Source organism: Colletotrichum graminicola, assembly GCF_000149035.1.
Source record: "Colletotrichum graminicola M1.001 genomic scaffold supercont1.14, whole genome shotgun sequence".
NCBI classification, from domain to species: domain Eukaryota; kingdom Fungi; phylum Ascomycota; class Sordariomycetes; order Glomerellales; family Glomerellaceae; genus Colletotrichum; species Colletotrichum graminicola.
In genome coordinates this window covers 410,152-547,001 of record NW_007361018.1, presented here as the reverse complement: position 1 = coordinate 547,001, position 136,850 = coordinate 410,152, and the positions used below count along the sequence as shown (strand labels likewise).

Sequence of the window (136,850 nt, the reverse complement as noted above, 5' to 3'; positions counted from 1 at the left end):
GCCGATTACCTTGGCCAGCTTATTAACCAAGGAACCAAGGGATCTGGGATATCCCGGAGGAGAATCAGCTCAGCATTGAAGCAAGAGATAGCTAGCTAGAGAGCCTGTAGCGGCTCGTCAAGTACGTGTGGTAGGTGATGTGCTGCTACATGACTCAGACCCATCAGAAAACTGTGCAAAGTATAACAAGACCGCGATTACGATGGTGATATACTTGACGCAAAATCTCTTGGTGTAGGTCGTTAGGGGCTGAAGCTCAACAACATATTCCAACTGCGGGGTGAAGTGCGGCAGAAAGGAGGGGTCCATATCATGGAGAGCGAGGGACAGCTCTTATAAAATACACAAAGAACCAAGGCTATTATTCTACTGCACCCTTTCTTGTATCTCCAGGGAATGTAACCTCCTTGGCCAGCTCTACCCTAGGGAACGAAGTGGCCAAAAGAACTTTGGGCAGGGTTTTCCCGCCTTTGGTTGGCGACTTTGGTGACTTCGTTACCAGGTGGTTTGGTAGATACCCCGGATATCTCCATGGTATTCCATCAGAACCCTTATCTTGTGTTGAGTACCGAGCATGGTACCTTTACGGTGGGTTTTCTACTGTCTATGGTCACTATTATGTACCTGTGCCACCTCACGAGGGTAATCGATCCTCTGTAACAGCACACAGAGCGCCCGTCAAAGCGCTCTTGTACACGGCCAACACTCGACGAGCCATCCCCGACAGTATAAATCGAGTGCCACGAAGCAGTCAGTCAGTTGGTTTGCAACAGTTGTCGCCTCCAAGACCGGAACTGTGGATATCCAGGCTGTGGCAGTGCCTACCTTGATGAGGACCGAACAAACTCCCGCTAGCTTATTAGCATGGCCGCCGCCAAAAGTTTAATCGGCCTCATTTTCCACCCAACGGGGTGGACATGCGACAAAGAGGAAGGGCTTTCCTCGAGGCGGGAAGCCAAGCGCCGGGAGGTGACGCTTAAATTCTGCGGTGCAGGCTGGTCGATGGATCACGGCCGCATTCGGCACAGGCGTGATTCCTAGCCTCACTCTTAACCACCTGTTCGTCCCTCCACCAGCCAACAATTGGTGCGGAACTTCCCTCTGTCCGTTCGACCTGAACCTTAGGCTATGATCGATCCATAGCCACAATGTTTCGTGGACTTGTACGCTGCACCTTTCTTTCGTGAGGGTTGATCTCGGCCGCCCGCCATGCTCTCCCAGTTCGCCGGATCCGGTTTGATGGCTTCCGGGTCTGGAATTCTCCTTCGATCCGCTTGGCTCCTGCTGCGATTACATAGGCGCACTTGAGCTCAGCTCGGAGGTTGCCAGGCATTCCAGCCCTCAAAATACGACGACTCTCGCTCTCGCGTTGATGTTTCCCGGATGTTCATCACCGACACCGGAACAAACAAAGGCTGCAGCCAGAATCATCATCGTCGTCACCGTAACCGTAACCAGGGTTCGAATCGTCGGATCTTCGCGAAACGCAGGGTTGGCTGGGCGGACGTTTCGGTCATGCCAACATTACCACAGCTGCGATGTCTCTGCCACTTGGTACGAAAGCAGAATGCTGGGTTTGGTTCGCGTTGGCCATCTCCTCGGTAATCATGAGATTGTTAGCTGCGCCCTTCCGTCTTGCCAAGTTTCCCTGTGGCTGACACGATGGTGAAGCATGTCGCAGTATATCATTCGCAAGCACAAGTTCCTTAGCGACATTCCTGTGGACGACGTTCTGATGCTCATCCTCGTCGTACGTCTGTCCGTAGCCACGCATGACGCGACCCTCCCCATGGCCTCTTCCTCTTCTTCTTCCATCGTTGGGAGGCCATGACAGACAGGTTTACTGATTTACTTGGCTTGTTAGCTTACGTATACTACGGCAATCGCAGCCCTGTACAAGTACTTTGACATCTTTGCGGAAACTGACATTGATGCTCTCACCCCCGAAGAGAGTGTCGCAATCGGTCGCAAACTGGGGATCGTCAACATCCTCGCCGAAACGGCCATACAGACGACCTTGTGGGGCAACAAGTGCTGCCTACTCTTGCTGTACAACCGCCTGACGTACGTTGCCGTCCATCCGATGTTGACATGGAAGGGAAAGCTCACGAACGACAGCCTCTTCGGCCACTATCACAAGACGTTGATCATTGTCGCCACTTACACGGGGCTGGCATATCTCGCGGTCATTGTTGCATTGTATGGAGGATGGTGCCGCCCGTTCTCCGACTACATGGAACTGAATCCTGGCAACGGTCAGTCATGGCAATCGATTGGAAACCCTCGGCGCATTCAAATGCTTGCAAATGACAAAACGTGCGGTGGCAAGAGTGGCTTACATCCCATGCAGTCCAGTGTTTGACGTGGACGAATTACAACGTCCTTCAGATCACCATGAACCTCTCGACGGATCTCATCCTGCTGCTGATACCCGTTACGCTCATCATCCAGCTGAAGATGAGGATAGGAAAGTACGTGCTCCTCGATTGGCCCCGTTTGCCGCATCGCCCCTATGTTGCCTAAAAGCCGAATGTTAACTCTCGTGGCTGTGCCAGGAAGCTCCTTCTCATCTGCCTGTTTAGCATGGGCGTATTCGTCGTGAGTCCCTCCCTATACAGCACCATTTCGCCAACCTGTGCGAGCCACCCGGTTTCCTGACCGTGATCCGTCATTAGATGCTCTGCGCGATCCTGATGAAGGTCACCGTCTTCACCAACCCGTCTGACCCCGTCTGGTTCCTGTGGTCCGTTCGCGAAGTCAGCACGGCGATGCTAGTTGGCAACCTCGTCCTCGGCATGCCCATCCTCCGGTCCTTGTGGCGCTGCTTCGTCCCCGGGGCCGGCGACAGCATGGGAGACAAACCCTCAACGGCGGATTCGGGCGCTACGTCCACGGTTACAAAGAGCGGCGCAGGCGACCCCGCCGTGTTGGCGGCTTCGGAGCCGGGCGCGTTGAGGCCGGTGCCCCCGAAGAGGATGGCGATCAACAGCGTGTACACGGATGTTGATCTTTATGGCCAGGCCGGGCCGGGAGGCACGAGCCAGAAGATATGGCAGGGGCAGGAGAGTGTATGAAATCCGCCCTGAGGGGGGGTTCGATAACTGCGGCTTATGGTGTTTAATTAGCTAGCTGTACATACGCCATGTAGTCCACGAATGATGAACCGCTATATGATACATAGGTTCTCGCAAAGGACGACTAGACGCCAATCAACGGATAAGACAAACACACACTGCTCAGAAATCCCACACCGTAAGCATGCAACTGCATGGGACTATCTTTGCCGTCTGCTCGCGTGGGACGAGTGACTCAACATTGAACACAACCATCACCATAGCATGCAAGCCATTACCTCAACCGTCAACGGAAAGGGGCAGGTCAGAATGTGGACGGCGGGGAGCCCGACTTCAAGGGGTTTCTGGGAACTGAACGGCATGTACTTGAAGCTTGTATCGCTTTTTGTATAGATCAAGTCGCGGGAATGACCGGTGGCTTACTCGTCAGCGTCGTCTTGGGTAGGCATTGCATACTTCGGTCTGTTGCATTCCATCCCTCTCAAAGAAGATGGGACGTTCTTGAGAGGATGCGAGCGACATGTCCCCCGGATAACATAGTATCCGGGTTGTTGACCGGATGTCACAGCGGAACCAGCGGTCTACTCAACCTCGCCGTGACGGGATCTCATCCTTCAGTGATGTTCCCTTCCTCCGGCCGCGGCCCGTTCTTTATCTCCCATGCCGCATCGACCATCCGCTCCCAAATGGCAGCCGTGCAACAGCGACGGTGGCCGGCATATGCTTCAGTGCTCTCTCGGCATTTCACCTATCGCTCAGTAGCGTTGGTCGGCTTCGACGGGCCCGAGGGCCTGCGTCTAGACGAGCAATGGCCCGGCTGAGCACAGGCAGGGAAACGAGCCCTCTTGGATCCTAAGTCCCCCGGGGGGGGGGGGGGGGGGGGTGGACTCCACGACATATGCATTCCGCGTATCACGTTCTGGATCCGGGGCGGTCCTATGTTTCCTCTTTGGGAAATGATGAAAAGGTCTGTAAAAAGATGTCCACCTCTTGTTGCCATGATGAGACCCGGACCCGAGGCAACCACGCTTACTCTCTATTTGCCTTGACAGTACTTTCCGCTCCGCTCTTACTCGATAATAAGCATTGTTTCCCACACAGACCTCGGTCCCGTCGTGATACCAAAAATAACTGTTTCATTCCTTGCCTCTCGTCGTTGAGGACCCCCCTTGAGATCCTCTTCAGGATCCCGTAGACAAAATTGACGACTGCCCTTCTCTTGCGTCGATGGTCCCTAACTCCACGATGCTTGAGCGAAACACGGCAATGAAACCGGGGTTGGGGTTCTCATGTGAAAACACGCGAGAGGATAGAGAGAATCAATCTGAAACCAAGAAGGCTCAAGAGTTGGAGAGGACGGCAAGGGAAGCCGACCGACCCAGCGCCCCTTTGACCGTCGACGACGGCGCAGATCCATCGACAGAGCCAGAGTCTTCACAAATCATGATCTGCATAGGTTCAATCCATAAAATAAACCAGGAATCAGTCACATATGGATAATTTGACGCACGAGTTCTACCGGCCGACGTGCTGGCATACAATATCAAACTCTGCAATATCTCATCTCCTCTCTTCCGCACGAAGTGACATCGGCGGAGTGTATATAGAGAGAGAGAGAGAGAGAGAGAGAGAGAGAGAGAGAGAGAGAGACGTCCCAGTTCCGCATCAGTTTGGGGCCGATGAGAGAACACCCGCTCGTCAACAAACCCAGCCGTTCCTCTGTGGACATCTGGTTGTCATTAAATGACTCGGGAGACCGACTCACCAAGCACCAAGGACGAAGAGACAAGAGGCCCCTCCTTGGCCGGAGGCTTTCTGCTCGAATTCCAGTCTCCTCGCTCTGGTCCCGTCCCTGGTGCCCCCTTCCTGTCAAGCATCGAACAGCCGGCGTCCGCGACCGCCCGGCCCCTTCAGCCTCACCCACAATGCCCCATTTCCTCTGGAGCTTCCTACCCGAGTTCGGCCGCTGGGGTCGGCACCGCCGGGTCTCGGAGCAAGACATCCATCAGGAGCCGACGACGTCGGGCGCAAGAGACCCATCTCCCCTCGGGATCGACCGATGCCACTTCCCTCCCACCGTTCGCTGATCGACCTCACGTGGGACATGGTTTCTTCGCGACCGCGCCGTTTCAATTTCGATATGTTAAGTGCATCGCACACCACACCGGCGTCACCGGTCCTGTATCTTCAACCGACGATCGGCCGCAGAGACGCCTCGATGTTGACCCGGTGGACTGGAGAAGGCCTCACTGTAGGAGAGATACGTATCCAAGGCGGGCACGTCTCAAGGTCGCACAGGCGCACAATCATATTCGGACTCTGATGCAACCATACCCGCTTCACTAGTCTTGACTCGTCAGCCGAGGATCGGCGCAGAGACGTCTCAACGTCAACCCGGGGGGCTGGAGAGGTCGAACGACGAACCGACCCAGAGGCGCTAGCCTCCTTTAGAAGGCTTCGAAGAGAATCTAGTGCGTTTGGATCGTCAAGGAAGCAAAGGAATAAAAAAAACCACAGACGTTGCTGGCTTCGGGTCAGGCCGACGCCGGAGAGAGCGTTGCATGGCGCGGTTCACTAGCAGAAGGGAAGGAAGCCGGCAAGCGACATGATTTCTCGGGGGGGGGGGACAATGATCAATAATCTCCTTCTGCTTCTGCTGACGGCCTGGTCGATCTTCCTGACGGGTTTCCTTTTCGACGTTTCAACGAAACAATTTGGGGGCCGCCCGGTAATAACGCAGGCCTTCCGCGCTAGCCCGATGTCACGTCGGCGACGAGGCTTCTCCCTCATGGGCAGTAGGGTTTTTTTTGTTTTTTTTTAACTCTGATTATCGGGTACCGTATACACTGATTAAATACGACCACCCCCACTTTTGTGTCTAACGATAGAGGGTATAGCGGCCGCTGAGGATAGACTAGCGTGCTGGCAGAAACAGAGATTAGATACTGGCAAAAGTAGGGACTAGCCACGTGTCGCATACGTCAGCAGGAAGTTTGGGTGGAAGCCTGGCTGGCTGGGTAAGTGGGCCGGTTGACCGCCTTCAAAAAGGGGCTTAGCGTGAGTAGCAGCCGCAATACCCCTTACCCTTAGCCTCGAGAGTGGAGGTGGTCGTAATTAACCAGTGTATACGGTACTCAACTCGTGTTCTCTGCACTTCCCACCCACTCTTCTCTCGTGGTACTTGGACGCTCAGTCTCACGCGACGGTCAGTCTTCACTAGAATACGACGTAACGGTGGTGCGGTAGCATGTCTCAGTCCTGCTGTCGTACTTTACCCATCGGGAGGTTTTATCTACTGGGATTGCCTGTTCGCAACCCGGGACCCAGGTACGTATAATGATAATAATAATAAAATAACACACAAGTCCGTAGAAATGAGACACTCCAACGTGAACCCCGTTTGTCAGATCACTGAGTCGTCTGCTGCCCATCCCGGCGGAGTTAATTATGTCGATCATCGGCGTACGGATAATTCAATCAAACACTACCTCAACGCCGGCGACGAGGGCTGATTCTGGAAAATGGCCGGCTCTGCTCGCGAACCCTCCCTCCCCCCTCGGCAGTGTCTACTGCGCGGCGCGCGCGCGCCCTCAAATTGCTGGTAGACTTTGCAACGAGGGTCAGTCGCTAGTACAGAGGCTAGCTCCGCCCGTCATTTGCCTCCCGTGTCGCGAACAAGGCACAGTCCACAACCGGGACGGTTTCGCGAAATGAAAAAAGGAGTGAAAAGTAAGATTCCCAGATAGGATTGTACTGGGCGCAGGCTGCAGAAGGACAATAATCTCCTCTTTGCCTGACCGGTCAGCCCGGGGGGGGGGGGGGGGGGGATTCCTCGTGTAGAATTCGCTTGGCCTGCATGCTTGTTCTGTCACGGTCCGGTTCGCCGCCGTGACGGTTCCAGCAGCATACATGATGCGCCAAGAAGGCCAGCGCCGTGCCGTTGACAAAACTGCGCCTCACACCGAAGACGGGCAGCCAGTCCCCTTCAAGAACATGCTGTGTGGATGAGTAAATCGTTAGATGAGCTCCCGTAAGCCTCTCAGTCGCTCCCCCCTTCCTCCTCCCCCCCGCAACGCGCTCCTGCCGATGCTTACGGCGGGCGGGCTTGGTCTTCCTTCCCCAGGCCTGCAAGACCTTCGGAGAGAAAAAGTGACCTGTCGTGGCTTTACTTGTTGGGCCCTCGACCCACCTGAGCAGTTAACCGGACAGGCTCCTTCTCCCACGTCTGCCTGCCCTCTTGCCCTCTTGAGGTCTAGACTTCCCTTGGCGGCGGGTCATGTTGAGGAAGAAACGGGGCCGGATCGGGCTGGAAGTCGGGGACATGTCTGGTTCCTTGTGAGTGATTCCACTATTGACGCGAGTTCGGGACAAGACTTTTGAACCATGACAGCATACGGAGACGGGTAGGAGAGCCCCCACCCTCCCCCAGCCTAGCGAGGGGGAAGACATGGTGCGACATACACACGGGACAGTGTGCATTATCTTGGTACGCAACGGATGGCGTGTACCTGCGGTGCCAAGATCTGCCTCGATCACCCCTCAGCATTTGCCGACCAACCACGACCAAGTCGGGCAGCCCTCATAGACACTTGAGAAGATTTATGCGTGCATCGAGGGCATGCAGCAGCATCCTGCCGGGAGGTCCAAGGATGTGACCAAATTTGCATCTCCGCGTGGGTGGGGGCATGCCGTGTACGATGGAAGGCATGTCAGACCAACCTGCTGCTGCGTCGAGACCAACTTCTGTTGCGCAGCTTGTAGAGGAGTGATGATGCTCGGGCCGGGTCGACAATGGGTGTAGGGTTCCCGTGCCCGACCCGGGGACTTGGTCTGAAAGTGATGAGACGACCCATCATTTCGCGAAATTTCAGGCAAGAGTGTCAAATATGGTTTTGAACAGGTGGTTGTATCTTGGTCGAACCATACGACGTCGTCCTTAGGGAGACTTATATGATCGAGGGTGCAAAGTCGGCTCGGTACCAGTGCAGGGAATACGAGGACAGCATCTGCCCATGTGGTTGAACAGTGGTCTCCACATTGCTTTCGCCATCTGGTTCGGAACTTATGAGAGCGTCACGTCTGAAGACCCGTCAACTAACCACAAATCGTTTTGCAGGGGGGGCGGTAAATGGCATCTCCAGTTGTTGCTAATCTCCTCAGTAAGCTCCGACAGACAGAGCAGGGACCAGTCTGGCATAGGTACCTTGTTACGTACGTAGTAGTACACGTACTCCCCATTTGTGTCTTCTTGGAAGGTGGAGGATGGTGGAGGATGGACCAGGCGAGTGAACCGGCAAGTCTTTTGTTGTCGAGAATCTCACGAGGGGGATGACAGGGGCAGCGAGGTGACTGGTAGTGGAGTTGGTGGAGAAGACGGACGTGGCCCCTTGGTGAGTGTATCGGTACTACTACGTACAGGGTGACAGGGGTAAGTAAAATACCCCTATGATGTTACCCCCCATAACCGACATCATGATAGAGGGGGAATATTCACCAAAAGTGAAGCTCTGCAGGAGGGGGGTGGACGTTAGTTACCTAACCGGGGTATTTAACTTCGGCCTGGTACCCTTGTACATTGTGCACTACTGTACTAGTAGGTATGTGCACTACTAAGCCCCGAGTCCTTCAGATAATTTGACCAGGATACCCTAGGGTTGCCGGATAAGGAACATACCCTGGAAAAATAAAGGGGCACTTGTCATTTGCCGCTGCACTTGATTTCATCATGATTGATAAGGTTTACTCAACTTCGAGCGCACTGTGCGTCGGCGTCTACACTAATCTTGCGGCCCAATGAGAGGTCGCCTGTAGTTGCTGCCCTTTATTTCATCACCTCTGACCTGTCATCGCCGGCTAGGACAGCTACCGTTTGAGTTTTGCAGTCGGTCGGGTGCATGTTTCTGCTGCAGTTTTGTGTCACGATAGTAGTAGTAGTACTGCATTTCTTCCACAACGTCGTCTCCTTGCGGTCGACGGGACAACAACAACGCCTGCCTGTTGGCTACCTACCGAAAGGTTGCAATGCAATGAATCGCAAATGTGTGCTCGCAGGGAGGCCATGTGGGGTGGTACTCGGACCGGGTAGCGGAGGGCGGCTCCTTGATTGGCACGCGGCCCGTTCGGAGAGAGGGCTCGAGATCGAAGCACAAAGGCGCCATGACTTGCTTTGGTGTGGGGGCCATGCCAGTAATGCGGATACTGAGCGGGCATATGGAGTTCTATACCGTGACGAGCAATGATGACAGGCACAAGCGTGGACGTCGAGATGTGTCGTCAAGCTGCTGAGGGAATGCGCGCGGCTCCGGGTCCAAAGTGCAAGGAGGTGGAGTGAAAGGAAGGGGGGGCGGCAAAGGTGTGAGTTGATCGGATACCGTTGGAGTGGGTGTTGACACCGGACGGACGGCTGAGAGACAGCCGCTAATGGATTTCTTCAAGGTGTGACCTGGATTCTCGAAAAGCAACGCGTCGGTAGTGGCCGTTGAGCGTCGCATTAGCGTTTTGTTGTTGGTACCTACTCCCTAAGGGTAGTGTTGTCTTTGGTGTCGTTCTGGTGGTGGTGTGGTGTGTGTGTGTGTGTGTGTGTGTGTGTGTGTGTATCGGGAGGCTGGCCCGATGGGGTTAGTCTCCTGTCATATCCGCATGTAGGCAACCTCCCGAAAACTGCTGGTCGCCCGGTGCTAGACCTGCTCGGTCGGCGTCCTTAGTGCTCTCCCATACACCTATACCTGTATGAGCGGTTCTCCCCTTCGAATTATGGGGCATGTGCCTCGCTCAACAGCCTGTGAGCGCGCTTTCTTTCCATGGTTTGCATTACCCTCCACGGCGGTACGATATCCCAAAAGTAGTGTAAGAGAAGCTGCAAGGGCGGGATACCAGTAAACCCCTGGTGCATCTTGGCAAGACGCAACAGACCACGCGGCTATACATACCATCGCTGATGATAAGTGATGGCAAAGTCAGCCCTTCCTTGTCCCCAGTGGCCCAGTCAGTCAGGGTACGGAGTACTGATGCCCAGGAATGCATACAGGTACATACATGCTTGCAGCCATCTTGTCGCTCATAGGCGAACATCCGATCGACGGCATGCCTTGCCAGTTGGTGTCACGGAAACAATCCTGGAGCTTCCTTGTTGAGCTTCTCCCGACGGCCTTACCATACTTCCCAAGCCTCGTTCAGGCAGTCCCGGCCATCTGGCTTGCTCACCGAACGCCCCCTTCAAGCTTAGCCGACCATGCTGTAGGTAGCCCAGACCAGGAGGCGCGCAGTAGGGCCAGAGTTCGCATTCCACTCTCTGTTATCGAGTATCCACAGTCAGGTGTTGGAATTAGTCTGGCCGTACAAGGCAGGCCGTACATCGACCGTCGACGTCACAGCATACACCATTGACTAATGGTCATGTCATGCATGTCAATTAGAACGAGAGCCGGGCTGCTTCTGCGCTGGCAACAATCCAGTACTAACCACTCCCAATCCCTTCACCCTTTCGCAAGGATAGTCTGCCTCACCGTATCGTGATACGGCCTTGGATCTCCATGATACCGTTGCGGACCTGCCGCCCCGAGTGGCACCGGGTCCTTAACTTCCCCCCAAGAGGCCATTGCCCCTGGTCCAATACCGGGCTCTCAGCTACCTGCGTGCCTACGAAGTAGCCGGCCAACGACCAGACCCTCTTTTATGTTTTAGCTAATGTCAGTGCACGCACTCATATATGTACATAGTATTTTGTGATATATTCTCTGATATTGGTGTAAACAAGCCTCGTCATGTCATAAAGTGACCTGAGCACCTGGTTCAGATTCAATTCATAGGTCGGAGGCAGCAACCCCCCTGGCGCGAAACACAGGAAAAAAGGGACAAGGAAAGTCAATCATCTCTCTCCACCCGCGCGACCTGGCTGCCGCCCCTCTTCCCCGGCCGCTTCTCGTCGCCCAACATGATCGCTTGTGAGATTCAAAACCTCTCTGCCAGGTTGAAGTGGAGCACGTCAGTGTAAATTTTGTTTGCCGTGCAGGAATGCGTTTTCCCATTCAAACTACCCCGTGTCAAAGAGCGCTAGCTGGTGTGCGAGTGAACCAAGATTGGCCAAGATGAAATCTGTCTAGGAGACCGCAATATCGGTAAAGGCAGTTGCTTGAGCGTTCCAAAGCTCAAGCTGACGAACTCAATAGTCCAGTCTTCAGATTTTGAGATAACGAATTTCACTGAGAGAGAGGCAGTTGCGGAACATGCCGAGAGCAGTCGTCGGTTTGGCAACAAATACGTACAAGCCGATACCCATTCGGGCAAGTGCATGCATCTGTGCGCCCGTTGCGATATTTCCAGAAGAGTTTCCGATGGCTGCACGACCCTGCGATTCCGGCGCCCAAGTTTGATTTTGCGCCGTTGGCCTTCGCTTCGGGCGACATTCCTGCTAAGATTCCGGTGTCGTTTCGTGTGGTTGGATGAGGTGCCTATTTGGCTCTTGGTTGCTACCTGGCTCGTCTTGTAGATGCAACTCCGGGATCGATAACAGATAGTGTGTTAGCCCCTTCGAAGTTGGGAATTCTTAAGAGTATCACAGCCGAGCTGCAATTCTAGACGAAATGTGACGACTCCAAGGCCGGGCGTGGGTTCAGCGATGCCAGTGCGTAGCACCTCAGATATCTCCTGGCCCCGAGGCTGATCAAACAGTCACTGTTCTTCAGTTTGTTCGTTCTGCGCCCCGGATCATGCAGAGTGTGGAAAGGATTACCTACCCTTTCGAACCTGGCACGATGTCAACCCAGGAACAAGGGTCAAGCAAAGGTCTAACATGAGCTGCACTCCGTCACGGGATGATAGATGATGATTGCGGCGGTACTCCATGCATTCGCCCGTGGAATATGCCGACGGACCAACGGCCGCTTCGAAACGAGTGCATCTCAGCCAAAGTAGAACATATGAGCATATACCACACGAAACCCGTCAGACTGATGCGTGACGCGCAAGACAAGGCATGTAACAAGTTCAGTGTACAGCTTGTAGTTGGCGACCTTCCCTGAATAGGCTCCCACAACGTCTCCCGGCGGGTGGATTACCCTATTTGACAAGTGCTTAGTCAACTTTGCTCCGTCTGCCGAGCAATCCTCGAAAATGCACTAGAAAATAACGCATTTGTTGTGACCGACGCTGGGTGCTATGATATGATGGTCAAGACAGGCATGAGTGTATTGCGGGGTGGTCTGCGAAGGGGGGGGGGGGGGTGAGAGGTGTGCCGTGTGGGTGGCTATCCATGAATTGAGGGACATGGCACGTCGGCGCCCGAGCAAGGGTCTTGCAGCTTGGGTTGTCGCTAGGGCCGCGGAGGTGCGGGAGACTTTCCTGCCGCATTGCGCAGTGTCTCTATGCCAGGCACAGTTGTATATGTGCCTCATAGGATGGCTCAGGACCTGCAGCGATGGGGCAAAAGTTTCGAGGGCGGCGAGATGTGGGTTGAAAATTCTGCGTTCTGGACCAACGCATCATCGAATGGACTTTTGTCTGCCAGGCCAGGCAATCAGCCCGAGTCAGCACAACCCAGCTATGAAATACAAACGCCTTTCGCGTTACTGACAGCGCCCTTGTCTCAACACGCTGGTTGGCCGAGACAAGCGACGAGAAGCACGACCCTAACTTTGTTGCCATGCGGTGTTCCTCCAGTGGCCTGGGTGGCTGCCACTCGATCTACAGAGCAAGGGCTTTTGTATGGGCAACCGAACGAGGCCAACGGACCATTCACGTCGCTGCAATCGTTTTGTGAGCGCTGAGAGGTTCGGTGACCATGCGCCACGCAACCACTCAGAGGCCTCTGCACTAGTGCGTGGCACCGTCACCCTGTCACTGAAGGCCATCGCGCCGTGATGACTGTGTCTGTTTCTAGTTTGAAGCTGTGGAGCTGCCTGGCTTGAAGGGATGATGCGATGACTTTGATATTCTCGTTGGCTGGAAAGGAGTGACAAAATCAAGTACAATCGGCGACTGTGACCCGCAAGACGATCAACTGGCCAGGATGACTCTAGAATCCGAAATGGCGGCCGACCAAGATAGCGCCCCGGGGTTATGTTCTCTGTCGGCAGGGTCCTTGACGCCAATCTATCCGGCTTTCCATGGCCCACGGCCTGGGTAAATTGAGATTGAAAGCGGCTGGCAAGATGAACCGGTGAAGCCACGCTTTTTGGTTGGTTAGTGGTGTTCATGGGCTTGGTGTCCACAAAGCATTGTCAGCGCCGGTGCTGCTGGCAGGGGAATATCTTGGTTCTCACCTGATCAAAGATCCTCGGGCTTCAGTGGTTGGAATTGCGAACAAAGTGGTGTTAGCTTCGCCGTTGATCTACAGGGCGCCGTTCCACACGCCACATAATAAGTCGATATCGAAATTGACAAGTCGACGCTAGGCTCAATGGCATCACCGGTCTACGACGCTGGAGAGTCATAGGCTTGCTTCCATTGTTGCTTTTGCGTGCATCTCCCCAACGGCCACTCATTACTTCGATCCCAATAGTCGCGGGGTCGAAGAATCCAGTTTGCCTCCTTACTTCATACAAAGCTACGCAAACAACAGAACGACCGGAGTAATTTCAGCCCTAAGTCCGGTCCGTTCCTCGGTCTCGATGTGTCACGGCAGTGCCGATCCAGGGTCAGGTGCAGTGTCGGCATCTCAAAATAGGTGTGACCATGTCGACATTATCCACAGGCGTCGAATGCGCAAACAATGCTGAGCGCAATGTTCAGCCACCGCGGCAGACCACCATGGCAAAGAGCCAAACCTGTTGTTGCGCGTTGTTTTGGTCGCGGCGCAGAGTCCGACAGAGGGCTTGATGAACTCAGCGGCGCAGCAGGGCGAGGAGCCAATTGCGACGGCTGTTCTTAGTATCCCGCCTGTGCGCCTCGAGACGCTCGCACGCCCTCTGCACCTTTCCAGCGTCACCAGAAGGCTGGAATGCCTTGAGCCTCAGTCCAGCCACGCGGGTTTGGCAACGGCTCATCCGCCTTAAACATTGGACCGGGCACCAAGCACTAGGTTTAGGTAGCCGCCAGAGTAGGTAGCTGTGGTGAGTCATTGTGCTCCATGGCGGTGCCAGATCACTCATGTGCCGAAAAGGGTTGCCGCCGACTCAGCCGCTTTTCAAAGTAGCCGGAAGAAACTGCAGCCGAACCACGACCATCAACAGGCTGCACCCCCCCCCCCCCCCCCCCTCTCCGGCACCGTGACGTTCGAGGCTAGGGTGAGACCTGCGGATGCAGTGTAACCATGGAGACGTCGATAAGAGACATTTTGCTAACAATATCTCATCCGGGGTGCTGTGCCGAGAGGGCGGGCGATGACGGATGGCGGGAGGAGGCAAGAAATCTTTGCCAACTGGCGGTCGGTGGTGCATGCATCGGATGCGCAGGACTGCATTGATGCCAGGCTCTTCCTCGTCAAGCCCCAGGGCTTGAACGAGTGGTAGAGGCTGAGCCGAGGGCAAGCTGTCACTTGATTGGGTCAGCGGGAGGCCTTCGACAACCAAGCGTAATGCGCTCAGTTTGGAGAGTCTTGACGAGGCATCTGTTGAATGATGGTCTCGGGAGAGTAGTGTTGCCAGAGGGAGAGAGCTTGAAGGGAGGTCAATCTTGGATCGAGGCCGAAGATTGGGCAAAGCAGTTGAGTCGAGTGAGGGATAAGGAAAGAGAGAGAGAAAGAGAGTGAGGGCGGCACGGCGGCAAGAGGCTCACGGTCAATGGCGGAAGGTACGTATCCCGACATTGGGGAAGGTGCCCCTCGTCTGGTCACGCCCATCGATGATCGGCCTACCTACCTGTACATACGTAAGATATGCCAATGGCTTCGAACAGACTCCCGGGCTAAGGCTAAGTGGCCGAATTGGTGCGGTTCTTTCTCAATCCAGACGGGCTTTGTCCTGTTCTAGTTCATCACGGGTAACCAAAGCGAAGGCCAGGTACTGGCTCCTTTGGAGATTACGTTTTGGTTATGGCAACGCGGTAGGATGATGGTAAGCATAGACTGGGTGGGTGGGTGTAGGCAGGCAGGCAGTCAGTCAGGGGCAGCCTGCGCTGTGCCCCTCGTGTGATGAAGTGCATCGGTGAATGAAGGACTGTGGAAGCACATTGCCAGCCAGCCTAGCCATCATGGCGTTCCATCAGAAGTGACCGGCAATGATTTCCGGACGCACGAGTAGGCAATTCCTAACAGCAGTGTTATATACGAGCGTATTGGACAGGATAGACCGTGCATAGGTCCACTGAATATCCGTACCTATTCGTAAATACCTATACCTAGGTAGATAAACTACCTAGATAGTTTACACTAGCTACCTACCCAGCAGACGACCCTCGCTGAGGCCGACCTGCGGCCCTTACTGGGCGGGCGAGTGTCTTTCCATACCGGTGGGGCCATGCGAGAGGCCACCTACCTTTTCAGGGATTCTCGACTACATGTGGAATCCACACAACAACACAACCCAGTGTCGGGTAAATCGAGGACCATCAATGTGGGTTCTTCCTACCACCCCACCCCGCCTTCCATCACACTTGTACGGATACGCCCCTCCATGTTCCGTTTTCTGGCGTGCCCCTCTCTCGCTGTTTCTTCTTCCCGGCCCCTGGCCCGTATCCATATGCCCCACACCACCACTAGGTACAGGTAGGTAGTTACTTACCTATTGCTTACTCCTCCGTCCTCCTAGACCAGAGTACGAATGGTGTACGGAGTAGAACTTCGTCCGTGGAACCCAACAGCATCCTTCCGTCAATCTGTGCCTCTTTGCCATCCTTTAGGGCCGCGTCCATGGATCCCTCAATTTTCACTAACTTCTGCACCCCTGTCAGGGACTCTCTCGCCTCCCCAATAGGACCCGCGGAACTCGATGCATCGCCTCACGCAATGCACTGCGAGAGCTCCATTCTAGGGTCGCGACCCGAAGAAGGCCATCGGGACTTTCCTACAGAGACACCCTTCATCGTCAACCGCATTGTATCGCATCCCCAATTGGCCCCTGTCCATCCCCAACAGCCCATGTTAATCCCAGAGCAGGCCGACCCATCACCGTGCGCCAGTACCCGTTCCCGACTCCTTCCTGGCCCGTCGAGTGTCGTCGTACCAGCATCTATGGCCTGGACCCCCGGGGCTGGCGTCGTGACTGGTTAAACCACAAGACTGCACGCTACCTGGGAGAACCAGCAGAGAGACGGAGGAAACAGCCGCTCCCAGGTATGCGCAGCGAGCGGCCTTTGCCCGACGTACCACCCAGCCCACGCATCGTTGTACATAATGGCGTCCCACCCACCTCCTTCCAGCCTCCGCCTCCTCTTGATCGATTCCGGGCTTCTTTGTTGTTGTTGTTACTCGAGTCTCTCCTTGATACCACGAGTTGCTGTTGTTGCGGTACTGCGACCCGCCTTATCAGCTCCATCCACGGATCATGACGCTATCAACATAGCCAGAAGTCGCCCTCCCTGCTCTGCAGCATCACACACACTTCTCGCCGACTCACCAGCCTACTAACACGCCGCCATCCTGCTCGAGACAGCCGAGCATAGTCAAATCTTTTCCAGATCCGAGTAGCCACGATTCTTGTACTTCAGCAGGACTGAGATCTTCTCTTCATCAGAGACCGGAAAGCATCTCCTCCCCCCTTTTCAAACTTGAGCACCCTCACCAAAGGGCCTTTTGTTCTCTCCAACTCTTTCGCGACGACGCTCCGCTGCAGCAAAGCATTTCAACAACATTCCGGCAATACTCAAGTCAATAGACGGTCCGCGTAGAGCAAGACCGAACTATTGATCATCGATCACCAGTCACCTGATACTACTTCAGTGCCCGGGGTGCCTTGGACGTGACCGACATCAACAACAACAGTGTGTGTTTGAAAGGCATCTCCGACCATGGCCAACGAAACTCTTAGGGGAAGATGTTTTGCCCCGTTCTATGACGTGAACCTGTTTCCTAGCGATGAAGGGTGTAAGTCTCCAGCCACGTCGTAGTTGTGGGCGGAGTTGTTGACGGTACGCAGTTATCGACGGCCGGCTATGCCAAAATCTCTCGGAGACTGTGCGATGTTGCTTGCCGTGCCCTCTCGCTGATTGGGTCTACCCCCCAGAATTCAACACCATGACAACGGCCGTCAACTGGGTCTGCGTCGCCAGCGCAGCATGCTCTCTCTTTCTTTTGTTATCATGGGCTTGCTTGCCCGTGGAAAAAACCTACAGACATTACTTGAGCATCTGCTTGACAATGGCAGTGCTTATTATGAATGTAAGTCGCTCAGACCCAGCACCCTGCTACTTGCGACTGACCCTGCCAGCTTGGCTTCATTGTTCCGCTTGCTGATCAGCCGGAACAATGTTACAATGAGATCACCCCCCACAGCATGAAGTCCAGCAAGGTCTGTGGCGCTTCTGGCGCCCTCCTCCTGCTTGGTGGCTGGGCCGGTGTCATGTGGGTCTTCCTGCGATCGTTGTCTCTGCATCTGCAGATCTGCTGGCAAGTCGTCGTGGGCCGGACCTTCATGATCTTTGCACAAGCCACGGGTTGGGGCATTCCCTTGATTGGCATTGTCGTCGCTCTCGTCTTCAGCGGCGTGTCGTTCCGCTTCGGTGCAACCTGCCACATCAACCACAAAAACAGCCTTGCGGATTTTTGGATTCCTCTTCTGGTCTTCGCTGGACTCACAGTCATCATCCAGTTCGCCACCTTTGGATACTGCATCAAGGTTTACCTGGCCTCTCTTGCTGACAACAGCGCAACGACTGAAGGATCAAGCCTCCCCACTTACGCCGGCAGCGTCAACACCATGAGCCCCCGCCAGGCGTATCGACGAGTACAGCGCGTCATCCAGCTCCAATGGAGAGGTATCGCTATTGTTCTTATCATTGTTACCGACGTCATCTTCTTCTCGCTTGTGTTTGTCTTCCAAGACAACACTGTCCAGGCAGTGCATAACGACCAGAGTATTGCCCAGGATTGGGTCCTGTGCCTCATCGGCGCAAAGGGCGATCGAACCCAGTGCTACGACAAGGCCAAGTCGCTGGTTGTCAACGAGGCAACCATCACAGCCGTCTTGGTCCTCCTCTCGGTAAGAACCGTCCCGTGCCCTACTTGCCGTACGTGAATGGCCCGCTGACTTGTCTCAAGATGAACGGCATCTGGCTACTCTTCCTACTGGGCCGCTGGGCCATGGTCCTCGGTTGGATAGACCTATTCTCTTCCTGCGGCAGAAGCAAGAAGGAGTTCGTATCGGTGGATGCCCGATACGATGTGAAAAAAGATACCCGTGCGTACGAGATGCTATCGAAAGACTCGAACGCTGTTATAACACCCATCACCCCAGTCAAATCACCGATAGCGAGTCCCAGCAGCGGACGAAGAACACCCGATTACTTTGGGCCAACGGCTCGCTACCAGCCGCCGATGCGGTCTTTCTCAAGCCCTCGACCGCCGCAAACACCGCCAGCCTGGGACGCTCAAGCGACTTACGCCCGGCCCGAATCACGACCCCGAGGGGAGGGGCTTGAAGACATGAACCCACTCGGGATGAACAGGATATAAATCAGACGACATGTTCGTTAATGATGGAACGAAGATTAAAATTAAAAGTAAAAGAAAGATCAAAGAAACAAGATGGGGGGGCAGAGGAAACGTGTAATTCAGGCTTCGGCTTCAAAGCATACTTTCCGTCTCCCCCGACTACCCAAATACAAGCGCATGTTCGGCCGAATCAATCAGACAGCGCGTGCTGATGGTCAAATGCCAAATAGTGTATCCATAAGAAAATGTTGTAATGTGGGGGAACTATCAGCGTATATAGTGGGTGGGGGAACCAATGTAATATCAGCGTCGGCGTCCGGACTTTATTAAGCAGCGAAGGAATGCAAATGGTTGCCTACCCCCACAGATGACGGGTGTCGGTGGCAGGGGGCCTATTCAATTCGTAGGCCCCGGCGCACCCGGGCGGGAGAGGGACGGGAACAGCGGAGCGAATCACGATGGATGGATATGTAGAAGCAGTCGAGAGCCCGAAGAATACAGTCACGCGACACATCAAATGCACGATGGCCGTATCAAATACCAGATTGCATGACGACCTGCCAAATAGGCGGAAGCAACGGGGAACTGCCGAGCAAGGATTGGTGAGTCTCCGGTGGGATTAGCTTGTCCGGAACATGCGGAATGGATGGGTTCGTGAATGGCGCGAGGATCGGGGTGAGACCAGTACACATCAGCAATGGGATGAGGCGGCGTCCATTGAGCAAGCGCCATGTCATGAATTCCATGGCTTCCGCTCCGGCTTCTTCGGAGACGAGGATTTTGGCTTAATAAAGTAACTATTAAGAATTATATACTATTACCCCTTATTAGTAAGATCCTTAACTATTTAGTAAAAGTAACCTCCGTATGCCTGGATTATAAGTAGATGGCGCTTCCGAATGAGAGTGAGTTGATGGCTGACGCCCGTCTTAACACTCCATTCACGAGTCTCCTAGACGGTCCACCCATCTTAAGACCTTACTTGATATAAGGGCGCAACAACGAAACGAGAAAACGCTAGTTCCTCAATCTTGGTCGTCCGAGAGCCTGGGGGTGAGGCTGACATCACACTCGGCCGATAATAGTAAGGCGGACCGGAACAACGGCCCTGAGAGCGAGGCCAGCGGGTTCTGCTCGAGAATTGTATCCAAACAAGACTGGACGGGGACTGAGGTACGTATCGGGGACGACGACAGGGCAGGGAGAAATATACTAATCACAAGAGAGGGAAGGGCCCTGAGCCGGAGTTTCAGTAATGCCGCTGCCCGGTATCTTCCACAAGCTCTACCCCGGCTCGCCGGCCAGGGTTTGGCGCTGGAGCTCAGGACGTCCCCAGTATGGAGCACGGATTGATGACATCGAGCAACCGAGCACTCGACCAGCCAGAGGCGGTGTCTACGTCCCGAGCATAGACGAATCTGCGACAACTGATCATGGAGCCTCCACCGGCCTCCTCTTCCGCAAGAGATCACCTTCACAACCACAAACAACACACTCGAGCTTAATTAGAAGGCGAACCTGCCACGCCGGCTTTGTCAACCTCTCACACTTCAGAATGTTCCTTATTCTGGCCCTCGTCTTCCTGGGCGGCTACGTCCACTACCTCTGGAGAGCTGAAGCCGCCCTTGGGGTAGCGTGGGTGCCCGACCCGGATGCCAAGCTGTTCGAACAGCGGCCTCTGCTGCCTCCGCTCAAGGAGACCAGTATCGTCACCTACACGCTGCCGCTGCACACAAAGGGCCGCGACATCGTCGACGAGAAAGGCCGCCGCTTCAAGCTCTTGTCCGTCAATTGGTACGGCGCCAGCGACGAATTGAACATCCCCAGCGGTCTCGATATCCAGCACCGCGACGTGATCGCGCAGACCATCCGCGGCCTGGGCTTCAACAGCGTGCGGCTGCCCTACAGCGACGAAATGGTCATAACCGACCCGCCCATACCCGCCGAGCTGCTCACCGCAAACCCGGACCTCATCGGGTTGAAAGCCCTCGACATCTTCGAGGCCTGCGTGACGGCATTGACCGATGCGGGCATCGCTGTTATCGTCAACAACCACATCACCCACTCGACGTGGTGCTGCGGCGCCGACCCTTGCGATGCCCACTGGGCCAACGACCACCTCGGCCCGCTGTGCCGCATCAAGCAGACCGAGGAGGACTGGATCCAGCACTGGGAAACCATCATGCTCCGCTTCGTCGACAACCCCCGTGTCATTGGCGTCGACCTGCGCAACGAGGTGCGCGGCGTCTGGGGCTCGATGACTTGGGACAAGTGGGCCACGGCGGCCGAGAAAGCCGGCAACCGGCTCCTAGAGATGAACAAGGACTGGCTGATCATCGTCGGCGGCACGGAATCCGGCAACGACCTCACCGGGGTCGCCAAGCGGCCCGTCGTCCTCACTGTCCCGGACCGTGTCGTGTACTCGGCGCACGTCTACGCCTGGTCCGGCTGGGGAAGCCTTGAAGGGCGCTACTCAAAGCGCGGCTACACGTCATTTGTCAACTCCATGAGGCACAACTGGGCCTACCTGGTCGAGGGCGATCAGGCGCCCGTGTGGGTGGGCGAGTTCGGCGCGCCCCACCACCCTAGCATCGGCGACGCGAACTACTGGAACAACCTGCTGCGGTACCTTAAGGTTATTGACGCCGACTTTGGCTACTGGGCCGTCAACCCGCGCAAACCAAAGGATAACGTGAAGGAGACGTATTCCCTGGTCGAGGACGACTGGGTCACGCCTGTACTGGACTACCGGATGAGGGACATGGTCGAGATCATGAGGGCTTAGTGTGCTCCGCAGTTCTGGCTGGACTACGTTCGAGGCGGCGGTTGGTGTTTGTCCAAGTCACGAACCGAGGAGCTTTTGGCAAGTGTGTGTATTTGACATGGAAGAGAGGGCGTCCAAACGGCGTTAGTGTGTTTCGGTTCTCCTCAACAGGCATTGCGTTTTGCGTGCCAGCTTCGGATACCCGGCTTTGGTCAGGCACGAGCTAGACGGTCACTGACGATTATGCCAAAAATTGACGAGAGGTTATCATTATGAGCTTTGATACAAGGCAATTGACTTCGTGGCCCTGTGTTTACCGGATGAGTTGCTGCCTGCGTCAGAGCAACACCTTTTTTTATGACGATCACAGACCCAAGACGATGAACTTAAAAGCTCAGGCACTCATGGCTGGGACGAAGCAAAATGCATCGTGCAGAGATGGATAGCACTGGATCAACATCAAACTCGTCCATGCGCTTTAGTGAGGTCCCCGAACATATCGTAGCCTTACCCCCCTCCCCCCATCGACGGGAATGTTTCCTCGTCCGCCTCGATTGCCCCCACAAGCGGGTTTTGCTGAAACAGTCGACCCCTCTTCTCCAGATATGTACATGGATGCGTTGAGCAAGGTCCACCCAGCAAAGCAAACTGAAGGTCAAGCTTGCAGTACCGGTACCTCTCCGGACTCGTATCGATAAAAGCAACTGCCGACAGCTTATCGATAAGGTCATGTTAAAGTGGACCGCCATCCCCTCAGTGGGTGCTGCGCCTGGGCTTGGGTGGTAGCATTTGACGACAAACGGGAGGAAGACGAATGAGCTTAGCAGAGCCACGGGAGAAACCATTCCACCTGCCTTCTTCCATCACCTACACACAAAAAGGCCCTTGCCCATCTCCTCTTTCTTTTTGTGGCCTATTTTCCGACACAGCTCTGTCAGACGAGAAGAGTGCAGCGCACAGCTGAAAGGAAGAAAACCAACATCCACTGGCGGCTCGTATGTCGCGCGCAAAGCACAAGGGAGAGAAAGACTCCAAGGCGCCGTAGATGGCGGGTCAACAGGATCAGATTCACAATCGCGGCTTTCGCGAGGCTGTTCTGGGCAGGTGCGAGGTGCAAACCTGCGTGGACCGGGTATGTGTGATGCCGGATTTCGTTTTTTTTTTATTCTCAGCTGTTCTCAACTGTCTCTACTTCAAGAGCTTTGTTCCCCTTGTCTTGTGGTATGTTGGGCTCTGATTTGGCGCTAACGCTGGATTGCAGTTTGGCGATGGAGCTACCGAAGTCATACGGCAACGCGAGCGCGACCATATAACCCAGTCTGAGACCGAAACGCTTGTGCAGGGAGTCCCGGCTGGACAGATCGTCACCGGGGTGGAGGAGGAAGAGGAGGCTGTGGATGGTGGCTCACAAGCGCCTAGTCTGGAGAGGAAGATACCAAAGACGCCCTACTTCAGGAACAACCTCACCGCCTTGTCACAAAGATACAATGTTGGTGGCACAGCACAGAATGGCCCTGGAAGACGCTTGGCTAACGATGCTCTTCCCAGCTTTACTTCGCTGCCTACGAAAACCGAATCTTCATCTACCGTCCCAAAAGCATCCTGAAGCAGGCACTCCCGCGCGAACCGAACCTCATACTGGCGACGAAGCCCGACAGGATTGCGCGACACATTGGTGGCACGCTCGACAGACGTTTCCATCATCAGGCAAACCACATTGCAGTGGGCTTTTTAGGCAGGGAGGAGGTGCTTGTTTCGGTCTACGACGACGGGTCGGTTTTTGCGTACTACACCAGGCACGTCGCCGAGTATATTGAGCGCGCATCTTCCGGCTGCCGAAGCACGAACCTCATCCCGAAACCATTCTTCCGTGAGAATGTGGGAGTCTCGGCATGGGGTATCGCGATTCATCAAAAGTCACGGCTTATCGCCGTCAGCTCCAACCGGAAGGAGGTGACGGTCTTCGCTTTCGGACTTTCGCGCCTGCCGGAGGCCATGGAGGGTCGGGAGCGGCCGCTGGACTACTGCGAGAGATCGGTCCTTAAGAGGAAGCGAAATTGGAGGATATGCATACCCCTGGGTGACGGGGGTCACAACATCCCCAACATATCTCTGTGGGATGACCACGAGGGATTTGCCGAGAAGGTCGTTGCGAATGACATCAATGGGACGACCTGGGTCTTGGACATCTGGAAAGTCGGGACGGCGCCGTTCAAGATCTCACACAGGGCCAACATCCAGGGCCAATGGGCCTTCCGCAACCCGATGTAAGTCTCGTTGGCAGGCCCCCACAACATTTAGCTAACGTCAGCCCCAGGGGTTGGGGAGTCGTTGTTCTCCCATATGAGAGTTTCCTGCCTGCAGATTCGGTGACGAATCTCCTAGGCATGGAGGCATCAGACATCATGAACGCAAAGAACTCGCATGCGGGACGGTGGATCGAGACTCAGCGCGGTCTCGCGCGCATTCGCGATCATCCTGGAGAGCCTGTCGCCCAACGTGTGCCAGAACCCGAAGCATTTGGAAATCAACATCCTCCGATCGCATGGTTTCAGCCTCAGCAGCCCGCCTTCCTGGCCGCTACTTTAAACGGCCAGCCGTTGCTTGCTCTGCCCGCGCCTCCTCCACCGCCCGACGACGATGATGGGAACACCTCAGATGGCGCCGAGGCGGTTCCTCCCAACGCTCCTGCCGCTGCCCCTCCTGCTTCTCTGTTACAGAACGCTGTCTTGTTCATCCCTGACCACGATGAGGATGGATGGAGTGAAGAGGAAGAGGAAGTTCTGAACCCGGCGTGGGATGATATGTCGTCGGCTTTCGAAAGTGAAGATGACGATAACGCGAGTTTCGCTGGGTTGCTTGGAGATGACGATGCGAACGAAATCACCTTCATCGAAGAGGCGATATCCAATCCAGAAGAGGACATGGGGGTCGGGGAGGGGCTGACACAGATTTTGCCCCCCGATGGGACTCTCAGCATCCTCAAAGCCGCAACAGGCCACGACTTGAGCGGGTATCAATCATCATGGTTGGACATGGTATTCACACCTCATGACGGCAAGACATACGTCTCACCATCTTCAACCATCGGTCGTCTCCAATACTTGCACCGGTCAGAGGTGAAGAACCGAAACACCAAGGAACAGGACAGGAAAGTCCTCCAAGACCTCGGCAGCCGGTGCTGCATCCTACGGACCTACGAGGAGGATATTGAGATGCGAAGCATCGACCCGGATGACGGCGCCGCCATCTTCTGCAAGGATCCCATCAGCTGGAACTATCCGCCGCACCCGCTGCTCCAGCACGCCGAGCGCCTCAACATGATTGTCCATGTGCCCGAGCTGTCGCTGGTGGTGATCGGGTCCGCCATTGGCCGCGTGATCCTGCTTACCCCTACGCGGCCCCGACACGAGATTCCGGGAGATGGGTTCAGGCTGAAGCGGGGGTTCCGGATCGACTGGGTCTTACCGACGCGGTCCGACGAGAAGGCCGGACGCCGACCACCTCGTGGGCTTTACGGGATTGCTATGGGGCCAGTTCAAGAGGGCGGCGCAGCGGGGTGTCTGCTGAGGTCTGATGATGCACCTGCCCCATCGCCGGCGTCGAGGCGGTATAGGCTCATGCTGCATTACCGCGATCACAGCATTTTGAGCTATGAGATCAGTCGGGATGAGAAGAATGAGGACATTCTCATTTTTTGAGAGGCGGACGGACGGCTGACTTGGGCTTGCTGGGCCGTGTGTCTAGCTTTGTGCAGGCTGGCTAAACATACAGGCATGAAGTCTCCCGAGTCAGAATGCTGCAGATGCAGGAGGTCGTCAGAGGTAGTCATGGTCACCGACGTCGATTTGGAGGTCACGGGGACCGACACAGCTTTCATACTCACATGAGAGTCACAGAGACATTGGGTCAGCTATTTTCTTCTTTTCCTTTCGCCTTTTCTTTCTTTCGTCGCCGGCGTCATGGTGTTTTGAGGAAGTCTGAGGAATGTCCCGATACCCCGGCCTTACGAGCGAACTCAGACATTGTGCATTCCTGACAAGGGAGGCAGGCACAGTTCGAGCAAGATAGTTAGGGTTTTTGAAAACGCAATGAAACATGAACATTCGGAACTGGGTGGTAGACCGCGAGAGTCAAGAAACCCCGAAGTGTCCGTTATCCCCTTTTGCCACAGTTCGTTCGAGCAACAGCCGCGCAAACGCTCCCGGAGCCCACCGAACCTGGGACGTCCTATCGCCGCGGTTCCTGATAGAAGAAGGGGGAAAAGAGATGAGGCTTCTGAACCCCTGGCGACGGAGGAACTGCACGACGGTGTTCGATGTCAGCCCTCCCAGATCCTTACACTGGATCGAAAGGGGGGGACGGTGGCGGAAGGATGGAGCCCGGCGACCGGTGACCGCGCTGCCGTGCAGCCTTGGTCCGAGAAGGCCAAATGGCACGACAGAAGATACCTCCAACCCGCTGTGTTGGAAGCCATGCAGTTCCAGCGACCGACCCCAGACCCCGAGGCAAAGTACCCCGCAAGTTACCTTGTATTCACGGACGCGTGGGACGGTCGCCGACTCTTAGGACACCAGAAGTTGTCTTGGTGCTTCGAAACGTCTCGTTCCTTCCGGCGGCAGGCGCTGACTTACTTACGCCTGGACACTGGGGTTGAAGCATGGTCAGCAATGCCTTATCCGCGGCCACATGTCCTTTCCAACGGTTATGACAGCAAGATGTCCCAGTCTGTCTATTTACGTATAATGTGTTCCTTGTTGTGTTGAACTGTCCCCTTAACCTAGATATCTTGCTGATATACATCCCGTACCACCGTATCACGCAAGACAATTGTGAGTTCTCCAACTGCTGAGATGCCCTCCTTACCACCCCCCCCCAAGCTGAGCCTCGACGTATATCATGATCCCGCACCAAGTTAACAAACATGGTAAACGGCAGTCGCATCTTCCCGACAACCCTTAATCAAACATATCCAGACGGAATTGTTCCAGAAGGAAGGACACACGGCCCACGCCCCTCGGCCGGTCCGGCCGGCGGCGCCGCTGGATGGACCCACAACCAGCCGGAAAGGAGCGCGTGGGTCGATATGAAGTATCCTCAAAGTGGAGCCATCTGCTAAGGGGAAAATGACGTTTTGCTGTGACAAAGTGACTGGCATTGTGATTGGTCAGTATATTTCACTGATAAGGCTAAGGCTTAGCGCAGGCCTCGGAGAGCCGGGAACAGAGGCAGGGGACGGCCAGCGTCTCCACTCCAACGATCATTTCTCTCATGCTCTGCAGGGACGTCATGATCGGTTGCCCCCAACTTCTGTGTCGCGATGTCCGCAACTTGAGGTTTCACATGGGAAGACGCCGTCCGGACTGGGCCATGGCCGGCTCTTTGACAGGCTGAGTGATGAAGTCCCAATGGGCACAGCCTGGTCTCATGTCGGAGCCGGCAGTCACCCTTAAGAGGAAAGCTGGGGTGCAGTGTGGACGAGCAGGGCGCGATAGGCGATAGCGGGGCCCCCCCCCCCCCCCCCCCAGTATTCAGTATTGCTATGATGACATGCTCATGCCTTGAGTCGAGAAGAACGATCTAGCAGACGATCCGCGGGTGAGCTTATCAGACAGGCCGGCAAGGCAAACGTCACCAAAACGCAGCATTGCAGATATCATCAGCCAAATGCATAATGCGTTCACTGCATATGAGCGTCCGCATACTTATCCGATGCAGTAAACATCCTCTGATAGCGACGACAATAGCCTGAGTAGGGGGCACGCCTCATTGCTGTTCTTGGACAACTCCCGGTTTGTCCCACCTGGCTGATGGGTAGTGCGCGGGGGGTGGCGACAATGACCAAGTGGATCGTGGCCATCAATTGGCAAGTCTTTGACTCACATACGACTCCTTAGTCTGGTTTTGCCGATAGTCAGCCTCATCATATGTACGGGCTGCAGACCGTTGGTTTCCTTGGGAAGCACAGCGATAAACCGTGATAGACACAGCATCCCACGCCGAGTCAATAGTCTTCAATCACTTGTTCTAGACATGCTAGACCTTGACGCAGCGGGGTGTGGTTGTGTGCATCGAAGAAGCAAACACGCGACCGCCTGGAGACAAGACACAAGCGAGCGCAAACCGTTGGTTGGGGCTTTCGCAACGCCCCAGTCGGTGATCGACCATGATGGAGGAAGCCAAGTTTGAGCATCCCTTGGGGTATTCCGCCCTTCCAAAATTGGATGGTCCTCGGATTTCTGGTTCTCGTGTAGTAAAGCATGTCAGCAACCGATTGCCGGGCTGAACGCTAATGGATTTTCCATCCCCCCTCCTCCATAACGAAGGCGCGTCTCCGGAAAGACGATGGGTCTGGGCAGCCGATTTTTTCCTTTTCATGTGCCGAAAACGGAGCAAAGAGTGCCGGAATCGCAACATGCGGGATCAGTCCGCGGAAGTTGGTCGGAAAATACCGTTTAATGAGGTTTGTTTTGTAACCTTGAGGATAGAACTCAGACTTGGCGAGTCGCGGCTAAGTCACGGCCGAGCTGACTTTGCTTCTGCTGACCGAATCTGCCTGGACACTCGAGAATGCGAAGGAGAGGAACACTCACCAGTTGGACACAGCGATAGCATGTGCCACAAGTAACGTCCTTTCAAGATTAGTCTGCTTAGCTATCGATCCGGACCAGCATGGACAGAGATAGTCTTGTTAGGAACGCAAAGCTTGTCTCGCCGGTTATTGGCCGCGCAGCACCCAGAAGACATGTGAGGCACATACTGGACATGGGCGGCCATCTTCCAAAGATGGTGGGTGAGCTTCACTTCACCTATTGGTTGCATGGCCTGTATCGCGTACGGTGTATTATGCGCTTTGCAGCCAAGACTGCAAGCAAATCCTGCCAACGAGGTCGTGTGCAGTGAGCGGATGTCTGGTGCGGCAGATTGCTAGTAAGTTCCCTTGAGAGTAAAGAAAAAGAAAAGCAAAGATGAGCCTTACGACAAGGTCGAGACATAGCTACGTATCGCTAGCTGGGGAGATTGGGGGTGTTTTTGGGGGTGCATGGCGGGAAAGGTCTTGAAGAGGATTACTCCACTTAGAGTCCCACGTCGCGAGTTCTGTCCCGTCCGCACCAAGCATCAGTGGAGGGCAGGTAGAGTGGGTCGAATAATTGCCGGACTGCTAGGCCGTGGAGCTGCCGGGAACTGGTCTGAAGCTTGGCTCTTCCTGTATTGGAGCGACTAGGGGAGGGAAAGCTGAGGAGGCAGTTGGAATGTCGCGATGGGATTGCTTGGCTATTCGTAAACAGCCACAATTCAAGCGGCGCTCCGAGTGGGTCCGAGGCATTTCGTTGATTCAGCCCAATTACTGTCCACCACTGACAGCTCGCTGCGTCCATCTGCTTTCTTATCTGTGGCTCTCGGATGTGTGTGTAGCTCGCGCTTTGCCGGTCTTGCTGTTCTATTCTTGATCCATCATTGATTGATGATGAGAGCCAAGCATCGGACTGGCTCGAGGGAGGCAACCGAGTGTGGGAAGGAATGGAAGATGGAGGAGAAGAAGAAGAAGAAGAAGAAGAAGAAACGCTGCTTCATGCAGCAGCTGAAGTTGTGTTGATGGTTTCGCAGGTTCGGCTTGGCGGGTTGCATTTTCGTTTGTTTCTTGTTCTTTTGCGCGTTCCGCAGCAGTGGCAGTGTCACATCTCATCTGCGCAGATGTCTGCCGAGGCGATGCTGGGCTCGATGGGGAACGGACGACTTAAGTTGCCGGAGAAAAAGAAAGAAGACTCTGAGAAACTCGGTCGACCGGGAGGCTTGTCCCGCCAGTACATGACGAGAACGAGCCAGAGCTTCATAGAGATTAGGTAATCGATCAATCAATGGCTAACACCACCAGAACAGGTAGGTACCTAGGTACCTACGATACCTGCCACCGTCAGCGTAAATAGGGAAATATCTGCGCAACCTACCTACCTGCCTACCTGCTTACCAGATATGTACAGCAGTAGAGGATATTCGCTGACCTTGGATGATTCCATATGTACCTACCGTAGTGCAAAGCCGCAGCAGGATAAGAGGATGGGAACTGGAAGGAGCAGCAGGTACGTACATCTTTCCTGGACTAATGCGAATGACAATAACAGTGACATGGTGGCCGGTTGAGGCGCGGCAGGTGCAAGGGCTGGCGGCAGTACGTACCGCCTTCTGTCAGGGGGGCGTCTCTTGGTTAGGACACCCCGAACGGTTGGGTCTGGTCTGGCGGGCTCTTCTTTGGCAACAGACTAGAGAGAAAGAGCACCGAGTTTTTTTGGCCGGGTCCACGGGGCAATGATCCAGGTTGGAACAGAACGCCTTCTGTCCGTCCCTGCGAATACCTAATTCACTCCCACCTCCACTTTATCTCTCACCCGCGCCGGCCCATGCCCGTCCACTCACATGTCTATCTTTTTTACCCAGAAGGTGGTCTGTGTCGTGTGTTTCTTATCGCCCACTCACTTACACTTTCCTGTCTGTCAGTCGCCATGATTAGGTATCCTTCCCCCCTTTCCAATTGCCCAATGCCCATTCATCATTACATTATCCGTACTCCCTCCTCTCATGACGCCCTCTCCGTATGCGGACCGCCCATACTAGCTCCGCTGTCCCAGGTGCTCTACGCACCCCCCTTCCAAAGACACGGCGCAGCTCCGCATGTTCACTTTGCTGCAACCACGTCCGTCTAGAAGCCAGGCCATCGGCAGTGTGCTGTGTTTTTATATATGGTCCTTGCTGTCCCTCCCACCTCATTCTCGACCTCCCGTTCGCTCCTCCCACCCAGGCAATTCGTCTCATACTGTATCCGACCTACCTCGGCCGTTGAACTCTCATCCTAGCTCGTCCCAACGGACAGCTTGCTCTTGAAATAACAATTCTCTCTCTTCCCCCTCCCATCCACCATCGTCCTACCGCCTGGTGAACACCCCGCTACGGTCCCCCCGATACCACCCATCACAACCGCCCATCATGTCTTACAGTCATACTGGGGCTCCTACCGAGTTCAATGGCACCAATGCCGATTTTGGTGGCGATTCCAGTATGTCAAATCAGCCATATATTGGGCATCAGACGGCGCCCGCCTCGACCACGTTGATGCTAACTTTCATTACCTAGCCAGGACAAACCTGAACCAATGGTACCAATCCGGTGACCAGTCCTACATCCTCGTCTCGGCCGCCATGGTCTTGCTTATGATTCCCGGCATCGCCTTCCTCTACTCCGGTCTCGCCCGTAGAAAGTCGGCCCTATCTCAGTTGTGGGTTGTCATGATGAGTTTCTCCGTCATTGTCTTCCAATGGTACTTTTGGGGCTACTCCCTGGCCTTTAGTGAAACTGCCACCAACGGTTTCATCGGCGACCTTCGACACTTCGGCCTCCAGAAAGTTCTCGCCACCCCGTCCCAGGGCTCGCCTCTCGTTCCCGCTCTGCTTTACTCCTTCTACCAGATGATGTTCTGCGCTGTCACCGCCGCCCTTACCGCCGGTGCCACTGCTGAGCGTGGCCGTGTTGTTCCTTGCATGGTCTTCATCTTCTTCTGGGCCACCCTCGTCTACTCCCCTCTCGCCTGCTGGGCCTGGAACGCCAACGGCTGGGCTTTCAAGTACGGCGTCCTCGACTACGCCGGCGGCGGTCCCGTCGAGATCGGCTCCGGCATGTCGGCTCTCGCCTACTCTTGGGTTCTCGGGCGCCGCAACGAGAAGATGATGCTCAACTTCCGTCCCCACAACATCTCTCTCATTACTCTCGGCACCATTCTTCTCTGGTTCGGCTGGTTGGGCTTCAACGGTGGCTCTGCCTTCGGTGCCAACCTTCGCGCTGCCATGGCTTGCTGGAATTCTTGCCTGACAGCCATGTTCGCCGCAATGACCTGGTGCTTGCTCGATTTCCGCCTGGCCAAGAAGTGGTCTCTCGTTGGCTGGTGCTCCGGAACCATTTCCGGCTTGGTCGCCGCCACCCCTGCCTCTGGTGTCATCACTCCTTGGGCCTCCATCATCCTTGGTGTTGTTGCCGGCGTTGCTTGCAACTTTGGCACAAAGAGTAAGCATCCTCGTCATGCTACCCCTTGACACGCAGTACTGACAATCCTACAGTCAAGTTCCTTCTCAAGATCGACGACTCCCTCGACGTCTTCGCCGAGCACGGTATCGGCGGAATCGTCGGCCTCATCTTCAACGCCTTCTTCGCCTCCGGCTCCATCATCGGCCTCGACGGTGTCAACGTCGGCGTGACTGGCGGCTGGGTTGACGGCAACTACAAGCTCATGTACATCCAAATTGCCTACCTTGTCGCCTGCAGCGCCTACGCGTTTGTCATGTCTGCGCTCATTGCCAAGATCATCGACATGATTCCCGGCCTGAAGCTTCGCGCGTCTGAAGAGGCTGAGCTGCTGGGTATGGACGACGACCAGCACGGAGAGTTCTCGTACGACTACGTCGAAGTGCGCCGCGACTTCCTCGCCTGGACTCCCCACCAGGCCGAGCCCGCCGGCGAGGGCAAGTTCATCCCTCAACACGGCATCGAGGAGCACCAGCACATGGCCAACAACGGTGGAAGCAGTGGTTCAGACGAGCCTAAGCCTGCGACGCTCGAAGGCGAGCCCAAGAGTGAGAAGACGCCTTCGCTTTGAGAAAGCGTAGGCGAGTCATGCGGTTTCGAATTGTACAATCTGATTTTGACGCCAAGATGGCGTCAAAAAGCGAGGCGTTATCTATAGGGACGGGATTGATCATGTTCTTGTTTCGTTGTTTGTTGTTGGAAGGATATCCCGCAGAAAATGCGCAGCGACCGTATTTGGTTTAGTTAATACCCCATGGTATACCGAGATGCCAAAAGCGAATCTATCCATCTATTCGTACCACGTTATGTCGCATACCAGTGACCCATGACTTGCCTCCGGATTTTTAGCTGGCAAAACCAACGAAAATGACACATTCCTTTAGGGGTGTTGATGCGTGCGGTGTAACTTCGTGTGTGTGTAACTCCATGTCTCATCCTTCGGTAGGGCCAGCGCACCAAAGAGGCTTGGCGGGACGCTGCGGTGTCACAAGTTGGGAGGAGGTCAGAAGGATGTGTGGGAGGATCGAAACGCAATCGTCAGCATTGGCACAAGCTTTATTTCGGTCTCCTGGGCTACGATTGGCCAACTCTCGGTCAAGTTCAGCACGTCGCCCGACCTTTTAACATCCGTCTCTGAAGATACAGCAAGGAGGCGGTGCAGCTTCCCCTCTCTCTTTCTCTCTTGTCGACTGGACTGCTGGACGAGAAGAGGATGGGGGATTGGGCTTTGAGCTCAGACTTTCCGCGCGCGACTCAAGAGAGAGTTTCCAGGCGATCCCCGAACAAGGTGGCCGGGAAATGAGGCATCCGCCCCCCCTTCTCTCTAATTGCTTTTTTCTTTCCTTTCTTGCGTTCTGGCCCGTCCTCTTACTCTATTTGGGGTCGACAAAGCCGTCCTTGGCCCTTGACATTGGCATCTTGCAAGCATAGCGAGTGGGCTCAACTAGGTCGAGCTTGGGCGACCGCAGGACCCTCTCGGCCGAGACCTCGTCCCTCATTTCCACTTGTCCCGAGGCCGTCTGTCCATGAGACGGTTGTGGTGCCTGTTGCCCTCAGCTCACAGTCTGATGTGATGCGCCTTGTTGGGGCGAACCGGAGTTTCTGGCCAGGTCAAGCGCCGCGGCATCATGCGGATAAGCCAATGGCCGTATATGACGTTGCAGTTGGCAATCAGGGCCTCAACTAGTTGTCGCCAGCGCTATGCTCTTCCCCCTGCCATATCGCCCCCCATGTATCCGTACATCGTAGGCTATCGGGGCTGACCTTAAGGTGGATTCTCGGGGGGGTGTAAATCATGGATGGATGGATGGATGGATGGATGGATGGATGGATGGATGGTTAGTGAGCAGCGACAGACATCGCCATCAGGCAACACCCCCTGCCTGTGCATCCTTCGCATTTCCGATAATCCCTGTTTTCCATGATGATCGGGCATCCGCTTGCTACCCTTACACTAATTAGCTCGGCGCCGAGTCTTGGTTCTTATGTGTGTTGGTCTCCACCCGCAGAGATAAGGAATCCAGCTCTGAGTGGACAAACCCAGCTGCGACCCCCAAGTGCTTCCCCCGCCCTTTCGCGGATTCAACGATGCCCACTTTGTTACGCCGTCGAGATAGTGGACCAAACTAACAAAAGTTTGGGGGTACAGTCTTCTTCGGCATCTTGGGGCGTCAATCAAGGGCGCAAGGAGGGGGGAGAGATACGAGAGGACGTGGAGTCCATGTAACTAACCCCCTTGTACCGATATTGCGATTCCCTATCTCTTGGTCGGCAAAGGGGGTAATGCAAAGTAAATCGGAACGGTCGGATGAGCTGGGGATGGAGAGTGGAAGAGTGGGAGAGCGGGAGAGCGGGAGAATGGAAGAGTGGGCAAAGTCGGAAGTCAGAGTGAAGAGGTGAAAGTGGAAGAGAGGGAGGGGGGCGTGCGAGGGCGCCTAGTGGGAAATTGGGAGCAGCTCTTCTTCCGGTACCCTTGGCAAGCAAAGAGCACCGCCGACGGAGTGAAGTTGGAGAGACGTCGTCAAAGAGACGTTGAGGAATGAAGTCATATTCAAGATGCGGCTCACGATGTACATTTAAGCTGCACGACCTTCCCGAGATCGTGCGGGCGCAAGCTGCCTTATGATTCCCCGGATTTCGGGAAGAACCAACTGCCCCCCTAGCTTATCTCTGAAGAAGGAGGGGGGGAATAAGAAAAGAAATCTCCTTCGATCAGGTGCTGCACGCGCGACAGAGATCCCGCCGTTAGGGTAAGAGGGTTGAAGGCACGATGAACCCGGGTGTTTGGATCGTGCGGGCGCAAGAGGTGGGCAGGGTGGTGTTTTTGCGGGCGTTGCGGGCGTTGCGAGCGTGCGGGCGCAGAGCACTGTGTGTGTGTGTGGTGTGTGTGTGGCGCATGAAGGAGATAAGATAGCAGGAACTTATGGCTTGGATATTATCGGACGGGGCCGTGTTTGTTGTGCAGACGAGCGACGTTGATTTAAACACCACGACGAACTACAACGGGACAGGTAGAAGAGGGTGTGTCGTCAGAAGAAAGGACAAGAGCCTCAAATATAATTTGTGAAACGCGCAGCGGGCAGCTTTTAGGTGTTTCGTCCCCAGGGGAAGTGACGTGCTTGTCTCTTGTCGCTCCCTCGGCTTTGGCTAGTTTTCATCATGTAAATATCACGTAAGTGCTTCCTTCCCCGTGTTGGTGGAGGGGAGAGTGGCGGTCTTGGCTTCGGCTATTGAGTAATAATAGCTGGGGGATGGTCTCACAGGGCGACGAATCGGGTACGCTCCTTTTTCTTCGTTTTGATGGAGATTGGACGAAGTTGCATTCATCTAGTCACTTCTTTTTTCTCTGTTTCCGTTCCCGACCTGAGTCCTTTCTGCGTGTTTGACGTGCATTCGTTCGTCGCTTGTTAGTGGTGCTGGATGACGGAAGGGGCGCTATTTTGTCGATCGGAAGGAGCGACGCGAAGACACCCACCCCGCCTTCTGCCCCAAGCACCTTCGGGTATCGTGACCTCGCCTCGGCTCGAGTCTACCCTGGTCTCTTTGCTTTTGTTTGATGGAATTGCAAAGGGCTCTCTCGGTGGCCTTTGGAGCCCCCCGGCAGCGCAGCACTCTGCTAGGTCGACTCATCATTTTCTAGAGGCCGTCGAATCGTGCAAGTCTGCGACACCGATCACCACGCCTGGCACGAGACTGGTCCATGCCAACGATCCGAGACCAGACAATGGTTGCCAGCGAGAAGACACGGTCCAGACGGCAGCCTTTTGTTTGCTCATGAACCACTGTCTGACGCACCTGGTCTCTGACCAAGTCGACGATCAGTACTCGACGATGCTACATTTACACAACATTGCAGTTGGTTTGTTTCTTGCACAGTGCAATCGACTGGAGCTTACCCGAGTGGGCTGTCGAGAGGAAGCGTGGCCACATATGGCCTGGGTTAGTTCGAAGACCAAAGGTACTGAAAAACCAGTGCTCTTTTTCCAGTCAGGGCGACGGATACTTGATGGGTTTCGGTGAGAAGGAGGGTGGTCTATAGCAACCCGAGGTATATCACAGGAGAAATGTCCTTTATTTCTTTCGTAACACCAGGAAGACAAGCTGATGCATTGCTCATCAGGCCCACACGATGGCCCGCTTGGCACAAAGCCACTGGGGTTACGCAAGACACTTTGAAGTCCACTGCCTCATCCTCTTGGTGGCATCTCCTGCCACGCCGAGCTCCGCCTCGAGCAGTATCGAATCGTGGACCTCATTGGCCGCCACGTCCAGCTTGAAGTCCACGTCCGGGTTGCAACGCCTCACAGCCTCTGCGAACGCCCGTACATCGTCTCGGAACACCTCCTGCCCACCGGCGGTGAAGTAGACCGCCTTGGCGACGGTCTGGACCTCGCCGAACCACTCGGGGTCGCCGTCGAGAGGCAGCGGCCGGTGAGGGTTCGCGACCTGCCTCTTGAGAGATTCGGCCGCGAAGATGTACGTATTGCCCCTGCTAACGATGGCGGCTGAGAGCATGTCTACGTGGCCGTTTTCGCGGAACGAGGCCGTTTCCGTCCGGAAGGTGAGAAGGGGCGAGACCATGAACACTCCGGCTAGCGGACTCCGGAGGCGGACAGGCTCGATCTCCGGTGCGGGCGAAGAATGTGGTTGATCACCTGACAGGTCAGGTTGTCCCCGGCCGAGTCCCCCCCCACTACCAGGTCGCCGGGCGCGATGCCGGATTTCAAGACGTGGTTCAGTGCTGCGACGGGTACTGTGCCTGCGGGCAGAGCGTGTACTCGAGGATGGCGACGGCTACCTCGCTCTTCATGCCGGAACTGTCGCCGACATAACAGTTCCAACACCACGTGAAGTGGCCTTTCAAGATGGGAGCGACGTATCCACCCCCGTGGAAGAAAAGCACGACTTTCGTGGCCTTCTTGCGATCTCGGAGCCACATGATGCGGGCGCCCATCTCATCGAGCGGTTCGACATCCTCAACCAGCCGATTGAGGGCACTGGCTTCCCCAAGACGGGTGACATTAGCCCTCTTCTTCGCCAGCCATCTTGGATAAACCTGCCGCGCAGGTGCGGCAAGGTATTGTATCTCGCCGGGTTTGAGATAGCCCATCACGACGCGGTAGAAAGCGCTCAAGAGCCACGACTTGATCGAGACCCCGCGGCGAATGGCGATCGGGAGCCCGCGAATCACGGTGAAGAGTAAAAGAGGTACGGCTATTCACGTGTATGTAAGCGGCCGCCCAGGCAGTAGTGGATGCCACCTGATTCAGACTCACAGAAGAGGAGGCGGATAAGCATGTTCAGCACCCCGGAAGGGCCTAGTGGGGTCTGCGCCGAAGTCATGGTGGGAATGTTGGGTGCGATGCGGCTCTGGCTGCTGGACAGTATGCGAAAGAACGGCGAGGAGAAGGTTCGCAATGTCCTCGGTGGTGCGAGGTGCGAATATGAATTGTCTTGTTCAGCTGTTCAGCTGGAACCCCAAGTCGGGCCGCTAGTGGGAGGGGTAGTCTACGAGCGGGGGACCGAGACATATCGACCATCGGGCCCTATGCTTGGCTGGTGTTCACGGCATCTGAAGATTAGATACCGTGCTGACGGGAAGCTTCCTGCTTGTTGATGCGTTATCACGGGGAGCTACTGGAAGCGTCGGAATAGGTCCGATGCCATGGGAGGACGGGGGGGCGGGATTGTTCCATCGTCTCGAGTTGGACGACGACAATGCACGGACGGGCGGACGGGGGCAGAGTCGATTATATGCTCGGCTACAATGCTAGAATAAAAATCCTAGGCGCGTGTTTCCTTTCTTGTCCTCCGGGATCGAGACATAACCCAAGCTGGAGCTCTTGCCCACTGTGCAGATTGGGACATTCGACACGTATGCATCATGTCATCTATACTAAAACACTTGAACAAAGACACGATTGCTGCGGTGCTTCGCAGCACCGTATTCAACCCCGGGCTCACTGCCCCGGCGGCAGCGGCGGTGACTTGGATATTGGAACCGGACACACTCAGTGCCCGCGGGTTGCATAGTGGTCTCCCTCAACTTCTCCTGGCGGTATGGCTCTTCACGGCAGCCGGTCTGGCCTTGCGGCTCCATGAGGAGCTGAACAAGTGGACCGCCAACAACTGGACGAGGGACGACACCTGGGACTGGGATAACGAGGTGGTGCTCATCACCGGAGGCAGCAGCGGCATCGGCGCCAACGTGGCCCAGCAGCTCGTGGCTCGCAACCCCCGCACGACGGTCGTCGTCGTGGACTACGTCCCTCTTACCTGGCGGCCGGCGCCCGAGGCTAATGTGCGGTATTTCCAGTGCGACCTCAGCGACAAGGCGGCCATCAGAACCCTGTGCGAACGCGTGAGGCGCGAGGTGGGCAACCCGACCGTGCTCATGAACAACGCCGGCCTCTCACGTGGATTCTCGGTCATGGATGGGACTTACACGGACGTCGAGCTGACGATCAATACGAACCTCGTCGCCCCGTTCCTGCTGGTGAAGGAGTTCCTCCCACACATGGTGAAGTCGAACCACGGCCACATCATCCACGTGGGGTCCATGAGCGCGATGATGCCGCCCGCTCGGATCGCGGACTACGCGGCCACCAAGGCCGGGCTGATAGCTCTCCACGAGGTATGCGTCGAGAGGCTCACGAGAGCATGGGCCAATCACACCCCGTTAGTTGCTGATACGGTTATACAGGCCCTCCAACTGGAACTCAGGTACGTCAATCAAGCGCCCAAGGTGCGATTGACACTTGGTGTCTTCGGCTTCATCAAGACGCCATTTTTCAGGAGCGACCGGTCGGGGCAGTCGCCGTTCCTCTTCCCGCTTATCGAATCGGAAACGGTAGCCCGGTTGTTCGTGGACACGCTCTACAGCGGCTTCGGGAAGACGATATACATGCCGGGTGTCATGCGATACGTGGCCATGTTGGTAAGTCGCCCGATCTGAGACCCGTTGTGGAAAGACTACTGACAGCCCTATGCTTGCCAGCGGGGCGGACCCGAGTGGCTATTGAGGATGACCAGAGAAGAGACCCAGAAACTCACGGTTGACCTTGGCGGCTATCAGACAGTCAACAGCAAGACTGGAAAGTTGGAAATTCCGGGAGGCCGTAGCGCTACTTGAAGGCTAGACTGTGAGCCGAGGGGGGAATCTATCGAGACGCTATAATGGTAGCATGAATAGTTCCATTGCTGTAGTTAATATCTCCGATGTAATAATACTTTGTCGCATTTAATCCGGTACATCGCTCGAATGAACCACGTCCGATAATTCGCACATAATCCAAGCCGTGCCAGGTAGGGGTAGAGTTGCCGCGGCTGCTTTGAAAGGAAACGCAAGCGTATTCCATGGCGACCATCTTTCCTCACGCATATTATACGATACTCGAAGCCTGATGATGAGAGCAAGCACGGTGATCTGAAGCTTGCTCGAGAATCTTCCCACTTCCCACCCTCGCTCCGCGAGGGTCAACAGCTTTGTCGGGATGGTTCCGACCCTCAGCGCCAATAGGATCGCTTCCGCACACGTTCCAACGTCCGTTTACGGAAATCACCCGAGCCCGTGTTATACCTAGGTGCGTAGGGAGTGTGTTCGAGCTCGCGTCGTAGATGGGATGGAAAAGAAGAAGCGGCGGTTGAATGTATTGGAGAGTTCACTGAGGATCTTTCTGCTACTTTGTACTTATTCAAATTTGTGCCTCGCGCTTTTCGCACTAACAAATGGAAAAGGTAATTGGATCTCGATTCTCGGCATCTTCTCAATATCCATACCGCCATAACTACGCACGCATTCCTATCAACAGACAACACCCCGAGTATGGCGCGGTACGTCGAGGCTGGAAAGGACGGGAGGGTGACTTACAGCCAGTTCGCCTGTATCGGAAGCGGTTTCGCGGGCATTGGCATGGGCGCGCAGCTGAAGCGATGGTACGGCATTGAGGACATCCAGTTCTTCGAGCGGCACCACACGCTGGGCGGGACGTGGTTCATCAACAAGTACCCAGGTAAGGTACAGCCTCTCTTCCCCAGCCTTGACATGGTGTTTCCCAAAGAACAACTGACATTTTCCTCCCCCCTCGTCTAGGGTGCGCCTGCGATGTCCCTAGCGCGCTGTGTAGCTTCTCGTTCGAGGCCAACCCCAACTGGACCAGGGTCCTGCCGACCTACTCGGAGCTGTGGGAGTACCTCAACCGGGTCGCCCACAAGTACGACCTGGTCAGGAAGATGGCCTTTAACGTCTCGGTCGAGCGCTGCGAGTGGGTGGAGGAGCGGGCGAGGTGGCGCATGACTATCCGCCACCTCAAGTCGGGGGCCGTCTACTTCCACGAGTGTCAGTTCCTGTTCGTCGGAACGGGCGCCCTGGTGACCCCCAATGAGATCGATGTGCCGGGTGCCGAGAATTTCAAGGGCGTCATCTGCCACACCGGTAAGTGGAGGCCGGATATCGACCTCGAGGGGAAGAGAGTGGTGCGCTTCGGCAACGGCTGCACCGCGGCGCAGGTCGTCCCGTCCATCGTACACAAGGTCAAGTCCCTGACGCAGATCATCCGGTCGAAGCACTGGATCTTCCCGCCCATCGACAGGAAGGTCCCGGACTTGATCCGCCTCGTCGTGAATCGCATCCCCGGCATGACGGCCCTGCAGCGATTCGCCGTCTTCGCCATGGCCGAGTACGCCTTCCTGGGGTTTCCGCTGACAAGGGCTGGCAAGATGTTCCGCGAGAGGCAGAGGCGGGTCAACGAGGGCTACATGCGGGCCACGGCGCCCGAGAAATACCATGACCTGCTGATCCCGGACTTCGAGGTCGGCTGCAAGCGGCGCATCTTCGACGCCGGGTACCTCCAGAGCCTCCACGCCGACAACATGACGCTGACTAACGACAAGGCGTTGGAGATCGTGCCGGAGGGCGTGCGGACGGACAAGAGGCTGATCGAGGCCGACGTTATCATCGTGGCCATCGGCTACCACACCAACGAGTTCGCGGCCGGCATCGACATCATCGGGCGCCGCGGCGAGACTCTGCAGAGCCACTGGGAGTCATTTGGCGGGCCTACGGCCTACCTCGGTTCAGCGCTGAACGGGTTCCCCAACTTCGTCCTGCTTTTAGGTGAGTCCAGGGCCCGTCCCCTGCGTTCTTTGGGAAGTCGAACGCGGGCTAACTAGGACACATACGCCCTTCCAGGCCCCAACGTCGTGACGGGGCACACGTCGGCCATCATGGCCCTGGAGAACAACATCAACTACTCACTGCGCGTACTCAAGCCGGTGCTGGAGGGCCGCGCGACCACGGCGGAGCCGAGGCGCGAGGCGGAGCAGGACTACACGGACGAGATGCAGAACGCGCTGCAAAAGACGGTGTGTAACTCGGGCTGCCGGAGCTGGTACTTTGTCAAGAGGAAAGACGGCAGCTTGAAGAAGTGGAACGCCATGAGCTACCCCTACTCTCAGGTGTACTTCTGGTACCGCTGCCTGTTCCCCATCTACTCGCACTGGTAGTATGCTGTAAGTTGGTCCCCTCCCCTTCCGCCCCCCCGCGCGTGCCGCCGCCGAGGATGATCGACGTCGGCAACGATGGCGATCTGTGCTGACTGAACGTGACAGGGACCGGGCACGATGGTCTCCTCGATCCGGAAGCGATGGCCTAGCGCCTGGTTTCTTATCCTCCTTCTCGCGGCGGCCGGGATAGCGGCTTGGGGTTATTCGGGCAGGCAGGGGCTGGGGTTGGCTGTGCATAACGCTTAGACGGAAGTTGGCGTCCTCTTTCTCCCGTCGTGTTCATATGTTCTGTGGTATCCGAAGTGTCGGCATGAAGTGGTTTTTTTTGTTTTAATGTTTTCGCTTCATACAACTCTGCCGGATGGATATAATACAACCCCCAAGAGACTTGGATGAGTACACATTTCCTTAATTGAGGTTGCCGAGCGCACGATCAATAAAGTCTTGTATTGATTGTGTTGGCTTTCTTACAGTCGCCACTGTTGCGTGTAAGATGCTGTTATTTCGACATCGACTCGCCTCATGACCCAAGTCGCAACTCGTGAAACGTAGAAAACACAAGTCAGCTGCGAATTCGACACTTGTGAGACATGTGCGCGCCGTTGAGCTAGACTGCTAGAGACTACGATGAGCGAGGGTCGGAAGGAGCTTCTCACGGTGAACTCGTCGTCCGATCTATAACAATATCAAAAAGACCATGTCCGTGGACTTAGCAGTAACTCCCCCAACCCCGCACTGACGGTCGGCCATTATACTCCCGTTTCAGTTCTCAGCTGTTGAGCCAAGTGACTCTAGACAGAGAGCTCCGCGTGCAGCAGACAATTATGTGTCGCCTAGGTTGCTTGCTCTGATCCCCCTACGGAACCTTTCCGACGCTGCACGCGAGAAGGACGCTGTTTTCTCGCGATGCCGCCCGAGCCACAAGAACGTCAACGCCGTCGCAATATAGCACTGGCATGCGAGCCGTGCCGGGAGCGGAAAGCCCGTTGCGACGGCGGCAAGCCCATCTGCTCAACCTGCCGGCGCAGGTCTCTGGACCTGGAACAATGCGTATACAAGGTCGGCAACGCGAGGACCGCGTGTAGTGATGAGTGAGTGAGCCCTTCACTGCTCGTGAGAATGGCTGCCTGCCCGGGCTCACGCTAACCTCCCGCAGTTACACAAAGACTCTCCATGAGCGCATCCGCAAGTTGGAGCAAGCCTGCGTAGCTCATGGCATTGAAATCACCACGCTCGAGGCCACGGAGTCGGGCCCGGTGGATGCGCCGGGGATGATGAATCAATCGCCGGTCCAGCTACCTTCGCCATATTCAGGCATCAGCATGGAGCACTCCGTCGAGCCTAGGAGAGTGACGGCCATGGGTACCATCTTTGCCGAAGACCAGCTCGAAGTCACACCCAACCACGTGGAAGACGACTTTTACGGCAGCTCCTCGGCCGTGTCCTTCTTGAAAGAGGCCTACAGCGCGATGAACCCGCCCCCCTCGAGCGCCGAACCCTCCTCCCTGTTCAGAAACCACCAGCAGGCCGCGCCGGCGCCCGACCGGTCGCCCTTTGCCGACGTTGACAAGCTCCCCCTCCCGCCCCGGCCGTTCGCCGATCACCTCATCCAGATCTACTTCCGCCGGATCCACTACCTCTACCCGGTCTTCCACTGGCCGGCCTTCGAGCACGCGTACCAAACCCTCTGGCGGCCCGCCACGGCCGCCGACGCTGACGCCGCCGCGAACCGGTTCCACGGCGTCGGTCTAGGCAGCTCCCCCGGCGCCGACGCCCGGACCATCGTCCTCCACGGCGCGCTCAACTCCATGTTCGCCCTCGCGTGCAACTACGCGGACCTGACGCCCTCCGAGAAGGCCAAGGGCATCGAGCTCTTTCTGCTCCGCAGCCGACAGTACTTCGGCATCGAGCTGCTGGACAAGAACAACCTGGGCGTCGTGCAGACGCTGCTCCTCTGCGGCCTCGTGATGCAGGCGACACCCTTCCCGGACCGGTGCTGGAACGCCATCGGCATAGCGTGCCGTGTCGCCCAGGGGCTCGGCCTCCACATGGAGGCGGCCCGGCAGCCCGGGAAAGCGACGTTGGAGAAGGAGATCCGGCGGCGGACGTGGCAAGGATGCGTTATCATGGACACGTGAGTCTTTTTCGGTATACGCGCCGTGGGGGGGAAAGAGAAAAAGAAGAAGAAAAAGAATCTCGAAAGGAAAAGAAAAAAAACTCACTGACGAAAAACCCCAGTCTTGTGAGCATGACGTATGGCCGCCCGACCGTGGCCGCCTGCCTTGTCGTGAACGACCTGCTGCCACGGCCGCAGTCCATGACCGAGACGGACGCCGAGAAAGTGAGGCTGCAGTTCAACTCGCAAAGCTTCAAGCTGAGCCTGGTGCTGAAAGACATACTGTGCAAGATACACCAGCCCTGGCGGAGCCGCCACCAAAATGAGCGGCTCCGCAGCCCCGGCAGCGCGGCGGCGGACGGGATGCCGAGCCTCGACGCCATCGTCGAGCTCGACACACGGCTGGACGACTTTGAGAGGGCGGTACCGCGCTTCCTGTCGTGGCAGTCCGCGTCGCCGTCGGAGGGACTGCTGGCCCCGGAAGACCCGAAAACCATTGCCATACAGAAGCACGTGCTTCAAGCGAGGTCGGTTCGCCGAAAAACAACCCCCTTTTCTTATATCGGGGGATCCCCCCCCCCCCCCCCCCCCTCTCCTCTCTCATATGTGCTGAGCGTGCCGAAATCTAGGTTCCTCTACGTGCGTCTCACTCTACACCGGCCGGTTCTGGCCAAGCTCTCTGCGGCCTTTGCCAGGCCTCGCCAGGAAACCGACCTCAGCGAGCCCGCGTCAAGAAATTCGCCAGACAAGGGCCTCCGAGCCCCTTTTACAACCGAGTGCGCCAGGGTATGCGTGGATACGGCCTCTCGGCTCATCTCCTTGGTAAATGGCTCCTACCAGACCGACACGACGGGGGCGTGGTGGTGGAACAGCTTGTGTGAGGAACCATCCCCCCCTCCCGACTTCCCACAAATGGCGTAGTCCTTGGTTAACACGATGCACGGCGTCACGGCAGCTGACAGCTCGCAGACGCCTGCACCGCCGGCCTGGTCCTCATCGTCTGCCGCATATATCCGCCTCTCTGGGCGCGGCTGGACCACGCCGTCGTCGCGGACTCCTGGGAACATTGCCAGGAGATCCTCAAGAGCATCGCCAATGTCAGCGTCTCCGCCCGCAAGTCGCTGGACCTGCTCCGGAAGATCGACGTGGCCGTCACGCAGCTTTTGACAGGTGAGTCGCGCGATGGGAAGAGAGCGCTCGACGGTGACAATTGGGTAGAATTGATGTTTCTTATTTCTTTATTTTTTAGCACGAGAACCGTCGGGCGAGCAGATCGACCCCGGTCTCTGCGCGGACGTGACGGGGAGCTGGTCTCCCCCGGGAGATATTGATGTGTCGCTCCTCTTGGACCCCGACCCACTGTCGCTTTTTCGCGGGTGGGAGACGCCTGGCTTCGAGTCGTTTAACCCCTGAACCCGAAGAAGGGAAAAAAAAAACACCGGGAACGCAGGTCATGCACACGATGAATTAAGGATGATACCAAAGCACTTTACTATAGATGCTTGAATAGGCGGTTGGTAAACCTACACCTTCCGCTCCCGAGTTCCACCCGGGCCTCGTCCTCATCTCGGAACAATTTCGCGTGCTCAAGAACCCCGGCAGCTTCCGCTTCGCGCAGGATGAGCGCTTCGCAGGCGGGGCTGCGCATCGTGACCTTGACAGGGAACGGCTCGCCGGCCACATCCAGGTTCAGTATGTGGCTATTGTAGGGGCCGTTCTAGGAGCCGTTGGGTGAGCTCGAGGCCGGGTTACGCAGTAGGAGACGGGCAACAGGCGACAGAAAAAAAGAAAAAAAGACTTACGGGTTTGTAGTCGACACACTGGGCTAGCCTGGCGATGTTGAGAAACAGGCTGCGCTGGGCCAAGCGGTAGCCCACGCAGATGCGGCGGCCGCCGCCAAAGGCCCATAGGCCGTGCGCGATGTCCGTCTCATGGCCGTCGAGCCAGCGCTCGGGCACAAAGTCCTCGGGCGCCTCGCACTCATAGCTTACGACCGGCCCGTTGATTGTGAAGCCGGTGCCGGCCGGGAAGTAGTAGCCCTCGAACTCGATGTCCTGCGTCGCCGTGTGGTCTGGGGTGAGGGGGAAGATGGGCCGCCAACGCAGGACCTCCTTGGCCATGGCGCAGATGTAGCGCAGTTCGTCCATGTCGGCCAGGGTGGGCAGCCGGGCGTGCTCGCCGACGCCGCAGACGCTGTCCACCTCGTCGCGGGCCTTGACGAACACGTCGAGGTACTCGAGCGCCGCCATAGTCATGATGTTGAGTGCCTCCCTGGTCGTGTCGCTGCCGGCCTCGACGAGCGACATGGCGACGTACATACCCTCTTCGTGGCTGCCTTTGTACCGCGTGTCCGGGTTCAGTAGGACGTCGCGGACAAAGGACGGCGGGGCTGTTCCGTTCTCGACCTTTTCCTTGACGGGGTTGTACCACCTGCTGTACAGGTCGTAGTTCCAGTCGCCCACCTCCTTCCAGTGGGGGCGCCAGATCTGCAGGAACCGTGGCAGTCTGGCGAGGTCCGGAAACCAGTCGACGATGCTGGTGCCGATGCTCCCGACGAAGAAGGTCACGGCGTTCTGCATCTCAACGAGCTCCTCGGGCGTCTTGACCATACGCTCCCCGAGGGCGATGCGGTGGATGACCGAGTTGGCGTACCGGTAGTGGTGCCTGTACCACGCGCCGGGCCGGATGACGTACTCGGCCATCATTTGCGTGCTCTCGAGCTCCTGCCACTCGCCGTACTGGCGGAGCGCCGTGCCGCTGAGCAGGCTGTGCATCACACGCCGCGGCTCGGTCCACAGCTCCTGAGGCAGGACCAGCGACTTGAGGCCGCGGCCGACGAGGGTGTTGGAGATGGGCATCGGGGCGCGCGTGTTGGTCTGGCTGCTCCGCTTGGCGATGATCTCGGACACGACGCGGCTGCTGTTGAGGAAGACCCAGGTCTTGGAGCCCAAATGGAGGGTTGCCATCTCGCCGTATTGCGACAGGGAGTGCAGCTGGGAGCGGGTGAGCGGGCGAGTTCAGCAGGGACAAACGGGGGAGGATGAGCGTACGTATCTATTGAATGGGTCGCCCTTGGCGTCCGTGGCTTGTAGGAGATTGCCTAAGAGAGGGAGGCTCGGGGGCCCAGGAGGGAGACGGGGCCGTTCTCCATTCTTTGCCCTCCTCTTACCTACCGGCCTGAAGTATTCCTGCAGGGACACGGCCGCGATAACCAGCACGGTGACGGCCAGAACCGTCGTGATGGCACCAGAGTACTCCTGCTGGAGCCTTGCCAGGTTGTCGTTTAGAGGAAGTATCATGGCGATGGATGTCGGCGTAGCCAGATACGAAGGCCAAGGCCTGCTCCCAGTTCGACCATGCGCAATTTGCCCATACTTGTGTTCTTTATACGTACGCGTCCAGGAGACCCTGGTGCGCCTGAGAGTGCGTCAAGCGTGCGTGCGTGCGGTCGGAACGATCCCGACATGTTGGTGGTTTTTGGCCTTCCGTCGGAGCTAGTTCCGGGAAAATGCCGCCACATACGCACATAGCAGCGACATGTCGGAAGGGATCTGTCTGTTTCAGAAACAAATGCCATAAATGGCAAGTGGGACGAAGCTTGGAGCAAGAGCCATGGGAGTCAAGATGGTTAGTCATCCCTGGCCGGCACGGCGCCCTCTAGTGGGGGAGGGGGGTGGAGGGTGGAGACGAGTGGTTCGGAGCGGTTCCGCAGTATTTGCGGACCGTCGCCGGGTCGTCCGTAGCAGTCGACCGGCATACCCGGAGTGATGGAGGCGCGGACGGCGAGGCGAGAAAAGAAATCCCCCCTCCCCTTTTTCCCAAACCCAAATGAGGACGAATCGCGATGGCTCGTGTGACGGACGATGGCTTGGCTCGGGCCGCCATGCAGCCGCAGTAACATTTGCACCCCCTCTGCCAAAAGATTATCTGGCGCCATCGCGATACGCGACCTGCCTCCTCAGTGACCCATTGTGTGGCTCTCGCACGGCAGCCGCGGCCGCGACCAATCAAGAGCGGTTAGCGAAATTCCAGCTGTGGCGTTGGGCGATTAGAGGTTTGGTACGGGCAGGCAGCTAATCTCGCACGACACAGCAGAGCTATTGTTGGAGTGGTTACACGTGTTGCCGCAGGTGACATGGACGGGCAAGCTGCAGTAGAGCTGCAGCTACGACGTGAAATCCCTGCTTTTTTCTTTCTCTGAATCTCCCGCCGGCATTGCAAACAGAGTGTCAGAAGGGTTGGGCCAAGAGTGTACTCGAGTACAATGCAGGGCATCTGCGACTGAATGATGACCGGAAGTCAAGGCGCATTCTGTGTCGTGTCTCGTCAGCATAGGTGCGACCTTGACCACGTCTCACGATGATGGGAAAAAGAAATATTCGGAAAAGAGGCGGTAAAGATGCGTTGGCAACCAGGTGCGGAGACGAGTCGGGTTTCTCCCCACGCGGCATGTCGGGCTCTACGACACTCGTAGTGTATTCGTACGTTACTGCAACACACAGGTAGCACACGGGAAAAGACCAAGACGAGTGTGTGAATGGCGACGGTGGTCGTCTGCACAAGCTGAGGTTGGATTGTGAGGTGGGGAGGGGAGAGGAGAGGAGAGGAGAGGGATCCGTACCGTACCCTGTACATGAACCGCAGGCATTTTGACGGGGGGCCCCGTGGTACTATGTAGCTGAGTTGCTAAAATGGCGAATGGGCTTCGCACTGGGGGGCTCGCTGCCAGATAAGCTGGTAGCCATGTACTACCCCATGCACAAGTACTATGTACCATGTACCTTGCAATGTACCTAGCTCGTTTCTCTGGACCAATCCTCGTCGGTTCTCGTTCCAACTGCTATCAGAGACAGCTCGCCTCACCTTGCTTCACCTCATCTTAGTGGACAAGGGGGCCGCTAGGTGACCCCGCCACCCTTCTGCTGCCTCTACCTAGGTACTGTTTCTACGTAGTATTACTCCTCTGTCGAGCCAGGACGGGTTTAGCCTGTCTTCGTGGGTGTCCAGCGCCCATCGTCCCAGATGGTTCCCTCCCCCCCCCAGCCACCCCTTCTCTGCCCACTTCTGCCCCCTCCCCCGTTCGGCCAATCTTTGGGGGACCCCCCCCAGGATATAGCTTCCCGGCTTGTCCCACCTAGGTAGTCGCTTATTCTTGGAAAAACAAAACAATAACATCGCCAGGCTATTATTGTCTGCGTAAGGCTTCCCACACCCCCCCCAGCCTTACCATTAATCATCCGAGAAAAAACACAGAAGCCCCCTCTCAACGCGCCGACGACACCCCACACCGTCGTCAATCCCGTCAGTTCCATCGCGCGCGCACTTCACGACAAATGCGCACCCCAGGGCTCGATACGCCCTTGCCATCATGATGCGAGATCCGCGTCGCCGGAGCCCCGAGAGCTCTCGGCGGCGAAGAAGAGACCGCCGTGATTCTCGCGAGCAGCTGGCCGCCGCCGCCGCCGCCTCCACCACCACCCTTTCCACCATCCCCGGTCCGTCGCAGCAATACCAACAACTCCAACAACAACAACAACAACAGCCGCTCCCCCACATATACTCTCAACCGCAATACCCTCACTATTACGCCGACCCTCAGAGATACCCCGAACCCGAGAGATACTCCGCCCGTCTGGAGAGATACGACGACCCTCAGAGATATACCCATCCTCAACCACAATCATACCCTCACCCCGAGCAATACCCTCCGACAGAGGCCTTTGTGAATCCTCTAGGCTATACTGAACAGCAGCCATATGTCGAGCCCCAGACATACCAACAACCTCGCGAACCCGAGACGATGCGCCCCCGCGGTGGCTCCAGCTCCTCCTCGTCCTCCTCCACCTCATCCTCCCTCCTTAATATCTCAGCCAAGAGCCCCAAATTCGGCGGAGTTTTTAGCACATTTTTCAGGGCGCCTTCGGAGCAGCGCAAAGAACGTCGTCGGAAGAAGCAGAAGGCCCGCATCCTGTCCTTCGGCAATTCCTCTTCATCCTCGGTGAACTCCGATATGGCCTATGGCCGCGGCTACATCGACCGCGACAAGAGCCAGCGCGCTAGCCCAATGCCCCAAGGCCACCCGAGCCCTGCGCTATACCGCGCCGATGCTGTTGATGCCTCTCACCGGCCGCCCCCGGTCCCTCGGGACAAGACGGACGAAGAAATCCTCAACATTGGCCGCCAGCTGCAAGACATAGCCAGAAAGCAGAACCAGGCTGACCTGAAAGCTGCCTCCAAGTCTCGCACGTCCCAGGTCGCTGGAGTCGCTGGAGCCGCAGCCGCCGCCGCTGCCTTCAGCCATTTCCGCCCCAAGACCAAGACTGACAGCAAAACTCGGGGATCCGCTACCTCGAAACCTAATCAAACCGCCTCATCCTCGGATGATGACTGGGAGTCGGCCTCCGAGGATGAGTCTACCACGGACGAATCGGACAACGGCCTGGCCTACGGCTCCGTCTTCAAGCCGCCCAAGTCGGCTAGAATCTCATCCGAGTCTCCAGAGCAGATCAAGCCGCCCGAGCGGAGGAGTACCATTGTAGACCCGCGTCTTTTTGGTCCAGTCAACTCTCTTCATGGCGCTGTCAAGAGTCCCTGCGGCTTCGGTGAAGAAGACCCACGTTCCGCTGGCTCTTCTCGTCGCCATCACGAGGAGACGATAGCACAGGTCGAACCTCCCAAAAACGGAAAGCAGCCGATGCAACGCATCTACCCCGTACCGACCTCGGACCCGGATAGGTTCGATTACGACCGTGGCTCCGTAGTGTCATCTCGCCAGGATCTCCCGCAACGGGCTCGGCCGGAGCCAGTCCCCATCCAGCAGCCGATCCCCATTGTCCCCGTCTCGTCCAAGGTCTATGATGCGGAGAGGTTCGAGGAAGATGAGCGTACCAAACAACGCCGGTCGCCGCCCAAGGGGAGGAGTGCCGCAGAGAACGCCATTGCCGGTGTAGGCGTCGCAGCCGCCGCCGTTGGCGCGGCCATGGCTTATAGCCGCAGAGACTCTGGCGATCACAGTGAGCGTCGCGACGACCCTCCAAGCGAGGCCCCAAAGCGGCGGGAAGGCCCCCGCGATCCTCAGCAGAGCCGCCGTAAGGATGAACCGGAACAGCTGATTAGGGTCGAACTGGAGGACCGCGAAACCCGCAAGCAGGATGACCCTCGCCGATCCCATCGGCGTAAAGACGCGGACGTAGTCGACGCACGAGACAAGAAACGTGTCGGCCGCTCTGATCCCGCCTATGAGGCTTTGAAGAGACGTGCGACCGAGCGTGATCCTCGCCCAGAGGTCTACAGACTGCCCCAAGGGGACGAGATCCGAGTCGAGTATGACCCCAACGATGACCGCCGGCCTCGCGAGGAACCCAAAGAACCTCGCCGGGAGGAGCGTAAGACGGTAGTCGTAGATGACCGCCGGGAGACAATGCGGTCAGAGAGACCAACTGAGCTGCCCCGGGACAAATATGGGGTGGAGCAACCCGAGGCCCCCAGTACACAAGCCCCTATTGACCCTTTTCAGTTCCAGGTTGCTGATGATGCCTTCCAAACGCCCAAATACGCCACTCCGAAGAGACCTTTGACTCCGCAGGTCGTCACCGTCGACCGAGAGCCTAGCTTTGACAACTCCCCGCCAAGAAAGCCAGACTACTCGGAGTCGCGAATGAGCCGCAAGGATTCCTTCGAGCTCGAGCAGCGACTGGAACAGTACCAGCAAGCTGCCCAAGACCGTTCCCGCCCCCCTGCGTCACGCCGCCGTGGAGACTCAATCGAAGAGGAGGAGCGCGTCGCCAAGTCCATCTACGACGAGGCCAAGAACGCGACTGTGCCCATCGCCGCGGCTGCCGTCGCCGCCGCAATCGCCGCCGAAGCCGAGAGATCACGAAGGCATCGCCGTGACCAGGTTACCAAGGATGGTCCCGGTGATGAATCCCAGGCCGTCAAGGATGCCGTCCAGGAAGAGGCCGACAGGTACTACCGCGAGACCGTTATTGCACGCAAGATTGCCAAGGAAGAAATTCGGTCCCGCAGTGCATCTCCTCACGACGAATCCGTCGTCGGCAAGTGGCAGGAACACGACAATGGCCCCGAGGTCGTCACGATTGTGACGCCACCCGAGATGGAACACCACCACCACCACCACCACGACAAGAGCCCGTACGACGCACCCAATGCCGATGTTCGCATCGATCATATCATCATTCCCGAAGAGCTTTCCCGCTTCGGCCTCCCTGGTCGCCAACTCGCAGCCGGCGAAGTGCCGAAATTCCAGTCCCGCGACCCTTCTTGCGAGCGTGAAAGACCGCTCCTGAACCTTGTCCTGCCTACACCTGTCGTCACGCCGCGACATACGCCAGCTCCTGAGCAGCAGAAAGAGCCATCGTCGTCAAATCAGAAGGAGGAGGCCCCTCAACCAAGACAAGTCAGGCCAGTCGGTGCTCCCTCATCTGACGCTGTACCGGCCACGGAGATTGTTTTGGGGCCAAGAGGCGAGGCTGTCGAAAGGCCAACAACGCCCATTGTCAAGTCGGTCACCTGGGGCGAGAACGAGACTAAGAGCTTCGATATCGAGAGCCCAGAGCCTCCCAAGAAGTCTGCCTCCAGTACTTCGAGCAAGTCAAAGAAGAAGAAGAAGCTGGGCAAGAGCTCACCGTGGGGCATCATCTCTGCGGCCGTCGGCACTGGAGCGGCGGCGGCAGCGGCAGCGGCAGCCCCTGATATGCGCGATCCCTTTGAGAGCAAGCCGGACGAGCATAGGGAGAGGCATAGCCCTCCTGAGTCGCCCAAATCTCGCGGCATCGAGCCCGTCGCTGAGCCTACTGTCCCCCCTGCTTCTCACGAACGTTCCAAGCCATTCGAGGATGAACCCGACTTGCCCCCGGCCCCTGGCCCCAAGCCGTCCAGCCCTCAAACCTCGAGGATGCCTGGCGCTTTTGCAGATGACATTGAATTTGCTTCTGTTTTGGCTGCCGGTCTCCAAGACACTGGGTTTGACCCGAACATTGTCATTGATAATCCTACCTACATGCGCCGCGACAGCCCTCCAGGACAGAGCGAGCCGATGGTCTACCAGCAGCCCTTTGCCGAGACCGTGACCGACTTGGGCGTCTACAGGCCTGAAGGGCCCGCCCCTGCGGATAGCGGGTTCGTCATTGGCGAGGTGCCAGAGACGCCGGTTGCCGAGAGGGAATTGGGAGACGATCATCTTACCGAGTCCCCTCGCGCACGAGAGCGCCGTGACAAGGGGAAGGTCAAGGAAACGCGTCTCGTGGAACAGGAACCTCCTGTCGAGGACGTCGAATCTCCCAGGAAGCTCAGCAAGAAGGAAAAGCGCAAGCAGAAGGCAGCCAAGAGGCAAAGCATGGACGACGCGCCGGCCGATGAGACTTACGACACTCCCTTGGCTTTATCGCGACCAGCGCCCACCCCCTCCTCAGAGACACCCCTTGATCATGAGAAGCCTCGTAGCTACTACGACGTTCCCGAAGCCACTTCTCGAGATGCGCCGACCTTCCTCAACCACCCCGGCCCTGTTTATGAAAGGCCGCACACTTACTATGGATATGGAGGCCCCCAACCCACGCCGCTCTCTCAGTCGAATCCCTATTCGAATGCAGTTTCTGCTCACGATAGACCGCACAGCTACTACGGCGCCCCTGAGATGACTTTGCGGAACGAGCCTGTCCCCATGGACGAGTCAGTTTCTCGTTACGAGAAACCTCGTGCTTTCTATGACACCCCCCAGAGCCCCGAAACTGTCATTGCGCCTGGCTCCAAGGATCGTGGCTTCCAGGACGTACCGACGTGGGACTTGCCAGCCATCTCTGACGTGCCTCGTTCTTATGGTGAAACTCTTGCGTCTGCGGCATCAGCGTCCGAGGCAGCTCCTGTTGACTACGAGCCAGCCGCTACTAGCAAGTCGAGTAAGAAGGAAAAGAAAAAGAGAAGCAAGTCATCAAAGTCCGAAGTCATTGTCGTACAAGAAGATGAGGATGAGCCGCCCACTGAGCGATCTCTTCGCGATGAGACTGGCGCTTCCCCCGAAAAGCTACTAGAGAGCGAGCGATCCCATTACAGCGGGCCTCAGGAGACTGCTGAAGATGCGTGGGACACGCCCGCAAGGAAGAAGAAATCCAAGAAGTCAAAGCAAAGCTCGGATGAATGGACTGACGTCGAGAAGCAGAGCGATTACACCCCCACGATCGAGCGGAGCAGCACCCGCGATGACGACCTTGGTGAGTGGGACGATCTTCCGACCAAGTCTCAACGGGATCGCTCCAGATTCGAAGACCGGGATGTGAGCTCTGTGGTGTCCGACCCGTCGAGTCGTCGCGAGAAGTCGGACCGCCGCTCCAAAAGCAGTCGGCACGAAGACAGAGATGCGAGCTCCGTCGTTGTCTCCGACCCCACAACCCGACGTGATAAGTCTGACCGGAGATCCAAGAACATTGGTGACGAGGATCGGGATGCGAGCTCCGTGGTTTCTGACCCGTTGAGCCGCCGTGACAAATCCGAACGCCGGTCCCACAGCAGTCGACATGACGATCGAGATGTGGCCTCTGTTGTCTCTGAACCCACGTCGCGGAGTGAAAAGTCGGAACGCCGTTCCAAGAGCCTTCGCGACGAGGAGAGGGATGCGGGCTCCGTAGCTTCCGACCGCTCGTCAAGACGTGACAAGTCAGACCGTCGCTCCAATGGCACTCGGCACGAGGACGACGACGATGCCAAGTCGGTCGCGTCTGGAAGCTCTGGTCGTAAGAGAAGGAGCGACGACCAGAAGAGCCCCAAGGAGGAGGAGAAGCGCAGTAGCGGCTTCTTCAACAGTCTCTTCAGAGGCGGCAACAATAAGGAGGTATCTGGCAAGGATGAGAAGTCGTCTTTTTTAGATAATGCCGGCACCCTTGGCGCGGGTGCCGGCTTGGCGGGCGCTGTGGCAGCTTTGGGCTCCCTGATGTCCCGCTCCAATGCCACTGAACCTCCTCAAATGGAAGAACCGGTCGATATTCCTCGATCTCGGGAAAGGTCTTCCAGCCCCACCCGAGACGTCGACATCGACCCGGACATCGTGCCGCGGGACATTAGACCCGCCATCGACCCTCAGTATGGCGATCTGCTTCCTTTGCCACCCAGCCCCATGTCTCCGAGCACGCTGGGCTCTCCAACCGAGGAGCTGGAGGAGCTTCCCGCCTTGCCTGATAGCCGGCCAGAGACGCCTCCGGAGGAATGGAGACGTCAGCACGAAACGAAGACGCCCAAGACCCACTCGCGGAAGCGCAGCAACATCGAAACCCCGCTCCGAAGTCCAAGCCAGACCGCCGTACCTTTCAAGTTGCGGTTGGGACAGAGGTCCACACCCTCGTCCTCTCCCGGCAAATTTGGCCCCTCTCCCACCTCGTCTCCCCCGGTGACCACGGCCCCCGATGCCACCCACGACACTACTCCTACTTCTGGCACCAATGCCAGACGTCCCTCTAGGCCGATCTCGTGGGAGAGCAGCCGTGAGATCAAGCCTCTCTACCTCTTGGAACAATCTCGTCAGGAATCCGCAGCCCAGTCGATGGAGCCACCCGTCGACTTCCCAGAGCTGCCTCCAAGCGAGCCGCCCTCGCGGGAGTCTCCTGCGCCTGAGTTCTCGCTGCGCGAAGACGACGCAAAATACTTCAATCAGCTCCAGGCGTCGCCTTTTGAGCCCAACGACCTTCGCATCGACACCGACATGTCGCAGTACCCTGACCAGGCGGACCGCCAATTCGGCTCGCAGGAGACTACCCCCAAGGCAGAGCACGCAATCCAGCACGTCGGTGCCTTGTTTGAGCGGCCTTCTCCTGCTCTTCCTGAATTGCCAGACGCTGCCAAGCATTTGGACCTGCCAGAAAACTACTATGCGGAGTTGCCGCCCCTTCCTGCTAGCCCTCTGGACACGCCGGTAATGGGACCCAAAGCAGAACCAGCGGATACCATTTCGCAAGAGAGGAGCCTCTACGGACCAGCGTCGCCTGCCCTTCCTACTGCCACTGACGCTGCCCGGCAATCTGCCTTTTCACACGCTAACCTGTCTGACTTGCCGGCTCTTCCCGCCAGCCCGGTAAGCGGTGCGGCAGAGACCTTGAAGCAGCCGGTTATCCCAACATCAGAGCTGGAGGAGCTGCCTGCTCTTCACGACAGCCCTTCGGCGCGCCCAACTACGATGCCCGAACCGGAACCAGTCGAAACAACGTCCAAAGAAAGAAGTTCGTATCTCCTGCACATGACGCCCCCATCAGTCATCAAAACTCTAATGGATCGTGATACGTTAGACACACCGCCAAGCCCTATGCCTAGCAGATCTTACGACGCTACAGTTAGCATAGCCGAGATCGAGGAGCAGGATTTTTCTGGCTCTCACAACACTGCCCTTGCAGCCTTGGCCGGAGGCGCAGCTGCCGGACTCGCAGCTGCCTCGCTTATCGATCACGCTAAGGCCGAGGAAAAGGCAGCAGAGGTTGAGCGAGAAACCGAAGCCTTGGGACCTTCCGCTTCAGCAGAGCCACCCGCGGACGGGAAGAAGTCAAAGAAAGACAAGAAGAAGAAGAAGAAGGCCAAGGGGATGTCCATCGATAACACCACGCTTCCCTCGGCTGACATCGCTTCCTCTGTTTCTACAGACAAGGAAAATTTGCTGTCCACCGATGCTACTCCCGCTACTCCGGCCGAAGAGTTGACGACGCCTATTTCAAACGAAGTCACCCGCTCTATGCCAACTGAGGAGCAGGCGACCCCGTCGTCCCTAAACGAAAATGTTTCATCCATCTCGGTTGGACATGACGAGCCGCCGTCTGTCGATGCGGTTCCTTCTGCCTCAACTTCAACTGAGGATGCCATTCTTGCTTCCACTGACTGTACTACGGCTCCATCGATTGAAGCTATGCACACTGCCAATGATGCTCTGCCACCTCTCCCCCCCGTTTCTGCTGAAGAGACTCTCTACCTCTCCAATGACGCCGACCTATCTGTTGCGGACGGCGAGAATGCGCTGCCCTCAATTCGAGACAATCAACCCCTGGAACCCACGGACAAGACGCCACGAGAACCCGCCCATTCTGCAGTTGTACCAGCCGATATATCTTTTCCTGCTGAGGGCGATGTTGCCGCTGTGGGCGATACTGCGGCTGACAGCGAGGTCACCGAACCCGCAGCCGCTGAGCTTCTTGCAGAAGATACCGCCGGCGAAAAGAAATTGTCCAAGAAGGAGAAGAAGAAGAAGCTGCAGAAGATCAAGAAGGCTTGGGAGCAGGCTCAGGCGGAGATGCCGGAGCTTGAGCGTTCTGCCGAGCCCAATAAGCAGACCAGCGAGGCCGCCCTTGACACAGATGCACCGATCAGTTCCTCGTCTGAGCCTGCCAAGGCCACGGAGACCAATGAAGTCGAAGAAGCTGCCTCTATCCCGCTTCCTGGTGCATTGGACACCGCCGAGGAGGCGGCCTTGCTCGAGCCTGAGACGACAAAGGAGACGATGCAAGCCCAAGAGGCAGCTGGTACCCAGCTTGCAGACATTTCAGAGCCGGCTTTGGCAACCCCCTTGCTTCAGTCTGAGAAGGTTCCTGTGACCACTGAAGCTGAACAGGCTGCTTCTGTTCCGCTCCCTGAGGATTTAGAACCTATGACGGATAGTTATTTGTCGAGCGAGACGGAAAAGGCCAAAGATGCGCAGGATCCTGAACAGCCTGAGTCAGTCCCGGATTTCAAGGAACCAATCACTGCTCAAGAGGAGGCTCAAACCACATTGCCCGACTTTGGCAGTTCCAAAGATGCAGTTGAGGCCGGGCTGCCTGCAGCACCTCCGACCCTTGATTCTCTGGCTTCCGACGTTAAGAAGGGCAAAAAGAAGAAGGGGAAGAAGTCCGTGGATGATGAGCCTCTCTTGCCCAATCTGGCCCCCGAAGTGCCTCCAGACTCTTCTCTGTCAGCCGGTCCTACTCTAGACAGCGATGGAAAGCCTCTGGATGCAATCGCAAACGTCCAGTCAGAGCAGCAGGCTCCAGTGGTTGAATCCTTAAATGCCGAAGACGACTCGTTCAAACAGGAGCTCTCTCTTCAACCCTTAGAGGAGAAGACAGCCGAACAGATCGACGTTATATCCGAGCCCCGGGCTCTACCTCTTGAGGCTGCAGAGAAGTCATTTGGGCCAAGTGATGACTTGGGCGAGCAGCAGACTACTGTGCAAGATCAAAGTGACAAGTCCGCTGAAAAGGTTGTGATCCCGGAGTTACAACCTGCACCCCTTACGCGAGAACCCTCTTCCAAGTTGGATGCCGATCCGTCGGAGCAGCAGACTTCTGCCACTCAATCTGATGAAACCCTAGCTATTACCGACAGTCAGCAAGAGCAACCCGTCCCTATTCCCGAGAGTAGTCCTCCCGCTGAGGAGCCAACCATTCAGTCCCGCGAGGTCGAAGAGCCTACTGAAACTCCATCTGCACCCTTGTCCAAGAAACAGAAGAAGAAGTTGAAGAAGTCCAGAAAGAGCCTGACAGCAGACGATGAACTTCTGGCGGCAATTGCGACCAAGACCACCGATCCCCAGCCCGAGCCTGCCGTGGATCGGGTACCTTCAACATCGAACCTAGATGTTGAGCCAATTGAAGCTGGTATCTCGGAAGCCGCCCCCCCGGAATCTGTCGCAGATGGCACGATTGCAGCCGCACCTGTCGATCAGATTGTTGATGACGTATCCGTAGCGACCCAAGCCGCTGCCACGCCTCTTCCTGAAGATGCCACCGAGATGCTGGAGGAAGTGCCCGAGGAGAGACCTGAGCCTGCTCTTATCGAGGTTGCCTCTGCGATACCACTTCCAGAGGACATACCCACGGAACCTGAGGAGACACCCGCGCAAGCTACCGAGACAGTCGCTTCCGCAATGCCTCTCTCCGAAGATGCGGCCGAAAAAGCAACCACCACTGCCCTGGAAACTTCTGACAACGTGCCAATCGTCGACACCGACGAGAAGCCGACTGCTGAGCCGGTGCCTGCGAACGTGGAGGCGCCCCCGACCGAGGCTGTTCAGCCCGAATCATCTGGCAAGAAGAAGAAAAAGAAGAAGAAGGGCAAGGGTGGCTCACTGTCCCAACTGGACGATGTAATGTCTGCTGAGACGACCCCTCTGCAGTCTCCAGGCGTGCAGACTCCAACCACCGAAGCCCCTGTTGATGGGCCCTTTGACGCAAAGGCTCCTATGGCCGATAGCCGTGCCGTTGATTCTCCCATTGCTGAGCCCTCCGCCAAGGAGGTGCCTACCTCTGAAATACCCTCCGTTGAGACTCCTGTCGTTGAGACTCCTGCCGCTGAGACTCCTGCCGAGACTCCGGCTGATGAGACTCCGATTGTAGAGACTCCGGCTATTGAGAATCTTCCTGCTGAGATTTCCTCAGACGAACCTCTACCCACCAGAGCCGAGGCTCTCGAGGCAGCTTCTTCCATCGAGACGCCTGCTGCCGAATCAGCCCCGTCAGAGAGTGCTATTGCAGAGACCCTCACCGAGAACCCAACGGTCGATGAGTCTCTTAAGACCCAGCCTACCGACATCGTCCCCACGGAGACGCAGCAGGTCGAGGATGCCATTCTTCAAACCAATGAGGCGAGCCTTGCCTCGGACAAGGCGGCCACCGCGACGGACATGCCTGAGACTTCCATTTCTTCCTTGGTCCCCGACGAGCAAATCGAAACTCCTGGTCTGGCCGAGGATACGTCCAAGTCTTCGAAGAAGTCAAAGAAGAAAAAGAAGAAAGACAAGAAGGCAGCCGAAGCAGAGCCCGAAGTTCCTGCCGTTGCCGCCGATGATGTTCCCACGCAAGCTTTGGATAGCACTTTACACAATTCCCCAGCTGACGAGAAGCCCATTGAGACAGACAGCACTGGAATGCAAGAGCCGGTTGCCACAGTCGATCAACCGCAGTCTGGAAATGTAAATGTGACGGACCTTGCAGCAGAGAACATGCTGAACGCTGGGCCACAAACGCCAACGATGAGTGAGAGTCAGGACGAAGCTTTCGTCACACCTCCGCAGGGACCCGCCACACCAAGGGGTCAAGTTGAGGCATTCGAGAACCTTTCTCAAGAACCTACCTTGGTCGATAGCCAGATTGGTTCGTTTGACGTCAAATCTCAAGGGCCACGCGACGACAAAGATCAACACCGTGGTTTAGACTCTCCAATTGAACCCGAGACACCAACTAGTTCCAAGAAGAGCAAGAAAAAGGCCAAGAAGGAGGCAGCGGCCGCTGCTGCCGCTGCTGCCGCGGTTACCGCACTTGAGCCGAAGACTGAGGATGTCGCCAAGGATTCGGACAACAAGGATGCGAAGGACGAGACGATCACGGACAACGGGATTTCGAACACGATCCCAGACAAGCTAGGGGAGATGGAGCAATCATCGCAAGAACCCCCGACGAGCGGAGAATTCGCTACGGACAGCATGATTTCAGAGGAGGCAGACCCAGGGCCAACTGTTACCAAAAAGGGAAAGAAGAAGAAGAAGGGCAAGAAGTCTTCAACCCTGGACCTGGAGCCTGAGAACAGCCCGTCCACAAGTACCCTCGAAACCACGGCAGATGTAGCGAATACAAGAGAACAGTCCGCTTATTTGACGTCTCCATCGGGAGAGCCTGGCAGTGACGAAACCCGCTTCTTGCAAGCAGACGCGCCGATAGAGGCCGAATTGCCGGCCTCTCCAACTGCGAGCAAGAAGAGAAAATCCGTGACCTGGGCGCCTGGGCTAGAGTCTTTCTCGACCAGTCCCGAGCCTGCGCCACATCAAGAAGGCGAAGACGAGCGTTTGGGAGACGTGAGCACCACGGAAAGCGCACCCGCCTGTGAGACAGCATTCGAAACCGAGCCACAATTGCGCCAAAATGAGTCAGTAGCAGGGGGCTCGCCGGAAGCGATCGGCCACGGCGACGTTGTGGCCTCGCAAGGCATCGAAATGGACCAAACAACCACAGCCGAGGCGGAGAAGGATCTCGAACCAGAGGGCCAAGCACAGATACGCTATGCAAGTGAGCCCAGCGAGGCCCTGTCCGGTCTGCAAGACACAAGTCCGAACCCTGGCGGCGATGGGTTTCCGTCATCGCCTGGGCTGAAGGCCACGCGAGGAGTCGCAGGCGAGCCAATTGCCACACAACAAACCGACTCCCCTTGGGGTGGTCAAATGCCTCCCACGCCTGCCTCTTCCAGTATGAGCGACATCGAGGTGGCCAACCGGGAGAGCGGTGAGACACTATTATCGGAGGTGGACGCAGAGCAAGACACTAGCGCCAAAGCTAATGCAACAAACCTCGAACCTGCGGGCCGCCCTGACGCCATTGACGAACCATCGGCTGAGGTCAGCGCTCAAACGGGGGAGGTAGACATCCCAGACCCCGGCCTGCATGTGGGTGTGGGGCCTGTAAGTGGGCCGGTCGACGACAAATCAGTGGGGGACACGCAAAGCGGGCGGATAGCGGATGCCCAACCCGTGGGCCCGGCCCTCACCGACTCGGCTCTGGAGGCTGGAGACCCACACGATACCCCGGTCATGGCCCTGGCCAACCAAGACGACACAAACATGGAGATCCTCCCCCAACCTCTGCATCATGTACCCGGTCCCAGTCCGGTGGTGGTTGACAAAATTTCTGATGCGGGGATTACTGACTCCTCTGCTGCCGGGATCCTTCCTCTGGGCGACGAACAACACGACAATAATATCTCAAACGTCCGAAATAAGGAAGCTGCGGGAGACGCAGAGAAGGACGAGACAAAGGACTTACACGACCATCTCGCCACCGATGCTGCACTCGCGGGTCTATCAGAAAATCCGGAATCGCTGGGTGAACCCATTACCTCGGAGCCGCAATTAAAGCCGCTTTCGGAGACCCTTCCAGGTCCTGAACCAACAGGGGACGTGAACACCACCCAAGACTCCGACCAGACCGAGACACGAGCCGGTCGGGAAGACGGCTTCCGGTCTGAACCCTCAAGCTCGAGCAAGATGTCCAAAAAGGACAAGAAGAGCAAGAAGACCAAGGCCGCATCCAGCGAGCCTGTCCCGCAAGACGATGTCCAAGATGTCAAGGAACAGACTGTGGACGACGGAGCCCCGGCAGTCCAGGCCGTGGACGGACCAGTCCAAGCACCGGAACAAGCGGGGCCGGAACCCTCATCCGGTGTCAAAGATGCCCTCGAGATGGCCCCCGTAATGGAAGCAGTCGAGGCCGGCGAGGATGAATGGGCATCTCAGCCATCCGGCAAGAAGAGTAAGAAAGACAGGAAGAAGCGCGCTGCGGCTGAGACTGCTGCTGCTGCCGCCGCAACAGGGCAAAGCAATGAGCCTGCCTTCGAGAGATCTGAAGTCATCGATGAGGAAAATTCCCCTTCTCAACCGGCTCTGGATGAGGCTTCCAAAATTGATGTTGCCGGCGATGAGCAAACAACTCCAGTAGACACGATAGAGACTCCTATTGACGCCCCGGAAGTCCAAGAGTCCAAGGAGAGTACAGAGACCGTGGGCCCTGTAGAAAGTGCAACAGCGGAAGTTCACGCCCTGGCACGGCCAACAACCGACATTCCAGGCAATTCAGTGACGACAGATGAGAAGCCTGGGGCGCCCGAGGAGGCTGATCTTAGTGGTTTTGAGCCGACTAAGAAGAGCAAAAAGGACAAGAAGAAAAAGAGGCAAAGCATCTCTTTGGATGACAGCCATGAGCTTGTTTCGCCCAAAGCTCAACCAGAGGAGTCTGAATCCCCAAAAGGCACGACCACGGTCGCCCCTGCCCCACTCGAGGACACCTTCCTGCCCAACACTGAAAACAAACCCGCCGAGGATGTGCCTTCATCAACCGAGGCGGGGGCAGAGGACCTGCAAAAAACTGAGAAATCCGACGAGACACCTGCAACTCAAGCTCAAGACCCAACAATCCAACCCATCGAAGCGCCAGCAGCCGGCAACTCTGAAGTCACACCTGAATCGCCATCGGTCCAGCTCAAGAACATCGACTCTGCTCCGCAAACGGATCTCGACACTTTGGGTGATGGCACGGCTCCACTGCAAGACGAAGAATTGCCAGTTGTCACGAAGAAGTCAAAGAAGGACAAGAAAAAGAAGAAGGGCCTTGCTCCTACGAGCACACCAGATGAAGCACCAGCAACACCAGAACCCGAGTTGGTTGATCAATCCGCGTTCCCAGCCGCAAATCAGACGCCCGAACCACCAGTCGTCCCTCCTGAGACCCCTACAGCCGAGGACCAGAGCCACAAAGCTGTAGAAGAAGCCACCACCGCAGAGGCAACACCAACCACCGAGCCACCTCTCGTTCCCTCAGAGGTCCCTGTCATAGAGGAGCAAATCTCAACACCCGTGGGAGAAGAGGCCCCCACCTCAAAGAAGTCGAAAAAAGACATGAAGAAAAAGAAGGTTGCCTCAATTGACACCCCCGAGGAGCAGTTGTCGGTCGTGGAAGGCGAGACTGTACCGGAATCCACAACCATGTCACAGACTGCAGAGACTCTCAAAGAGCCAGCCCTCACTACGATCGACGAGGCCACTCTGCCAAAAGGTGCATCAGCCGAGGAGACGGCACCTACACCAGAAACTACCCAGCCGACGGAGCAGAAGCCTACCGAAGCGGAACCCACCGAAGACAAGCCCGCCAGCGAGACGCCTGTCATGGAGGTTGAGCAGCCAAAGACGGAAGTGGACCCCTTTGCCGGTCTTAGCAAAAAGGAAAAGAAAAAGAAGAAGGCCGAGCTGGCCGCCGTCGAAAAAGCCGCTGCGGAAGCTGCCGCCGAGTCTGCCGCTGCCGTTGGCAAAGCTCCAATCCCCGACCCTGCAGAGCCAGTCGAAGTCAACGCCGCCGAGGCGCCTGCCGAAGAAAAGTCCCTCGAGGAGCAGCCCGCCAGGGAGACGCTTGCCGAGGGGAACCCCGTGCTAGAGCCGGAGTCCGCGGAAGCGGTAGAGAAGGCGGCCGAAACGACACCGGAGCCGCCCCAAGCCGAGGTAGATCCTTTTGCCGGTCTCAGCAAGAAGGCAAAGAAGAAGAAGTTGGCCGAGATTGCTGCCGCCGAAGTTGAAGCTGCAGCCGCTTTGAACCCTCCTGTCGAGACCGACAAGGCCCTGGAGGAAACGGTTGTCGAAGAAAAGCCTGCCATCGACAAATCCGCCGTCGAGGAGACGTCCGCCGAGAAGGCTGTCACTGAAGTTACTGCTGAAGCTGAACAAAAGTCTACTGACAAGTCTTTTGAGGAGACGCCTGTCGAAGACAAGCATGTCGACGAGAAGCCTGCCAAAAGGGAAATGCCCCAAGATGATTCTTCAAAGGATGAAATTCAAACAGAATCGACACCTATTGCGGAACAGCAGCCTGTATCACCAAAAGTCGAAAAGGACCCTTTTGCTGGCCTAAGCAAAAAAGAAAAGAAAAAGGAAAGGGCTGAGCTGGCCGCCGCCGAAGAAGCTGCCGCGGACGCCATCGCAAAGACTGCCGAAGAGAAGTCTGTTGATGGCCACCCTGTAGAGGCTGCTGTTGGGGACGAGACTATTGAGGACACACCCACCGAACTCAAGCCCGCCGAAGAGTCGCTATTGGACGACAAACTCGCCAACAAAGAGCATGCCGAGGAGGTATCAGCGACAGAGGCACCGCAGACTAAAGAAGATCCCTCAGCTGGGCTTAACGAGAAGGAGGAGAAACCGGCGGCCGAGATGGCTACTGCAGATGCAGTTTCTGAGCCCGCCGTCGTCGGAACCACGCAGATTGCCGAGGATAAACCAGCCGAAACGGCTCTTGATGACAAGTCTGTCGAGGAGAAGCCTTCTGACGTTATCGTTGAGGACAAGCCTGTGGAAGACAAGCCTGTAGAAGAGAATGCTGACGAGAAGCCTGAGCCTGAACCACCAATCCTTGAGGTGGACCCTTTCGCCGGTCTGAGCAAAAAGCAGAAGAAGAAGAAGATGGCCGAAATGGCGAAAGCCGCTGCTGCCGCCGAAGCGAAGGAGGCCATCGAGGAGAAGCCTGCTGACAGCCAGACTGACAACGCCTCCAAGCAGGTTCCGGCCCTTGAAAGCGATCCTTCCGCGTCGGTTGAGAACACCTCTAAGGAAGATAGCGTCCCTGCGCCCCTCGAGGAGACTCCTCAATCGGCGGACATTGCCAACCCGGAGGACGAGCTCCCAGTCCCGGAGAAGAAGTCTAAGAAGGACAAGAAAAAGAAAGGAAAAGCTTCTCAGTCAGATCTAGTTGTTGAGCCTGTCCTCGAGCAGCTAGTTGAGCAACAGCCCGAGCAACAGCTTGCATCTGAGCTTCAAGCAGAAGTGCCACCTTCAGCGCAAACCGAGGTTCAGAGCACGTCTTTGGAGACAGCTCACCCGGAGACAGTTTTCTCTGACAAAGTGGCTGGCCCAGAGAGCACACCGGCCCCGGAACAGCTGTCTGCAGTAGAGGAAGCAATCCCGGATCAGGAGACTGAGGCTGTTCAGCCCACGGATCCCGAGCAGGAGTTCCCCTTGACGACCGGAAAGAAGACCAAGAAATCGAAGGGGGAGAAGGGTTTAACCGAGCTTGAGTCCGAATCCCAGTCTCCAAACATCACTGTACCCCAGGACGATCAAAGCCTTGCTGTCGAGGCACCCGCAACGGAGGTTTCTTCCGTTGATCAGCTAGCGGTTGCCCAACCCGAAGATGTACCGGCCGAAAGTCAGATGCGCTCCGCCGGTGTCGAGAGCCTGCCCGATGCCCCCGCAGCCCCCGATGTCAACGCGGGCGACGAGTCCCCATTGACCGGCAAGAAGGCGAAGAAGGCCAAGAAAAAGGGGAAATCCTTGGACCTGACTGAACCGGAGGCTTCGACCGAGCCTGCGCCGGAAGTCACCATGTCTGCTGCCGAGCCCGCCCCCGAGCTTGCCACTGAGTCTATCACTGGGCCTGTCGCTGCTCCCCCCACTGAGGTGTTCTTGGGGCCGTCCGAATCTGCAGAGGACACTGTTCAGGAGCTCTCACCAGCAATGCCTCATACACCGCTTGAACAGTCAGCTGATCAGTCAGCGCAGTCTGAGACCGTAGCGCAGACCAATGAGGATTTCTCAGCTCCGAAATTGTCGAAGAAGGACAAGAAAAAGAAGAAAAAGGGCAAGCTTCAGGATGACTCCAATCCTCCCTCTGGAGCTGCGACACCTACGGTGTTGGAGTCATCGGACCCTCTTGACGTTCCTGCAGCAGCCCAAACCATCCCCGATACTTCTCCTGCAAGCATTCCATTGCCGGAGCCAGCTGAGTTATCGAGAGAGCCCCCCCTGGAGACCTCTGCCAATCAAGACAATACCAGTAGCGAAGTCGCAGAGGAGACCCCATTAGCAACCGACCTTCTTTCTAGCAAAACAACTCCTCAGGAAGGCGCCCCCGAATCCAAGTCCCTGAACACGACACAATTGTCCTCTGAAGAGGCTGACCTGCCACCGGTCGACAGTAATACCCCAGATAAGGATAGTGTTGTCGTCGAACCCGCAGAAGCTTCCCGAGACATCGAGTCGTCCGCTGTCCCACCTGGATCCGAGCCCACCACTTCCCAAGATCACCCTCAGGCAGAGAGTCGCTCTGTCGAAGAACCACTCGCGGCGACTGAATCGCCAGCATCCCTTAGCGACCCTGTTCAGGAAGTTGGCAAAGGAGCCGTCATAGAGCACCAACCACCCGCAAAAGAGGAATGGCCCGAGGCTACGCCCGCCAAAAAATCAAAGAAGGACAAGAAGAAGAACAGAAAGTCCAAGGCGGGCGATGACTTCGATCTGGGTTCCGAAACTGCTATGCCATTGGAGATCGCCGCTGAGGCAGCCAAAGATGTGACGACAACTGACCAAGCCTCGACTACCGACAACAACGTTACTTCAGATTTACCGATCGTCGAGCCTCCGATCACGGCAACAGCTCCAGAAGTCCCCGCTCAAGACTTGGCCGACGAGGTAGGGGAGGAACCCAAACATCTGGTACATGAGACGACACAGGAACAACGCGCCGACGACAAGAAGCTGGATGCACCGACCAAGTCTGAGACGCTGACGCTCGAGCCGGATGTTGACGGGCCGGTATCCGTGGAAGAACCGCAAGAGCTAGTCGTCAAGGGATGTAAGGACAAGGAGGAGAGAAAGTCCGTTCAGCCTGAAACTACCGCTCCAGCCATCGATGAGTCGTCCACCCCGCCGGAAGACCATGCCACACACCCAGTCAAAGAGACAAGTACCGCAGACCCTGCTACTGAGATCTCAACCGTCGAGTCCACGGAGGACACAACCGCGCCTGCCGAGGAATCGCCTGAATTGCCAACCTCGAAGAAAAGCAAGAGCAAGAAGAAGAAATCTCCTCTCGTTGAGCCCGAGGTTATTGCCGAAGCGCCAGCGTCTTCCGCCAGTCTCGAGGCAGAGCCTCAGACAGTTCTTTCACAAGAAGACCAGACAGCCAAGACCAACCTACCAGAGGCACCCCTTGACAACAACGCCAATGCAGGAACCTTGGCTAATGAGCCAGAGCTTCCCTCTAAGCATGGCCCAGGATTTGACTCCAAGAGCACTCCTGATCATCAGCCACAGGTCGAGACGGCTGACGATGCAGTCAACAAGTCTTCTGGTACCCTCTCCCTTGATGCACAGTCGATCATTGAGAACCGCGAAGTCGATGAGGCACCAAAGGCCGCCAAACAGGAGCCCGCCATCAAAGACTTACCCGCAGATGCACCAGCAACACCAGCTGAAGAATGGCCGGAGGCTGTTACCACAATCAAGAGCAAGAAAGACAAGAAGAAGAAGCGACAGGGTTTGCCATTGGACGACCCCGAAGCTGATTCTCCTTTGGCTTCTGGCATAGCAACACCGCAGGCTGTCCCGGCTGAGAATGAAACGGCCTCGAAGCCTGAGAGCGGCACGTCGCTTGAGGCACCAGCCGACGAAGTTACTGTACAGTCTACTGATGGCCCGTCGGAACAACCTGCAGCCGAGATAAACGTGGTCGCAGCTGAGAAGTCTGCCGAGCCTATGGAGTCTTCTGAGCCCATTCCCACTTCTGTAATACCGGCCGGCTTCAATAAGCTTGATGACGAGACTAATAGCCAGCGGGAACTCGACGAGCCCACTGTGCCTGTCCTTAAGACCACGGAGAGCGCTGAGCCAGTTCCTCTCGTCGAGCAAACAGTTCCCGAGACAACTTCTGAGGAGACAAGCCAAGACACTCGACCCACGGTTGAGAACAGCACAGCTGACACGGAAACATCCGCCAACATTGCGGAGACCGCTGGTGAAGCTGCCACAGACAATACTCGCTCTTCCGAGGAGAACAACCAGCAGACACCCGCGATTCCAGCTTCAGAGACCGCTCATGAGCCCGCAGCTGCCGGCGACGATGAGTGGAACGTACCTGGGACCAAGAGGTCAAAGAAGGGTAAGAAAAGCAAGAAACAATCCATCTCCCTCGACCTCCGATCTCCTGTTAGTGCCGCCTTGAACTCGCAGCAAGATTCTGTGGTGCCTGGGCCCGAGATGAGCAAGTCCGAAGAAGCGGAAGGCAAGATTGAGTATTTCGACAAGGCACCACGCGACATTACTCGAAGCCCTACAACACCCTCGCCTCCTGAGCCCGCTGCTGCGGAGTTTGTCACTGAAGGCGTCGACACCGCCCACCCCCCCACGTCAAACAAGTCGGTGGGCGTTGATCTTACTCCCGCACAAGAGACCAGCAGAGTCGTCCACGAGCTGCCTTTCGACCAGTCTGACAAACGCAAGAAGATAAAAACAAGAGAGTTGTCAAACACCCTTCTACCTGAACCGATCATGAGCTCTAGAGAGATCGCTGCTGCGTATGTCGACGGCGGCCACGGGGCCCCAGCGGAGGAAGCCAGCAGAGCTACAGGACAGTTGTCGTTACCGACTGTGGAGCCCGACACCCCTCAAGACCAAGGCCCTGCTGAACGCAAGATGGACGAGGATGCATCACAGCAGGAGCTAAATACCTCATCTGCCCGCGGCATGGCCGCTTCATACCTTGAGCATAGGAATGATCAGACGATGGATGAGCCCATCCAGCCAGAGACAATTGAGAAACATCCAGATTCCGAATCGTCAGGAATGGGCATCGCAGCTGGAATTGCAGCAGCCGCCGCTGGAGCTGCCGTCCTCGCAAGCAAGTCTAGCAGCGCCAAGAAGAAGAAGGGCAAGACGTCCAAGTACGTGGACAAGCGTGCGTCGCAAGAGGAGGACATGTTGGATGACCCATCGCTGTGGGAAGGTGCTGACAGGAAACAAGTTGGCGAGGCTGCAAACGCAGATGCTGAGGATTTTGAGGGTGGCGGCGAAGCCGCTGATCACGAACAGATGGCCGGGAAACCCACCGATGCGAGTATTGTGCAAGACGACAAGTCCGAGCCTGCACAACGACCGTCTGGTCAAGGCACGGAGGTACCAAAGGCGGATGTTGTCTCTAGTCCTACGTCAAGAGGCATGAACATCTACTCGGGCCAGCCACAAGAGGTTGCCGCTCACACAGCGGAGCTCATCATGTCTCCATCTCCACAGGCGTTCGAAATGGACAACATGAAGGACAAATTCAGAGACATTCCGAGCCTGGCGGCACCGTTCAAGGAGAAGGTTCTGGAGGATAACGTTGAGAGCCCGATTCTCGGCCGGGATACCGGAACAGAGGCAGCTGAGGGGATGTCCATGAACAAGAACCAAGAAGAATCACTGGGCTGGGGTGCAAAGACATCCAAGACAAACACCATGGTCAGTGACATGGACGAAGCCGTCGACCGCGGCTTCGAGGCCGAAACTCGTCGCGACCTTCCAGGCGGCCGTCCACTAAAGAGCCCAGAACGCGGCTTTGAAGTCGGCGGTTTTCGCAGTCCGGTCCCGACTATCTTGCCGCCCGTGCAGGAGGAAGCGCACGAAGGAGCTGAAACAGAGCATCGGCTATTGTATAGGCCAGCTTCCCGAACGACACTCGGCTCACCAGACCCGACGCGCGACAGTGGTTTCACAACCGGCTCACCTCACCCCTTCAAAAGAAGCGGCTTCGATGAGGAAGAGCGAGACAGCGGCGTCCAGCTCCGGGAATGGCAAGGCCAGAGATCGCCGGGCCGGGATGAGCAACGAACCCCCGAATTGAAAAGTCACAGAAGCGAGAGGCGGAGATCGCGCGAGTTGGAGCGAGCAAAATCGCCAACGGATAGGGCAGCACTGCTGCGATCCCCTGCAGCTGAAGGAGAAACGCACGATCATCCTCTTTCCAAGACTCCCGTGCTCCGGGAGCCCACTGGGCGGGAGCTGACCCCGGAACCCCAAAAGTACAGAAGAACCGTCAGCCCAGAGCTGGAGAGGAAAAGGTCCAAGTATCAGGACCTGGCATCGGCAGCGCTGGCCGGTGCAGCAATCAGTAGCACCTGCTCCTCACCACGCAGCACTCCCCCACCGGGCAACCGCAGTGTTTCTGACAGGGTTGCACGACTGCAGTCGCCAGCGCCGACGGATTCAGTAGCGCGCAGGTCCATGTCCAATAGCAGCCTGTCACGGCACAGGCGGGCCATGGGGACGCCAACACCGGAGCCACTAAAGTTTCGGCCTGAGAGCCCAGGCATCCAGCGGTCAGGCACTGCCACCCCGCCCCTACGCCGGGTAGACAGGCGTGTAAGCGGAGACCTACGATCTCTGAGCCAACGAAGTCACCTCGACCTCACCAAGGATCCCAAGGAACCGACCAGCAACACCCCCGTCGCCAACGAGGGTCGTGTCCGCACAAAGGACATGGCCGACGTCTTTGTAAGTTCCTTTTTTCTGTGCACAACTTTTTTCCCGTTGTGCAATCGACTACTGTCTGCTACCCTCGCGCACATCACCAGCCAGCCACCCCCAACTCTCACCGACAGTTGACTGACCTGATCGTAGGATGGATTCGGGGAAGGCCGCATCGGCTCTCCCCGATCACCGACGCGACCACACAGCATGCGACGCCGCCAGAGCATGCAAGTCCTCGAGCTCGAGTCTCGCGTCGAGCAATTGATGGCCGAAAACCAGATGCTCGCCGACGCCCGGGCCCACGCCGAATCCCATAATAGCAACAGGGCCTCGGGCATCCTGGCAGAGCGCGATGCCGAAATCGACGTTCTCAAGCAATCGCTCGAATTTCTACAAAAGGAGGTGGCCCGCTTGGCCGAGGTCAATGAAGGCCTGAACAGTGCCAATGCCCAACTTGCTGCCCAACACAATGAGCGGTACCGTTCATTGGAGACGCAGCACGCCGACACCTCGCGGCGGTTGGAGGAAGCTCGCGCCGAGCAGGGTCACTTCCAGGAGTCGTTGCTGCAGAAGGACGCCGAGATTGGTCGGCTGCGCTCCGAGCTTGAGGCGGCCAAGGACAAGATCCGGCAGATGCAACGCCAGATCTTGGCCACCAAGGGCGCTGATAGTGACTTCCTCAACGTCCAGGACGTTGACCACTTCGACCACAGGTGCCAGCAGCTCTGCTCTCACGTGCAGCAATGGGTCCTTCGGTTCTCCAAGTTCTCAGACATGCGCTCCTGCCGCCTGACGAGCGAAATCAACGACGAGAAGGTCATCGACCGCCTCGATAACGCCATCCTAGATGGCACCGACGTGGACACGTACCTTGCCGACCGCGTCAAACGCCGGGACGTGTTCATGTCCATGACGATGAACATGATCTGGGAGTTCGTTTTCACCCGATACCTCTTCGGCATGGACCGCGAGCAGCGACAGAAGCTCAAGTCGCTGGAGAAGCTGCTTACCGAGGTCGGCCCCCCGCGGGCTGTCCGACAATGGCGAGCAGTCACCCTGACGCTCCTCTCTAAGCGGCCCAGCTTCAAGCACCAGCGCGATCTCGACACCGAGGCCGTGGTCCAGGCCATCTTCCAGACGCTGTCCAAGGTCCTCCCTCCCCCGTCTAACCTGGAGGACCAGATCCAGTCACAGTTACGCCGCGTGATGCGAGAGGCCGTCGACCTCTCCATCGAGATGCGCACCCAGCGCGCCGAGTACATGATGCTCCCGCCGTTGCAGCCCGAGTACGACGCCGACGGCGAGCTCGCCGACACAGTCACCTTCAACGCGGCGCTCATGAACGAGCGCAGCGCCGACAAGTCCGTGACCAACGAGGTCCTCGAGGCCCAGAAGGCCGTCGTCCGGATCGTCCTCTTCCCCCTCGTCGTCAAGAAGGGCGACGACGGCGGCAACAACGACGATGAGATTGTCGTGTGCCCCGCTCAGGTGCTGGTGGCTCGGCCCAAGGGCAGCAAGGCGGTCCGTCTCTTCACGCCCGGGAGCGACACCGGTGGTGCGTCCATCAGCGGCCAGACGGCTGCCATGCACAGCGACATCAGCATGGGGACGTTCCTGCCCGATCAGGCTTCCACCCAGTCATGACCTACACACAGACACGCCACATTCACATATTCACAACATGCACACACGCATGTACACACACATATACAGGAAAGCAATACACGCGATTGCAGGGGGGCAGGCGTGACAAGAGACACACTGCCCGTGGAATTTAGAAATGGAAACTGGGCTGAGATATTGAGCGTCGGCATGGGATACCAAAACAAAAGACAAGTTACGAAGTTTACGAACACGCATTTCCAGGCTTTTTTCGATGGAGGAGAGGAGAGTGGAGGAAAAGGAGGAAAAGAAGAGAAATACCTGGTTTTTTGGGGGGGGGTTTCCTTTTTTCCACCATTCCTTCCGGTGCATGACGATACCTGTTGGGTTTTACTGTCTCGTTTCCCACACAAAACTTATTTCTTATTTGTAATTTCCATTATACACACACATATTTCGTGACGTCTATTTTTTCTTCCGGGGGTCTACTTGTAGACACTGTAACGAGGCATACGACCTTATTTTCGTCTCTGCTCTTGGAGTGAACTGGAAGCGAATCTTTCTGACCCGATTGATGATGTATTGTAAGCACAGATAAAGATGCGTCACACAAATACATTTTTTTTGCATTACACTACGAGGCAACGTTGCCGTCACCAGCTATGGTGAATTCGCCTCGTGCTTCCTTCGCCTCAAATCAACTAGTCATACACACCCACTCCGAGTTGCTGAATATGCCACCCCTCACGGTTTTCTTTCCCTAGTCACCCAAGTAGTATTTTTTCTTCTTCTTTTTCTTTGAAACAGCCATCTCCACATGAACACGCAACATACAATAGATAGTCTCCTGCCCGACGAGGCTCTCGGTCCACTCGCGTTACATATATACCAACCGTATCAGCATGTGGCCATGGTGTTATACCTAGCTAATCAGAGCTGCCACCAACGTATGTAGACCGGCGATGCCTGGAAAAAGGCCCAAATATACAAAAGCACACACAGAGAGGTCAACCAGCTGCACACTCCACAATCATCGCTGTACCCAATTGAATCCGTTGATCAATCCAAGAGATGGGTCGTTGAAGCCAGAGATGTTAAGTTCGCCTGTGTTTGGGTCGTGGGGGAACAGGTTGTTGATTATGTCCTAGATGATACGGTCAGTGTTTGCAAACTTTCTCGCGCTTGGAAACGAGGTAAACTCACCCAGTCAACGCCCTCAAGAGGGTTCATCATATTCACCGGCTGCGAGGGTCTGTGTCCACCGACGCTGGCACCGTCGCTGATGCTCTCCGGGCTGTCGGCGTTCACGGGCGGCATACTCCAGATAGCTTCGCCATTGGAGACGCCCACGAAGACAATTCCCGGAGGCGGGCCAGCCATCTGCGCATTTGGCGGCGACATTCCCTGGGGTGACATACTGCTCATCGGGGGCGGGCCCTGTTGCATGCCGTTGCCAATACTTGGTTCTGCTTTGAAGCCCATCTGCACGTCCTGCGCATTGTACTGTTGAGACGGCGGCTGCAGCCCGGCGTTCCTATGCTTGGCCCCCACGGCGTTTCTGCTTGGCGCCGCCCGTGATGTGCCTGTCGGCGCGCGCATCTTGCGCATGCTTTGGTATGTCTGCATCTTACCCATAATCTCGCCCAGGATTTGCAGGCCCTTGATCTCGGGTGGCAACATGCGATCTGTGTTGAAGACATAATCTAGGCAAGCCCAGATGCGGTGCGCTTCCTGGTTTTGTGGTCGATAGTATATCTCCGTCGCCAAGAGCAGAGCGATTTGGAATTGTTGATAAGCGCCGAGGTACCACGACCATTCATGGAACAAGGGGTCGTTCTCAAGCTGTATAGATATCTCAATAATCATGATGCCGGATGTGATCAAGAGGTTGTTCAGTCGATGCGTCATGGGACTATTGGCGTTGGCGTGGTAGGGGTGAAGGATCATGGCATGAAGGCGGTAGAGAAGCAGGTTCATCACCAGCTTGGCGTACCGTTGGATTGGCACTGTAACGTCGAGGAGATGGTCGTACTTTTCGACCATCCGCCGTCTAAAGTTCTCGATCTTTGTGAGAATGGCGGTCAGGGTGGTTCTTCGGCTCTCTAGTCTGCGGCGGTCTAGCCAGATTATTCGCATCATCTCGTTGCATTCGAAGCGAATGAGAGATGGCAATGTCGAGGTGAAATGCTCGGCCGGCTCGGGGGGTGGGCCAGCGGCGTAAAGCTCATCTTCTTCGCAATTAAGCGGCAGCTTGGTGTCGTAGTCTTCTCGCCTAATGGCTGGTCTCGGTCCTTGCGCTTCACAAGTTCGGATGTCGAGGAAGCACAGTTGGTGCCAGATGAGTCTTCGAACGTGGGTGTCCAAAGGGTTCAGTCCGTACGTCTCTCCATCTCTATGCAGTCCCATGCACTCCGCCATCCTCACGGCAGCGCCGACAAGAACGGAGTGAGCCCGAGACACCTCGGCTCTGCAAAGGGGAAGCTGTATCTAACGTCAGCAACAGATCCATGCGCGGCAAAGGGCTATGAGACATACCATGTACATGATGAAGGCCTGCATGGTCTCGACTCTCGTCGTGCGGAGGAAATTGGCCTTTCCCAGTGCCTGTTCGGCATCGGCCTTCATCCGCTCAATCAGATTAGCCTTGGTGACGCCGAATAGTTCCCTGACTGTGGGGTCGTCCATGCTGACGGCGGCACTGAACCATGCCGCAAACATGATGGCCTGTATGGAGGCACGAGGCTCAATATTGTTATATACGTCATCCCAGAAATTCCGGTATTCGTTCTCAAAGGATGGCTGGTGAACACAGCGCGCAACAGGATGAACCGCTTGGAAATACTGCTGGATGAGACGATCTGCGGCTTCCTTTTGGGGCAGCCTCCTGTCGAGAGACAGAGCATCGGATGAGTGGCCGAAGAAGAAACCGCTCGAAGGCGGAATGTAAGATTCGCCTGGCCTCAGAAAGTCGGGGATTGAGTCGTTGGAACTTCCGCTTACGACGGACATGGCATCCATGCCGGGGGGTGGGCCGATGTGACTGGGATACCCAGGCGGTCCACCACGGGGCGGCCCGCCTCGCCCGGCCCCGCCCATGCCCCTACCGCCCATCATACTCATCATTCCGCCCATGCCGCCCACCGGGCCACCAGGAGGCGGTCCCGAAGGGGCCCCTGCACCAGAAATGCCGGCGGAGATCTGTATACTGCGTCAGAAGGCTGTCTTTACCAATAGGAGGCATTGGTGCTCTCTGGAATCCATCAGGTCAAATACATACCTCTTCGGCTATCCTTGGTCTAGATAGGCCGCCAATTCGTTCTGTGATACGCATACGGCCAACCTGGACTCCCAGATCAATGAGGTCGTCAGTTCCGTCTGCGTCCTCCTCGTACGTTACATCAAGTGCCGTCATATCGGTAGGCTCAAGATCCTGCTCCTCGGCAAAGGTGTCCTCGACGTCATCGGCGAGGATGGCTTGCTGCATGGCGGCGCGAGAGGTGGTCTTGGCGACATCGCGCTCCAACTGTCGCTCGAGGGAGCCGACCTTCTCCTTGATCTCGGTCAGGCGCAGTTGGCTTGCCTCGTCAAGCTTGGGGCTAAGGTAGATGCAGTCGCGGGAGAACTTCATGCAGTTGACGCATGGCTGGGACTTGTTACACTTGAGCTTCCGTCGGCGGCACTCGAGGCAAGATGTGATCATGCGCATGCGCCTACGGATGGGTTTGGAAGCTGGACTAGAAGCCCCCGAGGCTGAAGCGGCCGGGGAAGAAGGACCGGCGGGCGGACCATTCCTGCCCTGCGGCAAGGACGAAGTCGCCGACCCAGGCGAGTGGCCACCGGGCATGATGTCCAAGTTTGGCAGAACGCGCGGGCTCGTCATTGAGGGCCCTTGTGCGGGCGTACTCACAGTATTCATCGAGTAGTACTGTGGCTGTCCATGCGGTGAATGCGCGGGCGTCTGTAAGTGCGAGTGAGTGTGATGGTAGGCGGCTTGCGTATGGTCGACGGGTTGGGCCGAGTAGACAGCACCACCAGCACCACTACCGCCACCGGTAGTGACGGCGGCGGCATGACGTGCAGCGGAAGAATAATGGCCTGAGTTCATTTGATGGTTGGTTGTTGGGCGGCGTCAGATCTCGGATTTCTTCCCAGCGGCCGGGCGTCTGGAAAAGGGGGGTGATATGAATGACTGGTGAACTCGGAAAGGAATCAAACAAGGCAGTCATTCGTCGGTGACAGTCGTGGTTGCGAGGCGAGTACAGGTAGCTGCGATAGCTCTATTTGCCGTAGCCCTACCCAAGGAGGGTGTTGGGCATGTTTCAAGTATCCTCAGCGATCGGACATGCGCACACCAACATGCTTCCATCTCACCCCATGTAGAAAGAATATCGGATTATCTACACGCGCACGGCGGTTGGTGTCATCATACGAGGCAATCAATGGGCCCTAACTGGTTGGTTCTCTACTAGTAGGGATACGACATTGGGACCTGAACCCCCTACCGACCAGAAAATTGGGGTTCCACGCGTGCATTGTAATTATTATGGCAAAACCAGTCATTCTGACGCCCACCTCACTCGTCGAGGGCTGAGATAACGCGACACACCGCGAATGCCATGTGTCGGCGTAAGACGCGTGAAAACTGGAGCGCTCGCATATTACTCTATTGTTGTACCGCTAAATCGCCGCCCCGCGGCGCACAGCCAGTCGTCGTTCAATCCAGACAGTGTTATCCACTATCTAAGTAATCGAGGATAACCTAGGCCTTCCGGGGGGGGGGGGGGGGGGGGGGGGCGTTACGGACGTAAAAAGGGACGTGGCCTGTTATAGGTGCAGGATGGGGAGCTACTGATGGCCGGGATATATGTCAGAGGAGGGCTGACCATGCAGGAGATTTGATTTTATTGCAGTGTCCCTGGTCTGGCCTCTGATGGTGGTAGTGGAGGAGGAGGAGAGGGCAATCCTAGGAAAAGAAGGTGGTGGAGGTGGACAGGTCGGGTGTGGGGGCACACGTATGCCTAACTATGTAAGTGACGATGCACTCGTTCGAATTCCCTCTCGTAGGCCGGTAGATCTGTAGATGGGTCTGTGTATGTCTGATTCGGATTGGTCTCGGGGTTGAATTCGTTTCTTTACGACGTAGGTATTCCAACAATGGAGTTAAGATGAACAGAGAAAGAGGGGAGGCAGGGGGTGCGTGTCAAGAGCGTAACGATGAGAAGGGACGAATAGGGGAGTGACTTGAGAGAATAAAAAATTGATCAGAAAGAGGAGGCACACACGTTTCTTTGGCAAGAAAGTGCCTATGAGGAGGAACGACAAGAGACGAAACGAAGGGTGTATACCCAGGTAGGTAGGTGGGTAATTAGCTTTCAAGTGGCAGGTGGTGGTGTGTGGAGCAGGAGCAGGAGCAGATAGCAGACGGCTCAGACCGAGGTTGCCATGACACAATGTATGAGCTACTTGGACGGGAAGTGGAGACCCTTCACGCCTTCCCGCTCACCAAGCCCAATCGCCATGCTAGGTATGTATGCCAACGGAGAAGGCGAGACCACCCACGCCGTTCGTTGGTAAACTACATGCAGTGGTGGGCAAAAGGGATCCGCCGCAGGTACCGAATACTTCCGCATGCGGGGGGAGGGGTTGGTCGAAGTCCGGCACCCCCCGGGTTTCTTTCTCGCTACCCAAGACACACCTCCACGAACGGAAAAGCTCTCTCATTTGCAAAATCAAGCAACAACCCGCCTCTTTTCGCTAATGTCTAGCCGACAATGCCTCAGCCCCAAGTCATTCGCCCTTCCCGACTGTAGCTTGTGTTTTGCAACTCCGGGACTTTTTATTTATTTACTATTTTCCACCAAGAGCTCCGTCCAGGGGCCAAAGAGAGAGCAAGAAGGGCTGCCGTGCGCGCCTTTCTGGCGTCGCCACGTTTAACCACATCCTTCCACCATGTCCACTACAGTCAGTACCCGTCGTAGTTGTTGTATAGATTGTTCTGGGATGTTCTGGGCTACGTTGGGCTGTCTTATCCACATACCGTTCCGTCATGCCGTGCCATGTCGTATCGTGTTGCATCCTTTCCCATCCCGTCTTGGGGGGGGCGCTGGCGTTGTGCATATGTTTGGATCAAGAGAAGTGAACAGGAATAAAGTCCCGCCAAATATCTGTAGGGTTCCTTTGGAGCTGGGGTTTATTGGTGGCTAGTAGCCGGCGATGCGCGCATCATCAAATGCAAATACCTACCCAATGCCGTGCTGCCCCCCCCCCCCCCTCCTTCAATGCGCCCAGAGCTGTCGTCTGATCACGGTCATGTCAAGGTCATTTCGGTGCTGGCGTGATGCCGCCTCAACGAGTGTTATTGCAAGGTGTTGGTCGACTGAGGTGTCATGGCGGTCCCTCTTGCACAGGTATACAAATATAGTCTAATATCGGTGTCATCGACCGAGAACCGATGTGGGCCACACCTTCTTACCTCTGACTGGCCCATGAGCTTCCCATCATCTTTTCTTTTCCTCCGTCCATCTTTCCTGCACGTAATTTCAAAGACAAGATGGAAGGGAACTGCCAGTTAGCAACCTGCCACCTGGTGGACAAAAAAGATAGCACACTAAATTTTACCTACACTATACTATTACAAACTATATAGCATTTAATTAATAAATATACCTATATAAATTAATTAAATTAAATATAAAGTAGTTTTATTTACTATTAAGTATACTTACTATTTATATTAATTATTTCCTATAGTTAGGTAGGTATTAAATTAACTTAGTTATTAATAGTTAACTATAATAATTACTTTTAGCCCTCTTTTACTAATTCTTTAACTTTACCTTCTAACTAATATATAAAGTGCTATATAAGCTTTTTAGGTATTTACTAGTAATTCTTAATAAGTAATAAATTTAGGAAGTTATAATAATTAAAGTAGCTCTTTAGGCTATTTTAAGTCTTTTAGTCTTAGACTTTATTTTTTAGTAAAAGCCTATAGCTACTATTACTATCCTCTTTAAGAATAAAGTTATTACCTTACTTAATTTAAGGTTTAACTACTAGCTTAAGAATTTAGTTAATATAGTAGTTATATATTATTTTTTTATTTTTATTCCTTAAGTTATAAAAAACTAGTAGACTTTTAAACTTATATCTAATTATAGCTTATATATAAATATATTTTTAATTTTTATCTTAAGGTGTATTTACTTCTTAAATATAGTCTAGGTACTACCTCTTACTAAGCTTTTAAATAATATATAGTCTTTTTTTTAGCCTAAGGCTAAAGTAATATTTATTAGAAAATTATACTTAGTGCTAGTCTTTAAGGTAAAAGTACTACTTTAATATATACTTTATAAAGGCTACTTAGTTAGTAGTAGTATATAGGCTAACTTAACTATAATAGTAAGTAATATACTTATAATATCTTAGTGTACTTATTACTTATTAGACTGTTTTTAGGCTATATAAGACTTTAAGACCTACTTTTTATAGTAAAATACCTTAAGATAAGGTTTATATATCCTAGCCTCCTCTCTATATAAACTTATTAAAAATATAAAAATTAAAGTTAGTAATAAGGCTTCTCTAGCTATATATTTTATTAATAAAAAGGTTATAATAAAACTATTATAAATAGTCTTAAAGTATATAATAGCTAGTTTTTTTTATAACTTAAAAGTAGTTAAATACCTATTATTTTAAGTAATCTAGATTAATTTTTTATAAATATTTAATTACTTCTTAAATTTTAGCTTTTTTTAGAGTCTAAACTTTATAACTAGGTATTATAATAAAAAGTTAGTTTTGCTATAAAATAATAATAAAGTAAAAAAGGGAAGGAAAAGGGGGGAAAAAGGGGGGTATAGGTAGGTAGGTAAAATTTAGTGTGCTATCTTTTTTGTCCACCGGGTGCCTGCCTGGGCTGAGCAGTTAGTTCCCAAGCTGCAGCAGGAGCCTACGTGGACTTGCCCCCCCTACCGTCGTCTTTCACCCCTGAAGAGTCCACTACCATTACCACTTGATGGACCAGAAAACTCTACTTCAAATATTTAAAATGCTACGATGCAGTCCAGACATGAGTTGGTCCGAGTCCCGTCATTTGATGATACCTTATCGATGCGACCCCGCCCGTGTTTATTTTAGGTATGTTTCTCTGCACGAGCTCCGCGGGGTTCGTCCCACTTCACTAGTGATGGACGGTGGCTCGCTTCTATCATCGGACTTCCACGCATTCCCAACCACGATGAAGCGAGAGCCTCAAGTGGCAGCGCCAAGTCACAACAATCTAAAAGCAGCTTCGAGCAGGTCCTCATCTCGTCTCCACAACCCGATGTTTCCGATTGTCGTCGGCTAGGTATGCGAGTTCGTGGCTTTCATGCATCTTGTTTCGTCTTCTGCTTCTCCTGCCTGATGTGTCTGAAGCGGCCTAATGTAGGTACACGACACAGCATTACCTACGCTTTCCCTCACCCACCCACACCCCCTTCTTCACATCCGCTACGAGGCGCTGTCGTTGGCCCAGTTCTTCCGGACCCATTGGCCACAGATGAGGAGGGTTGGTCTCTCTCCGGAACGGATCGCCAGTCGTCAACAAAGCGACAGAAACCCTGCCCCCCAATCATCTTCAGTCGTCCGCGACATCTAGCAACGCGCGTGGAATCGTTGGGCAGCGAAACATCATCCAACCCAGGCTACAATCTCCCCTGACAGCCTTGAGGACCGGGAAGGACATGTCTCATTTATCAGGCAGACAAAGAGCAATTCGATCCGTCTTCCGGGAGAATGAACTTCAGCTCAGACGCATGCGGCCTGGGTCGGCTTCACCTTGTCACCTCGACTCACCTTCGGACGCGGCCGAGAGCAAAAGTGTAAATCCGTTTGGATGTGGTCGTGTATCCCGCGGCGTCTTCTGCTGCATTCCAGCCGCCGGGGCCCTCCACCCACCATCCTCGTGGCAAAAACGAGAGACAAAAGGGCACCCGTCGCGGATTCCAAGGCAGGCATCTTCCCCATTGCAGACCTCCATTGGCGCTCCTGGGTCTCCCCGATCCGTACCCGCTCGCTTTTATTTTTTGCTCTCTGCATCTCTAGCGCCTCTCGCGCATCACCAATCGTCATCCCTCCTCCCATTCTTCCTCTCTCTCCCTTCAGGCACACAAAACACGGCAGGCGCCAGCGCCATGATTTGCGTCGCTAGAGGTCGATGCCCCAGGCCTCATGTCTCACAGTCGGTTTTTTACTTTGCTTTCACTGCTTGACCAAAGGATGCCATGTATTCATTTCGTGTGTCCCATTCTCTAACGAGACCCTGCTCTGTTCACCTTGGAGCCCGCTCATCGGCTTGACGCATCAATACCGCATACAGACAGGTCCGCGTTGGCTCTTCTCCACCGCTCCAGCACTTTTGCGACGGCCCGTCGCTCCTCAGGGCCCTGATACTGTTCCACGAGATTCACGAGCCAGAATAGACGACGAGTCCGTCCAGGCTCGCCCCTCTTGAGCTCCCTTGAGACCACCGCCAACACCGCCAGAAGGGACTTGTGTGACAGCTCGATGTTGTGCCCGCGGAGCCAACCGATGCATAAGCACACTTGCCGTAGTGCCTTGGCGTCCGTTCGATGATACTTTTTCGAGAACCACAATGCCATGTCCTCCATCAGCCTCGCCCTCCTCTTCATATATACCTGTTCCTGCACTTTATTCAGGAAGCCCCTTCTGACGCCGCAGTTGACCACCTTCCAGACGGAAGCGGGGCTGATAGAATCGTCTTCGATCATTGACTTGATATGATCCGTAGCCCAGTCCGTCCAGGCCCACTGCTGTGCGAGGCTACGTTTCAACTTGGCCCTGTGATCGTCCAGCAACATGAATATCTCGAGAGCGGTCTTGTAGTCGCAACTAGCCATGGCGAGATTCCTAAACGGCAGAATCGATAGCTTCTTCTTGATCTTGCAGTAGCGTTGCAGTGAAGCCATAAGCTCCTTCTCACGGTCCAACCGTCTCAACGCCCTGAACAAGCTCATCAGGAGCGCCACACGTCGGTTTTCCCTGTGACCTGCTGGCTCCCAAAAGGAAATGTGGGCAGCCAGCGACGCAAAGTTCAATTCTGCGTGGCAGGAAGAATCGTGATTCCACCCCTCCTCGACTCTTTCGTGGTACCACAGATACCCGCGGCTAGTCCATTGTTGGATGAGTAGTCGGCCGAGATCCCGGTCGACGCTGAGCTCTTTGCGGTCAAAGTAGGCAGACCTGACGCATGCATCCAAAAGGTAGTCAGTGTTAACATGCGGCATGTGGGCCAAGGTTTGCAACCAAAGGAAGCGAAGCTTTCGGAGGGGCTCCTCCTCAAAGGCTGCCGAACCTTCATAGACGGCAGTTTCCATCTTCTCCAGTAGCACGCCATGGTCGGCAGGCGATAGACGGTGGAGTGCAGCGCCAATGTCCGCGGCCCGTCCGCCCTCCGGCGGATGACACATAGCTAGTTTTTGCACTACCGCAATAATACCCTCGTGGACGTCGTCGACATAGTGGAGGGGGATCGCATCTAGGGTAGTCTTGAATAGAGGAGCCGTCGTGTCGTTGGCGGGTAATTGAGAGATCTGACGTAGTACAAGGTCCCAAAGACTCGCGTCAAACTCCGTCGGTCCCAAAACCTTGGAAGATGCGATTCCGTTGACAACGGCCGAAAGAAACATCTCGATGGAAGCATTGACCACTTCGCCGTCGACACCTGTGCCGATCAATGACGACGGAAAGGTCGATACAGCTATGTTCACCATCTCGGGATCCAGTATGCCCGATTCGAGGTCATGTTGCAAACCCCCGATGAAGTTGAAATATGCCGGACTGATCACGTCCGAGGTAGAAGCCGCAATGGCTGCTCGGGCTTTGGCGAGCTGGTTGCGGAATTTGATTTCAGGCTGGTTCTCGACCGCAGTTGTGTCAGATTCCTCCTCTTTTCGCTCAACCTTGTTCGTCCACCACCTGGAGATCCCCCATGGCACGAATTGGCGTTGCTGGCTCGGTAGAACCCTGTTCTCCTCCGATAATCGTTTTGTTGGCGGTTGCCAGGTCCACTGCCTCAAGTCAGACGAAAATTCGATTGCCCAAGGAGGCAGCGTCGGCTGAGTGTTTATGTGCATGTCCGTCATCTTTCGCTTGCCCAGTCGTCCCCTGTTTTCCAGCGGGCCGGGCACGGAGCTCGACTTCCGCCTCGCGGCTCGTGATACATGGCAATAGCGCTCAAAGGCACTCGCCAGCGCGACGTCCGTGATCCATATGTTGTCCGGTGGTGCCCGAATCTGTTGCTGGACTGCTCGGCAGCAGCGCGCGGTAGGACGTGACGGCGGCATCGGGAGCAGATCGCGAAGGCGGTCGGTCGAATGGCAACCCGGGCGAGAAGTTATCGGTTATCCGCGACATCAGCCTATGCCATGTTCGTTGAAGTGTTGAACCTGGCAATGGCTACCCAGTTGGACCGCGGTTGTTGATTGCCAATTGGCTCGGTTTGATTCGATGGGAGGCGTCTAGATTGCTGTTTGGTGAAGGAGCGACAATTTGCCAGGTCGAAAAGAGCTTTGGGATTGCAGGGCCCACTTCTGTCCATAGGGTATTCTGTCAAGCCTTACTGTGGCTGGTGCCAAGCTCTAGACGGGGCTACTTTGGCGACAGAAGGAGCTTGCAACCACCAATGATGGACGGGAAGCTTTGGCGGGGTTTCCAGCAGGCGAGCCGCGGGGCATCCTGAATTTGTGCCTTCCGCATGTTCCGGGACCTCCAGCATCGGAATTCCACAACGTATTCTCACAGCAGGCCGACAAAATGGAGTTGACATTTGAGCCATTGAAGAACGACCTGCTTCTGCGGGCGGCAAGAGGTATGTCTCCTTTCCAATATTCTTGAGAGCCTCAAACGTTGCACCAATCCCGTGCACATGCTAACATGGGCTCAGGCGAGACGGTCGAGCGCCCGCCATGCTGGATCATGCGTCAAGGTAATGACCCTACCTCCCTCTTCATCCAACGAATACAAGAACATACTCCTGACATATTGCTTCGCCATCTCATAACAGCCGGCCGCTACCTCCCCGAATACCACGAGGCCAAGGGCAACCGCGACTTCTTCGCCTGCTGCCGTGACCCCGAGGTCGCCAGCACCCTCACCCTGCAGCCCATCGAGCGCTTCGCCGGCCTCCTTGATGCCGCCATCATCTTCTCCGATATCCTGGTCGTGCCCCAGGCTCTCGGCATGACGGTCGAGATGGTCGACAAGAAGGGCCCTCACTTCCCCGACCCGCTCAGCGCCCCCGACGACGGTCAGTACGAAAAGGTTCTGGGCAAGTCCGTCGACGTCGCCGCCGAGCTCGACTATGTCTACAAGGCCATCACCCTCACCCGCAAGAAGCTCGCTGGCCGCGTGCCCCTTATCGGCTTCTGCGGCGCTCCCTGGACCCTCTTCTGCTACATGGTCGAGGGCGGCGGCACCAAGCTCTTCATGCAGAGCAAGAGGTGGATCTACCGTCACCCCGAGGAGTCCAAGAAGCTCCTGCAAAAAATCGCAGAGGTCTGCGTCGAGTACCTCGCCCTGCAGGTCAAGGCCGGCGCCCAGCTCGTCATGGTTTTCGACTCGTGGGCCGGCGAGCTCGGCCCCGAGGCCTTCAAGGAGTTCAGCGAGCCGTACCTGGCGTACATTTCCGCCAACCTGCCCAAGAAGCTCGCCGAGATGAACCTCGAGCGCGTGCCCATGACGGTGTTCCCCAAGGGCGCCTGGCACGCCCTGGACTCCGTCATTGACATTGGCTACGACGTTGTCGGCCTCGACTGGCTCCAGGACCCCGCCGACGCTGTCAAGATCCGCGGCGACAGGCGCATCACCTTCCAGGGCAATGCCGACCCGGGTGTCTTGTACGGCACTCACGAGGCCATGACGAAGGCTGTTGAGGTGATGGTCAAGGGTTTCGGCGGTGGCAAGAAGGGCTGGATTGCCAACCTTGGTCACGGTAAGTCTATGCGTCCCTTTCCCATCCGGTCGGGAGACATGGCGAGCAATTTTGACTGACATTGCATCAGGCATAACTCCCGGTGTCAACCCCGAGGACCTCAGGTTTTACTTGTCGGAGATTCACCGCTTGGCAGGCAACTAGGCAGGGAGGACAACAGACTGTCTGGGTTTGGAGTGTAGGTATACGGGTTTATGAAAAAGGCATGCATCGTCGAATGTCAATGCAACACCCATAGAGGCGCACCAAAAAAGGAGGAAAGAAATGGTGTGATATGGTCTCGAAAATTTCTCAGTGTCTTGTTAGAGCTGGGCGCGAATATTGGAACATCACATCTCAACCTTGACAAGCCTGTCGGGCGGAATCTCCCAGTACCAATTAAAATAGTGATAACCCACTGAGAAAGACGGACAGTTTCATTCGGACCGAGACTCTATCTGCATGCTCGTTGTCTCGCACGTTGGTTGGCCTTGGCCAGCGTGTCTACGTACCGGACTCGAGCGGCCCTTGGCGAGTGTGGATGATTAAAAGTTGATGAATTTTCATTACGTACTTTTCCTCCTCCCCCTTTTACTCGCCGTAGCCCTTATATCGCCAAATATGGTATCAAAAAATAAAAATAAAAAGCAAAAAAGCAAAAATAAAAAACTTTTTTTATATCGTTTCCAACGTTTTCAACCACGCTTCCAAAGAACGCCGTAGGGGATTCCCAGCCGTCTGTCACAGAAGCCTCAGTGACACATCGGTTCCCGAGTCCATACCGTCTCGGGAAAATCAAAGAAAAAGAGCTCGACCCGCACAGCTCCCAAGGGCTGCCGCATAACACTTTCGAGAACCAGCATGGTGGCAAGTCGGGTGCTAGGTCCCAGAGCGCGCAGAATACCGATATGGTTTGCTTCCGGGGAGGGGGGGTTGGGGTTCGGCAACCACAAAAGGACTCTCAAGCCTTCTTGGTAAGGTTGTTGAGCCACTGCTTGCCCTTGGCAGCAAGGCCGTTGTTGCCCTTGTCCTCGGGGGACGGGCTCTTGCGGAGCGCGGGCTGCTGCTCGTCGTCGTCGATGGCGCCCGCACCCTCGGCCCCGGCCTTGCGAGCGGCCGCCTCTTCCTCGGGGGAACCCTTGAAGACGTTGGCCCCCCCCCTGCCATAGTGGGTTGCGCCGCCACTGTTGCGCCGGGGAACACTGCAGCAGGAAAAGGTGGTCAGCTTCGTCGTCTCGCGCCCGAGAAGGGATGGTGAACTCACGCCTCAACGTCTTGGCGAAGACGAGTCTCATAAGGATCCGAGTTCTTGGCCATGTTTCCCGATCCTCCCCTCCCTGTCGTAACGACTGAGGTCTTGAGGGTTGGCGTTTCGAGGTCCTTTGGGGTGATTTTGGGCGAGTTTTCGGTCATGTTACCGGCGCCACCTCGGCCACTGGAAGCAAGCATTGTGATTTGGGGGGATTTTTGTATCGGTTAACTATGGTCTGTGTATGCGAGTTTATCTCCAGACCGTGAAAGGACGTGGTTGTGTGATTATCGTGAGTCTGAAGTTTGGAGGCAGGCGTAAGGTGAGTGTGAGAAGGCAGGGTGTGGTCCGGTCTTAGGCGCAACAGAGAGAACGCGCAGCTGGGTCCAACACGCAGAATACGCTGGAGAATGCAGAAGAAGAAAAACACTCGGAAGAGTGAGAGGCGGGTTTTATCGTGGTCACTTTGGTCTGAAGGAGAGTCTCGTCCGGTGTTGGAGTTGTGAATCAAGCTTTGGCGAACAGCAGATGGAGGGATCAGGAGGAGGCAGACGGGAAGCAGACGGGACAAAGGAGTTAAATAGGAAACGGCAGAAAAGACGCAACACCCGCCCGTCTCTGCTTTAAGCTACAGCTCGAACAAGGATGAATGGGGGAGGGGTGGGAATGCGATGGCATCTGGCCGCAAGCAGCTATTGCGCGACCATTTCAAAGCATGGCGTCGCGAGTCGATCCTTGGCCCGACCTGTCCTGACGTAGTGTAATGTAGGGTGCGCCATCGAAAGTGATCACAAGGCCAGGCAGAGCTTTTTATTTTTATTTTTCACTGTTCTTGCTCCTCTTACTAGACTCTTGGCTCTTGCCTTTTTCTCTTCTCCACATACGCGCGCCATCGGGGGGGGGGGGGGTCCGGGGGAATCGTCTGGCTCAGTGAAGTGACTGACCGACGCTCGGTCTTACATACAGGTTTCCGGATGTGCATGTGGGCTTTTCCAACTTTTTTTTCTCTCTGTTCAATGTGGATACCTCAACTACCTACCTACCGCGCTCTGACCGTGACGGCTCGCGCTTGACCCGGCAAGAGAGAAAGGGAGGAGATGTTTGAATGGGAAAAGGGAAAAAAAAAAAAAGACAGAGTCCGCCCCCCATTGTGTTGGGAGCTTCGAGGCATTGTGGCGTGGCAGCGTTGCAACTTTGTTTGGGGAAAAGCCATTGGGGGGAGGGCTCCATTAAGAAACGTAATGAAAACATGAGATCCAGTGGAAAACACCACATTTTCCCCTTCCCTTTCCCAAAAAGGTCCGCCCTCCCTCCAGGTCCCTGACCGGGCCCTTGTCTGGGATAGGCAAGGTTCAAGGTGGTGTCATTCCCTGGCGCTGGTGTCACTTGATTGAAATCTTCCAACCCGTTCCATTTTGGCCCATGACAAACACAGAGAAGAGAAGGGGAAGGAGGGAGGGGGGGTTCTCGGATTTCGCCATCGGCAACTTAGCAATGGCGTTTTTTCCCTTTCGTATTAGTCTTATTCTTCTTCTTCTTCTTCCTCCCATTGGATAACTGTCGAGAGAAAGCGTAAAATTCCGGTGTGAAGGGAACCGAGCCAAGGCGACAAACGACCGTTGGAAAGAGGCTGGTTGAGCCATCATCAATCGACGTCGATTTTCGAACTGGTGTGTGGTCGGCGGGCGGTCTGGATTCAGCGGCGAATGGTAAGGCGACCACTCTACCCCGGATTGCCTGCTTGCTTTTGTCACCCGTGTGCAGGGGTGGTATCGGCCACGGCTTGGTCCGATGAGCTTGTGACCTCGCCCGGAATGAATTCAAGACCGCATGCTGACTGACAGCCAGCGAGTAAGCCCACGTCTTCTAACACGGCACTTTCGACAATCCAAGTCCTTCCCTTGTGGGAATTAGATAATTTGTTTCAAGGCAGCGAAAAACCCCGCAAGAGCCCTTGGCGTTGCGCCAATCTCCCAGCCAGAGAGAGCTGTAATGCCTTTTTTGTTTCTCCTTTCCCACAAAGATTTTCTCGGTCCGCGCCGGTGGCTGCCTTGCAACCTCCCCCTCCCTAGGCTCCCTGGCGTCCGCCGGCCTCGCCTGGTTTCTCTTGGGATACAGCATTCTCACTGCTGTCTGTCCGGCACGAATGCCGCGAGTTCGTGGCTTACTCACGCAAAGCAGACTAGACTCTGGTAAGAGGACACCGACCAAGATGCCGTTGCCAGCCGGCTCCCGTACTGCCCTCGTCTGAGCCACCACCGCCCCAGTTTGCTGCCCACTGCTGTTGAATCGTGCAGAAAGCCCCATTTGATGTACAGGAATATAGGTCCATCCCGTACCCCGGATTTTCCTGGACGTTAATGAACATCGTGTTGATCCTACGTAATGATGAGTTCTGCTAACGGGGCACTGGCCAGTCACAGGCTTGCCTTTCGACGCAACCCCAGTCTTCTCCAAGGGGGGGAGAGAGGCCTTGCAAGAGCTCATCGAGCGGTAAGAATCAACATTCTGCACACTCCGCCTCGTGATGGGGGCAAAAAAACGCCATCCCGTGAACCTTGAAAAGTAGACGTTTATCTATCCTAGAATGGCCTGTGCTGCAAAGGCGATTGGCCCGCCTCGCGACCGCCGCCGACAACGTTCGGGTATACCGTCCACACTGGCTAAATTCACCTTTAGCTACTGTACGAGCTGACGGCAACGGGTATCGCGGCCACCATAAGGGGTATAGTGTGCTGGCAGAAACAGGGATCAGATACTGGCAGAAGTAGGGGTTAGTTGCGTACGTCAGCAGGAAGTTTGGGTGTCATTGGGTTAACAGATAGGTTGACCGCCTTCCATATTGAGCTTAGCGCGATGGGCGACCACCTTCCCTCCTACCATTAGCTTGTGCAGTAGCTAAAGGTGAATATAGCCAGTGTGGACGGTATTGGAGACTAACGGGAGATGCAGGCGGCCGCGAGAGCTAAAATAGCCCGTATCTTTTCTGCACTTTGTCCATGTCCCTCTCGCCCCCCGCCGTTCTCGGCCCTTGTCCAAGTCTTGCTCGGCTGCCCCGCGAATCTGCACCCGCTCCGATTGTTGGTTGTGAGTGGGCGGGTGACGCGCATCCGATTTCGTGCTGGGTTTCCTTCGACGCCGCTACGAACACCCCTTCCAAGACGTTTGGAGCTAGCGGCAAGCATCGTGCCAACCGACATGCGCCGCCATCACCCGTTCCCGTTGACGACGCGCACACCAAAAACGGCCCAAGGTCGGACCGCCACAATCACATGAGACCGGCCCGCGTCCTATCTCTTTTACCCCCCCTTAGCCCGCCACCGACAGCAGCCCCGTTCGGCCGATCGCGGAACTTGGCGGGCTAAGCGGGAACCCCGTCTCGTCACCGGCGTCGAAGTGATGCTGGGTTCCTCACGTGAAAGTCGCAGCTTGGGCGCCGGCACCTCCGCCGAGGCGGATCTCGGGGAGAACGCCGGCCTCATCGTGTACGACGACAGCATCCACAGCATGCGCGCAGGAGAGTCTGCGCCGTACTGCAACTGGCCCGAAACCATAGGTAGAGGACATACATGAACGTGTTGCGTCACGACCCCGGAACGCGACAACAGGTCGGTCGGGACTACGCTGCGGCCGGCCGCGGCTTCCTCTATGGCGAGATCGATGTCGTGCCGGATGTCTCCATTATCAAATAAACCAGGGAGACAGACAACGAGGGTGGCACACGGATCTATAGCAACGTTGTAAGTCGACCAGCACATCACAAGGTCTCAGACGACTACACTTCCGCAGTCAATATTGCCAACCCCTAGCCTGGAGCTTACCTAAACGGCAGCTCTGCAGTTCGGTCGTCTCTTTTGACGGACTACAAAGGCAAGATTAATGAGGAGGTGAGATCCCCATTCTATTTCAATACCACGAAGGACATTGGGCCAAGCAGAAGACATGGCGGCCTTCAGAAAATGGACCATCAAGTCCTTCTACGAACTCGAAGACCCCCCCCCCCCCCCCCCCCGGAGTACCCCGAAAGCGACATCTTCAAGATTTGGACGGCGTCGATTCTTGGCTCTTATCGGCACCGGGCCCGGCCCTAAACGGACTGTTATGCCGTTGGGAATGATCATTGCTGGCCGTGATTGCGTCTTTATCTGAATGGCATCCATGATGACGCGCGGACGCTGTAGCTGCTGAAATCTTCCGCCTCTCTGGTCTTCAGAGGCGCAATGACCACGGACAATGCGGCTCCTCAAACTTCGGTACCATAAAGGGGTGCGGGCTCGGTGAAGTCTGCCATCTCATCTTCAGGTGAATGGCTGGCGGTCTGGGTAGAAGCATCCATCTGAGCTAGCCTCGACGGGTACTCTACCCCCCGTGCTGGTGTAGATTTTGCCTTTGTTTCGTTGGTTCTTCGTGGACGGTTATCAGCGTGTTGTGCATGCCCAGCGATGGTAGCATAAAATAGCGCAACGCTCCCTGGCATACATGGAGGCAGAAAGCTGAACCGGGCAACGCAAACACCCCTGAAGAAGCCGCCGCCTGGCATGGCCGGAACTTCCCTGGCACTTGGGACCTGTCCTTTGCCTCAAGTGAACAACACTCTCACAAACATCTATGTGCCGGTCCTGTTATATCGATGCCAAGTGTCTATCGGTTCATCAAAGCGTTGCCGCCGTGCGTGGGGTCGCATACCACACCCCGATCACGCGGCGCCGTCTGTCACTGCAGAGGATTCATTGGCGTTTTGAGGACCATCAGACTGGGTTTATTGGCTTACGCGGCACCGCGTGCGTGACAGGCCGACATTGTGCCAACACGGCCGATCTGCTCTCTGGAAACACTGCTGGCCGGCCGAAACCCTTGCGTATCGAAAAGCAAATGCTCCAGGGGAAGTGGCATAGATCATGCAGAACAACAATCCAAAGCGTGAATGGTCTGGCCACCCCTGAACGAGAGCTCGGGAACTCATGAGCAAGGTAGAAGAAAATTCAAATGCGACATGCGACGGAAAACGGCTCCCGAGCGTGGCTATACGTGGGTTAAGCTGGTAGGACCGCCGGTATAATGCGCACCAGGACAACGAGCAGGCCCGGGTTCATTTCCAGCGTCGTTAACCAAAGGCATGGGGCCTAGCGGAACTCGCCCATTCGATGGACGAGAATAGCGGGTGGAGGTGATGCAATTGCCGACAATGAGGGTTGCGTCGGGGGGGGTTGGGCTCTGTGCCATCGGGAGATGAAGCCTTTCTACGGCACACATCATAGCCACCCAACAAGTCCGAGCCAGACAGTTTGCTGGGGCAAAAGAAGAAAGAAGAGGGCGGTACCGAGAAAGCGACTGGTAAGGCCCCCAGGATACAAGGGTACGGATTTGCAATATGGACAGGCGCAGCGACGGAGGGGAGGGTGGCGCGGAAGACAGCGAGTGGGCTTCTGATGGACCGGGTGGCCCCGTTTCGGAGACAGGAGGTGCGGCTGAAATGATGGATGCGGTAGGTGGGTATGTTTGTTCGATCCCCCGTCATCCTTCGCTGGCGCCGGGGGAATGGTTTGGCATAGAGCGCGCGGACATGGTGTCAATGGCTGGTTATGCGCGGGTTGGATCGACCAGAGTGTCGGGAACGGGGGATGGCGGTTTGGACGGGATGGACGACGGAGGAAGAGGAATGTCTGGTTTCGTAGTGCGTCCAAGACAAAACGCAGTTGTCTCCAAGTAAGCATCGAAAGTGAGACACGTTTTGGACAAGACCACGTCGAGATGGCAACTGATGGCGAAGCCGTTGGGTGTTTTGGGAGAAAGAAGGGGGGAGGAGGGGTGACAATCTGTAGGTAGGTATTCTTACACGACATGCGGAGGGAGGTGCCATGTGCGGTGTCGTACATTACTACACTAGTACGGATACACGGGGCGAGCTGTGTCATCTGCAGAGCAAATTAGAAAAGGGACGAGAAGGGTGGCCGATGATTCGAAATGGCTACTGGCAGCCCATGTTCTCGCCATGGACATCGTATACGTAGGTAGGTAGGTAGGTATGAGTAGCTCAGGATGGTGATGCGGACAAGCAAAGCGGGCGAGCGAGGAGGATGCACAATGCACAATGAATGCATGTAACGAGGTCCGTCTGGGCTGTTGGCCCCTGCACTGCACCAAGTCTCCAGGAACAGGGCGGCGGCGCGAGCAAAATACAGCACGGCGCATGCAAGCCCCTCCCTCCCCCTTCAAAAATAGTCGACTTCCCTGCCAGCGACGGCGAAGGGGGGGGGGGGGCGGATGAAGAATCCAATGGAGATTAGCAATCGGATCCAGCACTCGACAAGATCCATCATTCGGTGCGGTGCAGACAAGTCCCAAACTCCAGTCTCGCGCATTACACATGTCCCAATACCCACCGCGGCTGCAACACAAATAAGCACGAGAAGACGAGACAGAGCAGCAGACAGCAGCCAGCAGCCGCCAGGCAAGGATTTGCACTTGCACTGCATTTGCTGCTACCTACCGGCCATGCCCTGCCCAGCCACAGCAGCAGGCACGGCGGTAATTTCGCCCCAAAAAAGGAACTCCGCGTGGCCTTCCGTCTACATTTGGGAAGCGGGTGTTTGCTGTTTGCCTGTGAGATGGTGGGGTAGGGAAGGACGAGACGAGGTTCGAATCTTTGGGACTGGCTAATTACCAAAAAGAACAGTCCTTGTTTTCTGGCTTTGGTAAGGTACCCAAATAAATACCTACGGTAAGTATGGATGGGGGGATGCCGTGTAAAAGGTCACGACATGCATGCACCCAGATTCTCCGCTCCGCCTCTAACTTTGCTGTGCCGGCCGGGAATAGCAGTCTGTGTGCATACCCAAATTAGGTAGGTAGGTAAGTTGGGTAGATAGGTGGGTACCTAGCCAGGTAGTATACAGATAAACGTGTAGGTAGTGTAGTGTGTACGCGTGCCCATGTATGGATACCCAAGGTATGGATGGTATCTATCCGTACCTACAGTACCTACCTACCTACGGATACACCTGCTACGTATGCATGGATGGATGGATGAATAGATGGACGGATGCGCTCCTTCTCTATTTTGCCGCGACTTGGTGCGGTATAGGTAGCACGTACCACCACCATCCACCCGATGTGCCTGCCATCCTTCCACAATCGCCATGTATGTCTCCACCCAAGAACCACCCGCGGCCGCTCTCACGGTACACACGGGCTACTCGCATATCCACCTTTTAACGCGCACCCCCAGTTGCCAGTTGCCAGTTGCCAGTGTCGTCCCTTCCCTTTGGACCCTCACCCATCCAATCCCTCCTCTCCTCCACTTCCCAATACTGCCTGCGCCCCCCATGTTACACACGCTCAATTGCACAACTTGAGTGGCTTGCTTAGCTTTCGCGCCTCTCTGTCTACAACCTTACCTGCCTTGCTTGTCTGCACAATACCTTACCTCGCCGTTGCTTACCACGGTACCGTGCAAAGGTCGAGCGTCTTGTCCCCGAAACCCAAAAGCACCATTGTGCTGCTATATGAACCCAGCCTGACCCGACTCTTACTGATCCTTATTACTGCTGCCGTCCCAGCTCTTCATTCCATCTGGTTGTCGTCGATCGAGAAAAGGTACCGTTCGCCCCACCCATCCTCTCTCACCTCGCGCTCGCGCAGACACTTTCCCCCTTTCGCGCTTCTCTTTGCTGCCTCCTTGCTAACCTCGTGTGCCATCCTTATCTGCAGCCAGCCACCACCTCTGCTCCGCGACGGGACATCACGACCGCCACCACGGCACAAGTCTTGTCGCAACCAAGATTCCCCAAGCCATGAATTACGATCAGCATCACCCAGCCCCAGGCGGTTACCACCACATGGCCCCTGGTCCCTACAGCCATCTTCCTCCTCCGCCTCAGCAACATCATCAGGCCGCTCCCCAACACCACCAGCATCCTTCGAGCCAGATGCCTCAGCTCCCTCCAATGGGATACCCGGCACCCGCGCCCTTGCCTTCCAACTCAAACATGCCGCCCAACGGAATGCCCCTTCAACATCACCAGTCGGCTGCCCCCAGCGCATCCTCGGGCCCGCCAGGCCAGCAAGCCCCTCAGAACGCCGTGCCCGCCCCCATGTCAAAGACGGATGATATGGGTAGGAAATACGAGTACGCTACCCCCGTCACACTTGTTGATGAGGCGACCAGACTGACGTGGTGGCTACCAGGCTCGTCGTGATGCAGCAACCCCAGCGAGCCCGCATGTGCGGCTTTGGCGATAAGGTGAGCCTGCTCGCTCTCTACCATTGATCGACACCTAGTACAACGTGGTGGCTAATAAACCACCAAACAGGACCGGCGCCCCATCACCCCTCCGCCTTGTATCAAGGTCGTCGTAAGAGACGCCAAGACTGGTCAAGAGATCAACCCCAAGTACGTGCGACTTGAAAGCTTTGTGGAATGTCACCCCGGGGCTTGGCGCTGATCATGATTCATTAGCGATATCGACTCGGCCTTCTACGTGATCCAGGTGGATCTGTGGTCCGAGGACGGTACCTCAGAGGTGAACCTTGTGAGGCACTCATCTAACACGGCCTCAATATCGACCACCCAGCCCTTTTCGTACTCGGCCTTACGGGAGGAGGGTCAGGCGCCCGCTCAGCCCATGCAGGCTTACTCCCAGATGATGCCGAGCTACGGCTCCGCGCCCATGGGCTACGGCCAACAGCAGCCCCCTCCGCCACAGCAGCATATGATGCCGGGCTACGGCATGACTTCTGGATCGAGCTACCAACGTGAGTTGTCCAAGGGAGAAAGGAAGTACATGCAGCACCACGGAGTACTGACTGCCTGCGCAGCTGCCTACCAGTCATCAAACCCCCAGTTTGCCCCCCCGACCCAATACTTTCCCCAGCATGCAAACCCGGCGCCTGTGCCCTCGCAGGCCGACATGGCGTATGGCGGTCACCGCCAGTCTCTGTCCATGGCCGCTAGCCAGCCGCAGGGCATGTTCACTAGAAACCTCATCGGGAGCACGGCGTCGAGTGCTTTCAAGCTCAATGACGTGGAAGACCACGTTGGAATCTGGTTCATCATGCAGGATTTGAGCGTGAGGACTGAGGGTCACTTTAGGTAAGCGCCTCAACGTGAAACCCCCCTCGAGGGGCCGCTTAAGAGTTTTTATTTATTTTTTATTTTACTACTATGGGTTTTCACTGACAGTGGTTACACAGGCTGCGCTTCTCATTCGTCAATGTCGCCAGGCCCCCCGATCAGCCCTCGGCAGACGGCTCGCTGGTGAACCAAGGGACCGCGCCGATCCTCGCCTCGACCTTCAGCGACGTCTTCCAGGTCTTCTCGGCCAAGAAGTTTCCCGGTGTTTGCGAGAGCACCCCCTTGAGTAAGTGTTTCGCAACGCAGGGCATAAAGATTCCCATACGCAAGGAGGGTGCTGGCGACGGCAAGAAAGGTGGCGAAGATGACGATGACTTTCAGTAGTAGGATGGTCCAATCTGGTTTCAGTTCCATGGCGGGCGCTCGGAGTTTCAAGGCACAAACAAAACACAACAAATATGGCATACGGTTATAGTAGTCAGAACATGGTTTATGTCGGCGGCTCATCTCGTCTTGCCTTTCCCGGCATCGGTCCTCCTCCCCTGGCTTGGAGTGACGATGCCAAGTTCAGCAGTGTGTTTTCTTGTTTATTTGTGTGTTTTCGTATAGAGCAAAGAATCGCAAGACTTGGCATGCATTCACAATCAACCATCAGTCAGTCCCATATGCCCATAAGACAGACTGCACTATCTATTCCTATCCGACGCTGCATGCCATGGGCACCTGCATATCATATTACGGAGCGAAGCATCGACGCTGGACAGGTTTCGGCAATTCCGACACATGTCCCATTTGGATATTGAAAAGCTACAAACAAGTGAAGCCTGCAGTTCTAACTGCGAGGCAACTCCAACGCCTAACACGCCTCCCCTCTTTCCGTTCCCTTTACGGGCTTGATGAACAACGCTCGGAACACTCCCCAAAGGTTTCATTGCTGAACTTCTCTCTTTCTCTGTGAGTGAGAAGCTGCCGTCGATGTCTTGTATCGGCTGGCATGATTGCGTTTCATCCGTCAAGGCCTCGTTATGTTGCCTCCATCGAACGCCATCTCTCCTTTCCATCTTCAGCACAAAAAGAAGCGACAAAAGGAAGAAGACAACAAAAAAAAAGTAAAGGCAGGAAAGAAGTGTACACGCCTGGAGTGGTGTGTGTCCACCACTGACTTGGCCCGGGTCTCACCATTCTTCCCTGCAATGAGAAATGAATTCGTTGGCCGAGCCTCTTTTCCCTGTTATCAATAATACATGCTGCGGGATGAACAAACCCCCAGCTCAGTTGCTTTTTGAGCTCACAAGCTTTTGTCAGCGTACATGTGCCCGACTGCACAGATGTTGGCTTGCCCATGGATAAAAGAAATGAATCGTCTCAAGTACTTTTGAAAATGCTGGCTATGCGATTGCGCGGGCAAGCGCTCTATGAATCAGCCAGTTTTGCAAAGTGCTTGGACCAAATCCAACCGACTTGGTCATCAGGGTCGTCTTGGTTTTTAGCAAGCCATAGCTCGCCCTTTTCGGCAATGACATCAAAAATCTAGTAAGATGGTCAGTTAGGCTTCTTGTTAAGCCATAGTAGAGGGCATGTCAAGGACTCACCTCGCCGGCCTGGTACGTTAGGTACGGGTACCCAGCCTCATGCTTTGTTGTTTCAATGTTGAACTCAAAGAGTGATGCTGCCAGCCAAAGCACGTTATATCCGTTTCCAGCCGGTGTACGCTCACGTGAAGATGCTCGTGAGGACCTCTGGCTTTCTTCCACGCCATCTGGCATAGGAAGAGCAGAGTGGAATAGGCCTGAGAACCTTCGCGATTCGCTGCCAGATTGGTGGCTTGGGTTTGAGTCTCTCCTGTTGTTTGCTGTTGACTCTGAACTCTGTCTCGGTAGACCGTTTGTGTTGTGACTTTGGCCTGTGCCAGGTCGGGTAGATGGCAGAGGGAAATTTGCCCGCGGTACAGGCGATTGATCTCCTGTGACTGGTGATGCGGTAACCGATGGTCGCTGCGCAGCTGCACCAGCGTAGTAGTCCCGGTAGTAGAACTGGTGAGGACTAAGAGGCGCTGTGCTTGGGGAGAGAGTGAATTGGCCGCTGTGGCGCTTGGCAAAGTCTGGCGTCGGCAATATGGGAGCGTGGTCACCATTAACAGACAAACCCCTGCCGCGGGGGGAAGAGATCTCAACAGGTCGAGGGCGGAGCTTGGATGTAAGATCCTCTGTGCTGGCTGTTGTCGACTGTGATGTTCTGCCCTTGTATGCTGGGTTCAAGATCCCAATCGTCGTGAACAGTTCCTGTGCGTATTTATAATCCCGCTGGAACGTGGACACAATGTCAGGGATATCTTGCGGTGGCCCAATCTCTCCCGTGACCTTCTTCACCTTCTCCACCCAAATATTGTACCAGTTTGCTTGGATGTTGACGAAGTTACCAAGACAAATGTTACCAATCCTCTCTGTCAAGGCAGACAGCTGTGGTAACTCCTTCTTCAGAGTTTCATTGAGAGCGTCGTATTGCTCCACCAGCTCCTTGAGCCTGGGGTCTGGTGTCTTTCCGCCTTTCTTGAGTTGCTCTGCTCTTTCATAGTCGAGGCGCCGCTTTGCTCGCTTCTTCATCGCGAGCGAGGGATTTCCATAAGCCTTGATGACGTGCTCAAAGGGCTCGATCACATGCTTCCGAACCTGTTGAAGCTTCTTGCGTGTTAGCAGGTAGAGCACATCTTCTGCTGGAGGCTACTCACATGGTCTTCCAGGGCAATCTTCTCGATGTCTCTCATCGAGACATTGAATTGCACCCATTTACTCTCTAGTTCTGGATAGCTGCCTGGTTGAAGTCGCATGACCAGCTCCATGGCAGACAGGTACTGAAGGAACTCGTGAACGTAGGCGCTCACCTGTCGAGTATAGAACTCGACGTCTCTGAGCACAACTTGGAGTCGAAGGTAGTCGTCACCGAACTTCTCGTGCAGCTTGGCATATACGGCATCTTCAGGGATCTTCGAACTTGCAGCCTGAAGCTTGTCAACCCGCTTACCAAAGGCTCGAGCAAACCCAGCTTTCACATCAGATTCCTTCCTCTTCCGGCCAACAATCTGACCAACAAGCTCAAAGTTCTTCTTCGTCTTGTTGATCTCGATAATCGCCAGCTCCAGGGTTTCCTTGGCTGAGATCAGCTCAGCTCGGTCTGGATGATCTTCCGGAGTATGTCGCAGAATCTCTTGAATGAGGTTGGGGTACTTCGTAATTCGCTGCATAGGCTTGATAAGTAGGGAATCAAGATCCCATGCTGCCGTAAGGTCCTTGGCCACCTCGTTGCACTCATTTAGCCAGACCTTTACGGTAGGGTCTTGCTGGATCTGAATCAGGCGCTTGGCTGCGTGGTCACTGTTTCTGAGGAACCCCTCATGAGCCACTCTCATCTGCTCAATGTTCCTCTTGAAGAGGGGCCCAATCGCTGTGGCTCTGTCCTTGTCGTCGCCCAACTCAGGAGCTACTGAGTTGGCCAAGGAGTTTCCAGTGTGATCAGAAGCAGTCGATTCCTCCTTTGGCAGAGGCGATCGGCGTCCATGGGGCACATATACCGTACAGACAGCCTCCTTAAGCTGTGCGCAGAATGCGGTGTGAAAGCTGATGATCTCATCCGTGTTTCTGAAGACAAGCTTGATAGTCTTGTCGTCCAATCGCGGACAGGCTTCGGCGGTTCCTTTGTAGATCTCTTCCACAATGTTCATGTCCCTGACAAATACCATCTCGGTGTCAACGAGTTCCCTGATCACATTGCGTCGTTGCACCAGGCGATGCCTCTCCTTTCCTGTTGGTCCGTCTTGCTCTCTACCAAGTGTCGCAATAGAATCAACCGGAGTTTGGCCGCCAAGGGAATATTCCCTCGTCTCGATCGACATGTGGTCGATTGACTGAGTGGTGGAGACGGGACGCGACATGTCCTCGCTCTCGCGCCGAGAGGACCCTGTTATGGTACTTCCGTGGAGGGTTTCTGCGTAGTAGCTGCTGGCTGCCGTCCGCCGGCCCTCATGTAGTGACCTCGGCTTGGAAGCAGGTACTGGCGGGGGCTCGTGGTCTGGACGTGGCACTTGGCCTAGCATCGCCATTGGCTGCTTGCTCTCGAGGTAAGGAATCGAGAAGCCTTCTCCAGTGTCTAACTCTGGCAGTTGGTGAACGGTTCCGCGGCTGGGCAGCTGAGCGGCTCTTGTATCCAACGGGCTGAAATCGGGGCTGTAGTGTTCGCTTTGCCGTGCGGACGAATCTCTGCTAGAGCCGGATCCGTACGTGAGGTCGGACGCGTACGGTGGCTTCGGTAGAGGTAGGTCGTCGTCCGGAGTAGAATTTCTGTGGTCGAGGTGCTCGTTGCTGTCAACCGAGAAGTCGGTCCACGCGGATTGCTGACTTGATCGGTTAACTGGTGCATGCATGGATGGAACCATTAAACTGTGGGATGTATCCGGAGTTTGCTGGCTCTCAAGACTCGTCTTATGGGGGTCATCTTGCGCGTCGGAGGACTCGCATGTAGACGCTCGCTGAGACGAATCGTTATCTTTATGGCGGTCGTTGTAAAAGTCGTCAGGCTTTTCGAGAATGTCACCAGACACTGTGTCCACGTCTTTCTCTATATGGTGATTGAAGTAAGACGCATCGCAGACGGAACCATCCATATCACCAAGTTGGCTCTGATCATCAAAGTCATCGTAGGACTCCATTCTTGGGAAAGGAATGGTGTCTTGTCGCGGAGAATCATATTCGGACTCCCGCCGGATAATCTTAACCGTCGTTTCGTACGAAGGGCTCGAGAAAGGAACGGGTTCGTATTCCTCAGAGATTGGCGGAGACCCGGCGAAGGCGCCAGGAATGGATGGGTTTTCGAACTCGCTCCTGGTCGGTGTCGGCTCGGGCGATTGCTGGAGAGATGTTGGATCCAACGCGACCTTGATCGACACCAGGTCGTCGCCGGCAGACTCATCCTCGAACGGGTATTGGTATTCGGCCTTCTCTGGTGTGGGCTGCTCGTCCGGTGTCTCAGTGTTCGTCTCCTCCCGCGTTGGCGACGGTTGCAGCTCCTCGATATCGATCCTCTCTGGCGTCGGCGTCCGTCGCACTTCCTCTATCTCAGCCTGCTCATGGTTCCCGTCAGGTTGCGGGATCGTTAGCCCGAGGCCAGTCGGAGCTTGCGAGGACTCAAGCTGCACGGGTGGGAGCTCTTGCGGTTCATTATCGAACTCTGTTGTTTCCGATGTAGCCGAAATCGCGGATTGTGGAATATGCTCCCGGTCGTCGGAAGGACTCTGTTCCGGAAAGCTGCCTGGAATGCCCAAGGTGGGTGAATCAGAGACTTGCGCTTGGGGCGGAGAGAGGGAGACGATGAGCGGCACCGCCGTTGAGATTGTGAGTGGCTGGGGCGGTTGTGCGGGTGACGTAGGTTCCGCCGAAGATTCCGGTTCGTTGGGACTGGCCTCGGGTGGTTTCTCGAACGTTTCACTTTGGTCCACTGAAGGGGATGCGGATTTGATTTGTGGCACCGGGGGGACATCTTTCTTATCGTTGGTGGCAGTGGCTTCCTGGTCTCTTTTGCGCCTTGCAGCCGCCTGTCTCGCATCTCGCACCTGACTGTCGCGGATAGACTTAGTATACGCCAGTCTGATGTGTTCACGTCTCTGTTCAAAGTCGATGGGTTCGATAGAGAGCTTCCGTCTTCGAGTCGATTCCTCAGGCTTGGAGGATTGCTTGGGCACACTCTTGTGTGGCGATCTGGCCCTGTCGATAGCCTTCATCCGCGAACTTGCCGTGGTTGCCGTCGAGACAGATTGTCGAGGTCGAGAGCTGCGCAAAGGAGGCGATAGCTTCGGAGGGGGTGCTGCTACATATGCAGTAAGACGCGTGTTATTTTTTGGAGTGATGAGACCTCTGGGTGCAGCCTTGCGTCCTGGCGTGGGTTGCGTGGGTGTCTTCGCTCGCATAGTGGGCGTTTTGGCACGGGTGACGGGGGTGGTCGTACGGCTTGTTTTGCCTGCTGGCGGAGGACGCTTGAACGTGGATGGGGAATTGGCTCTGGAGCTTTCTCGTGTGGAAGGCGGACTCGTTGAGTCGCTGGGCGTGGCGAGCTTTCGGACAGAGACAGGGAGACGCGATGTGGGCGACGCAGCTCGATCGGGTAGCTCAAGCTCTGCCATCGGCCGCGGCACAAGTGCTTTTCTCGCCGTCGGCGCCCCTGCCTTTGAGGCAGCCACATCACTATGTGCTCGAACATGACCTCTTGCGGCGGGGACCGAACGACCCATTGCACTATTCGGCTTTGTCTTCTCAGCGCGGTACCAATCAGTTGGAGACTCCGGCTCGGCGAGATCAGGGTCAGATTTCGTCCGCTGATGGAGCCTAACGTGAAGACTTGACTCTGACGTCCGTCGCGGTCTTGGGCCCGAGCCCTCGATCCCAAACCCTACCATCGAAGTATCTCGCTGCCCCGGAAGAATTTCTCCAAAAAGCAAGCTGGGCGGCGGGGGGGAGGTGGGCGGCAAGGATGGGGATTTATGGTGAAGGTTTGTCAAAGATTTTGATGCATGTGCATTGCCCGCGATCGAACCCGAGTTCCGCGGCTTTGAAATCCGGCTGGCGAAGGACTGGGAATTGTTGGATAATTGGTCTTCCGGAACGAATTTCGTTCGTTGTGTTCGAGAAGCTGAGCCTCTGCTCGAGTCAGATGTCAGTTCACGGGTCACCGAAGTTCTCAGTGTAGAGTATGATGTTGACCCGCTCCCACTAGGTGTTGTTTTGTCGGCACTTGTCGCAGCTCTATTCGACCGTATCGGCACGCCTCGCACCGGAATTCGGGGCATGGCGGGCGCTGGAGTCTGCTGATCAAATCTCTTGGTCAAGTCCTTGACACTCGGCTTGCGGTTTGTGTTCGTCCTTGGCGCGCCGACAGGGGGTTCAACCGGGGCAGAGGCGGATCGCTGCGAGGGACGCAGCCCCGTACGGCCTGCTGGTGCCGGCGGGTGCTTTGGGTCTTTGCCATTGCCATTCGGCCGCATGGACGGATTGTCGCGGGTTCGAGATACGGAGGTTGCCATGTAGTCGGTATCGGAAGAGGAGGTTCGATGGTGATGACTCGACGACTGCACGCCTCGATAGCTTCGATAGAAATCATCCGGGTTCACAGGATCGTGAGCATGACCAGCGGCGGCGAAAGCCCCAGCCGTGTGGGCGGTAGAGGCATCCAAGTTCTCGCGGACGAAGGCGTTCGTTACGGGGCTGCCAGGGAGGTAGTGGCGATGAGATTGGTGGGACGATGAGCCGGATCGGCGGTGGTAGGGATTGGGATCGGAGTCGGGGTTGAAGTCGGCTTCGTGGTAGTCGTAATTCGAGTCAAAGTTGGGCTGGCGATGGAGTTGGTGTGCGTAATGGGAAGGAGAAGCAAGAGGTTGCGGTTGGTGTTGCTGGAGATGGACCTGGCGCTGCACACTGAGCGCAGAGGCCAGGCGGTCCTCCTCGTCTGGACTGCCAAATTCCATTGTGGCCTGAACATCAGTCAGGCGTGTCGGGTGGACTGGCTCGTCAAGAATTCCAGAGACCCATGCAGGCTGTGTGGGATGTTTGGGTTGGGAAGCATTGATGTGTTGGCCTGCAAGCTGAGTGGGCAGCGACGCTTGGAGAGGCGACTGGCAGTCCCCGGTTGGCAAGCGTTGGCAGTGTCTAGGACCTATCGACAGCAAATCTTAATGCATCGATGGGTGGGCGCCGCAGGAATAGCTGTGATGCGATTGCTGCTCTGTGGGGGGATTTTTACGGGGATTGGATATCTTTGCCGGAGTCGAGACCAATAAGATTTGAAGGTCCTTGTTGTTTTCCAAGTTGCGCGTGGGTAACTTGTGTTTTCGGGATCGTTGTTTGAGAATCGGACGTGATGAGATGGGATGGCAAGAGCGAGGGTTGGAGTGGTGAAAAGCCCAAAAATAAAATAGAAAAAAGACAATAATCAAAGGTGACGGCGTAAGTGCGAAGCGGGAGAGGAGAGAATACCTCAGTGAGACGACGAGCAGATGGAGAGACAGAGAGGAGGGTGGAGGTGTGCACCGTCGTAGAAGGTGTGGGCGTAACGCTCACAGAGGAGAAAATAGTTGTGGATTGGTCGAGGAACTCTTACCTCGAGAAAATAACTGGAGGAGGGAGAAGTGGAAGGGGGGTGGGCTAGGGTGCGGAGAAATGGCGCGGTGGTCTACGCTACCACAGACCAGTAGGTACTTGGGAGGAAGGAGAGCAAAATTGGAGGGGAAAGTACGGGACAATCCGCAGCTCCTTCCAGAGCACCTGTCGGAACGGGCCAGAGGAAGGAGGGGAATATTATGGCTTTTGGAAAATTCATCAGCCACCCGAGGGCAGGTGCGGGCGAATATGCAGTCAGGTTGTGATCGATGGTGAGCTGAGACGGCAAGTGGGACCGTAATTGCGAAGGTGAGGGTCTCGTCCAATCGGTCAAGATGGGCACGATTCGGTCTGGATGACAGCTGAGCAAAAGACGGGGGGAGAAGGGGAGCCAGTGCGGTGTCGTGTGCAAGGTACAGATGCCTGCGGGACACGGATTGGTGGGCAGCTTGGTGAAAAGAAAAAAAGGAAAAGAAAAAAACCTACAGCGTACTCTATGCACTGCAGTAGGTAGCAAGGAGAGGACGGGATGACAGAAGAGAATGTGGTGTGTGTGTGTGTGGTGTGAGGGGAGGGGATGACGGCAGGTCTGCCCAGACGCTCGGGTAAGAGGGGAGGGAGCAAGCAAGCAAGCTTGCCTGTCTGGTCTGGTGGTCAGGGCCGGAAAGTCTAGGGGACTTAGGTAGCTTCCGAATCTTGTCCAGTATGTATTACAAAGGTATCCGTATAGCCAAGGTTCTTTCCCCCTTCCGGAGCAGCGAATCCAGGCACAACCGACACACAAAGGGCGCGTGGGAGATTGAGTTTAACGGCCGGTCATGCATGTTGAGAAACCCCAATCAAGATCAAGACGTGCCCAGTATCCGTACCAGGCAAAGGAAAGATTGCTTGTGCAACCTTGCCCTGTCGCGCTCTAATTACCTCCATCTACTACTTTACTGAGCTGCAACAGCAAAACACACCAAACATGTTTTAGCAGGTTGGCCGGTCGTCAATTCGCGACTCGTTCGCCTTTCATTGCTCATCTCCATTGGACTGTTTGAACCGTGGAAAGAAAACATCATGGCATGGACCAGGTTGTTTTCTTCGGAGGGACCCCAGACAAACAAACAAAGCACACTCCACCCCAAGTCCCAAAGCAGTTTGTATCTCGATCTCCAATCACTGTCATTGGCAGGCACTTGTTCCCGTTTCCTTCCCTACCACTTTCCACTCCCCAGTTTTATTCAGTGTGAGTCAGGATGCATCTGCTTGCGGGGGGCGGGGGGGGTTCCTGGATGACACCTCGTTTTAGTACCTAGGGAAACATATCGATACTCCGCATAAAAGGGAAGAGAAAGAAGAAGGAAGAAGAAGAAGAAAAGCCAAGACTATGTCCTCGCTTGGTGACGTCTTAGGAAGGTCTTACGGCAGATAAAGAGACTCGTAGACGTTAGTTGCACAAAGCAAAAGTGCAGTAAGACCCCCGTGCTTGTACTTCAGGCCTCACCCTCCACCTTCCTAGGTACTCTCAAGGCAAGGACAAAGGCTCGAAAGAGAAAGGCAGAGGCTTCGAGTGCCGAGGCGCACGGCCATAAATCAATGGGAGATATGTTGCCGCCAACCAGCCATGCCTTTTCTGTGGGCGTTGACCAAGACCCAAGGCCGTTCTTTTGCGGCGTCGATGGCATCGAGCGTGAAGGTATTTTGGGGTTGGTTGGAGACCGCTGTCACAGCCGCCAGAGTTGCAAAATGTTGGCAAGCTCGCATGCATTCCATGAGGGCCAAGCTTCCGTGCTGGGAACCAACCCCTCTCGCCAAACGCCTCACCACACAGCATCGGGTATCAAAACCACTGACCGCTGTCGAGGCTAAATAAGCTGACATGCGGCATATGTGCACGTCAATCGGTATTCGTATTCCATCCGAGTCGGTGCCAGTGCCGGAGAGCGAGCGCGCGTGTATGGGAAAGCATCCTGTCCCGAAACCGTCCAAAGTCGGGATCGAGGCCGACATTCGATGGGTTGGTTACCTATCTACCTATATCCGTACCTAGCCATCCATGGTTTAGGGTTGCATTCGACGCCAAGCCCTCGGTGCCAGCCAGGTTGGAACACCCGAGAGAGCCAATCCATCCTCCAGAAGCAGCAGGATGGCTTCAAGGTTCCCATGCGCAGCATCTCAATGCCCAACGCCCGACGGCGCTGGTCTGCCCGTCACCGCTGTTGACTCGCCAATTGGCCCGAGTGCATGCTGCTTTTGGTTATCGTAAGAGGTTAAAAACATGTTTCGGTGTCGAAACTGTTTTGGGACGCGATACCCGTCCTCGTTTCCCAATCTCAAGCGGCTACCTGTCATCTGACGGTGGGGGGAAAGAACATTGATAAGTGTCAACGACTGCTGCATCACAGCTGCATGCTTACGCAGTGGTTGGGACAGATGCGTCTCGTGTTCAGGATTTCCCGGCCTCAAGTATTAAGCAGGCAAGCCCCGCTAATGCGACTTCCGAGTCTGTGCTCACCTTAAGACGTGCTATTATGATGTGAGGCATTCACTGGATGGATGACGGACGGACGGCAGTCATCGTTGCAGCTTCCGCTCTAGCTTCCCCCTCCAGTAGGATCATCTCGGAGACGAGGGAAGGCGCCTCTCTGGCTTAGTCGGATCCGGAAGGCTTGAGCAAACCTTGAGAATGAGATTGTATGTACCACAGTCAAGCCACGTTTTCTCTCTTTTGCCATGTGGTTTGTTTGACGGTGTCGACAACCTGATGGACTCGTTGCCCACCAGCCAGCAACAGCAAAGTGGATGGATGTGTTTCTTTAGACTCCCTATGCCGAACCGCTTCTTTCGTCGACTGGGGAACCCTTCCTCCTAGGCGTCCATATCGCGAGCGATCAAGGACTTATTGGACAGAGAGTACTCCGTATGGTATAACGTAGCACCGCAGGGCAACTCTCCTCCCACAACCCCCGCCGCCGCCCGCATTTCCGCCCGCCCTTGCATCGAATCCAGCCCGTCCCAGTCCAGTCTGAGGGGGCTAGCAGGTGACGATGCATATTTAATTACCGTAGGGTAGCGCGCAAGTATACCACGTAGCAAGTACACCTAGCGCAGAGCCACCAAGACGACAGCCAACACTATAGCAGCATCATGGTAGCACTAGAGAGGTAAGTACGGTATTCCCACCTTGCAGGATCACGCCCCAAGCGGTCTCCATAAATACTTGTAGATACCTATGTGTTGTCCAGCCTGGGCTAGTCCATGTTGTGTCCGAGGTGGTGGATCCTCCCCACGACCACCAAGTCCGCCTCTCGTCTTCGACAGAGCCACCACAAGCATGAACTGGGGTGCCTTAGCGTCGTCCATGGCCATGCGATTGCCCCTTGATGATTCGAGCGTTGGTGAGGATCGAGTGCCAAAGCCACCAGGCCACCGTTTAGAGATGCCGCCCGTGTTCGGCAGATCACTGGACGTGCACCGTCGTCCCATTGGGGTGTGTGAGCCTAGGACAGCCACCGCCAACCATCCCATCCGTTAGCAACACCCGCCAATCAGCACGTACTGTTTTGACCGTTCAGGTGCGATACGTACCGTGCGCGAATCCGTTGTTTTCTTTTACTCTGCAAGACGCGCTGGGCCATCACGCTTGTCAACCTCGTTCAACGACATCGCCACCCCTTGTTCAACCCTCGACCTTGCCCCCGCCGCCATCTGACTACTCAGCATTTCCCTGGCAGATCGCTTGCATGCCCGCATGCAATGACATGTTCTAGCGCGTGTCTCTCGGCTTCTCAGCGCATATAGTGCTGAATTGAGCTTCACTTCGACCTGGCTCCCCAATGAGCGACAACGTCGATGACAGGGGAGAAGCTACGCGTCCAAACAGATGTTGACGATGGGATGAGATCTCACAGCTGCAATGGCACGCAAAAGAAAATCACAGACGCTCGATGAACTAGGTGAGAGGCATCTGGAATGCAAGAGGGCCAAGGTGGATCGGGTTGAGAGTCATATCAAACATTCCGTACTGGAGCAATATTACGAAAGTGTCCAGACACTCCGCGAATACCTACTTTCAAAGCTGCCAGGCTCTTCGAGGCTTCGTCGCAAAAAGATTGCCTCGTTAGGGAAGGACGATGCACGGTTAAGCAAGGAAGGCCACCAATGGATACCGGAGGTGTCTTTGCTACTAGACACGACCCTGGTCTGCCTACATCATCGACCCCAAGCTCAGGCTGATTCTCGATGGGAGCAGTGGAGGTCTTTCTCGCAAAAGGCTGACGAGTCTGTGTTATCGGCTTCGGGAGATCTAGCCAGCGCTGCTTCCTCCCAATCAGAGGTACCGTCTGTCAACTTGACAACGTTGCATCTCGGGCTAACTAGCCAATGCAGATAGTTGACTTCGTCATCTGGCAACTGTTCTTCAGGATACAGCCTCATGCAGCTTGGCCGAGACACCTCCTGTGCGATGGCTTCAGGCGACGCGCTCAGAATGTCGCCAATGCGAATGGTCAAAACAGTGTCGGGGTGATTCCAGGGCTCGCTTCTGTTTACCCGAATCACCATGTTCGGGTTCTCAAAGACACCCCGTGGCCGCAGATCCTTATGGTTCTGGGCAAATCTGGCGAGCAGATCATGATTGATCTGCTTATCGATACGGCCATATTTCTTCCCGTGAAGGCTGGCGTCGGTAATCTGTATCAATTGAGTGGTATCCCCTTGTCGGAGACAGGCGTGTCAGTGGTTGCGGACCAAAACAAGACGAATCGTCCGAGACGAGGTCATAAGCCTGTAGATGCAGTTCACGAACAGCTTCCTTCTGAAATCACGTTTATAAGGAATCGTATACTGTACGCCAGAGCTGCACTTACTGCCAAGGGCACTGTCCAATATGGCCTCAGACACATACGTAAGCTACTCACCAGCTGTATCAGAAACTCATACTAATTTTCTACCACAGACGTGTTGAGCCGTTTCCCTTCCATTCGTTGTTCAAATCAGACGTCAGAGGAAGAAAAGTCGACAATCGCCCAAGCCAATGAGCGGAACACGCTCAAGGTCATGATGTACATTTTCCCTCGACAGTTTGGTCTACACAACGCCTTTACCTCGAGCGTCGACCGTTCCACAACGTCTCAGAAACTTGCAGATTACACCCTCCGCGAGGAGGAAATCTCATCATTATCCGAGAAACAGAAGTTGCGACTTCCCAAGAGACTTCGAGGAGATGCCAAACGACTTGTCGAGCGGTTGCAACTGCTCCATGGCCGCTGCGCTTACGCCGAGCTATTGCGGCATTACTGTCCATCTGCCATTGATGTCAAGCCTCGAACCCCTTCGTTCAAGAAGACATTGAAACGGCCTCAGAGGTTTCCAGATTCGCAAGCACCAGAACGGAATATTAAACTGACGGCGTCTTCCGCCCTTTCTTGTGTTACAACACAGAGCTGCTACAGGCCGCATCAACCAGCGCCGTCCGTTCCGGTGATCAAGTTCGATGCAGTGACTGAATTAGCGACTCCAGTAGCCCACGTATCCGCATTTTGTCAGGCTGTCCTGGCCAAGATCATTCCCAACGAATTCTGGGGGCTTGGTGAAGACCAGATACACAACAAAAACACCATTCTAAAAAGGGTGGACCATTTTATCAGGATGCGAAGATTCGAGAGCATGACACTCTGCGAGCTTCTAGACGGAGTGAAGGTAGGCAGTTCCAAGTCTCATTGAGGAACCTCTGCTGACTTACGCAGGTGACCAGCATGCAATGGCTGGCACCACCTGGTCTAAAGGGTCAGAAGACCAGTCAAACAGACATGATGAAACGACTCGAGATACTGAACGAATTTTTATACTATGTTTTTGATTCACTCTTGATACCCCTATTGCGCAGTAACTTCTACATCACCGAGTCGAGTTCCCATCGCTACCGTCTTTTTTTCTTTCGGCACGATGTCTGGCGATTCGTGGCGGAGCCTGCGATGGCGACCCTCCGGACAAACATGTTCGAGGAGATGAAGCTGGATCAGGCGACACGAGTCCTTGATTCCAGACGATTGGGATACAGTCGTATCAGGCTGTTGCCCAAGGGAAAATCTATGCGCCCAATTATGAATCTCCGGAGGAGGACGGCGGTCAAGGGCAAAAGCACCATCCTTGGACCGAGTATCAACTCCGTTCTAACTCCCGTATACTCCATGCTCAGGTTAGAGACTGTTCGTCTTCCAGTCTTCCACTTCCATTTCTACTCGCTAATCATCGGCAGGAACGTAATCCATCTAAGCTTGGATCTTCGATGTTCTCCGTGGGCGATATTTACCCACGACTAAGTGCTTTCAGCGCCGGCTTCGGAGATCGAACCCCAAAGTTCTACTTCGCCAAAGTGGACGTTCAATCCGCTTTTGACACGATCCCACAGGCTGCCGTCATTCGGTTAATGGAGGGTATCCCCAGCGAGAAACAATACATTATCAAAAAACATGTCGAAATCAAAGCAGGGTTGTTAGATAGTCGGCCCCAGAAACACGTAGTCGCGAAACTGACACGACGGTGGCACTCCATCGCTGTGACGCCCAACGACACGAACGACTTCTCAAAGATGGTCGAGGCCCGTCTCGGGAAGAACCGGAAGAACACCGTTTTCTTGGGTAATACGATGAGGAGAGAAGTCAGCATCGGAGAGTTGATGGACCTCATGGCATCGCACATTGAGCAGAACTTGGTCAAGGTCGGCAAGAAGTTCTACAGGCAGAAGAAGGGCATCCCCCAGGGATCCGTGCTCTCCTCCGCCCTCTGCAACTACTTCTACGCCGATCTGGAGGCACAGCATCTCGCGTTCCTCGCGGCGGAGGATTGTCTTCTCTTGAGGCTGATTGACGACTTTCTTCTCATCACGACGGACCAGTCAAAAGCGTGCGAGTTTGTCGAGGTCATGCACGGCGGACTTCCCGAGTATGGCGTTATCGTCAGCCCGGAAAAGACGCTGGTCAACTTCGACATGGAAGTCAACGGCGTGAGGGTAGCCAGGTTGCCTGAGGGGTCTCACTTTCCCTATTGTGGTCTGGGTGTCGACTGCAACACGCTGGACATTGTAAAGGATCGGGATCACGTCAAGAACACCGGTGGGTTTCAGGCCTTTCCTTGCCAGCTGTGGAAATGCAGCATTCAAGAAGTAAGCTAACCGACTTCTCAGTGGTCTCCAATGCTTTGACGGTCGACTACGGAAACAAGCCTGGCCAGAACTTTCAAAGGAGGGTCCTTAGTACGTGCAACGCTGGCTCGAGTGTTTCCATCGTGCCTTGGCTGACATTTATGCAGACGCCTTCAAGATTCAATCCCACCTAATGTTCTACGACACCAAACACAACGCCCTCGAGACCGTCACATCAAACCTTCACAAGGCCTTTGTGGAGACGGCCGAGAAGATGTGGGCTTACTGGCGGTGCTTGCCCGCGCGGAAACGGCCTAGCAACGGGTTGATCATGCGTAAGCCCCCGTCCCTTCAACCATTCTCCTATCCCGCTCACGTCATATCCAGAAACCGTAGCCAAAGTCATCGACGTCGCCATCGTCCTTCTTACTAGCAAGGCCAGACGGGCAAAATACCCGGGGTACGCCTGTGTCGTCGAGAAGACGCAGGTCACATGGTACGTAGCATAGCCCTTTAGCTTCCGCCGGTCTATCCCACGGAACACTCAGCTGACCCGAACAAACGCGCGCAGGCTGGCCCTGGAGGCTGTGAGGAAGGTCCTATCGAGAAAACAAGCGAATTTCGCGGGCGTACTCTCGTGGATCAATGCCGAACTAGGGAGGCTCGACTGCAAGAAGACGGCACGCGCGAAAAGGGGCATTCGGTGAACAGCCTGTGTTCGTGCTTCACCTAATCACAGACACAGTCACACGTATAAGACTGTTTTTTTTTTTCTCTCACGCAAGATATTTTGTTTGCCGCCCGTGAGGGAATCAATCGGCCCAAGTTTGAATGCCGTATCATTTCTGTGCTCGTGTGCCGCCCGTCGTTCGACACGTCACGACGGCCTTGTCTGCTGTCATGTAGCGATTCACGCACCACCAAGCCGTATGATTGTGTGTCACTAACGAATCCCCCACGAGCCACGGTTTGGACCGCACGCGTCATTTAAATATACCCGTGCAGGGCTAGTAACCTTGCGTCCTCGGAGTCTGTGGATCGTATGCAACCCTTCAGACGCGAGCACTACGCCCAGAAGAAAGGCAACATGTTCGACGGACTCGCGGGGAAGCGGGAGCCGCTGGTGATCATCGACTTTGGGACGGCACCCGACTCTGGGAACGACTCCGATGAGACTCGTCGTCGATCATCGACGACGACCAGGCCGGAGGCTGACGGGGGGCCTCACTGATCGAGGTTGCAGGACACAAGCCGGCTTCAAGCTGGAAGCGCAAGGGCAAGCTGTACCTTGTCCGCGACGGCGTCAGCGAAGACGGGCTACTAGACATACTCACCTATCATCAAGTCCCGGTCCACTTTCTGGGCTTCCCCATTAAGAATGCTTACCGACTTGCCCTAGCTTTGCTACAATCATCCGTTTCGATGTGAGTGTCTCCCCTTCAAATCGCAGACAGCCGAGCCTCGTGGGGCTGGGCCGTAGCGGTACACATGTGCAAGGTTGCCTCACACTCTTCAGCATCCGCGAATACCCTCTTCACGCGTTGCCCAAGCATACATACCCTGCCCGGACACCTCGGTGGGAGACGCATACTGCCGTAGCATATCTTCGCATAGACTTTGTGGAGGGCACGGCGGTCTGGGTGTTTGTGGTCCCGAGGTGTTATCATGCAGAGAAAGGTAAAGGCACGCAGAATCTGCTTTGGAATACGTTCAGAGACGGCCTGGCAAGTGACTTGGCCGCGCTTGCGCGCTTCGACGTCCACGAGCGCGTCCGTGTCAGTCTAAGCTGTGTCCTTGTCGTCGCCCGGTGGTCTGTCGGAATATCCTCGCATCACCCTCAAGACACGAAGATATGTCTTTCCGACCTAGTGAGTCGGGGTCTCCAAGGCCCCAAGGGGTTATGGTTACAGCATGTTGGCATGAGACAGACAAAGCCGTACGTGGACCCTTTCGATGATAACGACGACGACGACGACGACGACGACGGGCCCTGAGAAGCAATACACGCCCAGGACCTGCGAAGGATGGCCTTTCTGATGGAATCTCTGCATGAGAATGTCATGCGAGTCAAGAATAACCTTTGGGTCCTCCAAAATCTACGGGGCTTCTTCGTCAACGAGGCAACCAAGGGAGCTGACAACCTAGAAAATGACCAAGCCAATGACATTCGGAGGCATATCGAAGACTTTGCAGGCGATTTGGCGGTTATAATCGACGATATTGAGGACTTGCTGGACCGAGCGCTAGCTTTGGACCAAAGCTCGCCAGGAACCGTGAAGAATACGTGAGTTGCGACAAGAGATGAGACAAGTGGACAAGAGCTGAGCTTGTGAGATCCAACGGTTACAAGCGCACCATTCGAGCCAACAAACGAAAAATAAAAATCGCAGAGCTGACAGCAGATGATTCGTCCGCGATGAAGAAACTTACATTCATTGCCCTGGTTTTGTTGCCAGTCACGGTAGTATCGGCAAGTTTTGATGAGAATCGTGGAGAAGTTTGTGGGGAAACCAAAAAGGACGAGAAACCGAATGCGCTGATCGGATGAAGATACCAATGACCGTGTACGTAGGTCCTGAGTACGGACATTGTCAAGTTTCAGGGCCTTACGAGCGAAAACGAGGAGAATGCCACCGATGAGGCGTCCGAGGGGCTCCGTGCCAATTTTCAGCTTCTCGGTCGCCGCGTTCGGCACGTGGGCCGTTGCGAGCGTGCCTGTACTCATGACCATCGCGACGCTGGTCATTGTCAAGCCGATAGACAGTCGTGAGCGGCACAGTAAACGGCAGTGTCGGTGGGGGCGGCAGTGGCAAAGTTGACGCGGTCGCATATCCACGTACCAGGGCAATGCAAGTAAAGAGAGGGACGTTGTATACATGGAACTTTCGAGATGCCTTCAACTCGGCCGAGATGAACAGGCCGCGGCCCAACATAGAGAGGCCGAAACAGGAAGCGTCTGCAGCCACGCCCCAATACACGCGGCTCTGGCGGTACCCAAGACGACATGGACTTTGCCAGAGGCTCCGATGAGGGAAGAGGGTGTTCCCGCCCCCCTCCCCTCATACGTAGAACTCGGTAAGACGATAGTTAGGCATCGCTACTCGGAACAGTATCATGTGGCGCACGACAAGATATAGCTCGAACATGACAACGGCGACGGCACAATGACTTGGATGAGATATTCGAAGAGACGGAAGGGCCGGACGAAGCACGAGGCGCAGAGCAGAAATGGCGAGGAATGGTCAAAGGGAACGGGTTCCTGCTACGTACGTTACTTAATTAGGACCACAAGTACAGTATGTAAGGGGTAACGTTGTCGTCCGAAAGGCACTGCATCTACTACGGATGCCCTGTATATACGATGTAAGTTCGAAATATAAGTAAGGGTGGGCAAATAAACATTTACACTAGGTCCCGTTGGCCCCTTTTGCTGACCAGTCACAAGCTTGCTCTCGGAGCGAGCAAGGTTGAGTTTTGCGTCTGACAGGCCTTAATTCTTGTGTTTTTGAGCTACATGCCTCTTTTTCGCGACTCGTCTCGTCTCGTCCCGTTGCGGTGCGACTATCAATTCGGACCGCCGTCAACCAGCGTGACTGGCGTGTTGGTGACTTAGAGGACCTGGCCAACAGGAATAATAATGACACGGGCGGGGATCTCTTCATGCTGATAGTTGGGCCAAGGCAAGCGACACTTGGGCCTGGAATGGTGCTCGAAACAATGGGGAGAAGGGAGATGGACAAAAGAAGAGTCGGTTACAGTCTTGTTCGTACTCGTGTGAGCACTGCCCCTTCCCTTGAATGTTTATTTCTAAACCAGACCAGGCCAGACCAGCAAAAGGGTGAATAGGCAACGAACGAGCAAGGGCGCTGCCGTCTGGGCTGGGAGGCAAGACCACACACATCAATGACGCCAATGCACGAGAGAGTTGCGCGAATCAGAGCATCGCATGTGAGAGACGCGGGCCACAATTCATCGTCTTCGGGTCCGGCAGGGTCCACCCCGCCTTGGCCGATGTCCATCCAGGGAAGGACCCATCACCCCGAGGCAAGCGGCTGCCGCTGGTGTAAGATGGTGGCGGCTCGGACAACTGACCACATGACGACGGTGCGTCAGACGAATAAATGCGGCGACTCGACCCATCTTTCTAGAAACCTGCACACGATGCGATTCGAACCCGAAGGCGAAGTTCTTCTGAATTGTTATTTCAAATTGTTCGGATTAGGTATTATTCCTATTTTACCGTCTACCTAGACATTCTCCCCGTCATTGGCCTGTCTTGTGTTCTGTCACATCCAAACCAAAGGTGCTTACGCTATCTAGGTAGGTATTCTAAAACCACAGCACCTACCCGAGAGTTACTCTGTCCATCCTAGCCCGCATTACCGTGTCCCTCATCCCATCCATTCATCTGCACATCATTCATTCTGCTACCATTCTGAGATCTCCGCCCCGTTTCCAGAGAGGCGAAACACATCTTGGGGTGCCACCCGCAGTGAACCAAGATGAGAACAGCCGACACACGCGCCACTCGCCCACACGTCTCCCAACTCCAGCCCATCGCCTCCTTCTTCCTCCCCCCGTTGCAGGGTTCTTGACTTGTCTCACGCCCTTCGTTTCCCATCGTACTCGCGTTCGGTTCCTGAGAGGCATCTGACAATGCTCGTCTAGGCATACGAGGGAAAATATCCCAGAATTAGGGCATCGGCCTCGGGGACGGCCATTTCCCCGCGACACTTCCCACGACTTGCTACCTAGTACGCCTTGTCTTTGCAGGAGGACAGACCGGTTTATTCTTATTTTTATATTTTTTCTTTTGCTCCTTTCGGCCCTCATGTACTCGGGACAGTTGTCTGTGCCTCACTTGACCCTGTGGTATATCTGAGTCAGCCATATATTCAGCTGGGCCTGCACGTCGGTTTTATTTATATGACCTCAACTTCCTCTTCACCGTCTTCTGCCCGCCGAGCAGTCACGATATACGTCTCCGCGAATCAATGCACCAGTTCATTGGGAGAATTATCATGTCGCAAGAATCCATCACGGCTGCCGACATCACAGCCACGTTGGGCTTGCCCGACCTCGTCAAACCCGTTCTCAGCAACATCACCAAGCCTGGTATCGCCAACGTCAGCTCTCCAGTTCTCGCCACCATTGTGCGCGACGCCTACCGCGCTGCCTTCAAGGCCCGTGTCGCCGCGGGTGAAGCAAGGCCATTCGTGTTTCCCTACAACATGCTTGCTAGTTACATCGTCCCGGTGCTCTACATGTCCATCCCCCACACGAAGCGGCCATGGCTCTACCGTGCGAGATGGCTTGTCGTTGCTTTTATCATCATATTCAACCTAGACATCATGAAATACACCTCCAGCACCAACATGACCACGTCGTATGTCGTCGGGATATACTCATTTTTCGGCATCATGATCGGCCTCACCATGTTGGTGTTCACAGCTCCACAATTCGACTTCGAAAGAGTCGTTCGCAGAAAGGCCAAGAAGCCGGCATCCTCTTCCAAATCCTCAAAGCCTTCCAGCAGAGCCAACTCGCCCGAGGCCCGCACCGCCTCGCCGAATGGGTCTGGGCTCAGGAAACGAGCTGGCAGCAAAAAGCGAAGACCTGCCCGAGTGACAGCACCAGAGGTCAACCTTGATGAGTACGAATATTACTGGCAAGCCTACCCGGAGAATGGAACCTTCCTCGAAAGACTCGCCTGGGTCATTGATCTCTACACCAATTTCAGGGGAGCCGGTAAGCAGCATCACCCACCCCCCGGTGTTGAAAAATCGCCATTACTAACTATAAAAAGGTTGGTCTTGGGCTGTCCCGTCGGTACCTAGTCCAGCCCCCCCTGAACGACCCGGCACAGGCGAGCTGGTCAAGATGGACACAATACCATTGGAGACATTCGTCGGATGCCAGACTTATAGGGATGAGAAGCAGTTCCTGCGGAGGAAGCTAATCTCTATTGGGGCTGCATATGTCTTCCTCGATGTCTTCAAAGTCGCCGTTATGGAGGATCCCTATTTCGTCCTCGGCAGCAGCAGCTCCCTTCCGCTCCCTCCTCACCTAGCGGTCCTGCCGTCTTTGGTCGTGCACATGTACCGTCATGCTACCGTCATTGGTCTCATTTACGCTGGGCTGATCATGATCTTTAGCGTTCACGATCTGTTCCAGTACTATGTCTTTAGCAAGGTCTACCGTATGCGGGGTGAGCTGTGGCAATACGCAACAGTATTCGGCTCCTTCAGCCAGATCCTGGACAGGGGCTTGGGTGGATTTTGGGGTTCTTGGTGGCATCAGACTTTTCGGCAATCCTTCTGCGCGCCGGTCGACTTTGCCGTCAAGAATGGGTATCTGAGAAAGGGGGCGCGCAGTACGAAGATGATCGGTCTGTTGGTTGCCTTCCTCCTCTCGGGTCTGCTGCACGCCGCGGGAAGCGTCAGCTCGATCCCCGATACGAAGTGGTGGAAGCCTGCTCTCTTCTTCTGGCTGTCAGGCGTGGGCGTGTTCGTCCAGCAGTTGTTCTGCATCACCCTGAAGCCTCAGATTTCGAGGCTGCCCCGCGTCTTGAGGAGGCTCGGAAACCTTCTCTACGTCGTTCTGTGGCTGCACATCACCGTCCAGCCGCTGACGGACGACTTTGCGCAGACCGGTCTGTGGCTCATGGAGCCCGTCCCCATTTCTTTTGTTCGTGCGTTGGGGTTCGGACGCGGAGAGGTCTCTTGGTGGAAGCCCGACATGGAAGCGATTTGTCATTGGCATACTGGAAAGCATTGGTGGGACTCTGGGTTCAGGTATTAGAGCATTGGCGCAGGCCTCATTACAGCGTTAGAGTCCGAACGAGCTATGATTTCAACCCGTCTCATATGTCGCAAAGATACTCGTTTCTCTTCTCCTCGTACTCCGCTGCCTCGGCGTCTTTCGCGTCCGTGCTAGCTCTGTCCTGTCCCTCGGCTGCCGCCGCATTGCTTCGACGGCGACATGGGACTGCCTTGTCTATCCTCGTCGTTCGGACGGCGTGAGACCCTACGATACTACTTGTCGCCCCCGGGAGACTTGAGGCAGAGGCCCCATTTGTCAGCTCGTATCCCAGTTTTCGGACTTCGGTCGGCGCCCCGGCGGGGGGAAGGGGGGGGGATGGTTCTTTGTTTCCCTCCTCTCCCCTATCAAGGCGATTGGCGCGAGGGGGCTGTTTTGGAATAGAAACACTCATCTGGTCAGTGAGCGTTGACAGGCTAGGCAAGTCCTCGTCTGGCGATGTGGCGGGTCGATACTGCCCCCCCTGGGTGACCCATCCCTTCCGTCGGTGTGGTGGTTCTTATCTCTGACACTTGGGGAAGGAGTAAGAGGTTAGGCTTTTCGGTGGGGGGGGGGGAGGCGGGGCCGGAGCAGGAGGGAGATCCGAGATAGAGATGGGTTTTCTTTTCTACTGTCGTCTCTATCATTTCTTGCGTCAACATTTTGCTATATTCCATGACATCGCGAGCCAGCAAAGCCATGAATAATGAATGGCAGGGGTGGGCGCAACGACGTATCTGTGTAATTTTCTCGGCTGGGCAATACTGAAGCAGCACGTTTTAAACATCCTTCTGTATCTCATCACTTGGTGCACTCTTACTGCCATGTGTTTGTTATACTTGGCAGTGTCCAGGACTTCAAGATCGCCGGGACGTGACGCTGACTCTGGGTACAAGCGAGAAAGAGTACCTCGGAGCGAGCCACAGGCTGTAGACACCTCCGACGGCCTCAAATGCGAATTCAGGGTGATAGATTCCCAAGTCCGAGACTTATTCTGGGGAAACAAAAATCTCCCTAGAAGCACACGGTCTTCGTTCTCGGTTGTGCTGATGCGCAGGAGGCCGGGGGGACTACTCACTGCGATGTCATAAGCCGCTCCAAGAAGTGGGCACTTCAGAGGAAGTAAAGTCAATGTCTTTATCGATTCTCTCAAAGGCTTCTATCTATCCTTGGTAACCATGGTGACAAACATTGAGAGGGAAACATGAGAGGGTATCTAAAGCCTGAGCCAAAAACCAAACCCAACTGCCATCCCGTGCACTTGGCCATGACCCAACGCCGGTCTCTCCTATTGAAAGACGATAACGAAAATTCTGTATCTTGAAAGACCCTTAAACTCGAATCCTGGGCCGATTTAGTCCCAAAGATACTCGGCCCGCCAACGCCCAAAACGTCCGATGCCATTCCATGATAGAGGAGACGGAAGAATGAAAAAGGAGGTAAAGGTCAAGAAACTCGTGGATAAGCGTCAGGTCATCCCCGGTTGAGTGCTGAACGCGCGCTCAAGCTGACGGAGCTATGAGCAATGAGGTTGTGAGCAGCAGCAGTCACAACGGTCTCCCTCCTCAAGTCAGATCAAGCGGGCATTTCAGCTTGTAGAGTTTTTCATCTCGGCTAAGACGTTGGCCACATAGACGTCCGCCTCTCCGATCTTGAACTTGAAGCCCTCCTGGACGGCAGGCTCGATGGTCTGTTGAACGTTAGCGTCCACACCCCGACCTTTCGCGGACGGGTCTGTTGCTTACCTGAATACGAAGCTCGTTGGGGACAAAGGCAGCTCTGTCCTGTATACCCTTCTCAGTGGCGTCGATCCAGTTCTTGAGGAGACCGCTACCAATCATCTGCATTCTCATCATGACGAGATTGGCGTAGCCACGGAGAATCTGCATGGCGGCTAGGGCGCCGTCGGTGCGCTTGATGTGCGTAAGGGCCATGTTACTGACCCAGGCCCCGTGAATGGCGTTGCGCAGCTCGATCTCTGCATCTTGCATGGTGCGGAAACCGGTGACTAATAGGCGAAGGCGGACCTTGTGCTCAATGGCGGCAGCAAGACCATCAAGGCCGGCGGTGACAAAGACGCGGTTGGCGTCTCGCTCAGCAGGGGTGATCTGTCGAATGCTCGCACGGATCGAAGACTCAGCCTCCTTGATGGCCTTGGTGGATGCGGCGGAAAGCTCTGCCTTGCTGACCGGAGTGAAGGACTGAGATGAGGCGACATGGCGCTTGGGGCTTGGAGCCTCAGCCTTGAGGGCGGCGGCGCGCTTCTTATCATTCGAGGTAACCAGGGGGACGAGGAACTCGATAGTTTTCGACTGGGCCCTTGGTCCGGGACCAGGATGAAGCTGGGGCAAACCCTTGTGCTGATAGGTCTGGGTGCGATTCTTGACACCGTAACCAGCGAGCTGTTGGGCCTCCTCAGAGGCGTAGAGAAAGGCAGTACCGCCGTAGACAGCACCCTGCTGAGCGTAGCCATCCGTCTGGAGAGTGGTATTGGTCAGGGGCGGGTCAGACATAGGACGAAATGAGACTGGTTCTTCTTACCTTATCACCGCCAGTGAGATTCTCAACAGAAGTGGTGTGACCATTGAAGCGCGTGTTATGAACGCAGGGGGCCACCTTCAGATCGGACTTGGTGTTATGCTCCTCGTCAAAGGCGGCAGGGAACCCATCGACGTCACGCTGCTTCTTGACGTTGGCTTGGCGCATCTTCTCATACGTCTGGATGGTAGAGGCGCGGACAGGACGAGAGTTGGCAAGACCAACGGGAGTAACCGGGGGGTTGTTGACAGAAGAACAGGGAGAGGCGGTCTCGTTGGTGCTCTTCTTGGAAGGAGTAGACGACTTGCGGCCGAGCTCAGTGCGCGGGATGTACTCCTTGTCAGAGGAGCTAGTGCTCTGGGTGTCCATACCGTAGTCTGAATCGGAATCTCTGTCGGAAAGAGTAACAGTACTGTTCTTTTTCTTCGTCTGGGTGGAAAGAATAAGCGAGGAATTCTCGTTGCTCGTGAGGAAGGTCTGTTGGGGATGATAAAAGAAGGAAGGTGAAGGTCAGTCGGGAATTGGCAGAGAGGCAAAGGTAGGCAGGTAGGGAAAGGGGGGGTTACCTGAATTTGCTTGGGACCGCCGGATGAGCCCAAGCCTGCTGTAGCATTTGCCTTTCCCTTACGGGACGAAGCACCTTTCGACACGGGCGTGTTGCTGCCGTTAAACGAGGAAGCAGCAGGACCGGCGGGATTCTGCCGGACGGGAGTGGCCATGTCGGGGTCGCGCTGACCTCTCGAGCCGGTGCCAGAAGCGATGTTGTTGACCTGCGCGGGGCCTTGACCCGCCTTGTTTTTGGTGGAGATGACAGAAGCAGGCTTCCAGTCAAGCTCGCCGACACTCTTCTGAGGGTGAGTGGGATAGAGCTTCATCTTACCGGCGGTGACACAGTCGCGGCAGATGGCGACGGCGCAAGCACCACATATCTGGTGGGGGACCTGTTCGCCAGCGAGCTTCTCGCAACTGTCACACCTGACATACTTGATGTGGCACTTCACCCACTGATGACGAAGTTTCTGCCTGTTGTAGAACTTCTCGTCGCTGTCGTTCTCGATCTGGGCCAAGGTCTTGTTGGCTCGCTCTCCGTCCTTAACGGGGGCCTTGTGGTCCATCACGTCGATGAGGCTGACGATTAATATTTCGTAGGAGTGGGAGTAGGGGTAAACCGAATACAATCGTCTTGATGATCGAAAGCATAAAGAAAGAGAGCAATAGTAGATATGCAAAAGCTGCGTTTGACGAGGATGGAGTAAGGCAAATAAGAAGCAAAACTTGGATGGTGTCGAGAGTTTTACAAACACAGATGAAACGAACCAGAGGGAAGTAAAGATGGAAAGATAGACAAGAGGGCGCCTGTCTTGAAGAGAACAGTGGATGGCTCTCGCCAGTTGTGACGATAGCCGGTGCACAAGGATACAAAGCGAGAGGTCTCTAGTTCCGCGAAGAATGGGGGAGGCTCTCGCCAGCTTCAACATTTATCAGTGCCTTTTGCCCAGCAGTGATTCACGGGGCTCTTGGGCAGTATGAACAAGGGAGCTAGTTCTCACTACCCGTGAATAAGAGGCGGACCTCCTACTGAGTGAAGAACGCAATAATAACTCTCAACCGTTTTGCAAAGAATAAGCTTGTGCTTACGGTGAGTGAAGTTCAACAGCGAGTATATCTTGCTAGTCTGATGTATACAAGTAGTAGCTCTTGTTGAACATGAACACAGACGCTGAGTGGTTTATTGGAGGTGAATAGAGAAGAGGCTGTTCTTGATGAACGACATCAAACACAAGCCAGAAGTAGTAAAAAAAGAAAAAAGAAAACAAAAACAGGCATTGATGAAATTGTCGTTTATTTTTAATGATAAGAAACACACACTATCAGTCAAGTTTGATAGAAAAAACTGTATAAACCCTCACCAGCTGGGGGCAAGGGGAGGGGCATTACTTGTGTGAAGTCGAGGTGATGTTTCACAAAGTTCAGCCTCATAAATGACTATAGCAACTACGTCTTTTCACCTTCGACATTCTGAGCTCCCGCCAATCTGTCCAGAAGTCTGCCAAACCGGGGTTGGCCATGTTTGCACCCGACCCCTTTCTAAAGCTGAGAGGTCTTGTAGGCTTGATTATGGGCTTGTGCCAGGTTATTAGATGCTACAGTGATATAGACGTTTAGACATCAATAGTAGTAATATTTTGACATGTCGGAGCCGCGAGGACATTCAGAACTTACCGGCGTTGAGAACACTCCCTCTTTGTGCTAGGAGGGGTTGCTTGGCTCTTTTGGAGTATAGCAAGGCCATACCGGAAGGCTTTTGCAAAGTCCGTGTGCAAATAGTAGCCGGAGTCGTCGAGTATCAATCATCGCATAGACAAAAGAAGAAGCTCGGCCAGGCATGGGTGATTGAACACAACAAACATAATTTACCCGGAGCACAAGCTAGGCAGAGCACGCGATGCGTACCGAGACTTGGAAATGGGCCGCTCCGAGTTTGACATTTGTCGATATCAGATCCCCTGAAAGCAACATATGGTCTAACGCCAATAGACTTTATGACCGAGCTCGGCATCAATAGAAAAGTGGTATCGCCAGGTGTCTTGGGCTTCGTTGATGACCATGGACACACTTGTTTGAGGTCCAAGAGCAATCAAGTGACCGAGACATGTCTGGGGCCAAGCCGGTGCCGTTGAGGATGTCAACCCCGATATGCCAATAAGCCATGTCGCCGATAACGGCGCCATGATTTAGTTCCACATGAATGAAGTGGATCCAGACACGAGAACTCAGTAGGAAGCTTCAGCAATAAACCAAGACCCCGTAGCCGAATCTTGTTGCATCCGAAATTTGTGCAAGAAGAAGAGCTCGATGTGTTGTCAGCGAATAATGGATTGTGCGTTGAAACCATGAGTCAATCCAGCCCACCTTGGGGTTTCAATGGACTGTGGTTACGTCGCATACGGGGCAGATGTCGCACAGTAAAAACTCGTAGTAAAGGCACGAGGCATTTATCAATGGACGACAGTGAGGGGGATGGAACGTTGCTTGTCGACAATGCACCGTGATCCGTTTCCGAGTCTCAATCATGGTGTTCATTACACGTCCAGCGAAGCAGGCAAGTTGGACAGACCCGCACTTGAAATAGGTTCAGAAGATACTCGTCGTCTTGAATCAGATGATTGTGGAGGACGAGGTGGTATAAGAAAGCAGTCGCTGCGGTTGTCGTCTATTGTAAATGAACCCGATGAGGAAGGCACGCATTCGAGGTCGTAGCAGACCATCCCCGCCGTCAGAAATCACAGGATAAGGAGGTGCGAGACACCCGGCAATTCAGACGCGCCTTTACCGGCGTGTCTTGAACAGTCCCAGGATGTATGCATGTCGTACAGACTAGGAGCTGACTTGCGTTGAAGCCTAGATGAGTTGGGCGGAAGGAGATGCAAGCTCGCCGACATCAATTCGATGTTGCAGTTGCACCCTACACAGATCATTCAATCTTTATTTTTTTTCTTTTCTTCCTTCCTTCCTTATTCTCGTAGCGACGGTCTAAGCTTCGGGCGGGATCGACCGGCAGACCCTTTTTCGATAATGGGGGGTGGGTTCGCTGGAGATTAATATGCCTAACCGAGCGCGCGGCCGATCGTTGCCAGGACGACTTTCGCAGCCGGTTTTGCGCAACGAAAGAGATTGGCTGGCGGCCGGAACGTGGACGATAGTTACCATGGTGATTCGGGATGCATGGATGGGGGAGGCCTGCCCTCTTCGGAGGGCAGGGTCCACGGAGGGCGGGCAGGAATCGGCGCACGACATAGCCGTGCTGTGTACGGGGGAAACCCCAGCCCCGACGGGAAGGGAAAGAATGCCCACCGCCTCCCAACTGTCTCCGCATGGCCGTTTGGGCTCCAGAAGCCCTCCCGAAACAGGATGGTGGAACTCGCGAAGCGGAACATGGCACCCACGAGGTGAAGTCAAAGAGAGGCTAAAAAACCCCCCCCTCAAAAAAAAAAAACCACCTCCAAAAAAACCAAGCCCGTTGACGAGTGACGTTGGAGAACAGGGGGCACGTACCGCATCGATGCAGATGACCCACCCAGCCGTTCCTGGCGCACTGTGTCGGGTGAAACTGTCAGAGGCCACTGGGCCAATGATGTGAGGCTTTGGTGGTGGGATGATTTCTGATTCGTCAACGGGGCCTGCAGTCAATTAAACGCGACCCCGCCGTGAAGACGTGTCTTTGACGCGACAGACGCGTGGGGCTCGCGACGACGCGACGACGGCCATCGACAGAGTTTCCCTCTCCCGCTTCTCTTCTCTTCGTCAGACCCGTTCGACACGTTTCTCTCGGTCGTTGGTGGTGGCGTGCGCCCTGCTGGCTAGGCCATGGCGGCAACCGCGGGGTTTCTGGATTGTTCGGCGTGTTTGCGCTGTCACCTTCACCGTCACCCACTGGTGCTCGCGTCTTCTGGAAGTGCTGATGCCCAATCTTGAGTCACCTACTTGAGACGTCATCGTAGTTCTCGACTGACTGTCTGTCTACCTGAACCACACAATGTCACCAACCATCCTCCACTTGGTATCCGCCCGCCAGCGGCGAGCGAACATGGTTGATTCCCTCGTCGTGATTGTGAGAATTGGAAGAGGCGGGGCACGGCAGAGCGGTTACCCACGTTTCTGATGCAAGCCATCAAGACCAGCCCCTATTTGAGCCCAGGGTGTCTACCTTTCCACTTAGAGCGAGCCCCTGTTCGTGCTACAACTGATTGAGCCCGCGTAGATCATCTGCTCTTCGTATGTACCAAGTTGCCAGTGAATGCCGGTACCACCACACCGCTTGTCCACGCGCTCATGGGACCCCGGCGGCTACCTTGACGGTGTGCCACGCAAAGACGGAGCTATCATGAGGGCAGTTGAGGAGGGGATTGAGATTGAGCCACCCATGAAGCGGTTGTTTCGGAGACAATCAACCGGCCTTTCGTGACCAGGAGCAGCAAGCCCCTCCGATTCATGCGTCATCCGGAACACATGGGAGGGTTTGGGTGCAGTGGGCGTGACGAAATGGGTCATTTAAGGAATCGCGTGGAAAACAAGCTTCAGGGAATTGGCCGCATTCAAAGTTCTGATGACCTACACCATTCCGTCACTTGCAGCCGGGAATGTGGTGCGTCGGGGTTGTGGACCATGCCACTAGTAGAGGCTGGTCAGAATATCTCACGGACATAATACAGACGAAGACCCAGCTCTGGCTATGGATCGTGGATCGGAATGGACAACCGGATCGCTTGAACCAAGACTTGGAAGGCGACGGCGGCCAGTGAACCAGATGAAGGCAGCTGCATCAAGATTAGAGACCCGGGCCGCCGATAACCCGCATTCAAGAACCCTTTGCGCAGCATTATGCGTCTTCCAGAGTGGAGATCTGGGATTGGAATGTGAAGCCTGGATGGAAGTGGTGGTTGGGTAGTACGGCATGGGCAGCACGCTTCCTTAAGCCCCAGGCCAGGCTTGAGCCCGAGCTGGACGGTTCCTCTGGTTTCTCTCCGATTGTATCGAATGGATCAGAAAGCCGTTTGCTTACCTGCCAGTGATCGGCTAGTGGTACCCCAGTCTGTTCTTCAGCCAACGGACCTGGCAGACAAACGCAGTGACCTGAGCCAGATGGGAGGGATACTTCTGGTTGACAACGAGTAAACCTACAAGGCCGAATCGAGGGCAGTACGGATAGGCACCGCGGGTTTGGGAGAGGCTTGGCTGGGGCTAGGCTCTGTAAACGTTGCTATGTACAAAGGCGAGATAGTCGATTATCCGTGCATGCCTCCCTAGTGCTGTGGCAGGGAGGGCGCGAGCAGCGCAGGCTTTAGCACCAAAGTCTACGGGCATGTGGGTTAGCTCGAGAGGACCAGCATAAAGCGGCGGCGTCTCTCTTGGGCTTCCCAAAGGCACGAGTGTTAGGTGGGGGGACAGATGGGGCAATAGAGTAAGCTGAGGGAGTAAGCCTGGGTAAAGAAGATGCAAAGTCCGCGAGGAACCTTTGCTGTCTTACATGTCACGCAGGTGTGTCTCTGTGGACCGGAGAAGATACAGGGAGATGGACTATACCCCATAGTTCAAAGGTTGCAACCCGAACCGGTCAAGGTCGCTCAAGATGAATGAAAGACAAAAGACGAGAGGGATTAGGTACCTTTGGGTGTGAAGAGACACCAGACATGGGGTGGAGGTGGGGATGGAGGAAGGCAAGGAACGCGAGACAGGTAGAAAGAAGCAAGGAGCAAGAACCAGGCCGACAGCCAGTGAGTGGTTGCGGGCAGCGATTGTACCTGAGTCAAAAAGAAGGATCAGAGTCAGAAAGGGGGTGTTCGGAGTTTGGAGAGGATGGTGTGTTTGCTATTCAGTGACGACCCTTGCAGATGGCAGAGGATGCAGGCCTGGACGGCGAGGTCGCCGAGGAGGGAGGTGTGGGAAACGGGCGACTGAAAGGAAAAGAAGCAAACACGCCGTCCTCCAGTCCGATGCAATTGAGACTCGACAAGGGCGCGCTCGAGACAGTGTGGGAGAGGTCGAGGGCGAGGTCTATGTCGCGTACCTCTCTCGCTCTCTCTCCATCTCCCGTCCCTGTCTCTCTCATGTGTTGGGTGTGTACCCGGTCATCATGTGGGCCGCCGTCGGGGATCATCATCATGATGCTAAGCAGACGGATTACGTATCTGTACGTACACTACCTACTGCCAGGAATCAACGCATCGTCCGTCCGGCAAGAACAGGTGGTCATTGGCATACCTACGCCGTGGACCCCTCAGACACATGTGGAAGAGGGACGACGACATGAGGCGCGCTGGGCGGAAGGGTCGGTTGAGAAGCTCTGACCCTCTTTTCCCAAGGTCATTACGATCCCTGGAAATCGGTACGTACCTAGGAGCTCCAGACAGTGAAAGAGCTTGCATACAGACCCATTCTGGCCACTGTGAGAGTACCCACACCACTAAGTACGTGCAGCATGCAGTTTGCGCCTAGCCAGTGAACGGACCCTGTCAGGCGCAGGTGGGCCCACCTGGTCCGCCAAGAAAGCCATTTTCGCCCTTCCCAGAACTATTAGTCTCCCCCCCATTAATCCTCCGCCATCCCATCTGCCACCTGCCACTCTCTTGCCGACATCCAGGTCCCAGCCAACCTTTCCCTTCTTCCCATCCAACACCGCCTCTCCAGACGAAACTCTCTCCCCGACACACCACTCGCAAACCCCCTAAACACACGTTATTACTTCACCCGCATTCCTCACCATCGCAGAGACAACAACAAAAACAACCCTTGAATCAATATTCTGACATACACTCGTGGCTTTAAGATCAACATCCTTGCCCTTTAAGCCCTTTCGCGCGCCCCTACATACAGAGCCGCCTGGCGCATTCCAATCAAGAACCTTCCCTTCTCTCTCTCCTCCCGTCGCATAGTCGCGCACAACTGCAAAACCTCCTCCTTGCTGTCGCGAACCCGCCACCTCACACACACAAACACACACACACACACACGCACAGAATCCCTTCAACCAAGACCGGCAGACACAAAAGCGCATACCTACTGCCCACCATGCTCATGCCATCCGCCTTCTCTTGCGACGCATCGCAGCCGCCTCTCACCCGCCTCCAAGCCTCCCTGTTCACATCGCCTCCCGCGAGCCCTCCAACCCTCTCGCATCCTGGCTTCGGTAACATCTTTGACACCTGCCGCTCCCTCCAAGCCCTCCTCTCGGCACCCCAGCACCACCAGACCGCCGCCGCCGCTCCCGTTTACGACGCGCAGCAGTACACTCTACCGACGCCGGCGCAACTACCGACACCCCCCCTCGCCCACGCGCCGCCCCCCCTCAAGCTTCGCCTGCGCTCGCGCGCGAAGCAGGATGGCGCCCCTCACAACGATCACCACCCGCGCAGGCGCATCGCAAAGCGTGCGCCGCCTCGTAGCGTGAACAAGCGCCGGCGCGCGGCCGATGATGAAATGTCGCGCAGCGACACGGACGAAGACATCGAGAGCGACCTCGAGATCTCGTCACAAAGTCAGCCCTCTGTCGAAGGCCAGAACCAAAACAACACAACCATGTCCTCGGCGCCAGCCACACCAAAGCGCGCGCGCATCGCGCCCGAGGTCATTCCCCTCGGCCTTGGCCGCTCTGACTACCACACATTACACCTCCTGAACGGCGGCGATGGGGTGAACACCAACAATACAGAAGAGGAGCAGGGCGCCAACGTGGAGGTCGAGGCTGACGGCGAGCCTTGGAGCGCCGAGGAGGACCGTATACTCGTTGAGCTCGTGCTCGAGAAGCTTCAGCTCAGCAAGGCGGAATGGCAGGACTGCGCTCGCAGCCTGGGCAAGGACCGGAATTGCTTATCGCGGCGGTGGAAGAGCCTGATGCTTCAAGGAGAAGTCGGCCTCAAGGGCCGGAGGAGTAGCCGGAGGACCAAGCTCCATGGCACCTGGCGATAAACTGTTCACCATCATCCGTTCACTCGGATCATTTTCGTCTGTTTGGGGGTCACGAATGTGTGTCCCTCCCAGGGTCGAGGGATGATACAGAATGCCGTATGTGGCCGGCGTTTGACGCACCTGTTCAACGGGCGAGATACCCGGAACTGGATTATTATTTTGGGACTACAATACTTGCTTTTTCTTCATCTTCTTCTTCTTGTAGCGGTTTATGGCGCGACCCATCTTGCGCGCTTGATCTCGAGCTGGACTGGCTTTTGAGTTGGTAATTTTATCGCATCTTCTGCTTTTCCTTTGTTCTACCCAGCTGCGTCACCGCGACCGAGCACCAGAGAAGAGCTTCCAGTAGCCTGCGAGACACACAAGTAGTAGTAGTCTTGCTACATACAGAGGCGTCCGAATATAGACACAGAACAAACTACACACAAACATTCCTCTGACCCGTTCCACGTTCCTGTGAGTAAATCTTCGCTGTATGCGGCCGATGACAAGGCCGGGCCCCTGACCATTCCACCTCGTTGCATTTTTGGTCTGGGACATGCAGTGCCGGCGTCGAGTCTCGAGCCCGCATGCGTCCGATCCTGTCTGTCTCTCACGTACGTCTGGTCCTTCGACTGGTAGTGGAAAAAAACAAAAAACATGACACTTTCCCACACATACATACACATGCAGCAATGCCGAATTGACTTTTGTGGGATTGGATTTTCGGACGGGCGTCCCATCCATGTGGCGTTTTGCGAGAGCTAACCGCGCACCCGTCAAAGGAGCCCTACAACAACGCCGTTTGGCCTGCCTTGGGCCGCTCAGACGCAGACGGAGGCGGGAGGACGAGGACGACGAGAGGGCTGGAAACAGGCGGCCACTGACTGCTACACCATCAGCAGAGCGCGCGGCGACGACAGATGGCCGTCGCGCCGGTCCCTTGGGTCGCGCGCCATACTCTGCCCTCCCCCACCCCCGGCCACACCCAGCCTCCTCCCTCCCCTCCCTCTCCCCTCTTCACTTGACGCGCTAGAAAAATCGGAACGAAGCTAAAGGGACAAAACCCTGTGGGAAACTGAGTGAGTAAATTGGGGATGTCTAGTCTAGGTTTTTTCTGCTAAGTGGTGGGTGCCTAAGACCCCCTTGTCTTCCGTAGGTGCCTCAGTCCCCACTTGTTGGCGCCTGAGGCCTAAACAAGTTAGCTATAACAAGTTAGCGCCTACGCCACTACTACCTGTCCTCCTAGCATCCTTATAACTCTCCGCGCGTAAGGTAAAATATATACTATATTAATAAAAAAAAAAGAGCTAGTAGTAAGTTAAATAAAGCTTACGTACTTATAAAACACTCCCTAATTATTACTAAGTATAAAACTCCTCTTAAATACTAATAAATAACCCCTCCTTAATTAGTTATAAACACCTCTACTAAATAATTTGTTTTACCTTTATTTTAGACTACTTAATAATAAGGAGGAATAATAGCACCTATCTAGCTAATTAGCTTATAATAATTTGTCTTAAAGACTAGTTTTTACTACTAAGCCTCTATATTAATATCTAGGTAGTGTAATATAAAGTAGAGGAGAGTGTTAAGATATAAGTACTAAGGGTATTATTAGAACTCCTTTATTAGCTAAGTTACTTTTTCTTAATATATAGGGTTAGTATAAATAACTTTATACTAAGTAATTATATCTTTAAGTAGTATATAATATTAAGTTATAACTTATAAGTAATTATCTATAGTAGTTAGGTTTTAGTTATAACTAGGACCTATAGGGAGTAAAGAATTAAGGGTGCTTTAGCTAATAAGAATACTAAAAGCTTATAGGAACTTAACTAGCTCTGTTTTATTTATAAGTTAAAGGGTTTAAATAATATTAGTATAGGTTAATATATACCCTAGATAGTTACTAATAGTATAGGCTAAAGTAATAGTATAAATAGCCTCTCCTTATTAGACTTAAGCTATAATTCTTAGGATAGTCTGTAGGGTCCTAGGGTAGAATAGCTATATAATAATACTTACTAATACTGTTATAAGATGTTTAACCTTAGGTATAGTTAAATAGATAGTAGTGTATCTTTAGTAGGCTTTAAATTTATAACTATAATACTATAGAACACTATTTACTAGGCTGCTTACTTTAGCTTCTTTAGCTTCTACTAGGGCATACCTATAAAATAAATTTACTAGTGGTGCTAATCCTGCTTATATAGCTATAGTAGCTTAAGGGGGTAAGCTTATTACTATATCTTTATTATTATCCTACCTAATTTAAGATAGTAAAGTAATAAATATATCCTCTTTCTTACTATACGCTAGTGTAATAGGTTAAGGTCTACCCTTAGGTATAGGTATAATAGTATAATAGTTATTAATAGGTGCTAAGTTAGTAGCTTAAGTCTTAGTTTTAGGTGTAGGTGTAGTAGCTTAGGACCTATTAATAGGTACTAATGTTTTAGGCTAGAGTTAGTTTAGTTAAGCTAAGGCTTCTATATACTTTTTTTCCCTTACTATTTCTTAATTCTTGTCTTTAATTAATTAGTAAGTATCCTCTTATTTTAGTTTACTATTAGAAGACTACTAATCCCTTTAAGCCTTATTATTATTAATTAGTTACTAAGTGGCTTAGTTTAGATAATTATTAATTAGTTACTAAATAGCTTAGTTTAGATAATTATTAATTAGTTACTAAATAGCTTAGTTTAGATAATTACCCCCTAGGGGTAGGTTGTCCTAGCTTAAATTAATAATAATAGAATGTTAGTAAACTTAGTCTTGTTGCTGCTATTCTTAGTAAAGGTGCTAGAAGAAAGGTCCTAGAGCTCCTTATTTCTAATATTAACTAATTAGGTTTAGATAATAGTTACTAGATTATTAGGTAGTAGGCGCCTAGTGCTAATTAATTAGTACTAAGTAGTTACCTTAGTTCAGGAGGTTAACGTTAAGTTACTAAGTAGCGTAGGCCTAGTGCTAATTAATTAGTGCTAAGTAGTTACCTTAGTTTAGAAGGTTAACGTTAAGTTACTAAGTAGCGTAGGCCTAGTGCTAATTAATTTGTACTTAATTAGGTAGAGGTTAATTACTTTGTCCTAGTTACTAATTATGTCTGTTAGGGTCTACTAATAGCTAGTCTTTTACTAAGAAGGGTAGTACTAGGCCCTTAGTATTAACTAATATTAGGTCTAGTCTAAGGGTCTCCTAGTATAGTATAGCGTCTAGCCTAATTTATATAGCTTTAATTAGTATTTAATCCTAAATAGTAAGCTTTAGTTAGTTTATAACCTGTTTTATATAATAAGTTTTAATTAAGATAGGATATTTAATATTAATAGGTCTACCTATATTAGTAGCACGCCTTAGAATAAGATTAACCTTTCTATATTAGATATTAGGTTATTAGTGTTAAATCCTTAGCTCTAAGCCACCCTTAATTAGTTTCCTTAAGTAGAGCGTAAGGTAATAAGAACTTAGATTATAATTAGGTCCTTAAAGGGGAACTAGATATTTTAATAAGCTATAATAATATAGGCTAAAGCAGAGTTAGGAAATATAAATTATTTAGACACTAGGTTGTTTACTACTAGTGCTACCTAGATAGGTAGAGCTAGAAATATCTAATTAACCTTAACCTTTAGCGCTAAAAAAAGAAGAGGAACCTTAAGTTACTAGCTATATCTTTTTATATAGTCCTTTTTATATAGTACTAATAAGCGCTAACTAAATAAGTAAACCTAGTGTCTTAGTACTACCCTTAAGGTAGTCCTTATATACCTTAGGACTAAGGCCCTTAGGATAAAGACCTACTAGACCTCCTAACTAAGCTATAATTATTAAGGTATAGTGTTTACCTAATACCTAGGGTAGCCTAGGCAGTATATATCTAAAAGACTATATTAAATTTAGTTATTAATAGTAAGTTCTAATCTATAATACCCTCTAGGAAATAGAAGCCTGCTACTAGGCTATATAGAAAATAGGATTCTCTTAAAGTTGTAAAAGCGTAGTTCTATGCTATTAATAAGCGCTAATACCTCTACCTTATTAATATCCCTAAAGGGAATAGCACTAGAATTTCTAAAGGTGTCTTAATCCTTTTTATAATAGGAGTTAGTAAATTAGAATAGATACTAATACCTAGCTAGGCCTATTATCTTATAGTACCTTATAAAGTAAGGGGTGTAGACTAGCTATATTCTAAGATTAACTTAAGGCACCTCTCTTATAATATTACCTTATTTATCCTTAGTAAAGGTTTCTATAGTCTTAACTAGGTACTAAATATAGACCTAAAATATAAGGGTTATAAGAACTAAGAACTTTAAGGGAAGTAAGTCTTATTAGAAACGCTTTATATAGGCCTAAACACTCTAGACTAACTATAATAGGACCTGTTTATTAGTAAGGTTAAGTATATAGAAATAAGCTATCTACTAAGTAGGTAGTACTATTAGTAAGAGGTTCCTAAATTAAGGGGAGGCATTAGGAATTTAAGTTTTAACCCTTAGTAGCTACCCTATAAGCTAGCGTTTATTTTTATTATTATAGAAATTATTTATCTTAGCCTAAGGAGGAATATTAATAATAGGTCTATTAGCTAGGTACTAGGTGCTAAGTGTTAGGCGTTTAATATAAAGTAGTTAGTTAGCCCCTTAGAGAAGGTTAGTGTAGGGGATAAGGTAAGTTACTATAGTTCTTAAGAATTATCTAATAAAGGCAGCATCCCTAAACGCTAGGGTAAGACTTAGTGCCTATTAAAGAGCAGTAGGTGCTCTATTAGTAATTACTACTATCCTAGAAATACTATTAGCTCCTATAAATAAGGGCTGTCTAACTTATTCTAAATTCCTTTCTTAATTTTACTATCTTATAAGATCTTAGAAATAATATAAGTTAATATATTAGGAGTTTAGGCGTAGCTTTATTATAAGGTAGTCTTAGGCTACTATAATTACTTATATAGGTTCTTAGCCTATTAGTACGTTTTAAGGGTAATTAAGATAAATAAGCTAACTTAGTATTTATTTTTTAGCACCTAATAAGTTAACCTCTAGGTGTTAAGGATTATTTTAGTTATCTGCCTAAAGGTTAACCTCTCCTATAACTAGTCCTCTAGCCTTAATAGCTAGTACTATAGGTAGTAAAGTGCTATTTACTAAGTATTAAGCTTTAGTAGCAAGCAGTTAGTCTATAGTAGTATGTCTTATTAAAATCTTTTTAGGTAAGCAGTAAGTTCTTAACTAAGATAGGCAGTAGGGGTTAAGAAGTAGTCTAATAAAGCAAAAGTAAGGAAAATTTTATAAAATAATAAAAATTAGCGTATAAACTATTAATAATAACTACCTTAGTAATAAATAATTAGAGTAGAGAAGAATTTAATAAGAATAAGGAGATTAGGTGTAATTAGGTAAATAGATAGTAGTTAAGTACTTAAAGGTAGGTAAAGGTAGTAAAGTAGTAAAAGTAAGGAGGAGAGGTGTTAATAAGTAGGATAGGCGTAGGGATAAATTACCTTAAAGAGAAGGTAAGAAAAATTAGTTAGGTTAGACTAAACCTAACTAATAAGGTAGGAACTAGCTACTCCTTCTAATAGATACTAACTTAAATAATAAAGATTAATATGTTATAAGTTAGCTATAATACGTTACTTATCTAGGGCTTTTATAATAGGACGGCCCTAGTAATAAGTCCTAATAGACTTATCTTATTATAATTATTATTAGCGCCTATAAATATATGCCTGTTATAAGGCCTAGCTAAATAGGAGCAATAGATTAGCTCCTGTCTAGAGGTATCTAGATTATAGAATAAATTACTTAAGGTGGTCCTAATACTGCTTGTTAGATATCTTAGTCCTATCTAACTTAGTTAAAGTATATATAAGTTATCTAACCTACTTATTAACTATAAATAGGCCCTACTACCTTAGTTCTAACTTTAGGGGTTTTTTTTTCTAAACGACTATTACTAAGTTACTTGTCTTAAATAGTTTACACTATTAGAGCTTATAATACGCTTATTAAGTAGTGTTAATAGCTATGTTCTAACTTACTGCCTTCTTCTAGTTCTATTTTAGCCTAGTAATATACTATATAGTAGTATCCCCTAATTTAATCTTAGTAGGTAGCTGCTAGGTCCTATTCTAGATTACTTATACTAGGTAACTATTAGGGGTTAGTCTAAAGTGCTTAGTAACTAGGTCTTAACTAGTAAGTCTATAAAGGACCTGTAATAGTAATAGTGCTGTCTTCTAAAGATAATAAGTATTTAGTGCCTTTAGGCTTTTAAGATACTTTATATCCTATTTAGAGCCTAGCTGTGTATACTACTTACTAAGGATTAACTAAATTAGCTTATTATAGACCTTAATTATGCTTATAGACTTATAGGCTTAAGCTAGAGTAATAATTACTAAGACTTCTCTATTTACTATCTTGTCCTTAAACCCCTTAGCTATAAAGGCTAAACCTATGTTAGAATAAATTATAGCTAGTTCTAGTAGGGTGGTATCTATTTAGGCTATAAGGGTATCTACTGCCTCCTAATATCTAGTTAATATAGTAGGTTTTACTTAGATAAACTAGCTTAGATAATTAATCTAGATAAGGAGGTACTAATACCCTTTTATAGTTATAAGAAAAGAACCTAAGTAGTTAATACCTATAACTTATATAGGTTCTAAAATTAATATAGGTATATTAAGTGCTACTAGTTTAGATAAAGTAAACTAAGTATAATACTAGTATCTACTAATATATTTAACTATATCTAGGACTATATAAGGCTAAAAAATAGCAGTAGCTAGCCTTTACTATATTAAGTTAGGCCCTAAGTGTCTAGACTTATTATAAGCTTTCCTTAGTGCTATAGTAATTTTATATAGTAGTAAATAGAGCTATTAATAGCCTTACTAGGTGTACTAGAGTTTATTATCCTTAAGAGTATAGTTAGCTACTTTATAAATAGTCTATATAAGTTTATACTTTAATTTATACTAATTTCTTAGGACTAAGCCTTTATATAGATATAGTATAATGTCCTTATACTATTTATATTTATACTACTTATCTAGGGGATTAGGGCTAGAAAGTTAGCGCCTACGCTATAGGAAGAGCTTTATCTAATAGATATCTAATAAATTAATTAACTAGTTAAGTATAATAACTTCCTGTTAATAAGCTGTATTAAGAGTCTATAGTATATTATTATAGCTGTTAGGGCTATTTTTTTAGATCTAGATATTCTTATCTAAGTAACCCTATAGTTTAAAGATATTAAAGTTAGTATAGTTATATAATAAGAAAATAGTCCTTAATAAGCTGTTAGCTGCTTTATTCTATATACCTTAAATATAGTTAATCTTAATATTTAAAAGTTAGAGCTTAGTAACTTATTATATATATATTCTAGAGTAATAGTTAGAAGTTAGGAACTATATTAATAGCTTATAGTCTGTTTAAATAGTTAAGACCTAAGGGGCTTATAGTATATACTTATGTTACCTATAGAATTTAATAATAGCCCTTAGTTTATACTTATAGGTGCTATAATTACGTTCTACCTTAGTAAATAGGAATAAGTTATAAAGTAATAGTACTAGCTTGCTGTTCTGTTATTATACTAGGTAGTATTTACTAGTGTAGCTTAATATATCTAAGAAAAGATTAACTAGCTAACCTAGTTTATGTCTATAAAGTTTAATAGCTTTAATAATTAAGTCCTTAACTAAGGTAAATATAAGAGACTTAGTAGTGCCTTAGGTCTAATTAACCTTACTTATTAATTAGTGTAGTAGGCGTGTAATTTCTATAAGGTTCTTTATTTATTAATAATAAGGCCTTATAGCGCCTAGAAATAATTACACCTAGGTCTAGTTAGTTAGTACTAGCTACTCCTTAATTTTATTAATTTGTTTAGGCTTAATTACCCTAATACTATATATCTTATAGACCTAACTAACTGCCTTAACTTTATTTATCCTAATTATAACCTTTTTTTATAAGAGGTAAAGCTTACTCTAGAGTATTTAGGGTAGAAGATAGTAAGTAATAAATACCTATTTCTCCTAAAAGGTATAGTAAAGAGTAAATATGTTATTAAAGTAGTTAACTATTTATTATAATCCTCCTAGTTCCTATAGTTAAAAGAAGGAAGGTTTTAGGTTAGGTGTAGGAATTAGGCCTAAAACAATACGACCTATCTCTGTTATTAAGTAGTAACTAGTCTTTATACCTTAAGGTATATAGGTAGGCTAGAGTTAAGGCTAATATAGGACTAAGAAGGCGTAAATATATTACTAGTCTAGATAAACTAGGACAGACTAGTATATATTCTTTAAGTCCTATTTAGAATAGGAGCCTACTTATTAGTCTAAAAGTTTGTTATAGACCTTATGTAACTAAGGAATAAGTATGCCTAGGATCTCTTTATTAATATATAAGTAATTAAAGGTAAGTTAATACTCCCTATCTAACTAATTTAGATTCTTTAGGACTAATACTAGCTTACTCCTCTAATCTAAGAGCTAGCTATTTACTGTTATTATACTCTTAAATATACTAGCCTTACACCCTTTAGCTACTAATTACTATAGCTAGTATTCTTCTATAGGGGTTATACGTTTTTAAGGAGACTAGTTCTAAGGGACTACACCTAGTTTTAGGCGTAGTGTGTGTATATATATATCTATTACTTCTATGCTAATAATAAAGTTAGCACTAAGGTTTTAGTAAGTAAAAAGTGTTTATTTAATAGTTTTTATTATATCCTCTAGCACTAGTAGGCTAAGATAGATTTATAACTTAGTAAACTAGCTATATATAATATCTAGTGGTGTCTATATGTTAATTAGGTAGCACTTAATCTGTTATAGCGTAGGAAAGTCTAACTAGTTTAATTCTAGCTCTTCTAAACTAAGATCTCTCTATAGATAGTTATCTTTAAAAACACCTTTAGGTAGTGTCTTTAATCTAACTTAAGCACTTAAAGCTTAGAAGTAATAATATTAACGTTATATGTTATTTATTATAGTAAGCTTTAGGGTATAAATAGTAAGCTATAAAGAAAGG

At 53.9% G+C, this 136,850-nt stretch overlaps 28 protein-coding genes across 28 annotated transcripts; 16 read left to right on the top strand and 12 right to left on the bottom strand.

The window, feature by feature from the left end:
- Positions 1-1,672: 1,672 nt before the first annotated feature.
- Positions 1,673-3,074, top strand: GLRG_04482 (uncharacterized protein; the record flags this gene model as incomplete). Its single annotated transcript, XM_008095167.1, has 6 exons — positions 1,673-1,750; positions 1,865-2,064; positions 2,119-2,255; positions 2,351-2,471; positions 2,556-2,598; positions 2,676-3,074. 6 exons carry the CDS (start codon positions 1,673-1,675, stop codon positions 3,072-3,074), a joined length of 978 nt encoding a protein of 325 aa, XP_008093358.1.
- A 1,869-nt stretch (positions 3,075-4,943) lies between these two features.
- GLRG_04481 (uncharacterized protein) lies at positions 4,944-5,114 on the bottom strand (the record flags this gene model as incomplete). Its single annotated transcript, XM_008095166.1, has 1 exon — positions 4,944-5,114. The coding sequence occupies one exon, from the start codon at positions 5,112-5,114 to the stop codon at positions 4,944-4,946; it is 171 nt and encodes a 56-aa protein (XP_008093357.1).
- A 12,190-nt stretch (positions 5,115-17,304) lies between these two features.
- Positions 17,305-18,584, top strand: GLRG_04480 (uncharacterized protein; the record flags this gene model as incomplete). The annotated part of the gene is made up of 4 exons (XM_008095165.1): positions 17,305-17,325; positions 17,375-18,145; positions 18,205-18,347; positions 18,401-18,584. 4 exons carry the CDS (start codon positions 17,305-17,307, stop codon positions 18,582-18,584), a joined length of 1,119 nt encoding a protein of 372 aa, XP_008093356.1.
- Positions 18,585-20,152: 1,568 nt separating this feature from the next.
- Positions 20,153-21,382, top strand: GLRG_04479 (cellulase; the record flags this gene model as incomplete). The annotated part of the gene is made up of 1 exon (XM_008095164.1): positions 20,153-21,382. The coding sequence occupies one exon, from the start codon at positions 20,153-20,155 to the stop codon at positions 21,380-21,382; it is 1,230 nt and encodes a 409-aa protein (XP_008093355.1).
- A 1,024-nt stretch (positions 21,383-22,406) lies between these two features.
- Positions 22,407-25,062, top strand: GLRG_04478 (uncharacterized protein; the record flags this gene model as incomplete). The annotated part of the gene is made up of 4 exons (XM_008095163.1): positions 22,407-22,493; positions 22,623-22,850; positions 22,910-23,628; positions 23,679-25,062. The coding sequence occupies 4 exons, from the start codon at positions 22,407-22,409 to the stop codon at positions 25,060-25,062; spliced, it is 2,418 nt and encodes an 805-aa protein (XP_008093354.1).
- Positions 25,063-30,343: 5,281 nt separating this feature from the next.
- GLRG_04477 (ammonium transporter) lies at positions 30,344-32,003 on the top strand (the record flags this gene model as incomplete). Its single annotated transcript, XM_008095162.1, has 3 exons — positions 30,344-30,413; positions 30,491-31,414; positions 31,468-32,003. 3 exons carry the CDS (start codon positions 30,344-30,346, stop codon positions 32,001-32,003), a joined length of 1,530 nt encoding a protein of 509 aa, XP_008093353.1.
- Positions 32,004-32,805: 802 nt separating this feature from the next.
- Positions 32,806-33,229, bottom strand: GLRG_04476 (uncharacterized protein; the record flags this gene model as incomplete). The annotated part of the gene is made up of 3 exons (XM_008095161.1): positions 32,806-32,952; positions 33,027-33,115; positions 33,175-33,229. 3 exons carry the CDS (start codon positions 33,227-33,229, stop codon positions 32,806-32,808), a joined length of 291 nt encoding a protein of 96 aa, XP_008093352.1.
- A 2,361-nt stretch (positions 33,230-35,590) lies between these two features.
- On the bottom strand, positions 35,591-36,013 carry GLRG_04475 (alpha/beta hydrolase fold protein; the record flags this gene model as incomplete). The annotated part of the gene is made up of 1 exon (XM_008095160.1): positions 35,591-36,013. The coding sequence occupies one exon, from the start codon at positions 36,011-36,013 to the stop codon at positions 35,591-35,593; it is 423 nt and encodes a 140-aa protein (XP_008093351.1).
- Positions 36,014-36,167: 154 nt separating this feature from the next.
- On the bottom strand, positions 36,168-36,542 carry GLRG_04474 (lipase/thioesterase; the record flags this gene model as incomplete). The annotated part of the gene is made up of 1 exon (XM_008095159.1): positions 36,168-36,542. One exon carries the CDS (start codon positions 36,540-36,542, stop codon positions 36,168-36,170), a length of 375 nt encoding a protein of 124 aa, XP_008093350.1.
- Positions 36,543-37,316: 774 nt separating this feature from the next.
- GLRG_04473 (short chain dehydrogenase) lies at positions 37,317-38,564 on the top strand (the record flags this gene model as incomplete). Its single annotated transcript, XM_008095158.1, has 3 exons — positions 37,317-38,066; positions 38,136-38,369; positions 38,430-38,564. The coding sequence occupies 3 exons, from the start codon at positions 37,317-37,319 to the stop codon at positions 38,562-38,564; spliced, it is 1,119 nt and encodes a 372-aa protein (XP_008093349.1).
- A 693-nt stretch (positions 38,565-39,257) lies between these two features.
- On the top strand, positions 39,258-40,936 carry GLRG_04472 (monooxygenase; the record flags this gene model as incomplete). Its single annotated transcript, XM_008095157.1, has 3 exons — positions 39,258-39,444; positions 39,525-40,547; positions 40,623-40,936. 3 exons carry the CDS (start codon positions 39,258-39,260, stop codon positions 40,934-40,936), a joined length of 1,524 nt encoding a protein of 507 aa, XP_008093348.1.
- Positions 40,937-41,842: 906 nt separating this feature from the next.
- GLRG_04471 (fungal specific transcription factor domain-containing protein) lies at positions 41,843-44,465 on the top strand (the record flags this gene model as incomplete). Its single annotated transcript, XM_008095156.1, has 6 exons — positions 41,843-42,027; positions 42,093-43,070; positions 43,175-43,579; positions 43,682-43,929; positions 44,022-44,222; positions 44,302-44,465. The coding sequence occupies 6 exons, from the start codon at positions 41,843-41,845 to the stop codon at positions 44,463-44,465; spliced, it is 2,181 nt and encodes a 726-aa protein (XP_008093347.1).
- Positions 44,466-44,544: 79 nt separating this feature from the next.
- On the bottom strand, positions 44,545-46,351 carry GLRG_04470 (cytochrome P450; the record flags this gene model as incomplete). The annotated part of the gene is made up of 4 exons (XM_008095155.1): positions 44,545-44,769; positions 44,855-46,045; positions 46,103-46,152; positions 46,222-46,351. The coding sequence occupies 4 exons, from the start codon at positions 46,349-46,351 to the stop codon at positions 44,545-44,547; spliced, it is 1,596 nt and encodes a 531-aa protein (XP_008093346.1).
- Positions 46,352-48,420: 2,069 nt separating this feature from the next.
- On the top strand, positions 48,421-71,466 carry GLRG_04469 (uncharacterized protein; the record flags this gene model as incomplete). The annotated part of the gene is made up of 2 exons (XM_008095154.1): positions 48,421-69,846; positions 69,973-71,466. The coding sequence occupies 2 exons, from the start codon at positions 48,421-48,423 to the stop codon at positions 71,464-71,466; spliced, it is 22,920 nt and encodes a 7,639-aa protein (XP_008093345.1).
- Positions 71,467-72,454: 988 nt separating this feature from the next.
- On the bottom strand, positions 72,455-75,529 carry GLRG_04468 (fungal specific transcription factor domain-containing protein; the record flags this gene model as incomplete). The annotated part of the gene is made up of 4 exons (XM_008095153.1): positions 72,455-72,568; positions 72,628-73,905; positions 73,960-74,622; positions 74,702-75,529. The coding sequence occupies 4 exons, from the start codon at positions 75,527-75,529 to the stop codon at positions 72,455-72,457; spliced, it is 2,883 nt and encodes a 960-aa protein (XP_008093344.1).
- Positions 75,530-80,759: 5,230 nt separating this feature from the next.
- Positions 80,760-82,778, bottom strand: GLRG_04467 (uncharacterized protein; the record flags this gene model as incomplete). The annotated part of the gene is made up of 1 exon (XM_008095152.1): positions 80,760-82,778. The coding sequence occupies one exon, from the start codon at positions 82,776-82,778 to the stop codon at positions 80,760-80,762; it is 2,019 nt and encodes a 672-aa protein (XP_008093343.1).
- Positions 82,779-83,247: 469 nt separating this feature from the next.
- On the top strand, positions 83,248-84,568 carry GLRG_04466 (uroporphyrinogen decarboxylase; the record flags this gene model as incomplete). Its single annotated transcript, XM_008095151.1, has 4 exons — positions 83,248-83,302; positions 83,378-83,419; positions 83,498-84,424; positions 84,495-84,568. 4 exons carry the CDS (start codon positions 83,248-83,250, stop codon positions 84,566-84,568), a joined length of 1,098 nt encoding a protein of 365 aa, XP_008093342.1.
- A 796-nt stretch (positions 84,569-85,364) lies between these two features.
- Positions 85,365-85,852, bottom strand: GLRG_04465 (uncharacterized protein; the record flags this gene model as incomplete). The annotated part of the gene is made up of 2 exons (XM_008095150.1): positions 85,365-85,605; positions 85,668-85,852. The coding sequence occupies 2 exons, from the start codon at positions 85,850-85,852 to the stop codon at positions 85,365-85,367; spliced, it is 426 nt and encodes a 141-aa protein (XP_008093341.1).
- A 3,199-nt stretch (positions 85,853-89,051) lies between these two features.
- GLRG_04464 (uncharacterized protein) lies at positions 89,052-89,344 on the top strand (the record flags this gene model as incomplete). Its single annotated transcript, XM_008095149.1, has 2 exons — positions 89,052-89,137; positions 89,215-89,344. The coding sequence occupies 2 exons, from the start codon at positions 89,052-89,054 to the stop codon at positions 89,342-89,344; spliced, it is 216 nt and encodes a 71-aa protein (XP_008093340.1).
- A 4,146-nt stretch (positions 89,345-93,490) lies between these two features.
- On the top strand, positions 93,491-95,109 carry GLRG_04463 (developmental regulator VelB; the record flags this gene model as incomplete). The annotated part of the gene is made up of 6 exons (XM_008095148.1): positions 93,491-93,780; positions 93,840-93,894; positions 93,965-94,044; positions 94,111-94,406; positions 94,470-94,743; positions 94,845-95,109. The coding sequence occupies 6 exons, from the start codon at positions 93,491-93,493 to the stop codon at positions 95,107-95,109; spliced, it is 1,260 nt and encodes a 419-aa protein (XP_008093339.1).
- A 1,029-nt stretch (positions 95,110-96,138) lies between these two features.
- Positions 96,139-100,894, bottom strand: GLRG_04462 (RhoGEF domain-containing protein; the record flags this gene model as incomplete). Its single annotated transcript, XM_008095147.1, has 3 exons — positions 96,139-96,255; positions 96,318-97,403; positions 97,454-100,894. 3 exons carry the CDS (start codon positions 100,892-100,894, stop codon positions 96,139-96,141), a joined length of 4,644 nt encoding a protein of 1,547 aa, XP_008093338.1.
- Positions 100,895-101,429: 535 nt separating this feature from the next.
- On the bottom strand, positions 101,430-102,232 carry GLRG_04461 (uncharacterized protein; the record flags this gene model as incomplete). Its single annotated transcript, XM_008095146.1, has 2 exons — positions 101,430-101,480; positions 101,543-102,232. The coding sequence occupies 2 exons, from the start codon at positions 102,230-102,232 to the stop codon at positions 101,430-101,432; spliced, it is 741 nt and encodes a 246-aa protein (XP_008093337.1).
- A 4,999-nt stretch (positions 102,233-107,231) lies between these two features.
- GLRG_04460 (telomerase reverse transcriptase) lies at positions 107,232-110,501 on the top strand (the record flags this gene model as incomplete). The annotated part of the gene is made up of 7 exons (XM_008095145.1): positions 107,232-107,754; positions 107,806-108,548; positions 108,596-109,057; positions 109,108-109,963; positions 110,035-110,103; positions 110,160-110,327; positions 110,380-110,501. 7 exons carry the CDS (start codon positions 107,232-107,234, stop codon positions 110,499-110,501), a joined length of 2,943 nt encoding a protein of 980 aa, XP_008093336.1.
- A 533-nt stretch (positions 110,502-111,034) lies between these two features.
- Positions 111,035-111,420, top strand: GLRG_04459 (uncharacterized protein; the record flags this gene model as incomplete). The annotated part of the gene is made up of 2 exons (XM_008095144.1): positions 111,035-111,173; positions 111,236-111,420. 2 exons carry the CDS (start codon positions 111,035-111,037, stop codon positions 111,418-111,420), a joined length of 324 nt encoding a protein of 107 aa, XP_008093335.1.
- Positions 111,421-112,133: 713 nt separating this feature from the next.
- On the bottom strand, positions 112,134-112,738 carry GLRG_04458 (uncharacterized protein; the record flags this gene model as incomplete). Its single annotated transcript, XM_008095143.1, has 2 exons — positions 112,134-112,219; positions 112,423-112,738. The coding sequence occupies 2 exons, from the start codon at positions 112,736-112,738 to the stop codon at positions 112,134-112,136; spliced, it is 402 nt and encodes a 133-aa protein (XP_008093334.1).
- Positions 112,739-115,013: 2,275 nt separating this feature from the next.
- GLRG_04457 (uncharacterized protein) lies at positions 115,014-116,793 on the top strand (the record flags this gene model as incomplete). Its single annotated transcript, XM_008095142.1, has 2 exons — positions 115,014-115,740; positions 115,799-116,793. The coding sequence occupies 2 exons, from the start codon at positions 115,014-115,016 to the stop codon at positions 116,791-116,793; spliced, it is 1,722 nt and encodes a 573-aa protein (XP_008093333.1).
- Positions 116,794-118,378: 1,585 nt separating this feature from the next.
- On the bottom strand, positions 118,379-120,443 carry GLRG_04456 (uncharacterized protein; the record flags this gene model as incomplete). The annotated part of the gene is made up of 4 exons (XM_008095141.1): positions 118,379-118,480; positions 118,536-119,267; positions 119,332-119,805; positions 119,895-120,443. The coding sequence occupies 4 exons, from the start codon at positions 120,441-120,443 to the stop codon at positions 118,379-118,381; spliced, it is 1,857 nt and encodes a 618-aa protein (XP_008093332.1).
- Positions 120,444-126,897: 6,454 nt separating this feature from the next.
- On the top strand, positions 126,898-127,794 carry GLRG_04455 (uncharacterized protein; the record flags this gene model as incomplete). The annotated part of the gene is made up of 1 exon (XM_008095140.1): positions 126,898-127,794. One exon carries the CDS (start codon positions 126,898-126,900, stop codon positions 127,792-127,794), a length of 897 nt encoding a protein of 298 aa, XP_008093331.1.
- Between the last annotated feature and the right edge of the window lie 9,056 nt (positions 127,795-136,850).